The 144,179-nt window shown below is 42.3% G+C and overlaps 3 protein-coding genes across 7 annotated transcripts; 1 reads left to right on the forward strand and 2 right to left on the reverse strand.

Moving 5' to 3' along the window:
- Positions 1-248: 248 nt before the first annotated feature.
- Positions 249-1,453, reverse strand: LOC119660126 (mRNA turnover protein 4 homolog). The gene is made up of 4 exons (XM_038068521.1): positions 1,300-1,453; positions 986-1,233; positions 628-917; positions 249-573 (listed from the first exon to the last, which is right to left on the reverse strand). The coding sequence occupies exons 1-4, from the start codon at positions 1,379-1,381 to the stop codon at positions 390-392; spliced, it is 804 nt and encodes a 267-aa protein (XP_037924449.1). The 5' UTR covers positions 1,382-1,453; the 3' UTR covers positions 249-389.
- A 244-nt stretch (positions 1,454-1,697) lies between these two features.
- LOC119660127 (14-3-3 protein zeta) lies at positions 1,698-102,968 on the forward strand. Of its 5 annotated transcripts, none has more exons than XM_038068523.1 (7): positions 1,698-1,852; positions 86,950-87,137; positions 87,204-87,317; positions 87,373-87,499; positions 92,101-92,224; positions 92,353-92,516; positions 100,300-102,968. In XM_038068523.1, the coding sequence occupies exons 2-7, from the start codon at positions 87,076-87,078 to the stop codon at positions 100,453-100,455; spliced, it is 747 nt and encodes a 248-aa protein (XP_037924451.1). In that variant the 5' UTR covers positions 1,698-1,852; positions 86,950-87,075; the 3' UTR covers positions 100,456-102,968. The 5 variants fall into 5 exon arrangements, with proteins under 5 accessions (XP_037924451.1, XP_037924454.1, XP_037924450.1 ...); XM_038068526.1 differs by lacking the exons at positions 1,698-1,852; positions 92,353-92,516 and adding exons at positions 56,566-56,715; positions 92,828-92,991; XM_038068522.1 differs by lacking the exon at positions 1,698-1,852 and adding an exon at positions 56,567-56,715.
- On the reverse strand, positions 48,091-49,312 carry LOC119660129. The gene is made up of 3 exons (XM_038068527.1): positions 49,246-49,312; positions 48,576-49,145; positions 48,091-48,504 (listed from the first exon to the last, which is right to left on the reverse strand). The coding sequence occupies exons 2-3, from the start codon at positions 48,843-48,845 to the stop codon at positions 48,394-48,396; spliced, it is 381 nt and encodes a 126-aa protein (XP_037924455.1). The 5' UTR covers positions 48,846-49,145; positions 49,246-49,312; the 3' UTR covers positions 48,091-48,393.
- Positions 102,969-144,179: the final 41,211 nt, after the last annotated feature.

Below are 144,179 nucleotides of genomic sequence, written 5' to 3' on the forward strand. Positions count from 1 at the left end.
CGGTGAATAAACTTTAAAAGTCGCAGTGGCAATCTTAATCATTGGAGTTTATATTTATTAGCCTACTGAATTCAAAAAAATCAAATATTTTTTCTTATTTAGTTCAAATTAGTAGCTCAAGTTTAGTTTCTACTTGCGGAGAAATTTTAACTGTTTTATTTCCATTGGGGTGGCAAAATTTCCTAAATAGGAAAACTAGGCAACAGATAATTATGCAGATTAAGATTACGAAAAACAATACACGTTGCTGATTCTTTAAGTGTGTCCCTGCGAGAAACGATAAGTTTATTTGTCATGCATTCAAAAATGCCCTTGTATAATTAAATTGATCCAATTATATTCTAATCATATTTTTATAAGCTTATTTCTTTTAAAAAAGATAGGAAAAATTATTGTGTCTGCCTATCCTGAACTACGGCCTCTGCAGGAATTGTTTCATTATCACTTTCGTATTCCATCTCATCCTCACTAGGTTTATCTTTCCTAAGATTTTCAAAGCCACCTTCCTTAGTCCATGCACATTTCACGGAAAGTTTGAATGTCGCCATTGGTATTGCAATAAGTTTCAATATCCTGAAAAACTGTATAAGAAGCCAAATATCTTTAGAATATGCCATACTAACAAACCTAGCTTGTTCGGGCGTTAGCACTTTTCCCTTTTCGCATACAACATGATCTTTGACTAAAGTGACAACTCCTTTTTCTAATTTTGTAGGCAGGCCTAGCGAACGCAAATGAGGCTCCATTGAATGTGCGAAATCGTTCATAGGCCCTTTAGTCAATGACACAGTTCGGGAAGCCACAAAACCGCTTCTAGCATATTCAAGGGCTGAATAATGTGATGACCATTCCAGAATTTCTTCTTTTGACTTCTCTGTGAACAGCAAGCCGCATTGTCCTTCAATTCTTTTAGATACCTGTAGATTATTTTGAAGTTAACGATAGCAAGTTCTCAGGGGTTATATATTAGATTATCTGCACTTACTTTATACAAATCTCGCTCGAATTCTTCTTCTTTGGAACGACCAAGGCCCAACTGCATTATACGGTTCTTCCCGAAGAAAAACCTTGAGTCTTTTTTAAACTCTTGCCGGAGGTCTTTCAACAAGTTGTTTCGCATATTTTTAACAGAAAATACGAAGACGGATGGATACTTGTTGAGGCAATTCCTAATATCCTCAACAATATGTTGTTTCCATGCTAAACCCTTCCGGTCAGTTTTTGTGAGAGAAACTATGGATTGAGTTAAGTAAGAGATTTAAAAATTATTGATTCTGTGTATATTGCAAGCAAAGTTACTTTTTTTATCTCTTTTTGATCGCGGCATTCTGCTCCCAACTTGCCAAACAAACAATATATACCACGTGCAAAGAATTGACATACATATATCACTTTGACAGTTTGTAGGGGTGAGTAAATACTTGTGACAAAAATGCCTAAATAAATGGCGATAGTCAACAATTTTCACCTTGTCTATTTTAATGTAAATCCAAATGATTAAAACGCCTAAATTATCGGCGGAAGACACTAATTTTCAATTTACCTACTTTTAATATAAAATTTCGACGTTATGAATTTTGTAAAGCTATTCTAAAGAAATTCGAATATACATATTAGTAATATTCTGTTAAAATTTGGCATTGATTATCGTTTCATGAATTGCGACTATGTTCACTCGGTGGAAATTTCACTTTTCCTACTGCGGGCCGCTATATTCAATCGCAATTTTTGTTTTCAAGTTGGAGGCGTGTTAGACTTACTTCTGTGATTTTTTGGAATTTTCAGTCACTGCGGTGTGCGAAACTGGAGAGGCTGCGCCTGGAGTTGTAATTTTTCAATTTGTGTTTTCAAGGTAAATATTATTTGTCCAGAATTTATCGCCAGCTGGAGATCGGCAGTAGTTAAGTGTAAGTTGGGTGCCGCCACATTTTTTACTGAAAAATCCAAGTCCCACTTTTGTTCACTCAGCAATATTGTGTACTATTTTAGTTTTCCAAAACTTAATTCTCCAGTGTCTTCTTCATTAGCGCGGTGCATAATCGACAATGCACAACCGTATTGTACTGTCCAGTGATAGGTGCCGGGAATTTTTACTGGACTGTGTAAACAAATAACTCCCATTCTGTCATCCAATTCAGAGAAAAGATAAAATTAACTCTTCGTGGTGGAAAACTAATGTTAAGCTGCCATTTTTACTCTCCTCATTTTTATCTAATGAAAAAGTTAAACCATCGTCCGTGCTTTTTGATTGCGCAGTTTCCGATTTTATGTAAAAGTTGCAGCTATGTAGTAGAATAATGACGCAACGTTATAGTGTCGGTTCCTCTCGTGGATTAATTTTGTTCAAAACACAATAGAGTGCGTTCAGAATATCTTCTACTTAATAATTTTGAAGCTGAATCCGCACCGTAAATTTCTGGATATCAGGCATAGCGTACCTCTATATTTGAGCATGGAACATTACTTCATTAGGTCCTGCCAGCTTGGCTGCCTTGGGGAAACGTGTCGAACATAGATTATTTCCTACGGAATGTAAAATTTGTTGATCAAACTATTTGTTCAGAATTGGATTGGTACGAGGATAAAACTCGATGTTCATGCGCGGTACATAATATCATCCTTGGGGAGAAATGTCAAATACAGTGGCGAGAAAAAACGAGATCAAAGTTTTTAAAGATGTTTTCCGTTAAAAAAATTTTGTCATATATAGAATAAGATATGTAATTTCAATTTTTGGAGCTGTGATAAAGTAACTACTTTCATTGTCATTTTCGTCATTTTTTTTAATTCGTTTTTTTTTTTATTAAAAAAAAACATGCTCCAAGTAATTTTCTGAATTTGTTTATAGATTATTTGTGTATTTTAAAAAAACAATTACTGAAGCCCTTTATCGTTAAAGTGGTACTAAAATTTCTAGTCAGAAAGTAGTTACGGAGGAACTCAGCAGTGGAGCACGGACCCCGTTGCAAGAAAGGAGAGTAACGGACATCCGAGGAAATCTACTGAGGCCCAGGGCCTTCCGCATGTCTATATTGTGTGAAAAGATCCGTTTAAAGTGATGTCCTCCTGACACACGGCAGGTGCGGCTAGAATTATTTTGCAGTCGATAATGAAACTAGTTTTCTAGTGACTTATTTTTGTTATATTATGTTGCCGTGTCTAGGCAAACAAAACCGATATCTTTCCGCCCCATTTCATTCCTATAACATCAGGAAAAGCTGCTACGCAAGATTATCAGTTGAATGTGGTGTGGTGACTGCACCACCGTATTTAACGATTCTCCTAATCAAAGTTCAAGCTCTTTTCAACAGAAGGGATTTGTTATGTTTGAGTTTGATTTTGGTAAACGTTGGGACGTCAAACAATAAGTGAACGCGATCAAACATGGGGGTGGATCTATGATTGAGGGTTTTGTTCTTTTGTGATACAATTGGTTTGGGTATAAATATTTCAGTCAAATACTGTAATTTATCATCGGGATCTATGCTAACTCATCCTCGTGGAAAATTTGGCAACGATTGAATTTAGTGTACACTACAATAATCCGAACCGAACGCCGAAGAGTTAGCTGACTGGCAATCGTGTCAGTGTCCGCCAATGGCGTGCATAAACGACAGACATGAACCTTATCGAAAATCGTTGGGAATTCATTGACGAAATCGTCAGGGAAAGTGATTTCACGAAAGCAACTGACCTATATACTGCCAATGACTAAGAGTGTGCGAGATTTCCAATGGATCCAATTTCTTGGCTTGTTGATTATATACTCCAGGGCGGACGTGCAGTTATTGCTGTGAAACGTGGGAAAGCGGTGGAAAGCGGTTTTCCATTCTTACACATACGACAACATAATGTAACCTAAATAAGTCATAAAAAAATTTCATTGCCCACCACAACATAATTTTAGCCATATCTGTCGTGACTCCCAACTTCTACGAGTTGTATTAATCTGACACATGAGGACACGATTTAAACGAATCTTTCATAAAATACGGACATGTAGACGGCCCTGGGTCTGAGTTGACTTCCTTCTGAGCTGAGCACTTTTTTCCAATAAATAAACCATAAATTGGCAAAATAATTTCGAGCACGCTTTTTTCCGCCCGAAAAGTTAATGAAAATGACGGTAATCAAAGTGGTTATTTTCTGATAACTTTTTTCATTGGAATTACACATCTAATTCTATATAAGATATGATACAAAATCATGTATAACATATTACACAAAGATTAAAAATACATTCGTTTTTTAATGGGGAACATCTTTAAAAACTATGAGCACGTTTTTTCCGCCATTGTAGGTTGTTGCTGTTTATTCCATTTGAATGTCCAATGTTGATCAATTCTGCAGTTATGTGGCAAGTCCTCCTTTCCGTCTGGTTATATTAAGAGCAAAAACAACTGTAGGTGGGAACGGTGTTGAGAGCTTTTAATTGCCGTCGATTTATTTAAACCGTAGAAATTTTTGTATTGCTAACTTACTGACAGGGTGTAATGGGATTACCTTCAAGATATTCCGAAGACGCTGTTGTCTTCATTCATCAACAACTGTAGGTGGGAACCGTGTTGAGAGCTTTTAATTGCGGTCGATTTACGTTAAACCGTAGAAATTTTCGTATTGCTAACTTACTGAGAGGGTGTAATGGGATTACCTTCCAGATATTCCGAAGACGCTGTTGTCTTCATTGTTTACGAAATGGCCCAAGTGGTTAGAGTTTTGGGCTGTCGTAGCGAAAGGTCTCTCAAATCTCATTGGTAGTAGGGGATTTGTTATCGTGACTGGATGCTGGCTACCAGTCGACTCAGCTGTAAATGAGTACCTGAGTTAAATCAGGTAAATAATCTCGGGCGGGCGCAATGCTGACCATTTTGCCTCCTACAGTGTACTGTACCATTACGATCTTGAATGAAGTGCTCTAATAAAAGGCCTTGATCCAATGTGGATGGTTGCGCCACCGGTTATTATTATTTATGAAATACGCAGATATAAATATTTTAAGTATTCAAATTGGGAATAATCCTGCTTAGAGTGCACACATATATTTATGCGTATCTCTATCCGCCACTTCAGCTTGCAGTCAACAATAACGCCAGCGCTAATTATATGGACTTAAGATGTGGGTCGAATTTTCACTAAGGTCCATAGATGAGTCCGTTTTGTTTTGAAATTTGTGTTGTTACCGAATTTTTCTTGAGAGCACTTTCAATTAAACTCAATGAGAAATTAAATCTATCCTTATTCAGTCCGGATAGCTGAGTGGTTAGAGCACAAGGCTGTCATACGGAAGGTCGCGGGTCAAATCTCACTGATGGCAGCGGGATTTGTATCGTGATTTGACGTCGGATAATCAGTCGACTCAGCTGTGAATAAGTACCTGAGTAAAATCAGGGTAATAATCTCGGGCGAGCGCAATGCTGACCACAATGCCTCCTATAGGAAGGGTTTAATCCTATAGTGTACCGTTACGGTATTAAATGAAGTGTTCTAACACGCTTCAAGGCCCTGATACAATTGGATTGTTGCGCCAAGGATTATTATTATTCATTCTAAAGTTCTTAAAAAATCCACGGGATAACAAACTTCCATTTTCAGAAATGTCACTTTATTTATTATAAGTGTTCCGAAGACGATTTAATTTGCAGACGCTACATGATCTCCGTCTTTTTCAGTTTCTCCACTGCTTCCACTAAAATCGCAAGATTACTCCGAATTACCTAAATACTCCATTATTAATAAGGGGTGGCACGCGATGACAGCACAATTCAAAATTTCAAATCAACATTATCGCACTTTCATTAGTTCTAACTATGATGGACTTATGTCGTTTTGAAGTTACTCCCACCAAAAAGACTATACATAGGAGGTGAAACTGCCCTCCGGTGGACAGGGTTTTTTCAGTTAGGATCGCAGTTGCGTTCTGCGTATTATATGTGGTGGTATTAGTGCATCTGGCCGCGTTTGAAATATTGCGTTGGGGAAAAGAAATGTATTTTGTCAATAGATGGCGACACTTAAATATATCTTGTGTTGTACTTATCGCATCGGGTCATACTATATGGCGATTTGAAGAAGACAATCTGCACTACAAATGTCTCTTTGACAGTCTTGTGATCGTACGTTTCAGTCTCAAGTTATAGCGCGTCAAAAATGGAGTCGACCAAGCAGAAATTCGTCATATTTTACGTTTTTACTACCTGAGAGGTAAAAATGCAACGTAGGCGGCCGAAAAAATTTGTCAAGTTCATGGGCCCGATACTGTAACGATTCGCACAGCATACACGTTGGTTCGCTCGATTTCGTTCTGGTGCTGCGGATGTTGAAAATACACCCCGTACTGGTAGGCCAATCGTCGTAGAAACCGATAAAATCGTCGAAATCATTTAAGTAGACCGGGTATGTGAGCACTCGCTCGATTGGCCAGGAACTGGGTATAGACCATAAAACCGTTTGGAACCATTTGCAGAAGATTGAATTAAAAAAAAAAACTGGATGTTTGGGTGCGACAAGAGTTGACGCAACAAAATTTCTTGGACCGAGTCAACGCCTGCGATGCACTACTGAAACGGATCGGATTCGACTCATTTTCGAAGCGGATGGTAACTGGTGATGAAAAGCGGATCACGTATGCAAACCTCAAGGGAAAAAGATCATGGTCGAAGCACGGCGCGCCGGCCCAATCTATCGGCAAGCCCGGATTGACGGCCAGGAAGGTTTTGCTGAGTATTTGGTGGGATTGGAAGGGAATCATCCACTATGAGCTCCTCAACTCTGGCAAGACCCTCAATTCGGTCCTCTACTATGAGCAACTCGACCGTTTGAAACAGGCGATTGACCAGAAGCGGCCAGAATTGGTCAATAGGAATGGTGTTGTGTGCCACCAGGACAACGCTCGGCTTCACACGTCTTTGATGACCCGCCAGAAGCTACGGGAGCTCGGATGGGATGTCCGAGCGCACCCACCGTATAGTTCGGAGCTGGCGCCAAGTGATTACCATCTCCTCCTACTAAGTTGGCTTCTAAAGAGGCTTGCGAAAACTGAGTTTTTTGCAAATAAGGAGGGGGGATTTTATCAGGGGGAGATAATGAAGTTGCCTTCTAAATGGTTTGCGACCACGCATATTTGACTTAAATCAGATAATTCTAAGTATGTTAAATAAAGCGTCAAATTTCGATCACAAATACGACATTTCTTTTTCCCCAACCCAATAAAAATTTTCCAGCTTGGGATCCCAAAATGAATCGTAGAAGTCGGCGATCCGAATAAAATTGCATTGACATTTTATCAATTTCCTATTGTATTTCTGTATGTATCAATTGATTGTTTATACCTGGTTGCCTAGTTACATGGATTCACACACGCACAAGTGCTATAGAAACGCAATCCATTAACATTTGGGCAGAACGCACTATTTCACCTATGTAGTCTTCTTGCTCCCACTGTGTGTGAATTAAGAACCGACATTTTTAAAATCGATTTACTGTCTGTCTGTCTGCCTGCCTGTCAGTCCGTAACACGCATTTTTCTCGGAGACGGTTATAGCGATTGACACCAAATTTGGAAGAAAGGTGGAATCTGCGAACGCCCACGCATTCAGTGAGTTACATCCTCTTACGTCGAATTTTAGGGGGGGGGGGGTGTAAATTTTTTCCATCAAATATAGTTATGTGGGGTATCAAATTAAAGGTCTCGGTTAGTACTCTTCGAAGCCGGTATTAGTTTTAACATTTGAGTGCGGGGGGGGGGGGGGGTTGAAAACGATCATTTCTCATCAAGGGGGCTAAATCTCAGAAACTACTTAACCGGAAAATCTAAAAAAAATAGAGAGCATGATTGAGGTCACCATCCTGGCTATAAGAGAACGATCGACTGTGAACTGAGTGCTTGTGATTTTGCTTTCTTCCATAATTTTTTCCGATTTATTTACTGATTGCATTTGATATTATCATTTACATTTTTCCATATTCGTTACTTTTCTTGTTGTATTAACTACTTCGGGTCTGTAATTAACAAAGTGAAGGTGTTTTCTTTTGGTGAATTCAATTTCAAAATTACGGTCGGAATACTGGCTTTAACGGTCTGACTTTAACTTACTGTTTTGGATTTTTTTCATCTTGCGTATTGACATTTTTTATAGTGCAGCAAGCCTTGCAAACTAACAATTTATATATAGCTCAGTGTGAGCGTCTGCCTTTCAATCGCGGAGCCGTCGGTTCGAAGTTGTGGAAATCTGCCCTGAACTTTTTATTTTTTCAAACAATCTCGCAGTGTGTAATTCCGTCATCCATTCTTTGACAAATTACTCTTTAATTGACGCAACTTTTTGTCTGTGCATAATAGTTCACCTGCGATTTGCATATTTGTAGGCAATTATTTTATATTATTGAATAATGGCGCCACCTCCAATTTACGACATCCGATGCGCGCAGTGTAACGAACCTGAATCCGCGCGCTCTAACTTCCTCGATTGCGACGGTTACTGCGGGAAATCTTACCACATCAAATGTCTAGGTATTCTTGCAGTATTCTTAGAGATTCGAGCAAAGTTCGCTAAAAACATATCTTATCGCTGCAACACTTGCCATGGCTCCACGCTGTCTGATGCAATACAGTTGCTCAATAAACAGTCCTCGACCTTGGCCGCCATTCAGCGCGCCGTTGAGACTTCCGCTTTGGAACCGAAGTCAAATGGATTCCCTCTACCGGCGGCTTCTACTGTATCTACTGTACCTCCAGCTGTGTCTACATCTCCTTCTGCCAAGGACGACCATACCAAGCCCCCCGATTCAGCCCAATCACTGAATTCCGCCGAAAACGTGAACCGCAACACTGGTGCAGTACCAAAAATGCAGCGATCGACGTCGTCATCTGCGTGTTCCCGACGGCTCAGGGATCCGTTAGACGCACTTCCGAAAAGGCGCTTCCTACTTTGCATAACAATGTAGCATCAACATCATCTCAGGAGTCTATGCACCAGGCCTCTCAATCTGTGTTGAATTCGCCTGCATTGCCCTCCTACATCAGGGTTGCTTCCACCGGCTCTACACCCCTAATCCAGTGGCCCCCATGCGACGAGTTACGGTCCACCGAGCCTCCGATCCTGTCTCGCTCCATCGCGCCTACGACGGGACAATATTCGCAGCCTCCTCAGCAAGTTTCGAATCGGAACACAGCCGCCCTACTTTCTGCCATTGTTCCTGTCGCCAACGAAGCTCCGTTTCCCGCTACCGCCATATATCCTGGCACTTCATCCATCCATACCAGTGGCCCCAAGTTAACGGTGGCGTCCCCACCTAAACAGCTCTTCATCTCCAGGCTAGCGTTCACGACTTCTACGGACGATGTTCTGGAGTATATAAGGAGCAAAGTTGGTTTACTCTCTCCTCTGTCCTGCATTAAATTCACAAAAGACGACAACGCCGACCGGGTGATTGCATCTTTCAAGGTTACTTATTCACATCAAGTTGATGTCCTCGGCAACCCTTCTTTCTGGCCTGAAGGTGTATTCATCAAGCCATATAAGCGCCCCAATTTGCGGGTAAATTTCAGGACAACCCGCCTGCCTCGCCGAGCTATATAACTGGATCCATGTTCACCGTCCGTCTGTTTTATCAGAACGTCAGGGGTTTAAGAACCAAGCTGGGGGCCTTCAATTTATCCGCGCTGGCTCAGCAACACCATGCCATCTGTATCTCCGAAACCTGGCTAGACGATGCCATATTATACTCGTAGCTCCCCGAAGGGTACTCCACTTTCCGCTGTGACAGGGACCGGGATGCTTCTCGTAAGTCCACTGGCGGTGGAGTCCTAATTGCTATAAAAGATTCACTCCCCGCTGAACTCGTCTTCTCCTCCTCTGGCTTTCCTTTTGATTGTGTTGCTCTTTGTGTCTCCCCGCCCAACTTCCTCCCGTTCATTGTTTCTTGTGTATATGTCCCCTGTGCTAGCCCTTCTCACCTGTATGAAGAATTGTTCGACAGTTTGTCTGAACTCCTTACCGTCAGATTCCCTTCCCTCCCTTTCTTCCTTTGTGGAGATTTCAACCTCCCCATGCTCAACTGGCCTAATCATCCTAGCCTTCCAATTCCTTCCAACAACCTCTCCCATTCTTCCCTCCCACTTTCTTCCTTTATGTATACTTGCTCTGCCTTGAATTTCAATGCCACCAAAAACTCCTTGGGGCGCACTCTCGATCTCTTCCTTTCCAACCTCCCCGAGCGCCACCTCTCTTTATTTCCTGGCACATCCCCGTATGTAAAAACCGACGCTCACCATCCCGCGGTTGAATTTGAAGCGGAGCTCCCTCGTTCAAAACCCAAAACCAAGCGTAAACCCACTAAGTTCAACTTCCGCAAAGCCAATTTTGACGATCTGAACTCAGCTTTCAACTGGGTACATATATTAAGTAACTCATCGTGTGATCAAGCTCTTAGCACCTTCTACAATATCCTCTCTGATCTCCTCTCCTGTTATGTCCTTTCTTCCCCTCTCTGCCTACGTTCTTACCTAACTTGGTTCACAACGGAACTTCATATTAACATTCGCTTGAAACATACACTGCGGAAGAAGTTTCGGGCTTCTAAAAATGACGCCGACCTTGCTCACTTTAAGGCTATACGATCTACTGTGAAGTCAATGGTCAGAAAAGTGCGTAAAAGGTACCTATTGAGCGTCGACGCCGCCCTTGCCCGCGGTAACTTAAAACCCTTTTGGTCTCACGCTCGCAACTCTCGTAATCCAACTCAATCTGTCCCTTCTTCTATCAGCTTCACTGACTCCACTGCCAATTTCCCACAACAATCCTGCGACCTTCTCTGCACCTACTTCTCTTCAGTGTTTTCTCCCTCGAGTCCTTCACCCTTTACACTTTTCGTAACCACAGACTCCTCCGAATCACTAGCCATTCCTCTCCTTACGCCTTCCTTGGTTGAGTTCCTCATTGGTAACCTTGACCCCAATGTCGAACCTGGCCCCGATGGGCTTCCTAATCTCTTCCTCCTTAACTGTAGAAAATACATTTCCTTCCCCCTGTGTATAATCTACAACAAAAGTCTAGACGAATGTTACTTTCCCCGTCTCTGGAAAGAGGCCTTTATCATTCCTATCCTCAAGAGCGGAAACCTTTCCCTTGCTGTGAACTACCGCCCCATTTTTCTTCCCTCCTCTTGCTCCAAAATCCTAGAAAGATACGTCAACGACTGGTTGACCGCGCACTTCGGTCACCTCATTGTCAAAGAGCAGCATGGTTTCGTGAAACATAGATCAACGGCTTCAAATCTTCTGGTCTTTACCAACTTTGTTGCTAAACGCTTGAATTCACGGCAGGAGGTACATGCTGTTTATACTGATTTCTCCAAAGCCTTTGACACCGTTGACTATAACATTCTCCTCTCTAAACTTTCTTCGCTAGACTTCCCCCCCTCAGTCATCTCCTGGCTTTCCTCCTATCTCTCATACCGTTCCTGCAAAGTTTCTTTTCATGGTCACTCATCTGGTTCCTTCTCTCCTTCCTCTGGTGTTCCCCAAGGCTCTACACTTGGCCCCCTACTCTTCCTGTTTTTTTATCAATGACCTCGCCTCCATCCTCACCTGTCCGTATTTGCTTTACGCAGACGACCTTAAATTGTTTGCCTCTGTTTCGTCTCCATTGGACTGTGCTCTCTTACAATCCAATCTTGATAATTTAGCCCGTTGGTATTCGGTCAACAAGCTAACACTGAATGTCAACAAATGCCACTGGATGCGCTATTCCCTTAAACCCTCCCTTCATCCTTTTCCTATTCTCTCAGTGGTCAACCCCTTTCACTACTGACCTCCTTCAAAGACCTGGGTGTAATATTCGACGATAAACTTCGTTTCAATTCCCACTTCGTTGATATCATCAATAGAGCTTCCAAAATGTCTGGTTTTATCCTACGTTCCTCGTCCGACTTTACCTCAATCCAGCCCTCCTTAACACTCTTCAATTCCCTTGTCAAAAACATACTTGAATATTGCTGTGTAGTCTGGTTCCCCTACCGCATCCGTGGCGGCCGCGCTCTTGAAGCTGTACAACGCAAATTCACCCGGTCCCTCTTCTATAAAAAGAACCTTCCACGGGTTGATTATCCGTCATGACTCCGCTCCCTCAATCTCCCCTCCCTACAGCAACGCCGTATCTTCCTTGATATCCGTATCGCCTCATCTCATAACACACGTAATGCGGACATTTTTGATGTACCCTTCGCCGAGCTCGAGATTTACTTTCACTCTCCGATCCCGAGGTTTTGCCGGTCCTACAATGCCCTACAGCTTGGTTCCTTTGACTCTATGTCCCTCTCTAGCTTTAAGCGCAAAATATGCCATTTACTTGCTCCTCCCTCTGAGGACAATATGTAATAAGAAATTTGCTTTCTGTGTATTGTCCTCATTAAATAAATAAATAAAAGACTTTTGCCCATCTTTCGGGCAGCCAGGGCGTATTCGTACATCGGCGCTATAGAACTTTTGCTTCTTATGCCATCCTCCACCCCCACCCCAAATATCATGTCAATCGGCCTTGACCCGGTTTTCATCTTTAATGACTGGACTACCATTGAAGCGTTCCCAAATATGTTTTCACCGCAGCATTGTCATGTTGTATAGGATCTACAAATAAGTTCTGTCGGTTTTCACAATAGATGGTGTAGCTTGTTTTTTATTCCATTGATCCACATTTCCAAACATTCATCGGAAAGCTACTGTCAATAGGCACGAACGTCAGTATAAATTATTTAATTGAAGTGTAAACAACAATACTTTTTTCATCAACGAAAATGGCCAATTTTGTACCAAATAATGTGTTTTTGCGGGGAGTTCTATTTCATTATTTCAATATGAAGAAAAAAGCTACCGAAAGTCGTCGCATTTTGGTGGAAGTTTATGGTGACCATGCTCTATCTGAGCAAACGTGTCAGAGGTGGTTTGGATGGTTTAAAAGTGGCAATTTTGACTTGGAAGACGAAGAGCGCGCCGGACGGCCAACAATTTTTGAAGATGAAGAATTAGAGGCATTGTTCGACCAAGATCCATCGCAAACGCGAGGAGAACTTGGAAAAACACTTGGAGTCACTCAGCAATCCATTTCCCATCGTTTAAAAGCAATGGGAATGAACTGAAGCCAAGAGACGTCCAACGTCGTCTTTTCACGTGCGAACAACTGCTCGAACAATAAGAAAGGAAGGGTTTTCTGCATCGAATAGTTACTGGCGATGAAAAGTGGATCCACTATGATAATCCCAAGCATCGGGTAACGTGGGGATACCCCGGCCATGCCTCATCATCGACGGCCAAAGCGAATATTCATGGTGAGAAGATCATGCTGTGCATATGGTGGGATCAGCTGGGTGTGGTGCACTATACGCTGTTAAAACCGAACGAAATGGTCACGGGCAAACTCTACCGACGTCAAATGATGCGTTTGAGCCGCGAACTCAAGAAAAAACGGCCGCAATACCAGCAAAGGCATGATGAAGTTATTTTGCAACATGGCAATGCTCGTCCACATGTTGCACAGCCCGTTAAAACATATCTAGAAACGATGAAATGGGAGGTCCTACCCCACCCGCCGTACTCTCCAGATATTGTTCCTTCTGATTACTATTTGTTCCGGTTGATGCAGCATGGCCTGGTTGACCAGCACTTCTCCAATTACGACGAACTCAAAAAATTGCTCGATGAGTAGATAGCGACCAAGCCGACCAATTTTTGGCGCGAATGTATCTATGAATTGCTTGAAAGATGGAAGAAAGTTGTGGCTAGCGATGGGCAATACTTTGAACAATGAATGTATAACCAATTTTTCACAATAAAACTTCAAATATAAAAAAAAAACCGACAGAACTTATTTGTAGGCCTTATAGAATAAGTTTATCATGTCTCTCCTCAAGTTGCGCCCATGCTTTTTTCAATGTTTGGCTCAAACACATCAGAAGTTTGTAGCGATATGCCGATATCTTCTCTTCCGGTTTAGCAGTTCATCGTAAATTACTCCCAGCAGATGCCACCATATGCAGAGCATAAGCATGGTTGCGTGGAGAGGAAGTCGATGGTTGGCTAGGCTTCACCCAAGATTTTCCGAAAGGTGTGCATATTACCGTTTTCGGAACCTTCGAGAAGATAGGGGAGTCAGTAGTGCTTAGTTGGCTGCGAGGGGCTACTTTCGGTAGTTATATTGCGGTGTTTTTGAAGGGGCGCGCGAATGCGAGGGTCGGCTACTTCTTCAAAAATGATAGAAAGACTGACAGTTGAGCAGGTGGCAAGTTTTCCTGTTCTGCATATCCGCTTAGTAATCCTTTGGGATTGCTGCTGTTTGCTATAACAAAACGCCATGAAAACGTTCGTCGAAATCCCACACTTATGTCCACTTGCCTGTAACCGTAAGTGTCTTTGGTAGAGGAGTTTGCCGCCGAGAGTTTGAGTTGTTGCGGCAACAGCTTGTGATTCCGCGATACCGGCAGGCCTGAGACGTCTGTGCCGCTGTCGATTAGTTAATGGTGGTTACTCAAAGGTTGGATGGTTAGGCGGCATGGAGCTGCATTTTGCGGAACCTACTTCACGAACGCAAAGCTCCACCTCTTCCCACTAGCTTGGAGGCGATAGTTGCGAGTGTGGCCACCGTCTACTGAAGCTTGAGCTCAGTCGACCGCTTGCCCAGACCGACGCGCGCATGATTAAATCGCCTGGCACCAGTAGTGGTGCGAGCGCAAACTGCGCCTCCAATTGACGGAACCAGGCCTCCGTATTACGTCGCTAAACCGGTGGCAACGGGGGGTCCAGAGGTGTCTACGGCGTAGTTGTATGACATTTTGAACTTAAGCTGAATTCACGAGGACAAGGCGAAAAATTCTCTGAGAACCATAACGAGCGGAAAACGTGACCAGAACGCGTGTCTTAAGTCCAACATAGGGCTTAGGATAGACTTTAGATGCCTGCTTAATTGTCGCTCATTTGTCTTGAGATGGTTAAATTTGCTGTCAAAACTTGGCCGGCAGCTGCGTTAACGGACTTAGGAAGTTTTCATTAACGTCCATAGACGGCTCTGTTTTGTTTTGAAATTAGTGTTCTGATGGTTGTAAATAAAGTTCAACATGGTTCACTTCCCATACAGCGGGAATGTTGGAGCGCTATATTGTGGAGCCATTTAGCGGAGATTCACCCGAGCTCCACAGCAGAGTAACGCAGCACAACTCACTATGATTGAGCAACTCGAAAGTCACCCACCTGAGTAGCTTGCCTACCTGCTGGTAGCAGGGTGACAGCCACGGAACTGGCGTAGGAACTTAGGCTAATCCGTCTGCAGTCAGTCGTTGACCAGGAGAGAGCAATTAATAATTAAAGGATGACTAATAAGAATAATTAATGTGTAATTATAATTGATAAACAAATTATTATAAATATATAACTGTAGGTTGTTGTTTAGGATCTGCGGGATCCTAAGTCCACATCCATGTGATGGTGGACCGGACTAAATGAGGAGCAACTTACTCCCACGTTTTTTTAGTCCATGGATCCCTAGTCTGGAGCGTAGCACCCCAAGCATTAAAAATCGAAAAAATCAAAATCTGACTGACGGTTTCGTCGGTTCGGCAAGTGGATTCAAACCAAAACTGAAAAATCATAGCAATCACTTGAGTGAGTTGATTATGTTGAAATGAAACGCGATACTGCAAAATATTCAGACAACTTTTCCGCGTCGCGTCGTTTGACTGAATGTCGGGTTGCGCAGTGTTGCTGTAGTCTGTATTCTTTTCTTTTTCTTCAGCCTTTGTCCCGTTCACAAGCAGGGTTGGCTCGTCGTGATCAGTTTCGCAATTTAGCTTTATCGAATGCCTGATCTGGGTGCAATCGCGAGGCTTTTAAATCCCCCATTCAGCATATCAATCCACCGTTGTTTCGGCCCGCCTTTTTGTCGTTTAACATCGACTTCGATGTTCAGATCAATCTTGGTAGGTGAATTCTCGTTAGCACGAATTGCGTGACCATACCATCGAAGGCGCCTCTCTTGCAAATTTTTCACGATCGGTGCAACGCCATAACGATCGCGGATATCATCATTTCGGATGTGACCAAAACGTGTGACGCCACTAGTCCAACTTCGTCTCCATCACCGCAAAACGCCGTTCATTGTCTTCTATAGTCGGCTAACACTCAGAACCATAGAGGGCGATAGGACGGGCGACATTGCGGTGAATTTTAGATTTGAGACTTTCATTGATACGTCGATCACAAAGAACACCGGTTGTGGAACGTCACTTCATCCAGGTTGCGTTAATGCGTGAAGAAATTTCATAACGCCGTTCTCCATTGGCTTATAACGTTGACTGGAGGTATTTAAATCGCTCGGGTCTAGGCAGATCACTGCCGCTGACAGTGATTGTGCCTGTTTCATGGGGATCGGTCGTCAAAAATTCAGTTTTGTTTAGATTCAATCTGAGACCGCATAGCATGAGGCGATCATTCCATTTTTGAACAAGTTAGTCGAGATCATTTTTGCTATCAGATGCTAGGAAAACATCATCTGCATAAAACAGTGTGTAGGGCGCTGGACGTCGGATATCCTGTGCGACGGTGTCCATAGCAAGAACAAAGAGGAGTGGTGAGAGGGCACTTCCTTGATGAACACCAACAGAGACACTAAGCTGTTTTGGTATACCCGCCATACTTCGAACTTTACTTTTCGGATCGTGGTAGAGCAATTTAACCTAGCGCACGAGTTCTTCTGGTACTAAGTGCTGTCGTAAAGCATACCAGATGAGTTCGTGTGGCACACGGTTAACCGCTTTCTCTAGATCCAGAAATGCAATGTAAAGAAGGCGATGCTTCTCACGGTCTTTCTCGGTCACGGTCTGATGACCATAATCAGAGCCCCGCTGAGACAAGCAACAACGGTACCAGTCTATACCAAGTGTATTGACTTAGCATTCATACTGGATGCAAGAATTACCTAAATCTCTACCGAACTAAGGACTACGGCACCCGTGTTCAAACGCAGCACCACGCCGAGGCCCGAAGGTCTCTTCTCGCTTGAGCACAACCACAACCACCATGAAACTCCCACTAGGGGGGCGAACCGCAAACAACCGAGCTGTACTCACATACAACGGGAGTTCACCCGAAGTATGAGAGTCCAGGGGCTATCCCGGTTCCCATGGTACCAGTATACCCCTGGTAAGGTTTCGTGACCAATTTGCCACTTCAGATGAGTCCCCGTGCAGACTCGGGTCTGATTGCCCTAATTAGGCCTTTGGAGGATTCGCCTACTGCATCACGGCTGGCAAACCAAAGTGAGTGCAGCGTCTCCCGGTGCCACTACTATGGAGGTTCTCCTCGGCCACTTGGTTTTGGTTTGTCCGACAGAGTTGCCGCCCCGTCTTCCTCACCGCCACCTCTGAGCACCAGTTGTGCTGACAGGTGGAACTGCTCCAAATGTTGGTTCAGTTGAAATATGCTCGAAGTATTCTCGCCATCTATCCCTTGCGGCTCGATGGTTGGTAAGCAAAGTACCGTTCTTGTCATTAACGCAACAGAAGTGTTCGAAATCCTGTGTACGTTCGTTACGGCTTTTAGCAAGTCGATACAGATCTCTCTCGCTATCCCGAGTGTCCAGTTTATCGTAAAGATTTTTCTAATGGTTTGCTGGAGGGGCAGCGGCTGCTTTCTTGGCTTCCCGGTTGGCATTCATTTAAATTTGCCAATTAACAGGCGTTTTATCGTCGAGAAATTTGTGGTAGACGCGTTTCTTTTCACAGACTTTCATTTCAACATCATCATTCCAAAGCCAAGTATCTCGGTTGATGTACCGCTTGACCGGCTTGGAGACCCCGAGGGTTGCAGAGGCCGCTTTGTGGATCGTGTCTTTCATTTGGTTCCATGATTCTTCCATAATTCGTAATGGTCAGAAATCGTATGAGTGAGATCGTTTCTTCTTTCATCTCACCAAATCGCCACCATTTAATGCGCCGCGGGCCAGTGTGTTCCTCACGCTGTTTTATCGGTGGTTTAATTCGCAGGACAGCAATCAACGGCCGATGTTGAGGTGCGATGGTCTTATAGGGACCGACTTTGCAATCAGTGACAGTGGTAAAATGTCGGCGTCTTATGAGAACATAATCGATTTGCGTTCTATTGCTCCCACTATAAAATGTAGTAAGGAGCATTGATATCTGCGCTCTACAAGAAACCCGATGGTCTGGTGCCAAAAGATGTGACATTGAACGCGAACGCAGTAAAAGTGGCTATAAACTTCTCTATTTTGGTAGCCCACTCACTCAATGTAGTGTTGGCATTGCTATTTCAGAGAGTTTCCGTGATGAACCATATATTCATAAGTATAAGGTCAAATTTTGTTGCGCCAACGATTATTATTATTATTATTATTATTATAAGGTTATGGGTGTCCGCAAAATCAATTATACGCTCGCCACCCTCGCTGCGCGCTCTGAATTCATTTCAGCCATGGCACCTGTTACCGTCTGCTTTTTCACCCACATGATCATTAAGGTTGCCGGCAATAATAATATAGTCGTCAGCAGGCACGTGACAAGTCTTTTTATCGAGAAGTTGCCAGAAGCCATCTTTCTCGGCGATGTGTCTGTGGTGCGTACCCAGTGAAGAAGTGAATAGTGCGATCAGCTGATATAATGGTGAGCTTCATATAACTCCAACTATACTCTATTTATTTCTTTCCTTGATCTCAGTATTTTTTTGTTTTACTGAGGATAGTACAAAGTACGTTGCCTCAAACCCTCGTCTTTTACCTGGGCTTGGTACCAGCATACTATGTTAAATCTGTATTGCTACCTACAAAACTATTTAAAGACATTTTGACAGGCAGGGCAATTTGTGGCCGCGTCTTGTCATTTTTTAAGGTTTTGTGTAAAACGAAGCCTTATTAAAATCGGTTTACTGTTTGTCTGTCACACGCATTTTTCTCGGGGGTGGTTATAGCGATTGACACCAAATTTGGTGGAAAGGTGGAAACTATGAACGCTCACGCATATAGTAAGTTACATCATTCTACGTCGAATTTAAAGGGGATTTCCATACATGCAAAAGGAAAGTGTAAATTGTGTGTGTGCGAGGGGTTGAAAGCAATCATTTCTCTCACGGACCAATTTTCAGACACTACCCGACCGAAGAATCTGAAAAAAACAAGAGGCTGCCACTATATGATGCCTAAGCTTCGAAATACCCTTCATGCCGATATCTGCTCAAATAAAGTTAATAATGGTATATTACTTCAATTTTTAGTAATTGGCTGCAAAACTTGCCTTAAGTTCATCCTAGAGTCACGTGATGTAGGTTATAACGTAGAGCATGATCCTATCAAGTTTAATGAATTGCGCTATTACCAGCAAAGTTATCGTTTCTGTGCAAATTTAAGACTGCCAATATAACGCGAAACTGGATATTCTCACATAATATATGCATATATTACGTGCTAGGTACTAATGGAACAAATGCGGTCAAATGGCTTTATAAAAGAAATACACAAAACCTTTCATACCTTGAACCAACTTTCGGTTTTCCGACTTGTTGAATTAGAATTCAGAGTGACAATTTTTACAAGAAGTGGTATTTTATTCCCCATCGTAGGAGATAATATTTTCGAGCGATATGTATCCATAGTTCTCTAAATCGTAGAATACAAAAGATTTCCAACTAAGCAAGTGCGTAAAATGTTTTTGCGCTGGGTGTAATTATGACCCGAACTGAAACTAATGGGATGGGTTGGCAAAGAGAAATTGGCAGCTTTTAAAAAGTTAAATTTCAAAATTGCCCTCATTTTTAAGGTTTTGTGTGAAACTAACTCCCCAAAGAGAATTTGTTTTTAACAGAATATGGTGATCTTATGATCTTATTTCTGACACTGGGTGGAGCGCAGCAGAGTGAGAACCCAAAAATGATAAGTTTTGAAAAACGTGTTTTCGAGATAAACGCGCTCAAAGATTCAGAAGATTGTTTAGGATAAGTGAGGGATCCTAAGTCCACAACCACTTGTTGTTGGACCGGACCAAATGGAGAGCAACTTACTCCCACGTTTATTTGGTCCGCGGATCCCTCGTTTGGGGCATGGCACCCAAGCATTCAAAAATTGTAGGACAAACGGTTTCGTCCAGGGCAGAGGCAACTCTTCAGACGCTGCCTCACCTCTGCCCTGGGAGCAGCGTGACCGTGAGTGGCATCGGATGGAAAACGCTCCATTTATATGTTTAGGAAAACACGCCAAGGGTGCGAATTATATCCAGTAGAAACCGATAGTTTGAGCCTGAGCTGGCTAAAGCTAAATTAATTGTTTAGGATAAGTGAGGGATCCTAAGTCCACAACCACTTGTTGTTGGACCGGACCAAATGGAGAGCAACTTACTCCCACGTTTATTTGGTCCGCGGATCCCTCGTTTGGGGCATGGCACCCAAGCATTCAAAAATTGTAGGACAAACGGTTTCGTCCAGGGCAGAGGCAACTCTTCACTTATCCTAAACAATTAATTTAGCTTTAGCCAGCTCAGGCTCAAACTATCGGTTTCTACTGGATATAATTCGCACCCTTGGCGTGTTTTCCTAAACATATAAATGGAGCGTTTTCCATCCGATGCCACTCACGGTCACGCTGCTCCCAGGGCAGAGGTGAGGCAGCGTCTGAAGAGTTGCCTCTGCCCTGGACGAAACCGTTTGTCCTACAATTTTTGAATGCTTGGGTGCCATGCCCCAAACGAGGGATCCGCGGACCAAATAAACGTGGGAGTAAGTTGCTCTCCATTTGGTCCGGTCCAACAACAAGTGGTTGTGGACTTAGGATCCCTCACTTATCCTAAACAATTAATTTAGCTTTAGCCAGCTCAGGCTCAAACTATCGGTTTCTACTGGATATAATTCGCACCCTTGGCGTGTTTTCCTAAACATATAAATGGAGCGTTTTCCATCCGATGCCACTCACGGTCACGCTGCTCCCAGGGCAGAGGTGAGGCAGCGTCTGAAGAGTTGCCTCTGCCCTGGACGAAACCGTTTGTCCTACAATTCAGAAGATGTTTGCGACCGTTCGAAATGTAAAACCTTGTTAGGTTTAAATGTAGTTTTAACGACAAATCTAGATTCAGGTGTAAAGGGTTTTGTGGTTCCTTATGTGAGGAACGATGAGTGCATGACAGTTCCTCGTCTCCAAAGTTAAAATTTCAATTGCCATCTATTTTAAAAAAAAAAAAACTCATTTACACAAATAATTTGATGTGGAAAGCACTGTATTGATAATAGTCAACCTCATACGCTTCACACTAGGAGAGCAAATGTGAAGAAGCTAATCTACGACAGATACAAACAAGTTGAGAAATCTGAAGCTGGATGCTTCAGGTATAAAAGGTTTTGTACTTCTCTGTTAGGAATGATGTATGCACGATAAGTCCGTGTGTACATAGTTAACAGTTCAATCGCCCTCTACTTTTTAAAAAGCCATTTACACAAATAATTTGATCTAGAAAGCACTGTATTGATAACAGCCAACTTTATACGCTTCACCGTAGAAGTTCAATATTATTAGCAAATGTGAAGAAGTTAACCTACAACACATACTAATAAGTCGGAATACCGGAAGCTCGTGCTTCGGGTATAAAGGTTTTGTGTTCTTCTTATGTAAGAAACTTCAACGCACATTTTTCTATCGGTATATAGCTACAAATCCAACATATTCCTTCATCATTCATTCTTTCCCAAACCACAAAATATATGTATATTACAGTCATAGATATTATCCTCACCCTAAATAAACATTTCCGAATACTGTACATATATATGCACGTATATAAATTCCGATTTACTTCGTGCACAAAAGCATGCATATGTACATATATAGTACGCATATTAAATACGACTAGTCTAATATACAAATATATCTATCTGAATAAATACATCTTACCCGCAAACTTCATTAGCACGCATATACTATATACCTATTTACACACATGTCTGTTTGAAGTAATTGATATTCATATACAAATGACTAAAAAAACCAAAACAATAATTCTTTGCGACCCCATTCATAAGAATTCATTTCGTTATGGTATTGTTGAATTTATGTGATGAGGACGTCATACAGGTTGTAGAATGCACGAAATTCGCAAAAAACTGCAAAGTTTCACCCCCTATAACTTTGTTAACAATAGTTGGATTTTTTTTAAACTTGGCCAAATTGTGTTATTCCTTACCGACCCCAAAGTTGGTACTTCTGGAATGAAGATAAGGGTGGTCGCCGGTTAAATTTCTAAAATGTGGATATATACTATTATTAACTTTATTTGTAGAGATGCACCACTTGTGATTTTTTTTTATTTTTCGGTCGGGTAGGTTCTGAGAACGAGACCTGTTACCCTTTTTGTGGGTCATATTTTGAACCCTCACTCCCCTATGTTTCACCCAATATAAAATATGGAACCAGTTTTGAAAATTAATAATTGAGACCTTTCATTTGATACCCCACATGGCCACATTTTATGAAAAAAATTTGGCACCCTCCATTCACATGTAAGGGGAGCTCCTCCTAAAACTTAACACAAAATGGCGACCCTTGCTGCATGTAAAGAGAACAGCAGATCCAACAATCTTACTAATTTTCGTGACAATCGGTCAATCCGTTTCCGAATAAATCTGACTTCTAATTCTAATAAGGTTTTGTTTTACACAAAACCTGAAAAAGGGCTGGAGATAAGTAGATTCTTCATGAATCATCACCAACGGCTGGTATCCGGTCTAGGCCTGCTTCAATAAGAAACTCTAGACATCTCGGCATTACGCCAAGGTCCATCAATTCAATATCGCTAAAAGCTGTCTGGTATCCTGGCCTACGCCATCACTCCATCTTAAGCACGGTCTGCCTCGTCTTCTTTTTCTACCATAGATATTACCCTTATAGACTTTCTCGACTGGATCATCCGCATCCATACGGATTAAGTAATCCACCCACCGCAGCCTATTGAGCCGGATTTTATGACGTCCATGGTGGTATCGCTCATAGATTTCGTCGGTCACGGAATCGTCCATCCTCATGTAGGGGGCCAACAATTCTTCGAAGGATTCTTCTCTTGGATGCGGCCAAGAGGTCGCAATTTTTCTTGCTAAGAACCCAGGTCTCGGAGGAATGAATGGTCTCGAGAGTGATCCTGCAGCTTTTATCTGTACTCCCATATTGGTCAGGGTCAACCTAGTCAGTCTTAACAATTTGGTCGGGATATCGAATTCTCTCATGGCCTACCCTAGCTATTCTATCATCATAAATTCGATGAAAAGATGATGCAACTGATGTCCATATTCCAACAGTTTTTTAATCGCTTGCCACAGAGAAATTCTGATCTGTTGTTGATTTGCCTGGAGTGAAGCCTCATCAGACCTAGCAAGATAGCGGAGTATAATTAGATCGCACTCTTGACCTTGTCCTCTCTAACCTTCCTGTACGTTATCTTTCCCAATCCCTTCATGCTCCGTCTTACGTTGCCCCTGACGCCCATCATCCTGCTCTCGAGTTCGATGTTCAGATATCCTGACTTCACTCCCCTGTCGCCCGCAAGCCTACCAAGTTCAACTTTCGTAAGGCGAACTTCGAAGGTCTGAACTCAGCCCTGGCGTCAATCAACTGAGTCCCCCTGCTCTCTCCATTTACATGTGACCAAGCACTCAACACTTCCTATACCATATTATCTGATCTTCTTCCTTGTTACGTTCCCTCCTCTCCTAAGTGCTTACGCTCTTAGCCCGTCTGGTTCACCACTGAAATTCACAAAAAACTACGTCAAAAACAGACTGCGAGAAAGAAGTTCCTGTCTTCTAGAAACGTTGCTGACTTAGTTTTTTTTCAAATCCCTTCGTTCCTCGGTCAAATCTTTAATACGTAAGTCCAGACACGAATATTTGTCCAGCGTGGAAGACTCACTAAAGTGCGGAAATCTGAAACCTTTCTGGTCCCACATTCGCAACTCCCGCTGCCCCGCCCAGTTATCCCCTCCGTCCATTAAATTCTCTGGCTTCTCTGCTAACTTCCCCCAACGATCTTGTGATTTACTCTGCCGTTACTTTTCGTCGGTCTATGTTCCTCCTCCTTCCTCCGAATCCCTCCCGATAGTAGATGTAGCCTGCCCCGCATCGCCTACCATTCCCCTTCTTACTCCTATCCTTGTCGAATACCTCATTGGCGAACTTGATGCCAAGGTCGGACCTGGCTACGATGGTCTTCCAAAACTCTTTTTGATCAAAATTGGTAAGTCCATCTCCCTTCCCCTATCTCTTATTTTCAACAAAAGCCTTGAAGAGAATCATTTTCCCAGCTTGTGGAAAGAGGCTCTCATTCCCATTCACAAAAGTGGCGATCGTTCGCTTGCCGAGAATTACCGTCCCATTTCCCTCCTCTCCTCCTGTTCCAAAATCCTGGAAAGATATATCAGTGGCTGGTTGTCCGCCCACTTTGGCCAACACATAGTGAAAGAACAACACGGCTTCGTTAAACGTAGGTCCACTGCCTCCAACCTGCTTGACTTTACCGACTTTGTCGCCAAATGTCTGAATTCACGGCAAGAAGTGCATACCATTTACACTGACTTCGCGAAAGCCTTCGACACTGTAAATCACAAGATACTTCTATCCAAACTCTCGTCCCTAAACGTTCCCATACCACTTGTTTTATGGCTTGCCTCTTACCTTTCCAACCGATCCTGCCGCGTCTCTTTTGACGGCTGTACTTCCCGCTCTTTCTCCCCCTCTTCTGGCGTCCCACAGGGGCCTATTCTGGGTCCTTTGCTATTTTTACTTTTTATTAACGACCTTCCTCCCCTCCTTACTTGTCCCTGTTTGCTCTATGCAGACAACCTTAAGCTGTTTTCCGCTATATCGTCGCCTATGGACTGTGTTTCCCTTCAGAATAACCTGGACACTCTGGTTCGTTGGTGCTCGATGTCATCAATCGAGCAGCAAAATTGTCAGGCTTTATTCTTCGCTCCTCCTCTGATTTTGACTCCATCCAACCCTCCTTAGCCCTCTTCAATTCCCTTGTGAGGAATACCCTCGAGTATTGCTCCGTGATCTGGTCACCCACTCGTAACTGTGATTGTCTTGCCCTTGAAAATGTACAACGTAAATTCACTCGTTCTCTCTTCTTTAAGAAAAGCTTCCCTCGTGTGGATTACCCCTCCCGCCTCCGCTTTCTAAATCTTCCCTTCCTACAACAGCGTAGATCCCATCTGGATCTATGCACATTCTTTAAACTTTCCTCGGGCCTGATGGACTGCTCCGCCGCTGACGAGATCACCTGCCGTCCTGCGTCTTATAACACACGTAACGCAGATATTTTCAACGTGCCTTTCGCGGAGCTCGAAGTCTATTTTCATTCCCCGATTCCCAGGCTTTGCCGAAATTATAATGCAAAACAGCTTGGTCCTTTTAACTTCCCTACTTTAAGTAGTTTTAAACGTAGGATAAGTTTTTTGCTTTCTCCTCCTCCTGAGGACAATAATTAATTGGAATTCTTTCTGTTTGTTGTCCGTTAATTAAATAAATAAATAAATATATTTTATAGATGGTACTCAGCAACTGACACCACTATAATTGCTGCACTGTATGATACCTCCGTTTTTATGTATTGGACATGAAAGTCCTGGGGGTTTAACGTGAGTACTTGCCGTGTAGGCATAATCCCACGGTCCTCTTCGGACACGGATTGAATTTGTGACCACAATCAGCCCCGCCATGCAAGCACAGCGGTCCTGGTTTATACTGAGTGCAGGCTCAGCATTCATACCAGTGGATGCGAGGCCTATCTAACACCTCTACCGCAACTAAGGAGTACGGCACCCGAGTTGTACAGCGCAACTCCACGCTTGAGCTCCGAGGAGCTCAGCCCGCGATGTAGGCATAACCACAACCACCATCAAACTCCCACTAGGAGGCCAACCGCAAATAACCGGGCCGAGAACACATCCTCCAGGAATTCTCCTGGAGCAAATGCTCTCAGAGGGCCGTCCCGGTTCCCATGGTACCAGATAACCTCCGGTGAGGCTTCGTGGCCGAAGCCTCGAGTACGTTATGTATGGGACAGATAATGCATAATTGCCTGTTGTCAGGCATTGATTCCCTGTTCCACACCTTGGGCATAAGTTGATGAAGCGGTCGGTACAATTGGCCGTCTTCATGTTTAACTAATTCAGCTGTATTTCCATTGATGAGTTGCACGGACTGTTTCTTCTATACTTGGTAGTGGCAGTGATTGTGCGTCGTCTTCATCGTCGATGTTTTGGTTGTTCATCAAAATACTCGATCCATCGCTCCAATATGCCCATTCTGTCGGAAAATAGATTTCCATCTTTGTCTCGGTAGGATAAACATCGAGGTGTGGCTTCATTCTGCTGAATTGTTGTTAAAACTTCCTACTTCCGCTGCTTTTCGAGTTCACGTGCCTGCTGGTTCTCTCAGGCTTCCTCTCCGCTCGACGGAGTTCGTGATAAGTCTTTGGGCGTGCTCGCGTTCTTTGAAATTGCAAAATTACTCGGTATGCGGATTTTTCCTCTCCGTTGCTAGCTTACATTCATCGTCGAACCAGCCGTTCCAACTGTACTTTGTCCTTTATGTACATATAAAGAACGTCGCAACATCGAAAGAATTGTGGAATGAATTGAAGATGTTGTTCGATGATTCGGGATTTACAAGAAAAATAAGTCTTCTGAGGAATTTAATATCTATTCGATTAGAAAATTGCACTTCGATGACGGCATATGTAACACAAATTGTTGAAGCTGGTCAGAAGTTACAAGGTACGGGTATTCGATTAAGAAATTGCACTTCGATCACGGCATATATAACACAAATTGTTGAAGCTGGTCAGAAGTTACAAGGTACGGGATTTGGCATGAACGACGAGTGGATTGGTTCGATCATGTTGGCTGGATTATCTGAAAAGTATATGCCGATGATAATGGTAATCGAGCATTCCGGCATGGTAATCACGACCGACTCCATTAAAGGGAAATTAATGGATATGGAACCGAAAGACAGTGATGCCGTAAGAATCATTCATTCATCAATCAGTCAAAGAATGTAAAGAGTGTACAGTCTATGGCCAAGAAAGATGGCGGAAATGCACAAGTGTCAACATCTATCAAAGGAAAACAAAACGTCAGATGTTATAATTGCAAACAACATGGCCACTACCGCAATCAATGTACTTTTAAATGCAACAAGTATCAAGAAAATAAATCGTCAAAAACGAGTAATGCATTTAGTGCCGCGTTTTTTAACAGAATATTTGACAAGAATGATTGGTATGGTAGTTCGCATTTGACAAGCAATGAAGATTGGATGATTGACGAATGTTATTCTGGGGTTACGAAGGAAATCGTGTTGGCTAACTAGAATAAAATCTCCGTGGTATATTGTGGAAACATAAACCTAAAAACGTCAACTGAAGACTGTGACTATAACATAACTGGAAAACGTGCCCAAGTTATCTACTAACCTATTGTCAGTAAGCCAGTTGATAAGGCAGGGCAACAGGGACCATTTTAAAAGCGAAAGATGCGAGATATTTAATAAACAGGACACTTTAGTAGCGACTGCATCACTTCTTTGGTGGGAGCAGTAGCAGAGTCTCCAGAGGTTTGGCATCGTAGATTAGGGCGCGTCAACAGTTATAACATGAATAAAATGCAGGACGCTATGGAGCGGGTCAAATTAACTGAGAAGGCAGACATTAACAAGTCTGTTTAGTGTGCTGTGAAGGAAACCAAAGTCGGTTGCCCTTCAATAACAAAGGGAACAGAAGTACTAAGCTATTAGAAATAGTACACAGTCATATATGTGGCCCAATGGAGAATCTATCCTTAGGCAGGATCAAAGTATTGAAAACTTGACGTCAAATAAAATACAAGTACTGAGAAGTGATAATGGTAGAGAGTTCTGTAATAGAGATTTTGATGGTTATTTGAAGCAAATGGGTATAATTCATTAAAAATCAAATCCTTACACCCATGAACAAAACGGGCTTTGTGAGCACATGAATAGGACTCAGATAGAAAAAGCCAGATGTCTCTTATTTGATGCAAGACTAGGTAAGGAGTTTTAGGCTGAAGCCATTAACACAGCCGTCTATTTACAAAATAGAATTGTAAAAAGTGGATTGAACGACTGTACACCGTATAAGTTATGGACCGGAGGGAAACCTCACCTCAGTCATTTAAGGATATTTGGTAGTACTGTCATCAGACATATACCCAAAGAAAGAAGACATACGTGGGATCAGAAGTCAGAACAATGCATACGGGTCGGTTACCCTGAGGATGTCAAAGGGTGCAGGTTATTCAATCTTTCAACAAAGGCCATTTTAACCAGTCGAGATGTTATCTTCATAAATGAAAAAAACATCTCATCAGGAATACATGATTCAAATGGAAATGATAGACAACAAACCAGCAGGGAATGGTCCATATACATCTTCAGTGGGAGAGCTCTCAGATCATAATAGTGGGGATTCATTCATTTCGACGAATGACATGGATGAAACCTATGTACCAGATGAGACCATGACATCTGATGAACAGCAATCAGACACCATATTAAAAACATTACCACAACGGCGCAGACAAAAGTCAGACAGATATGGATTCACAGAAGAGTGTAATGAACACTTTAGCAATGAACTGACTTTAGAAGAAGCACTTCAAGGGCCGAGAAGGAGCAGTGGGAACAGGCAGTCAAAGAAAAGTTGAAAAGCTTTGCAGACAACAACGCGTGGGAAGTTGTTGATGTTCCTGCAAGTGTCAATATAGTTAAGTGCAAGTGGGTCCTAAAAAAGAAGTGATAGTGAAAATAATGTTCATTATAGAGCCAGACTTGTGGCTAAAGGTTGTAGTCAAAAATATAGTGTAGACTATAGTGAAACATTTTCTCCGATAGTGCGGCGTAGAACACTTAGGTTATTGTTTGCTTTGTCAGTACAATTGAACCTAGAAGTAACTCATCTTGATGTAAAAACTGCTTTTTTAAATGGAGGTCTGTGTGGACAATATATATACAAGAGCCTTTAGGTTATGACTGTACAATTAAAAAAATTTTAAAATTGAAAAAGGCCATATATGGTCTTAAACAGGCATCCCGTGAACGGCATAAGAAAGTGGATAGTTGCATGTTAGTTGACGGTTATATTAAATCTAAAACTGAGCGATGTTTATATATGAAATGTGCTAGCAGCAGTAAAACCATAGTGACACTATATGTCGACGATTTCCTTGTATTTTCAAAAGACAGAAATGTAACTAACGATCTTAAGAATAAATTAAATAATAATAATTTCATATTGAAAGAATTAGGAATTGTAAAGGAATGTCTTGGCATGTCAATTGCATTTGATAAACAAAATTGTACTGTAACTTTGAGTCAAGAAAAATATATTGATAAACTGTTATCTAAGTTCAATATGATTGATTGCAACTCTGTAAATACTCCAATAGAGATCAATTTAAAATGTAAGAAGGAAAGTGATTGTAGTAATAAAAATCCCTATTAGCAACTTATCCGGAGCTTGATGTATTTAGTTGTACTTACACGACCCGATATAGCTTATGCAGTGTCATATTTAAGTCAATTTAATAATTGTAATACAGAAAAACAGGAGGTTTATGCTAAAAGAATCTTAAAATATTTGAAAGAGACAAAGGTTTTGGGTTTGAAATATAGTAAAGATAAAAACATACAAAACTGTTGGAATATGGACAACAGTTGCACCAGCTGTTCATCGACTTTAAAGCCGCCAATGATACCATAGCCAGGGTAAAACTGTACACGGCCATGAGAGAATTCGGTATCCCGACGAAATTAATAAGACTGACTATGCTGACCCTGACCAATGTGCGAGGCCAGATAAAAGCAGCAGGATCACTCGCAAGACCATTCGACATCAACAACGGTCTACGACAAGGAGATGCGCTATCATGCGTCCTCTTTAACCTGGCCCTCGAGAAAGTGATCCGTGATGCTGAGGTAAATGCAAGAGGTACGATCCTCTTCAAGTCCACCCAACTACTGGCCTGTGCTGACGATATCGACATCATGGGAAGAACCACCTGAGACGTAGAAACTGCCTTCATCCAGATCGAGCATGCGGCGCGAGATCTTGGGCTGCACATCAATGAAGGCAAGAGAATATATATGGTAGCAACGTCAGCACCGAGGACGAATCAACCAGTAACATCAAACCGCACTGGTCAAACACGAAGAAGAATAAGGATAGGAGAATACAACTTTGAGACCGTTGACAATTTCTCCTATCTAGGGTCGAAAATCACAACCGATTGTTGTCAGCCAACAGAGCCTATTTCAGCTTACAATAGCTGTTCCGCTCGAAACGTCTCACCACTTACTGTACAAGACTATGATCTTGCCACTCCTCATGTATTCCTCGGAAACTTGGGTTCTTAGCAAGAAAAATTGCGAATTGTTAGCCCCTACATGCGGAGGCACGATTCCGTAGCCTACACAATGACGAAATCTATGAGCGATACCATGACCGTCGGGCTGTGGATAAAATCCGGCTCAATAGGTTACGGTGGGCGAGTCACTTAATCCGTATGGATGAGGATGATCCCACCCGGAAAGTCTATAAGGGCAATATCTATGGTAGAAAAAGAAGACGAGGCAGACCTTCCCTAAGATGGAGCGATGGCGCAGGTCAGGACGCCAGACAGCTTTTATGGATATCGAGTTGGTGGACCTCGGCGCAAAACTGGGATGTCTGGAGTTCCTTATTAAGGCATGCCTAGACCTAGGAAACCGGTTGTTGCGCCGTTGCTGATGATGATGATAAAAACATAAACATTGAAGGTGATGTTGATGCAGATTGGTGCGATGATATTCAGGATATTGTTATACTCTGTCTGGGTCAGTTATATCTTGGAGTTGTAGTAAACAAAAATGTATTACACTCTCTAGTACAGAATCTGAATATGTTTCAATATCAGAAGCCTGCAAAGAGGCAGTTTGCTTGAGAAATTTACAGTTTGAAGTGACTAATAGAATGTATCAGATCACTTTGTATAATGATAATATGAGTACACAAAAATTATTGTTGAACCCTGTATTCCATAATAAAACGAATCATATTGATGTCAAGTACCACTATTGCAGAGAATTAATTATTGAAAACATTGTAAGTGTTAAATATCTGTGTACATCAAACATGCCTGCAGATTTGTTTACCAAAAGTTTACCAGGTGTTAAACATTATAAGCATTTGAACGCTTTAGGAATAGTTAAATTGTAATTTGTTTTTTTTTTATTGTTTTCTCCTTATATATATTTCGAGTGGGAGTATTACTACTGGCGCCATCTTGTATAAAATATGTGAATTGAAAATATATTTTTTTTTTGAGAATGATGGGGTCCTAAGTCCGCATCAACTTAATACTGGACCGGACCAATAATAATTCATAGTCATGTCGTGTTCTACGAATTATATAAAGAAGCACTCAACATCTGCGAGGGCAGAGGTTAGGCAGCGTCTGACGATTTGCCTCTGCTCTGGTAAGAAACCGTAAAGCCGTCATCGCTTGACATTTATGTGAACTGAAATTGTCTGTGTTCTTTACACCTTTGGCTATGAAAATAAATTTGACAGTCTTTTCTTCGTCTTCACTGAGACACGTTGTTTCAATTATAAGGGATTCTATTGAAAGCCTCTCAACTACTTCGTGCATGTTTTCAGTTCGTCCTTAATGTCGTCCAAGCATCTCTTGGGAACGTACGCATTGCTCAAAGTCAACTTCGTGTCATTGATCATTCTACAATCTGACGTGGATATAATATAGTAGGCGTCTTTCATCAGTCTATATTTGACGCAATTAATTAGAACTAGTTTTTGTTCCTCTGACAAACGATTACGCAGTTCCATCACACTGCCTCAAAACTGAGACCATCTCCACGACTCTCTTATAGACATCAATCTCTACTGGCGCCATCTTCCCTACTTCGGTTCCAACCGGCGCTTCACTTGCAATACTGGCACTTTTGCTCCACTAACACTTTTCCTCCTGCAGCTACGTGATTCTCCAAGTCCACGTGCACCTTGACTACCGTTTATGTTGTTCTTGCCCAGCTGTTCTTCCAATTCTCTGTTACAATCGTCTGCTTCCCTCACTTGCCATTTAAGATCACTTACTAATCTACTTAACTGTTCCACGTTTTATCCCTTCGCGTTAATCCCCTATCAAATTCTTCCTCTTTGTATCGTACACTTGTGTGTGTGTGTGTGTTTGTTTTTGGTGGGAGAGAAGCTATAGCCTCTGAATACTTAGACCACAGTTAGATACTAGACAGCTACCTCACTCCCCCTTGCCCCTCAAGGGGGGAAATCAATGCGAGTACACACGATTTCAAATTGTTTTGCCCTTGAGCATGAGCGAGATGTACCGAAAACCCGATCAGCTGTGTTTGACATACCGCCCGGACTTGCTAATGTATTGGTGAGATTGGCAAGTTTTTGCTTATGGATAAGTGAATACGTGAAACAACTTTTTGCTATATAGGGGAGCACGCCGTAGTACCAGAATAGCAAAAGCTCACCGATCTCTCTCTTACCAATACGATTTGACGAAGATTATGCCTTTTCCTTGTTTAACGTCTCTGATGTGTACAGATAAGCTTCTGCAAGCACATTTGCAAGTGGGGTCATTTTTGTAAGGGTACTGCCTATAGTAGATCTACTGTGACTTAGACCGTGGTTGCCTATTGCACTCGACTACCCCGTTTAGGGGAACAAATTGACATTAAAGGTCTGATGTCCGATGCGTCCATAGGCACATAGAAAATGCTCCGTGGTTCTGCTTCCTCATTATAGGAGGGAAACGTATTATCTTGAATAGTCCCTATTCTGAACATATATTCAGCTATTGAATTATGGCCTGTCAGAATGCCTACAATATTCTTGCAAGTCTTCCTGCTTTTGGATAGGATAAACTTTGCGGTATGCATGTTTGATTCTGGCAGGAAAAGATTGATGTGTGTAGCAGCATTTAGCCACAACACAACACAACAAAGGGGTTTCAGTGAAGAACCAGATCCACGGCTCCTTCAATTCGGCTGAAGCAAGTCAAAATGGACGCGTGCTTTCTTGCTGGACGAAAGGCTTTATTCGAGCTAAAGAGACTCGTTTGACCATGCGCTCGACGTTGAGACTATAATGGTGTCAGCCTCGCGCGAGGACTTCGAAGGGATCATCCCATTTGATTGCGGGTGGTACGCGGTTGTTTGGTGGCGCTTGAAGCCGATGAGTTTGCCCAACTCTGGTCTGTGATTATAATTGTCGGCACACCAAAGCGTAGAATCCATTCACAAGATTGTACAGAAATGTCTTTCAGAGGTATAGCCTCAGGCCACCGTATGCACCTATCGATGGACTGTGTGGAAATGCTTTGTGGACTGAAGGAGCACTGTCTGGCCCAATAATTAATATCCCTATTTATGGACGGCCGGACGGCCAGATCGTAAAAAGCGTTAAATACTTCCTTTCGGGAATCGGCCGGAATATATGGCCTTGGTCCCTTGTCTGAAGTCTTGCAGAATATACTGGATGTTGAGCCGAAAATAGGAAACTCCGTAAAAGTGAATTTTGAGTTGGTCTTCAAGCTCTGAAGATCTGCGTTGTCCTTTCGCGCCTCGGAGATTGCCGGAAAATCAACGGCGGCGGGGTTCTTGACCTCTGCAGCATATGACCAAGCTTATCTTTTCCAGACAGGTGTTAAATGTCGGAAGTATACTGGCTGATAAATCTCAAATGCCGAAGTTGAAGTGGGAACGGTTTGTTGAGCTTTAGCTTCAAAGCAACACTGTGAACGACCTGGCTTCAAGGGAATACCGGAAGTATTTAATTGCGAGGTATGCGGCTAATAATTCACAATCATAGGCGCGGTAATTCCGTTGAGCGGGATTTAGCTGTGGAACAGAAACTCAGCGGCCGCCAGATTTGGTTTACTTTTTGATAAAAAGGGGAAGCTCGAAATCGCTTGTACTTTGACTGGGTTTTGTTGGATGCCTTCAGAGGTAATCACGTGACCAAGGAATCTCACCTGCGATGTTAGAAATTTACATTTCCCAATGTTAAGTGCTAGACTGGGCTCAAGGAGACGTTAAAAAATGCACTCGAGGTGCTCTTAATGCTCGGATTCAGAGGAAGATGCGACCAGAGGATCATCAAAATATACAAAACAGAAGTGGAGGTTACGCAGCATAGTGTGGATGAATCTCTGAAAGGTTTGCGCCGCGTTGCACAGTCCAAAAATCATCCTAGTGAACTCGAAAAGTTCGAAAGGTGTGCATATTGCCGTTTTCGGAATGTCTCCCGGAGCTATATGGATTTGGTGGTATGCTTTGACTAAATCCGAGGTAATTTGCGATAGATTGCGCAAAATTGTGAATGAGTGGGATGAGGTATCTCTCTGAATGAGGGGTATCTCTCTGAAAGTTTGCAAATACCCTGCTTTACAAGTTCTTCAAATTATTTCCGCACAACTGCGAGTTTCTGCGGTGGGACACAAATTAGGAAAGATCTGGGAACCAGTAATGTTGATGAGGTGCTGGGCATCATGCTTCACGGGCCGAATTTGTCACCACCCAAATCCTGCATTTCACGCAGCGGTTGGCTTGGCACACCGTCACCTAGCATTAGCTCTGTCAGTAAGTGTAAGTAAGTTTAGCTGTCTCACTTACTGACAGGTGTTTTATAAGTTGCTGTCCATGCCTGTGGCACTAACTGGCAATGAAATCAACGGCGCGTCGTGCATATCTACACACTGTTGCAATATCTCGACTAGCCACATCATCCGCATAGGCTTGAGCGTATATTGGTAGATTTTGCAGTTCGCATAGTAGTGAGTCGATCAACATATTCTACAGAAGCGGGAATAACACACCACAGCCTGTGGTCGCTTAAGTTATATGGTAGCGATCAACACCCACTTCAGCACACAATCTCTGCGTTAGCAGCTTTCCCAGTGTTCCAGTTCATCTTGTGTTGAAGGGGTTGCAGGAACCGGCAACTTCCCCCCTTCATTTTCAAGAGAGTCTATACTGATTCTAGTCTCGAGTTCGTGAAAGTATTATCGGGCTTTCTAAGAGAGTCCAATTTGGCCGACTCATTCTTTTTAAACTTTGGCCTCGGGGGAATAGGACAGATAGTGCCAAGCAATTCATTCAACTTTGTCCAATCCGTTTTCATTGGGTTCTGTCTTTGTATTACAGTGACGATCTGATAGTGAGATTTCGTCTAGCACCCGCCAGTGTGTATTCAACCCTCAGCACTTTTGAAGAAGTAGGGGCGCACTCGACTTTGGCAGTCATGAGGCAAGTTGAAGTGATGAAATCAAATAGCTTCTCTCCTCTGGGATTGCATCGCAACCTTTTAAGAATTCGAGACCACTTAATTCATACGCTGCAGATCCCTTAGTTCTTCCGTCGATGGACCACGCAAAGAATCATAGGGTAAATAAGTAGAGGCAACTACGACATTTTTCCTCTCGCCGTTAATCTGGATTTGTACGATGACCGTAACTAGGTTCTGGGAATTATCTCAGCATGGTTGCCTTTAACTGTTTTGACATCAGGACACAAGCTCTCGGTCTTATGGAGCTTTCAACGTAGAAGATACTGCCCCCTTTACTGATCCACAGATTCTATTAAATTCAACACTTAGCTCTTGCATCAGCAAAATGTGGGGGCAGTCCTGCAGCTTTGTCAGTCTCGCTGCCAGCAGATAGGAGGAGGTTTTGGGATGCTGCAGGTTAATTTGACCAATAAACAAATTTAGAAGCGTATGCCACAGTCGGAGTGTGATGGAGTTTCCCTCACACTATACCCCCAGAGACTTGATCTCCCGGTTTTAATTTCTCTGAGAATAGTCGCATTTGGAGGTACAGCAGTTCCCATGTATTCATCTATGAAAAGTCTCATCTCATCACGCAAAGCATTCGTCTATTTTCCACTTAACACATTCACTAGCTTGCATAGAACCGATCACGCGAACTAGCATCAAGTCAGTTTCGTTCACGTCTCTGGCTTCCCTTTCTTCCGCCTGTTTCGTAAGTGGTGTAGGAGAAGATACTAGCAGGTAGGATTCACTCCGTAGTCACTGCGCTAGTGCAGTGTGAGTCGAAGGCCATCATTGTTCTTTGCTCTCAAAATGGAGATGATACTCTACAGTTTCCTGATACGATTGAATATCAATCTATCTAGAAAAAAGTGGAGCACCACATGGTGACTGTCCCTGAGCATATTTAGACTTTCCAGTTCGAATACCAAGCTGAAACCCTCCACGTTTGTAGACTTGTCCTTCCAAGTATTCATGAACTTCATCATCCAGTGCCAAAAGTTCATGCTCGAGTTCTGTCCATCCAACATGCGGATGATGTCCCCTGCCTTCCTTCACGACATGTTCTGTCCTGCGCAGCTCGGTGTTCACAATAGTGGGTTGATCGCCAGAACTCAAAGCCGGGATTATCTGTTGGAACCATTTTAGGGCAGCCTCACCAGTGCACTTCAAATGGAGGAGCCCATCGCGAAAACCTTGATTGTTAAATGGCTCCAGCATTTTCTCCACAGGCATTCCCGGAGGATGGTAAATTCTCTTTGATATTTTGTCATGCTTGAAGGAAACTCCCACGGCAGCGATCAGAAATGAGGCTGCCTCTTGCGCATACGTCCTCTTCCTTCCCGCTTCCCGTCCGTATTCCTACGGGAGGGATCAGCTTCGTCTAGATTTTTCTCGCTGATTTGATCACCTCTCGGCACATCGGTCCTAATCCCTGCGGGACGAGCGATTGTGGGTCCTGGTGCGGAGCACAATAAAGCGTTGCCCATCACAGATGTGTTGGGCTTACTTTTCTTGGGCGCATTACCGCTAACAGAGAAGCCTGGTGCGTCCAGTGACTCTCAACGGGGTTGCCAGTTTGTGCACACCTTTCGCCGAAGATTCCGCTTCCTTGCGTCCAATTTCTCTGGAATTTACCGCACTTAGGGGTGCAACCACGCCCATATGCCCATTCCCAAGGTTCTTCACTTTCTTCTGCCGCCGGCTTGGAGCTTTCCTAGATTCACGGTGTTCAAGCCGCGTGGTTCTTATGTGCCATTTACTCACGTCAACAGCTCCCCTTTCGTTCGCCTTTCCTGGTAAGAGTGTAGGAGAAGGTTTTGACAGGCAGGATTCATTCTGTAGTCTCCCCTCCTTAGTGGCTGAAGTTCTCTTCTGTCTCTTCCGTTTATCGGAAGATTTGGGCCAGCGTAGTCTGATTTCCAGTTTCTCCTAAATTGAGAGTTGGCGTACTTTCCTTTTTGGCTGGCTTTGCCGAAGGCACTAAAGGCAAGCTTTCCGTATGAGGGCATGAATTTGGTGAGGCCTTCAAAATCCGCGCCTCGGCTGCAACTTGGTTGCTCATGATTCCTGATGGATTCAAAGTCTGTGACTTCTTACCACCTGGAGAGTTAAAATCCCTTGCTTTCATATTCATGTTTGCACAAGGTTGTATCCGAGGGGAAGTGTCGTACACTTTCTAGTAGGCTGGAAAACAAAGTGTCTAGAACTTCAACCGCACTAAGAGTATCACTTTTTATAACCACTTATTCCCTGCGAGTTTTTAACTCGGATTCTATATGCTTCCCGAAAAAGGAAAGACTTGATGGTGTCAGTCTTATCCTTTTTAAGGTTTTCTGTCTAGTAATAACAATAATAATCGTTGGCGCAACAATTCATATTGGATCAGGGCCTTGAAATATGTTAGAGCACTTCATTCAAGACCGTAACGGTACACTACAGTGAACTGTAGGAGGTAATGTGGTCAGCATTGCGCTCGCCCGAGATTATTACTCTGATTTGACTCAGGTACTCATTCACAGCTGTGTCGACTGGTATCCGTCGTCAAGTCACGATATAAATCCCACTGCCATCAGTGAGATTTGAACCGCGGCCTTCCGTATGACAACCCAGTGCTCTAACCACTGAGCTATTCGGACATTTGTGTCTAGTGGTGTTTCCAAATGCGGCGGACTTCGAGGAACAACGGGATCTCGAGGACTCAATGATACAAGAGCTTTTCCTATGTGCTCAGTTGGGAATTCAGTTTTCGTTGGTACATCAGCGGACACTAAGGAGGACCATTGAGAACGTGAAGTATGGAAGATTGCATCCTGGGCTACTTCATTATTAGGACCTCCTTGCGTTTTTGGAGCAGTTACCAAATTGAGATCCTCTGAATGTCAAGACGTTAGGTTGAGATCAGCAGTTGCCGAAATAAGTGATGAAGGTTCGAATGGTGCAGAAGGCGTGATCTTCTCTTTTGACTAGATGTACTACTGTTAGCTCCACGCACGTTCCATATCTTCCGAGTGTATGCTATTCCGGTGGCTCTTGATGGAGATTACCAATATTACCAGTTGGAAACGGTTGACGGTTAGCAATGCCGGCCAACACTTCGCTCTAATGGATGAAAAAGAAGCCAGTGAGGGTGTCCAAATTTAGACGGTAACTGAAGCGTGTCCTCGTATGCGAAAAAAGGCCTTTGTTGTTATAGCTGCGGAGAGAATGTATGTAAGTAGTATCTGCCAAAACTGGCAATAAGGGGTTCCTTGGCGTTTGGGTTAATCCCTTGAATGGACTCGTCAAAATACATACGTAATGGCTTGTTATAGTATGGAAGGAGGTGGCAGTTGCACTCCACTGCTCGGATACTAGGGAAGAGGATTGTTTTCTCAATGGAACTAGGATGTTAGTACTTGTGAAGGGTAAGAAGGTTTGTCAGAAGGAATTCGTGCTAGAGTACTAGAGTGCAGATTAATCAAACAAAGCCATTGAATTTATTTGCCGAGAAATCATCCAATAAAAATTCCGACTCCACCACCTGTACCGTTGGCCACGCCCGCGATAATATCGTCTATGAATCGAGTCGTATCAGGTGCGCAAAGCGTCGAGTATTAACAACATCCATCACTAAAGGGCATGCTCCCACCCATCGCATCAGATAACACAGCCAGTAGTCCAACCAAATCGTCGTCATATCGGTCGTTCAACATCAACGGGGCAACAATTTGATATCCCTAAAAGCTGTCTGTCGTTCTTACCTACGCCATCGCTCCATCTCAGTCAGGGTTTGCCTCATCTTATTTTTCTATCATTGATATTGCCCTCATAGACTTTCCGGGCTGGATCATCCCCATCCATACTGATTAGGTAGGGGCCAAACATTTTTCGGAGGATTCTTCTCTCGAACGCGGCCAAGAGTTCGCAATTTTTTTTGCTAAGAACCCAAGTCTCCGAGGAATACATGAGGACTGGCAAGATCATAGTCTTGCACAGTAAGAGCTTTGACCCTATGGTGAGACGTTTCGAGCGGAACAGTTTTTGTAAACTGGAATAGGCTCTGTTGGCTGCCAACAACCGTGCGTGGATTTCATCGTCATAGTTGTTATCCGTTGTGATTTTCGACCGTAGATAGGAGAAATTATCAACGGTGTCAAAGTTGTAGTCTCCTATCTTTATTCTTCCCGTTTGACCACTGCGGTTTGATGTTGTTGGTTGGTTGGTTTTCGGTGCTGACGTTGCCACCATATATTTTGTCTTGTCTCCATTGATGCGCAACCCAAGATTTCACGCCGCCTGCTCGATCTGGATGAAGGCAGTTTGTACATCTCGGGTGGTTCTTCCTATGATGTCGATATCGTTAGCATAGGCCAGTCGTTGGGTGGACTTAAAGAGGATGGTGCCTCTCCCATTTACATCGGCATCGCGAATCACTTTCTCCAGGGCCAGGTTGAAGAGGGCGCATGATAGGGCATCCTCTTGTCTTAGACTGTTGTTGATGTCGAATGGTCTCGAAAGTGATCCTGCTGGTTTTATCTGGCCCCGCACATTGGCCTGAGTCAGCCTAGTCACTTTTATCAATTCTCATGGCCGTGTACAGTTTTACCCTGGCTATGCTATCATAGGCGGCTTTAAAGTCGATGGTGCAACTGATGCCCATATTCCAGCGGTTTTTCCATCGCTTGCCGCAGAGAGAAGATATGATCTGTTGCTGATTTGCCTGGAGTGAAGCCTCTTTGGTATGAGCCAATGATGTTCTGGGCGTATGGGGCTATTTGGCCTAGCAAGATAGCGGAGAATATCTTATAGATGGTACTCAGCAAAGTGATACCTCTATAATTGCTTCACTGTGTGTGGGTCCTCAGCCATGCAAAAAAAGGTGTAACAGTTTCTTTCACCGAATGTAGCCATGTTGGATACCAAATGAAAGGTCTTGATTAGTACTTTTCGATGCTGTTCTTATTTTTGACATTTGTTGGAAAGGCGGGGAATGGACGTGGTCGAAAATGATAATTTCTTTAACGTACCCATTCTCAGAAAATACCCAACCGAAAAATTTGAAAAAAAATCATGAATCTGCCTCTATACGGTGTCCAGGGCTGCAAATATTTTCCAAATCGATATCTGCTCAAATTCAGTTAATAATAATATACTACTATATTTTTGGGGAAATCAAGTAAAAACCCCCTTTAAGTTTATCCTAAAGTTATAAAGTAGTAGTAATATAGATTTTAGTATGAAGCATGTTATCCTCAAGTTTGATCAAAATCATACTATTACTAACAAAGTTACAGTAGCTCAAAGTTGACTTTATTGTTTAAATTCACTGGAAATAAATATCAATATCATACTAAAGTGAGTAGTCTTACATGTTAAATGCATACACATAACGGCCTACGTACAAATGGGATAGTTATGCACTACAATATAGTCACAGAAAAACAAACAAAACCTTTCATATCTGATGCGCCGAACTTCCGGCTTCCCGACTTGTTTCGAAATAACCACAGGAATCGACTAAATGGTCGATTTTAACGAAAAATGTTTAGTGAACAATTTTTCGTACAAGTAGTAGTTCGACTTATTCATGTTCAAAAATGTTTTCTGATTTTTCGGAAATAGCTCGAAAATTATGCATTTTATGTAGAAATGATATTAAGTAGAAACAAAACATGTTAAATAACAAGAATGAATCTTTTTATTTTTTGTAGATACAATATGAACAAAGTTTATAGCTCGACAAACGTAAATTCGTAATGTATAAAAAAAAAAAAATACTTTCAAGGTCAAATAACGCAAAAATGAGTAACTTTTGCTGGGAATTGATCTAAAGCTCTTTTAAATTACTTGAAAATGCCTTTCAAATGAGGTATGGTAGAAGTCAGTGGGTTAGAAATAAAGGAGCTATGATCAAAGTAATGTAATTACCGGAATTTTTGATATAAAAATCAATAAAAACAAAAGCTGGTGTTCTCATATAAATCGAAAGTAAGCCGAATCCTTAGAGAATCTGTACTTAACTCCTTGCAATCAATTCTGAAAATTTGGTGTATATAGAACCCGTAGTTTCAGGGCAAAGCGTGATTTACTCCAGAAAAAACTTTTTATTTTTCAAACGAAAAAATTATTTCGTTTTTAAATACCTCAAAATAAAAGAGATAATGAAAAAATACTAAAGTTGAAAATGTGGTCTTTCTCGTTTTGGGGTTGGAGAAAAAGGAATGCCGTATTTTGTCAGTAGATGGCGACACTTAAACATATCTTGTGTTGTATTTATCGCATCGGGTCATACTACGATTTGAAGACGACAATCTGTGCTACAAGTGTCTCTTTGACAGTGTTGTAATCGTATGTTTCAGTCTCAAGTTATAGCGCGTCAAAAATGGAGTCCACCAAGCAAGAAATTCATCACATTTTACATTTTTACTACCTGAGAGGCAAAAATACAACGAAGGCGGCCGAAAAAAGTTATGAAGTTTATGGGCCCGATACTGTAACGATTCGTTCTGGTGTAATGGATGTCGAAGATACACCCCGTAATTGTAGGCCAATCGTCGTAGAAACCAATAAAATTGTCGAAATCATCCAAGTAGACCGGCATGTGAGCATTTGCTCGATTGGCCAGGAACTGGGTAAGGACCATAAAACCGATTGGAACCATTCGCAGAAGATTCCAAAAAAGGCTGGATATTTGGGTGCCACACGAGTTGACGCAAAAAAATCTCTTGGACCGAATTAACGCCTGCGATTCACTGTTGAAACGGAACGAATTCAACCCATTTTTGAAACGGATGGTGACTAGTGATGAAAAGTGGATCACGTGCGATAATCTCAAGCGAAAAAGATCGTGGTCGAATCGCGGCGTGCCGACCCAAACCATCACCAAGCCCGGATTGATGGCCAGGAAGGTTTTGCTGTGTGTTTGGTGAGATTGGAAGGAAATCATCTACTGTGAGCTGTTCAACTACGGCCAGACCCTCAATTCGGTTCTCTATTGTGAGCATCTCGACCATTTGAAGCAGATGATTGACCAGAAGCGGCCAGAATTCCTCAATAGGAATGGTCTTGTATTCCATCAGGACAACGCTCGGCCTCACACATCTTTGATGACCCACCAGAAGCTACCGGATCTCGGATGGGATGTCCGATCGCACCCACCGTATAGTCCGGATCTGGCACCAAGTGATTACCATCTCTTCCGGTCCATGCAAAACGCTCTTAGTTCCACTAAGTTGGCCTCAAGAGACTTTCGAAAATTGGCTGTCTGAGTTTTTTGCAAATAACGAGGGGGGAGGGGGGGGGGGTTATAAGGGGGGACAATGAAGTTGCCTTCTAAATGGCAACAAGTTTGCGAACAAAACGGCGCATATTTGACTTAAATCGGATAATTCTAAGTATGTTAAATAAAGCGTCAAATTTCGATTACAAATACGGCATTTCTTTTTCCCAAACCCAATATTAAGTCAGCAGTTTTTCACTAGCATTCTTATTTTTTAGGATATTTTTGAAAAAAATATTTATTTTTGGAAAAATAAAAGAAAAAAAAAATTATTTATTTGCGACCGTTGAAAAACATACATTTTGTTATGAAAAACCGACAAGTTTGAACATGAAGAACTCGAAAACTACTACTTGTACGAAAAACTTTCACTAAACATTTTTGCTTAGAATCGCGGTTATTTCGAAAAAAAAAAAATTCCACTTGTGAGGATTGGTTCCACACACCTTCGGGTGGAAGGGCACATCGGAGCTATATAACTTTCGTTTCTTCTGCTACCCTCTAAACCCATCTCTAATTTCATGTCAATCGGTCTTGACTGAAAGGCACTAACTGCCAAGCATTTGGGCTCGGACGATTCTACCTACTTAAATTATAAACGGGCGCTGTTAGTAGTGGCCGTTGCTAGGTTACACGTATGCAGAATAGTATATTTCTGTATGGTTTGAACCAGACTGTGCGAGAGTCTAACGTCTCTAACGCCAAACCTGTGGTTCGAGATCTCCACCCGCTCCTTCATTATGAACTTTTTGTAAACTCTGGTGGCGACCACCCCGTCCTGAATGGCACACATGAACCCCTCTGACTCAGGAAAGAGCTCCCCAGCACACAGCCATCTGATCGACAAATAGCTACCAAAGACAATTCACGTGTTTACCGTGCATTGCCTTCGACTTCCATTCATCGATCCGCTCTTGGTCTTCACCTCACTCAGAGGATTGAAAGATCGATCCTTCAAGTTTAGCTTGCGCAGTCCATCGTCTGCCTTACAGACAGCCGCATGCAAGGGGCTCCCCTGCTCTTTGCTGTAAAAATAAGCGCGTAGCGAGTCGACTTGACGATGATGTGCCGCGTCGACAACGATGCCCCTTCTGAACATTTTTTGCTTTGGCACAGTAAAATTGAATAAAAAATAAAATAATTATAGCATTTTCGAAAGTTGCAGTTCAAGTGCCCCACCCTGTCGTTAAAAAAGCCCAATAACCCTCTTCTCGCCCAGCCGGATCGAGGGGCGACCAAACTAAGGATGGGGTGAAAGCAACATCCCAAACCCGGCATCACAACGATGAAGCGTTTCAACGCAAGTGTGTGCGATCATGTGAAAATGTATTGCTACATCTCGATTATCGCAAACACTTCAAGCAGTGACGCGGTGGTTCTAAACTACATAGACATAGACCTTAAGGCAGTCAAGATTGAAGCCCACTAGGTCAGATAGTTACCGGGCAGAATTCTTCAGACTATAGCACAGGTTGCGCTTTTTGCATCTTCATCTATGTAGTGTATAGCTGTCCGGATAGCTCAAGTGGTTATTAGAGCTAGACTGGATGCTGGATACCAGTCGACTCAGTTGTGAATGAGTACCTGAGTCAAATCAGGGTAATAATCTCGGCCGAGAGCAATGCTGACCACATTGCCTCTTACAGTGTACTGTAGTGTTCCGTTACAGTCTCGAATGAAGCGCTGTAACACACTTCAAAGTCCTGATCCAATATGGATTCTTGCATCAACAATTATTATTATGTATAGTCCAGTCCTTAGAGAAGTCTATAAGGGGAATATCTATGGTAGAAAAAGAAGACGTGGCAGACCCTGCCCGGGACGGGGCAATGGCGTAGGTCTGGACGCCAGACAGCTTTTAGAGATATCGAATTGGTGGACTTCGGCGCAAAACGAGGGTGTCTGGAGTTCCTTATTAAGGCAGTCCTAGGCCGGATACCGGGTGTTTACGCCGTTGAGGATGATAATGAAAGAGCGGTAGTTCCGTTTTTTTTTTTTGTTGCTGTTTTTCAACAGTATTCTGATCCTTGAGAAGCAGAACTAGATCGAGTCTGTTGTGATTAACACTGTTATCGGAGACAATATTGCGATCCTACAGTAGTTTGACCGAATCATTTTCTAAGATTCTCTGCGGAGTATACTTATAATAAGGATGGTAGGTTGCCACTAAGTTATACTTCAAGGCGGAGAATCTTGCAGACGGAGTTATGACAATTGGTGTACTCGGTACTGCTCAACATCCTGTACGCAGATGTCTTCTCAGTTGCATTACCAATAACTGAAGTTGGTGGGGCGTCTTGGAGAATGTATGGTTTACCATTTTTTTGGATGGAAGCATCCTGATTTGAATTTAGGAATGTTTTGATCTCACAAAAAAGCACACCAGTAGTCAACCATTTGTTGGAATCTTCGATGTCAATGCGTGGCAACAATAAATTTTTGATGTGACCTTCGAGAATGAGTTCTCTGGTCACATGTCGACCTTCTGTTGGACTGAAGTAACATTCTGCATGGGATCCCATTCTCTGCATCTCAAGTTCGAAGAAGGTAATTTATTATCTACCATGACGGTAGCCTGATGTATTTGGCTCAATGATTGTTTCTCATAGAAAAACTCACGAAGAAAATGCGCTTGATTGTAGTGCAATATTTTTAAATCAAGTACCCCCTTTCTTCCTGATGATGTGGGATAGTGATCCTTGATTTTTCGGCACCTCTAGTGTGTGGATTTGCAGACGTAGTCCGAATCCATGCCCTCATTTTAGATGTTATTATGACTGTATCCTTCGTTGTCGGTATGTTTTTCCCGAACAATGGGTTTTATGCGACATTCCTCCAAATCCAACTGCATGCCAATATCCTTGCTGAATTGGATGGTGAAATCCAGCAAGGAGCGATATTTGACTTGGAACCCGTATTTGCTTTCATGCAGAAGATGGGATAGTGGATTCAAAACCAAACAAAACCACAGTGGGGTTAGAGAATCGCCTTGGGAAAATGCCACGGCTGATTGGTATTTCTCATGATGTTTGTGAGATAACCGATAGCTTCGTGTCCCAATTTTTCATCACTGTTCTGAGGAGAAGAACAACATTCAGGTTGCTGCTTTGTAGTTCCCGTATCGATTATAAGCTGTTCTTTACAGCCTCAGGACTACTGCAAAACAAAACCGTATTAAAATCGGTTCAATGTCTGTCTGTCACACGCACTTTTCTCAGAAACGGCTATACCGATTGACACAAAATTTGGTGAGAAGTTGGGAACTGTGGACCCCCAGACATGCAGTGAGTGATATCCCTCTACGGCGAGATTTAGGGGGGTCCCCATACATGCAAAAGGGGGGTGTAAAAATGTTTTTCACCGAATATAGTCATGTCCCCACATATCAAATGAATGGTCTCGATCAGTACTTTTCGAAGCCGGTCTTAGTTTGGATATTTATTAGAAAGGCGGGGAGCGGGAGGGGTAGAAAATGATGATTTCTTTAACCCATTCTCAGAAACTACCCAACCGAAAAATCATGAAGCTGCCTCTATATGGTGTCCAGGCCTCAAAATATTCTCCATATCGATGTCTGTTCAATTTAAGTTAATAATAGTATATTACCAAATTTTTGTCGAAATTGAGTAAAACCCCCTTAAGTTTATCTCAGAGTTATAAAAGTTGATAGTAGTATAAAATATAACATGAAGCATATTATCCCCAAGTTTGATCAAAATCATACTATTAGTAACAAAGTTACAGTAGTTCCAAGTTGACTTTCCCCTGTAAATTTACTGCAACTAAATATCAATATCATACTAAAGTGGGTAGTCAGACATGCTAAATGCATGTACATAACGGACTACGTACAAATGGGATAGTTCTACACTCAAATATACTCACAAAGAAGCAAACAAAACCTTTCATACCTGAAGCACCTAGCTTCCGGTTTTCCGCCTTGTTTCAACATGGTGAAGTGTTCTTTCTATGATGGTGGATGAGAAGTCGACCCTTGACGTCCTTCACAAAACCATCGAAAGATTTGTGACCACATGTCAGCTCTTTCGTGATACACGGTATACGTTTCTGAATCATTGCGATCTGTGATATCTTCCGGTTCGCATCCCAATGCTTATCGATATTGTCGGGCGGGGGATTGCAGTTTCTCGGAGAGAAGTGGCGGACGCAACATCCAAGCGAACATAAGCGACCATCAGATGGTAATCCCTCTCGAGGCAAATGTCAGTATCTCTCTTGTTACGCACATCCAGTAGATACTTCCTAAATCTACTGTTGATCACGAAGCGGTCGATGTGTTTGCTCGTACAGCGTCAGTCAGTTGAAACCCAACTGACCTTATGGCATGCTGTGCGCTCGAACAATGTGCTAACAATGACGAGGCGGTGGAAGTTGCAGAAATTCATGAGCCTTTTAGCATTATCTTTGCGGCTGCCAAAGTTTAAAAAATTCACTTATATGAAATTTGGGCCTCAAAATATGTCCCATTTCGATATCTGGTTAAATAATATCAAAGTTATAGCAACTCAAATTTATCAGTTTTTGCGCGAATTTACTGTACTTTTAGCCATGCAAATAAGATGTTGATGTAATAAAAAGAATAATTGGCATTTGAGTGAAATATTAAACTTCCATTTATGAATAATCTATTTTTCCTCATACATGCGAAAGGGGGGTGTGCACTGTTTTTTCACCGAATATCAAATAAAAGGGCTCGATTAGTACTTTCCGAAATTGATATTGGTTGAGCCGTAGGGGAGATAGGGCTCAAAATGTGTGCCCCCAAAAGTGAAACGGGTTTCGTTCTCAGAACCTATCCAGTCGAAAAATCTGAAAAAAAAATCACGAGATGCAATTATATGAAACGTAGGCCTCAAAATTCATCCCATTCCGATATCTACACAAATTAAGTCAGTAATAGCATATTGCAATATTTTTGAAATTTACCGGAAAACCCCCAGAAATGCACACATTGGGCATAATTCTGAAAAGTTTCAAGGTAATCCAATTATTATTAACAAAGTTATAGAAGGTCAAAGTTTCGCATTTCAAATAAATTTATTGCACCCAAAGATGTGTATGTCATCATGACATTATCTTATACAGTGAACTTTAATGAACGGCAGGGCTCATGGGGACATTTTAGTTTTCCTTTCATCGCTTTTTTTAGTTATTTGCATTTCAGTGTCAATTACACGAGGTAGGCTTGTAATATAATAGTCATGTATGTACCAGGTTACCAGCGGTTTTTAATGTACGTACATAACATATATATAACCCTTTACGCGCGGAGTAAAGTGGAAGTGCGTGAAGATGCGTTAGATCAATTTAGATATGCACGTATATATGTATGCATCGTCATGTTGTAATAGACAATGTTTATCTAAGATGAATACAGTATTTATGTCGTTGATATGTATGTACATATAGTGTGAAAGAAAATTCAATTTAAAAAGGGGTTTTTCGGGTTTATCATGAAGCTGGAGAATAAAGTTGTGCTTCATGTGATTGCATGTGAAGTTCTTATTATTTACACCAGCAGAAGTTCTATTTAAAGAATATGGTGGAAGAGAAAATTAAAGTTTTGAGGGAAAAAGCACGTTCGTCGAAGATTTGTGTGTTAATAGTAGAGCACAAAAAAACATTGGCCATACACATACACAAAACATTTGTTAAACGATTTTTTTAATGAAGGTAAAGGTAAATGAAGGTAAATGTCAAATTTGAAGAAATTAATTTTCACTTTTTTTTATTTTCGGTCTTTAGTATTTCATATGACCGATTCAAATCTGGAATGTTTCCTGGCCATGTCAGCGACTGTATGCCAACCTCCTCTTTCCGAGATGTTACCTGTGAATAAGAACCGTATTGAGGGTAGAATAGATAAAAAATTTGATACGGGAAAAATTCCATTTATTTACAGTACGAGCTCTATGAAACGGAGCCGAATCGTCCTGAAACATTACTTCATCAAAGTGTTCATGCAGTGCTTCTACCGTCTGAACAACGCAATCATCGATAACTTTTTTGTACTTTTCTAACTTTACACTTTGGATGTGGTGCATCCCCACATCATTACTAAGGGAGGATGTCCTGCAGTTCATACAAACACACTGGGGGTTAAATCTCTCCTCTTCTTCTTCGCACTGGGAACGGACTGTCAGATCCCAGCAAATTGAATTTAGACTCATCAAAGAATAGAACTCGCCCCGATCGTCCACAGACCAGGCGTTCCAATGCCTTATTCGAGTATACCCTTCGTTAAAATCGGCTTTTTTTGCTAGTCTTCGAGCTCTGAGTCCTAATTCATTTGACCATCGCTACACCTTTTTCATACTAACCGATACATTTTCCCTTCCAGCAATTCAGTACGTAATTGAGGAGCTGTTACAAATCTATCTCGCAAGGATGGTGGCTCTAATGACCGCTTGGCCCGGGGAGTAATCATCTGCTTCCTCCCGCTCCTTTCTTTTCGTCCCAGATTGCCATCTCTGAAATACGTTTTAAAAAAATGTCTAATACTTGCCTCAGAACAATTGATTTTTCTCCCTATTTCCCTATTACTATCACCCCGTTCCCGTAAAACCAGACCTTTTCCTCAACACTTAGCTTTTTCCTTCCTGAAAATTTTTTCACACAAAATTAGGGGTCCAATCCTCCACAAATATACTTGGCCCCAGCCGCAAAAGGAGTCGGAACGGCTGGTTTGACGATGAATGTAAGCTAGCAACGGAACGTAAGAATGCCGCATACCGAGTAATGTTGCATTCTCAAAGAACGCGGGCACGCGCAGAGACTTATCACGAACTCCGTCGAGCGGAGAAGCGACTTCACAGACGGAAAAAGGAGGCCTGGGAGAACCAACAAGTCTGTGAACTAGAAAAGTACAGGGAGCAACCGCACCAGGCGCGGAAGTTTTACCAACAAGTCAGCAGGATGAAGCCTTATACACCTCGATGCTCATCCTGCCGAGACAAAGAGGGAAATCTGATTTCCGATAGAACGGGCATATTAGAGCGATGGGTTGAGTACTTTGATGAGCTACTGAACAACCAGAACATCGGCGAGTTGGAGGTCCCGCCAACTGAAGACGACGGACAAATACTGCCACCACCAAGTTTAGGAGAAACAGTCCGTGCAATTCATCGGCTAAAAAATCATAAGTCGCCAGGAGCCGATGGAATTACAGCCGAATTGGTTAAATATGGAGGCGACCAGTTACACCAAGTGGTTCATCAACTTGTGCTCAAGGTATGGGACAGCGAATCAATGCCTGACGATTGGCAGCGAGGCATAATCTGTCTCATACATAAAAAGGGAGATATCACACAGTGCAGCAATTATAGAGGTATCACGTTGCTGAGTACCATCTATAAGATATTCTCCACTATCTTGCTAGGCCGGATAGCCCCATACGCCCAGAACATCATTGGCCCATACCAAAGAGGCTTCACTCCAGGCAAATCAGCAACAGATCAGATTTTCTCTCTGCGGCAGGCGATGGAAAAACTGTTGGAATATGGACAACAGTTGCACCATCTGTTCATCGACTTTAAAGCCGCCTATGATAGCATAGCCAGGGTAAAACTGTACACGGCCATGAGGGAATTCGGTATCCCGACGAAATTAATAAGACTGACTAGGCTGACCCTGACCAATGTGCGAGGCCAGATAAAAGCAGCAGGATCACTCTCAAGACCATTTGACATCAACAACGGTCTACGACAAGGGGATGCGCTATCATGCGTCCTCTTTAACCTGGCCCTCGAGAAGGTGATCCGTGATGCTGAGGTGAATGCAAGAGGTACGATCCTCTTCAAGTCCACCCAACTACTGGCCTATGCTGACGATATCGACATCATGGGAAGAACCACCCGAGACGTTCAAACTGCCTTCATCCAGATCGAGCAGGCGGCGCGAGATCTTGGGCTGCACATCAATGAAGGCAAGACAAAATACATGGTGGCAACGTCAGCACCGAAGACGAATCAACCAACAACATCAAACCGCACTGGTCAAACACAAGCACGAACAAGAATAAGGATAGGGGAATACAACTTTGAGACCGTTGACAATTTCTCCTATCTAGGGTCGAAAATCACAACCGATAACAACTACGATGATGAAATCCGCGCACGGTTGTTGTCAGCCAACAGAGCCTACTTCAGCTTACAAAGACTGTTCCGCTCGAAACGTCTCACCATAGGGTCAAAGCTCTTACTGTACAAGACTATGATCTTGCCAGTCCTCATGTATTCCTCGGAAACTTGGGTTCTTAGCAAGAAAAATTGCGAACTCTTGGCCGCGTTCGAGAGAAGAATCCTCCGAAGAATTTTTGGCCCCCTACATGAGGATGGACGATTCCGTAGCCTACACAATGACGAAATCTATGAGCGATACCATGACCGTCCGGTTGTGGATAAAATCCGGCTCAATAGGTTACGGTGGGCGGGTCACTTAATCCGTATGGATGAAGATGATCCCACCCGGAAAGTCTATAAGGGCAATATCTATGGTAGGAAAAGAAGACGAGGCAGACCCTGCCTAAGATGGAGCGATGGCGTGGGCCAGGACGCCAGACAGCTTTTAGGGATATCGAATTGGTGGACCTCGGCGCAAAACCGGGATGTCTGGAGTTCCTTATTAAGGCAGGCCTAGACCGGATACCGGTTGTTGCGCCGTTGATGATGAATCCTGTCCTTCCAAATCTCCAAAGCAAACTGATACTGAAGTAAATCTGAATATGACAATCCGTTTAACTTTGAATCCCAAAACAAACATCATTAGGCGAGAATTTTTCCAAATATTTTGGTTGGATAGAGAACGGGACCTGTTTCTTTTTTGTAGTGTACGTTTGAGCACTCACTCCCCTATGTGTAATCCACTATAAGTTCAGCTTCGAAAATTACTGGTCGAGTCCTTTCATTTGGTAACCCATATTACCATATTCGCTGAAAAAAAATTACACACCTCTTTCACATGGCCCCCCTCAAACTCAACACAAAATGGCGCCACTGGCTATATGAAAATGGATTCACAGACCACACTTTACCAAATTTCCTGACAATCGGCTTAGCGGTTTACACAAAAGGCGGTTATACTGCTATGGCGGAGCGATACCAAGGCCCCGGAGAGAGCGGGACGTAATCGTGTGAAGTAGGCCATGCTATTAATGGGAAATATGACACTTTTCGCTGAGTCGACGTATTTCGATTCACTCACTTTGGTCAGTTGACTTTTGAAAAATTAACAAGTTGGGAACAATCGGCAGCTGGGCGCTTTAGGTATGAAAGATTTTGTGTATTTCTTTTATAAAAACGTTTGAGTGGACATTCGTCCCATTAGCACCTAGCACGCAATATATGTATATATTATATGCGAAAATACGCTTTCGCGTGATACCGACATTCAAAGTCTTGAATTTACACAGAAGCGACAAATTTGACCTATTATAATTTTGTTAGTAATAGTGCGATTTCCACCAAACTTTGTAGGATTATGCTAATGATGAACTTAAGGAAGTCATCCCGCGTGAAGGCCGCTTTTTTTTGGCTTTTTTAGAAATTTTTTATGAAGAACTGGATAAAGATACAAATACAAATTTGTGCGCTGCGATCATCTTAAAGAAAAAAGTAAACGGCATTTTAACGTACAGACTTAACTACAGTCCGCAAACTAGGATTATTAAAAAAAAAGCTAAATTTTTTTGTGCCTTGTTAACCTTTTTTCTGTGAATTTTGGTGTTTTTTACGGTTTCTTCAATGAATAAAAAAAAAACTACTGAATGAATCGCAATTATCCTAGTTTGCGGACCGTAGAAATATGTTCTGAATAAGTCGTGGAAACTTCAAAGAATTTCGGTTCATAGATTTTGGACTATGGTGGCAGCCGATTTTCAACATGCGGTTTCGAGAAAAACGTATTTGAAAAGTAGAACGTGATGTTTAGCCATAAAATTTTAACTGACCATTAATCGACTATACCTAGTCCACAAACCTTAGGTTTCTTGAAGAAACACATGTACAGCCTTGACTTCAATTCTTGTCCTTTTAGCGAAGTCATTCGAACGTCATTCGGACGAGCTTTATTACGGCGATCGACATAAATCTGGCATGTGACTTATCACGTGTTTAACACTATAATTTCCGTATGACTCCGAATATCAAAAAGTCACTGCCCATATATTCTACACTATATCTTGATACAAAAATCGATTCCGTGAATCCGATACACGGGATGACCCCCTTAAGGAGGGTTTTGCAGTCGATTAGTAAAAATTATAATAAATTTGAACAGATATCGGAGTTAGGCATTATCTAGTGGGAGCTTCCTGATTTTTTTCAGATTTTTGGGTTGAGTTGGTTCTGAGAATGGATTTGATGGATTTGGGAAAGATATGACTTCTCGTGTCTCGACTGGTGCAATAGTAGTTGCGGCTCCGCCGCCAGAAGGTGTTAACTCTGTGTGCCAAAACTATGGCCGCCACCACCGTCGACGAAGTGTTGATTAATCGGCGCATGACTAAGGAAATTGCATGGATCCGCCAGTAGGCACGAATCCATGCTACAACACTGACCTCGTTGTCGGAGCAGCTAAACCTTCACAAGATTGCTGAGATTGAACTGTGAAACAGTTTCGGTTTTTTTAAACGGCTGCGTTCTCTCCCGGTGCCTGGTATCGCTCCGTCACACTCCCAAATAAAATTAATATAAAAATCTCTTGGGTTCATGGGAGTACAAGACTCCGTAATAGTGCAGATAACAATATAGTACACGATACTGGAATACTATATTACCATTCTATAGTCGGTTTTTTCATGTAAATTCGCTGCAGTTTAAGAAATTATATGTCCGAAAAGTAACTCCCTGAGAAAAAACCGCACCCAATCGCTACGCACTCATTTTCCAATATGGCAGAGAGTCGACTCAGCATTTCATTGACCAGGAAAGAGCTGGAGGATCAAGATACGGCTGTGGAAAGCCAATTATATGGTGCTGGATTAGTAGAAAACTTCAAACGTGGTGGCATACAGTGGCTTAACAAATTATCTAAATGTCAATTGTACCTTTGTTTGCATAAGAACGAAATTATAACGAGGCTGAGAAGATTAACAACTGTGCAGTCCAATCAGTTTTTTAGAATGCAGAATTAATTCTTAAGGGGGTCATCCCGTGTGAAGGCCGTTTTTTGGCTTTTTTTAGAATTTTTTTGTGAAGAACTTCAGAAAGGCGCAAATACGAAGTTTTCACCATAGATTTATTAATATCTTGAGCGTGCATAGTAATTTTTCCAGCCCGATCGCATAGTTTGTTATTGAAATATAAAGCAATTTATACACCCACCTCCGAAAAAGGCGTTTTTTGCTGCCACGCTAGACGGCGCTGCGATCATCTTAGAGAAAAAAGTAAATGGCATTTTAACGTACAGACTTAACTACAGTCCGTAAACTAGGATTATAAAAAAATATTAAAAACTAAATTGTTGGTGCCTTGTCTTTTGAATTTTGGTGCTTTTACGGCTTCCACAATGAATAAAAAGAAATACTGAATGAATCGCAATTATCCTGGTTTGCGGACCGTAGAAATATGTTCTGAATAAGTCGTAACAATTTCAAGGATTTCGTTTGATAGATTTTGGGCTATGGTGGCAGCCGATTTTCAACATGCGGTTTCGAGAAAAACTCATTTAAAAAGTAGAATACGATTTTTAGCAATAAAACCTTAACTGATCATTAAACTACTATACCTAGTCCATAAACCTTAGGTTTCTTGAAGAAACAAATGTACGGCCTTGACTTTAATTCTTGTCCTTCTAGCGAATTCATTCGAACGTCATTCGGACGAGCTTCATTACGGCGATCGACATAAATCTAGCATGTGACTTATCACGTGTTTAACACTATAATTTCCGAATGACTCCGAATATCAAAAAATTACTTTGCCCATATATTATACTCTATATCTAGATACAATTGATGCCAGAAAAAAAATCGATTCTGCGGATCCGACACACGGGATGACCCCCTTAAAGTAGTATTTAAATACTAATTTTTCTTTGTAAAATCCTCCTTATTTATCCATTCCTAAATACTAAGATTGACACTGGCTTTGCACTACATTTTGCCTATGGCCGGACATCTTTGATTATCTGAACCCAAGCAGTTTGCTTTAAATCTGGAAAGTCAATAAGTCACAGTACATTTAATAGGTAATACCCACACTCAATGAACCGGACTTGAGAATGTATTGAAAAACTTATCCGTACACATGATAGGCACTAAACTAGATATTGATACTGCTAGGTATTGGACCTATGATGTGTACAGATCAGCTTCTTTAACCCATTCGAAGTCCGGGAACATTGAGTCTGGGTACTGCCTATTAGATATACTGTGAATAAGTTCCGTTTGAGGTTTGCGTTTAACTGTAATCGTTCTGTTTTCGACCGCATTTCGCGTTGTTACTTCAAAATGTTGGGATAAAATGTCAAATCGGCTGAAGAGGAAAGGGAATATTCCATTAAATCACATTGCATACAGTACACACAGCTATATAAATATTTCCTAAATGGATATCAAGTTAAAATTCCGTTTTGAAAGTTAAACGCTCGCAAACGAAGAGAAGGGCATTCACCGCGCTTGTCGTCATGGGCTTCGCAAGGCTTGCGAGCGCCACGGTAACGCAGCTTTGGTATATTGCGTCGTACAAGTCCGTGTAATGAGTTTCATTTGACAGCTCCCTCACCGCGCACGCACGCATCCATTCCTGTGCTGTATTTGAGGCTTAATTCGAATTGCAATTTATCAGTAGTTGCGAGCCATTTAGCTCCAACTCGAACATCGATGAATCATATGTGATAGAGGAATTTCACTACTTGCTGGGTATGATCTCAGAAAATCTATCCCACCTTTAACTGTTCTATGTATGTACTACCGCCATCCGCTTGGTTATACCTCCTCCGTCAAATTGTCGCCAGCGCTTCATTACATCAGCTCACAACTGCGCAGTGTGCTGTCAGTATCACACAGAAATATATGGACAGCATACACTCTTAACCCACGAATAAAAGTTTCAACGCACACATTCCCAAACAAGTCCCGCGCGATAGATCATATACACGGATAGTGCATTTGGCCAATTATTAGTGGTGCCAGATATAGTTGGAAATTATTATTTGGTAAACATTCCACATTCCTCAATTTATCAAAACATCAGTGGCTAATTTCCTTACTAATGTAGAATCAATGACAACAAAATGAATGGAACAATTTACTTAACTTTTTAAAAAGAAATTAATTAATTTTCATAGCAGTTTGGAAATGGTTTTAATTGTTGCTTTATTCGAGTATAATACTGTATCAGTATCATATTTTAGGAAGGAGTGGTAAATCCTGACGTTCACCTACTCCCACAAATAAAAAGAGACAACTTAAATTAAGCGACCATTCTCATAAACTACTGTCGAAAAATGTGGGAAGAAACATGGGTCTAAGTCTGAAAACGAACTTAAAAAAGAAAATAATAGTAAATCTTGTTTTGGAATTTTATCGGAAGCTTATGTTCAAAAGTAGCGAAGTTTGGTGATAATCCTGCCATTATTGAGAAAGTTATACTAGGTCAAGTTTGTCTATTTTACATAAATCTACTACTTCCTAAGATATACGTACGTAGAATGTCAGTACCACATTCTCGTGAATAACCTGACTTACTTAATATAGGTGCATGCTTTATATATATAAAAGATACAACTGTCGTACATGACATAACTAAGTAAATTATGAAAATAATTATCTAAACGTAGTATTGCATTATTGCTTGTCGAAATTAGTTTCGATTCATTTTCTATGGAAAATGTTAGTAGAAATGCACGGCATGGCAACTCTTGCCGACAGAAATAGACGGCTCGTGCCGATTTTGCACTTTGGGCGTAGTAGTGAACGTGAGCTGGGGTGAGTTGCTGTAGACGAGACTTTGAAAGTGTGTTCTCGACGTCGAGTAGCGTGTAGAATTGTGCCATTCTGTGCTAAATTCCTTTCGTCCCTTCCGCCACGCTTTTTCAAAAGTAAGTAATATATTGAAATACATTTAGCAAATAGAAATTTGTTAGGCGGAAAAGTAATTAAATGTCTTTGCTTTTTTTGTGGAGTGGAATGAAAAATTGGGAACTAGTGTGGTGTATAACGGACTTTTTCGTCGATTTTCCTGGAATACGTTTCCCGTAAATCGAACGGTGAGCGAGTTCGAAAAGTGAGTGAAATACTTAGTGCGAATCTTGGATGCAATTAGTCCTTACATGGTCCTTAGAGTGGTTTTTTCTCACTAAGTCGCAGAAAGCCCTATTGTATACTTCAAGGTGTCCTCGAAGCCTTCCTGAATTAGATCGCAACACAGTGTTCAGAAAGAACACTAATACGTATTTCGACTAGTATACGTGCAATTCATTATAAAATTTAGAGTTTTTGAGGTGATTTTCTGGTGAATTCCAAATTTGGAGAAACGTGTGGCGACAATCCGGTGTAACTTTTCATTGCTTTTTCTCGATGAGGTTGCTTCTCGGAGCCGCTCATGGATATCAGTGTGTGTGAATACGCACATGTTCGATTTCTTTGGTATAAAGTCGAGTGACGCATTGAGGAGTGTCCCACCGCCATTTTACATCCAAAATGGATTTTTTTCGCCATGAGAGTTAAGATTCATTTGGAATCAGGATTATTGAACGAATTGACATAACATGCTTATAAGAATTACTAAAATATTGATGGAGTCCTATGAATTACAGATTTGGTGGGGTACTGTTAGCGTTCTTTTAGGAGGTTGACAGCTAAAATCCAAGTAAAATCTGTCTATTCACAATGGCTTTTAATGTAATCATTGTGAGTGACAAGTTCGGTTTATGTTTCAAGAATGCGGTGAAAATTTGGAATTATCCTCTCCAATATAAAATGTTTACTTTCTAGCTGAAGAAAAAGGAAATAACTGTTCCACACATTGCACTCCAAGTGTAATATATGTCCAAATTCAAAGATTTCGGCGAGTGTCCTTTCAATAGCCAACATTTAAAGTGAGTTAACTCTTGAATTGAAATGTAGCTACTCCGAATTGTGGAAGAAAGTATATGCTAACGAGGGATACGCCATATGCGCTTACTAAAAGAAAGTAAATGGCTTAGTATCAGTTTACGGTAATGTTCATTTGAATCATTTGGTAAAATACGGGAAAAAAGATGCCAAGTTGCGGAGTAAAGTATTCATCCACATGTGATTTGTCGGTTTTGAAATTGCAATAATAAGTTTTGAAATATTCGGATGAAATACAAAGGGATTTATACGTAACTACATATAAAGGAGCGCACCTACTGGGATCGACGAGACTTTTTAACGCCTACTGGGGACGAAAGGACACATTCCAGCACTGAGAACGACACGTTGAAATATTACTTGGTATATTTACAAGATAATGTTATGTCGGACTTAACCAAACTCAATAGGAAAAGAAGCGAAAATAGAATGCTTCTAAAGAAGCTTGAAGCGCTTACTTTTTGCATTCCATTCGATATACTTTTTAACATTGCATGTCATTGACGGGAAGCGTTCTCTTTATGCTAAAAAAAAAAATTGGTTTAAGCTGAAATTTCACAATATACAATTAAGTAATGAATCCTTGATATCAGAAAATATTTAAAAAAAAAAAAAAAAAAAGTTTTGGAATTTCAATTATTAAAAAAAAAATTACAGTAGACGTTCGAAATAACGAACACAAAAGAAACAGTTGGTTCGCTATTTCGAGTTTATTCGTTACTTCGAATCATTATTTTGAGGGAGATATTGTAAAATGATGCTCTCATTGTGTGATTCATCTGATATTTGGTAGTCAACCATATTCCTAGAGTCGTTTTCGGCTTCATCCAATTTTTTTCTTGGTAGATGCTTCTGCCCCACTGACATCACTTAAAATTTTCTTCTTTCCATTGCTAGGCTAGCTAGACTGAAGGCACTGTTAGTCCTTTATCTAAGTCACTTAATATTTGTCCTTTCATTTCACGGGTCAAAAATGTTCTTTCAGTTTTTCTGCTAAAGATACGTTTAGAAGGGTTTAAGAAAATGCAGGAACTTGCGGACTAGTAGCACGTTGTGGCAAAGCGCGTTGTCGTGATAGAGTTTCCAGGTAGCGGAGTTGTCTTCTCGTCCTAAGGCCCTTTTTCCTCTGAAAAAGCAAAGACTTCTTTCCAGCATATCTACGCTTTTGGTTTTGCTGGTTGACAATCGCCCAGAGTGTTGCTCGTTGTGAGCCTCTTCTGGGCTTTTGAATATGTTTAACCATCTCAAAACTTGTGATTAGGACAGAGCACATTCCCCATACTCCTCACGTCTCTTTAAGATATTTTTTTAGTTTAGCACAAAACTTTATCGATTGTCGATTCCATTTTTTTCGTAACACGGCCGGCGCGCAGAGGTGTACAATAATTGATGTATTGTCGCTTTCGTAGATAAAACTTATTCGCATCTATATAATGATTGAAAAATTAATTAAAATTAAACACTTTTGGTAAATATATTTAAATGTTTTTACCGAAAATTGATTTTATTTCATTGCTTGTTCTAATTCGCTCTCATCAGAAACTCGTCACAAAAATGCAGTGGCAAGCATTTGTTGACGATTCGACGATTTCTCGTATGTTTACTAAATGAAATCTATGGAAGATAAGGTGTTCTGTAATGTGGGATTAAAAGTGTTTCCTTACTACATATCAATTTCCTATGTTGTTTCTTAGGAAGAGAAAATTACGTTTGGTACTATTTATAGGACTTACTACACTATAATTGAGTAGCTTGAATTTCATTTTCCATTGAAAAATTTGAAAATTGTTCACCTGGATTTTTATCATTTTACTCAATTAACTTTTTCTTTCTTCTTACTGCATTGGTCGCTCAGCAGCAGATTCTTCGTGGCGTCGGTTCTTTTTTGGTTTAGACCGGTGTCGCTAAACTTTTTGAACCAGTTCCGCGCAGTACAATCCGAGACCACGTTCTGATCTTCAATTTCGCATATTTTTTTGTTGTTGCCGCTGCACTGAATCCTTGCTTCCAGTAATAGCGTAAAAGGACTCGGATTGCAGATTTTTTCATTATTTTTCAATGAGTTTCATGAATAAATAAATAAACGATCAATTAAAAATTTTAGTGTACACTATAATTGAGCAGTTTCAAAACCTTTACAATAGTATATAACACATGCATATCAGATTCCTTTGTTTAGTAAAAAAAAAACAAATAAGACAAAAAAAAATAAATGGGGAAAAATTTTTGGTTCACTTCTATATTTATGAATTTTGTTGAAAATTTGCACGTTTTTTATTGATATTCTATTTTCATTTTGGAAAATAAAATTGCTTTTAATTAAGGAATATATGTTTGGAAATATTCTTTTTAAAAACAAAGGTAGAAAAAGCTGCAACAAGCTATCAACGCACCTGAAAGAAAAAGAGAAAAATATTTAATAAATTTCAAAAAAGTCATGGAAATAACTGAAAATGTGGGTTGTTTACTTACTTGATATTCGGTTGGATATCCTTTTTGTGAAATTACTGTCAAACATCGTCGTTATGTAGAGAGGACACGTTTTTCGTGTACATCTTTCGGAATTTGCTTTCATCCCTACTCGATGACGGCCCAAAATTGTTGCACAGTGATTAATTTCAGTGTCATAACTCGCCGCTTAATTATTGCCCATAAATGTTGTGTTAGATTTGAACCCGCCCCTGCAGGCCAGTCCATGGTTGAAATGGCCTCATCTTTGAATCCTCGCTGTACAAATCGCGACTTATGATATGGCGCGTTGCCTTGCTGGAAAGTTACCTTTAAATAAACTGACGATAGAACGTTTTCAAGGAATGGTAGGTGTTTTGACAGCCAATTCCCTTAGGTTAAACCTTTAAAAGTTTCCTCTAGACCTTGACAATAAGTTCGCTTCCATGTTTTCTGAAACAACTCCACACCAGAAAATTTCACTGATTCCTGGTGTATCTAGGGTCAAACTCGTTATTGGGAGGACATCACACATAAGTTTAGGACCGCATAAGTTGAACTTCGATTCCTCACTGCAAATCACTGAATTGCAAAAGAAAAGAGGAGAGTCAATATGGCTCCTGACGAAGGCAAGCCGTTATTTCCATGTGTAACTTTTAGTTTTTTTAGTCTTTGACATCCTCTGAGGTTGGTTTTCAAAAGTTGCCATCTCATGGTTCTGGCAGAAACATTTACACCATAATGCATTGCGGCTCTTATTTGCGTGGAAGTAGCGAAAGGGTCGTAAAATGATTGTCGAACAATTAGAGAGTCCGGATCCCTCACATGCTTTACATCTAAGGGAACCATTCTCAGAAACTACCCAACCAAAAAATCAGGAGGCTGCCACTATATGGTACCTAGGCTCCGAAATACCTTCCATACCGATATCTGTTCAAATAAAGTTAATAATAGTATATTACTATAATTTTTAGTTATTGCCTGCAAAACCCCGCTTAAGTTCATTTTAGAACCACGAAATCTTGCAACAGGATGTAACAAAGCATGATCCTGCCACTTTTAGTGGAAATCGCATTATTACTAACGAAGTTATAATAGATCAAAGTTGTCGCTTCTTTACAAATTTAAGGCTTTGAATGTCTATCATCCAAAAATGGATATTCTCACATAATATATGCATATATTACGTGCTACGTTCTAATGGGACGAATGCACACTCAAATGTCTTTATAAACACACAAAACTTTTCATACCTGAAGCGTCCAGCTTCTGGTTTCCCTAGTTCTCTGTTCCAATCGACTTTGATCTTGGAAAGTAATTTGTAGTTAGCGCGAATTATGTGACCATACCTTCGAAAATGACTGTCTCGCATTTTTTCCACGATGGGTGCCGTGATCGTGGATATCCTCATTTCGGATGTGACCAAGGCGTGTTACGCGACTGGTTCAACGTAACATCTTAATTACTGCGAGACCCGGTTCATTGTCTTTTATACTTTGCCAGCAAAACCATAGAGGGCATAAGGGCGAATGACACTGCGGTAAATTTTGAATTTGAGACGTTCGTTCATAAGTCGATTACAGAGAACGTCAGCTGTGGAACGTCACTTCAAATTGCGCTGTTTCATTTTACCTTTACCGGATCGTGGTAGAGCAATTTAACCCAACGAACGACTTCTTCTTGGATTAAGTGCTGCCGCAAAGCATATCTGATGGGCTCGTGTGTAGCACACGGTCAAAGGCCTCTCTAGATAAAAAATGCTATGTAAAGATGGCGATGCTTTTTACGGGTTTTCTCCACAAGTAACGGCGGAGCGTATATTGCATCAGTGGTTCCGCATTTTTGGGTCTTCCAAAAACTTTCAACTGAGTTTCTTCCTTGCCAATCAGATGATACTCTACCATCCTGAATAGCCCGATTGACGAATTCAATGAGCCACAGTCTTCTGTCCCAGTTCAAATGTGATGTCGTCTTGCTTTCCCTGATCTAATTCATTTTATTTTCTCGTCGATTACAGTGGTGCTGACAGTTACCTCACGGTGTTTTACGTAGGTACCTGTGCACTTAAATCCCACGGTCTTCTTAAGACACGGACAGATTTTGTTACCACAATCAGAGCCCCGCCGCAGCAAGCTAAGACGGTACCAGTTTATACCGAGTGCATGGCTCAACAGCAAATCTCTATCGTACTAAGGAGTACGGCACCCGTGTTGAAACGCAACACTACGCTGAGACCCGAAGGTCTCTGTTCGCTTAAACGTAACCAAAACCCCGATGAAGTTCCCATTAGGGGGCCAACCACTACAATCAAATTGAACGCACAGTATGTGAATTCAGGGGCTATCCCGGTTCCCATGGTACCCGTATATCACTGGTAAGGTTTCGTGACTATTGCCACTCCAGATGAGTCCCCGTGCAGACTCGGGTCTGATCGCCCTAATTAGGCTTTTAGAGCATTCGCCTACTGCATCACGGCCGGCAAGCCAATGCGATACAGCGTCTCCTGGTGCCACCAATATGGAGGTTCTCCTCGGCAACTTGGTTTTGGATCAGCCGACAAGGGTGGTTAGAAAAAGTCACTTAAACTAAGGGGTCATTCTTAGAAACTACCCACCCAAAAAATCTGAAGAAAATAATGATGCTCCTAAATGACATCTACTTTACTGGAAATTCCTCTTTAAGTTCATCCTAGAACCACACAATTTTGCAGTACTATAGATCGCAACATGAACCATCATACTGGAAAGTTTGGCGGAAATTATTAGATTCTGGCAACGACTTTTATTTTTACACTTACATTTCTAAAAGTGGAGATACGTTTCTTTCGAACAAAACATTGGACAATCTGCGATGGAACGTGTCTCCAGTATGCAGTTATGCTGTATTGAAGTGTAAGATTCGAACCGTTTTTAGTTTCATAGGAAACGATCCGAACATTTGAGTAGTATCGAATTCCATGCCACTCGTGCCACAACGCTATTTTCTGTTCATTAATGCTTTGTTGGTATTTTGATTCTGACTCCCCTTACCTACTACAAATCGAACCAAATTTGACAAGGTTGTATGACCCGGTGAGTGAGCAAATGTCATCAGGGTAGTCGCTGTTCTGGGGAAAATGACATAGCCCATTAAACTCCTTCGTGCAACACAGCACGAGGGACGTTATCGATAAATCTAGTATTGGGGACACAATGCAATTTTGACGGACTCTAATTCAAACTTTCTTTCTGTCGGCCGCGCAGCAAAAAAGCTTCTTCGTTGAAGCGGTTCGTATTGAATTTGGGGCTCCGAAGCTCTATCCATGCAGCTGCGAAACGCAAACGATGAGTAGTCGCTACATTTCAGATGCAGAGCTTAAATACCGGCAGATTGAAAGGAATTGCTTTTGTAATGAACTAACCATGTCTTAGCAGCCGAACTAAGTGATTATAAAAGTGCCTTGTGATTATTTTTTTTCATATTATAATATATACTTCTCCTTTTTTTACGATCAATCTGACCTGATTCCCTCTGTCGTTTGGCTTTTTGTATTGCTACTAGTGTATCCCTCTAGGGGTTTTATTCTGGTGGATACTAGTTTTGGGGTCGCGCACATTTTTAACTTTTTGTGCAATTGATATGATATATCTACTCTTTCCATGTTGCTGTTGCTAGTTTTTATCTTGATCGGGCTAATTTGTGTATTACAATACATTCTTTGGTTCTTGCGAGAAACAACAAACATTCTGAGGTGCTTGGTTTGTATTTTCAACATTCTCTTATTAAAATCGGTTCAATGTCTGTCCGTCTGTCTGTCACAGGAATTTTTCTCAGAAACGGCTACACCGATTAACACGAAATTTGGTGAGAAGGTGGGAATTGTGGACCCCCAGACATGCAGTGAGTAATATCCTCCTACGTTGTGATTAAGGGGGGGGGGGGTCCCCATATATGTAAAAGGGGCGTGTAAAATTTTTTTTCACCAAATATAGTCATGTGGAGTATCAAATGAAAGGTCTCGATTAGTACTTTTCGAAGCCAGTCTTAGTTTTGAGATTTGTTAAAAAGGCGAGGAGTGGGAGGGGTGCAAAGTGATGATTTCTTTAACGGAACCATTCTCAGAAACTACACAACCGGAAAATCTGAAAAAAATCATGAAGCTGCCTCTGTACGGTATTCAGGCCTCAAAATACTCTCCATATCGATATCTGTTCAAATTAAGTTAATAATAGTATATTACCGTATTTTTGGGAAAATCGAGTAAAACCCCCCTAAAGTTTATCTCAGGGTTATAAAAGTTGGTAGTAGTATAAAATATAAAGCATATTATCTCCAAGTTTGATAAAAATCATACTATTAGTAACAAAGTTACAGTAGCTCAAAGTTGCCTTACCGTGTAAATTTACAACCCAAAGTACTAAATCTGGTATGCTAAATGCATATTCTTAACGGGCTACGTACAAATGGGATAGTTCTACACTCAAATATACTCACACAAGAAACAAACAAAACCTTTCATACCTGAAGCGCCCAGCTTCCGGTTTCCCGACTTGTTTTTTTATCTATAATCTGGTTTTTGGAAGGGATGGCTCGCCTAGATTGGGATCACCAATTTTCTCGGCCATACACTTGGTACAAGTGATGGCAACATGGTTTCCAATCCCCATCTAACGTATAACATAGGGTCGACCTCTCTGACGCCTAAACGAGGAAAAAATAATTCATGCCCTCAGTTGAGATATAATGATCATCACCTGCTGTTCAACTACTGAATGCATAGATTATTACAATACAGGAGTTTATAGCTATTTTAACCGCATTCATGTCCTATGAGGCAGCTCTTGACGCCATACAACCGAATTCCTTGTAAGAGTGCAGATAAAGGTCTCTTCATTCGAAGGGAGCTTACAAGTTCCGTTGTCTTTAGAATGAGCGGGCAGATATGATTTTGTTGCATCCGGCTAGTTGGTTGCGTCAAGAATCTTTGCTGATTTCTCCACAGAACCCCGGGACCCGCCCTGCCGCATTAGACTTATGAGATGACCTTTATTTTGTAACGACATTTGATGCGTTTACGGCATACCACGATACTGGTACGATGAGTACCTGCCACCCTGAGAGATCAACTAGAATTAAGCATAGTCAAATAACCCATAACTATATTTGTTTTAGCATTTTAGCGTAAAACCTACAACGGTAAATTTTATATTGAAGACGAGGCTAGAAATATTCATCTATGAATTATCGGCTAATTGGCCATTTTAATATTGATTTTTTTTTAAATTTGACCGAAAATTTGTTATTTTACACATTTTTGTCGTAGTCTAACCTCTTGCTTCAATACAAAAATATCTTTTTGAAAAATTAATTTAAAGGGAAACAATAGCTTAGAAAATGTCTATTCTCATCATTATCTTATGTTTTACTTTGTTAGAATTTCTGCTTCTACCGTATTCCAAATCATGTTTGAGCATACTCCTGCGCAACGTTTTTCAACTGTTTACTAAACGAATGCCCGCGCATTCTTCTCATATGTGAGTCATGCTGTAGCAGTATAGGTGCCTGTCAATTTTAGTGGACATAATCAGCGTAGTGTTTCATTCCCAATATCTTGCTAAGGATTGTTGGATACATTTTCCTGTAAAATACTCATTTCCTGTGTGTGTTAGTGTAAATCATTAAAGAGAACGAGTCGAAGGTCTCTCAGTTCATTTTCAACGTTCATTGCGAATGCACGAAAAGTCGTAGTTAGTAAAATGGCTCAAGCGTTGAGTTAGTTTTAGCGAAATATTAAATTGAAGATTAAAACTGTAGAATAGTAAAGAATTCTCATATATATAAGGGAACTCCTGGTGCTGCCGTGGTATTATAATTTTGTATTAATTTTCTAGTTGATTCCTGTGTGCAGTTGTAGGTAGTGACACGTGGAAAAGTTGAATTGTGATGTCTAAAAATAAGAAAAAGTTTATGGAATCTATGAAATTGAAGATTCGAGAAGCTTTTAATCAACATTTTATAAACACAGCTCCTATGACCCTCAATGTTACAAAAGTGAATTATTGATTTTTTTAGAAAGCATCCGGTATTCGTTCCGTTCTCAACACGCCCTTCATAGTAATGGTTTTAATTTTAACAAAAAAAAACCCTAAATCGCCAAATGATTGCAATTATATTTTCATATTTTTAATCACTTTTATGGTTTGCTTATTCATACAACTCTATATTTTGTTACCTATAAATTTCAGTATATCACGCAATACCTGCATTGCGGCAAATATATTTCTCTAATTCCCAGTTTATATATTACTAGTAATAAGAATACTATTCCTGTACATATTTTGTTGGCGGTAAGGATAAAGAGGAAAATTCACAACTATCGATAAAACAAAAAAAAAATTAAGGAATCCGAAGAAATCGAATTTGTGCTTATCATGAAAATGCACGATTTAGCTGAAAATATACTCTATAGAGGCCTAGCTTCCATATATTTGCAATTGATTTTTCCAGCCAGAATATTTTCATGCCCTCTAGTCGAACATTTTTTTTTAGAAGTGCGCCATTTATTTGTTCCTTTTAGTAAGGAGGCGGGGCTTTCACCAGGGATTTGAAAATTTGGGAATCAGCTTTATTTGTTCTTATTGAATTGGGTGTGTTATGCGCAAAATCTAACATTTTTCTATTCTTGTCACGATTTCTTTCAGCGTTTGATATTATGGCGGAGTTCTTTCCGCTTTTAAAATGTTTCGTATATTTATTGATGGGATTATATTTATACTATACGCATGATCAATATCCGGCAAGCACATGTAGAAACAAGTGCGGCTACTATACGTTGCAATACTTAATTCAAAATCATCCAGTATCAGTCTTCATGGGAGTACAAATTTTATAGTCTACGAGAAGCTGTAGAAAATATACATCAGCCGTTCTCCTATTAATTAGTCATTTTAAGATTTTTTGACTAATAGTTTCAGCTTCCTTTGCATTTGTGGGACCGCACCCTATCCGTTTGGGGAAATTCCGTCACACGTCCTTTCAGAAGCTAGGCAGAAACTTGACATTTTTTGATTAATAAAAGAAAGGAAAATGTAAAGTGTGTAGGGCGGCGGAATTAAAAACTCTTGTCACGTGCAAATCTAAACTCTGTTAATATGGTTGATATAATATGCATCATATGTGTCGCCCCTACTATAAGTTGGCCGGCTGCAACACTAGCATAACTCGCGATTATTTCGTCCGAAATTAGGACATTCACGATGGATACCACATTGTGCGTGAGCAGCGTGAGAAACTTCGTCTTCTCTCTGATCGCAATTTGCTATCTAAAGTTGGCTTATACATCCAAATTAGCCAATTTCGCTATCAAATTGTAAAAGGGATAAAATAGAAGAAATCCAACCAGAGTTGGGTAAAATGGGATTCCACTTACACACTTACAAATCCTGAAAAGGAAATGTTCGATCCGCAAATTCGAAAGTTGCAAATTGTAAAGATCTTTTCTGGGTCTATGACGCTATAATAAAATTATCTGGTATGTCTTATTATTTACAATTGCAACAATGCTATTCAAAAATATGAAGATTTGGAAAAAAAACTTACCCTGCTTCTTATCGATTTTCGGACTATTTCTTGAGTGTGGAAATGATTGTATGTTACCATTCTTTTTCCGAAATGTAGCCTGTGAAAGAAATTCATTTTGGGGGAAAAAGACGAAAAACTACTATGGAGCAGAATTGTTCTGGAATATCACTTCACTATAGTATATATAACATATTTTTCATAGTTTCTGCATTGATAACATTTCTTAATAACGCAAATTGCTTTCAATGTAATGTTTCTCCGCATCATTGGAGAGAGGAAAAAGCATTCAGTTTCTTAATTGTGAAGGGTCAGATTTTCACCTTAAGAAATTTTCTATGCACAGTTTTTGGTTCGTACATAGCTAAAAATTCACAATACTGCTTCATATATTTCCAAACTCCGCCGTTCATATTTACTTTGGTGATGAGAATGCAAGAAATTCACGAGAAATACAAAATTTAAAACTTCTGTGACTTTGTTAATAATAGTTGAATTGTCTTCAACCTTTCCAGGATTATGTCTTATATTACGGCTCTTCTAGGATTAACTTGAATACGATTATTAGCGTTGTTGGTGCAGATATCGCAATGGGATGTATTTTGAGGCCTAGTTTCAAATTTTTTGGTTGGATAGGTTCTCTGAACGAGATCTAACAAAATTTTCGGAGCACACATTTTGAGTCCTCACTCTCCTATGCTTCACCCAGTATCAAAAATAATATCATTGTTTCATACAAAATCTTAAAAATTGATAATTTAGATAAAGCTGTCTCACTTTGAGCCTGTAGATTTTGAACCCCAAATACCCTACGTCCCAATCAACATTGATACTAAGACATTTTACAGAGGGTACTCATCAAGGTCCTTCATTTGATATGCAACACCATCATAAGGGGATTTTCCTATGTGCCTCTGGATATGTCCTCTTAGATTTTTTTTGACAATTAAAAACCGTAATTTTCCCAATCTTTTCATGTTATTATCGGGGTATTGAATTGTGATCCAAAATTTTTTGTGGTGGGTGGCTGGTGGGAGGCATATCTCTATTTCCAGTAATTTGGAACTCAAAATTTGACGGTTTTCTTGTTCTGTATAACTTTCTATCGTCTGTATCACGATTATAATTTTACCTCTATATATGGTTGCCATTTACCCCTTGGTGGGGTATAGGGCGTCAACCACACATACGCGTTATCTTTTAATCGAAAGATGCTTCAGCTTCGCCCACGACTTGCCGAAATGCCCGACACTCTACTCTACTACACCTTGGGAGAGTGGATTCCATTGCCTGCCGTAGCCGATAATGCAATTGTAGCCCCTCCTAATGTGTGACCTACCCATTGCGGCCTCTGCCGTCCGTTCATATTGCGTACGAGTGTCAGGTCTGTGCGCCGACCAAGTTAAGTCCTTCGTTTGCAATAGTATCATGCCAGCGTTATGATGATATGACGTAGACAGTTGTTCTCGAACGGAGTCTGCGAGTGACAGTGGAGGTCACATCGCCAGAAATCACGCTTCCTAGATATACAAATTAATCGAGGCCTTCAATGCTCTACCCATTAATGCAGATATGGACAGTATGAGACGCGTCAGACTAAGAAACTTGGTTTCGTTGGCGTTTATCTTCAGTCCAATTCTACTTGCTCTCGAGTTGTTTGAGGAAAGAAGTCATCCCAGCGTCTTCCGGATAAACCAGTATGAAGAACGTCACCGATAACAAGAAGTATTAGTAACAAGATTCAACCCTGGCGGACTCTGCTTTGGACCTCAAAATCCTCTCCAATTTTACCTCGGTGCTACATGTGATATTTTGCGTCATCATAATAGCTATTAGTTTCCCCGGAGTGCTCCCTGCTCCCGCTGTCGAAAGAATTAAGGATATCGACGAAGAGCAGGTTAATTCTAGAATGGTCAATGCAGGAGAATCGAGAGCAGAAGCCAATTTATTCTCTGTCCATTAAGCTTTTGAGATGTTCTTTGGTTCGTTCCAGGATTATTTTAGCTATTATCTTTGTAACGGCAACGGCAATCCATCCACTCTTTGGGAGAGGTCTTGCATTGCCAAGGTTTCCGTACTAGGGGAAGTAGTAGATTTGCAGTTACTACGGGGAGATCGTCAAGCCCAGTGGCTTTACTCCGTTTGAGTGCATTGATGGCCGAACAGTCCGTATCCGCTTGTTGTGACTAGCCATTTCATCCAAAATGGGATAAACCTAAACGGATGTGATACGGCTAAGAACCGAGGTGAAGTGTTCTTTCCATCTCTTTAGTTGCTTGCCATCGTGGATGACAAGTCGACCGTTTATGTCCTTCACAACACATCAGATAATATAATGAAGACACTTAAGATATGTAATAGAGAACACACAAGGAAGATGAACACAATCAAGTACAACAAATGTATTGGCATAACAAGAAAAATGAACGGATTCTAATTAACAAACAACGCATTTCGAACTTCCATTTCAACTTTAATGTTATGCCATCAATTACAGCTGTAAAACAAACAATCGTATTGGAAGAGGTTTGAATCACGCCAAGGCAAATTTCGTTACCACAATATATTAGGCTGGGGAAAAAGTAATGTCGTATTTTGTCAATATATGGCGACACTTGTGTTGTTCTTATCTTGTGTTGTACTTATCGCATCGGGTCATACTATACGGCGATTTGAAGACGACAATGGGCTACAGGTGTCTCTTTGACAGTTTTATGATCGTACGTTTCAGTCTCAAGTTATAGCGCGTCAAAGATAGAGTCCACCAAGCAAGAAATTCGTCATATTTTATATTTTTACTACCTGAGGTAAAAATGCAACGAAGGCAGCCAAAAAAATTTGTGAAGTTTATGGGTTCGATACTGTAACGATTCGCACAGCACAGTATTGGTTCGATCCATTTCGATCTGGTTTAGTGGATGTCGGAAATACACCCCGTACTGGTAGGCCAATGGTCGTAGAAACCGATAAAATTTTCGAAATTATCCAAGTAGACCGGCACGTGAGCATTCGCTCGATTGGCCAGGAACTGGGTAAGGACCATAAAACCGTTTGGAACCATTTGCAGAAGATTGGATTCCAAAACAAGCTGGATGTTCGGGTGCCACACGAGTTGACGGAAAAAAATTTCTTGGACCGAATCAACGCCTGCGATGCACTGCTGAAATGGAACGAATTCCACCCATTTTTGAAGCGGATGGTGACTGGTGATGAAAAGTGGACCACGTACGAAAATCTCAAGCAAAAAAGATCGTGGTCGAAGTATAGTCCGAACCTGGCACCAAATGATTACCATCTCTTCCGGTTCATACAAAACGCTCTTGGTGCTACTAAGTTGGCCTCAAAAGAGGCTTACGAAAAGTGGTTGCCTGAGGAGGGGTGGTTAAATAAGGGGGGATAATGAAGTTGCCTTCTAAATGGCAACAAGTTTGCGAACAAAACCGCACATATTTGACTTAAATCGGATAATTGTAAATATGTTATAAATAAAGCGTTAGAATTCGATCACAAATACGACATTACTTTTCCCCCAACCCAATATATGGTTGCCATTTACCTCTTGGTGGAGTATAGCACATCAACCACACTTACGTGTTATCGTTCGTGGCTACCTGAAATGCGTTTCAGCTCCTCCCACAACTTCCCGAGATGTCCGCACTCCTCCATCATTCTGCGACAAGTTCCCCACGAAATGTTGGATCCTCCGAGTGACAGTGGGCCTTTTTATCTGCTACTGCCATTGTTAAATGGCACACTAGCACAGAACAGTCCCAACTAGATCTTAGTGTTGAAATAACTGCATTTCCAGATCTCAATCAAGGCAACGAAAGCGAATCGTAGTCAATGCGTCGGGCAACATCCACTTCGGTGCCACCGTCGGCAGAAACTACACTTCCTAGATATACAAATTGATCAACGCCTTTGATGCTCTGCCTAATAGTGCAGATAGAGAGTGTGCGATCTTACGCATATCTACACTTCCTAAACATACGAATTGATCAACGCCTTCGATGCTCTGCCCATTAATGCAGATAGGGAGACGCATATCTAGGAGGCAGCTCCTGAATCTACTACTGATCACAAAGTGGATAATCTGATTTCTCGTGCGGTATCGGTCAGTTGGAAACCAACTGACTTTATGGCAGGCTTCGAACTTGAACAATGTGCCACCAGTAATGAGGTCACTCTGACAAGTGCGGAAGACTGAGTGTATTTTTAGGCCCCAATTAATACGGCCCGCGCAATATTTCTGTAGATGTGTCGTTTTCGGAGCCGGAGTTCAAGCAAATGATACAGATGTTCAACCAGGTTAAAGTTTATCGATTGGTGAGGCATATAGGGTTGGCATTGACACTATACAATAATCATTATCGCGACGAAAAGGAAGTATCCTTAGGGTCGTTCTCCTGCTGGAAAACAAACTGTGGTTTTATTATAAATTTAAGACAACATATTAAAGTATACTTCCTTTTCATAATCTAGTCAATAAATACAAATTTACTCATCGAAAGTTAACTGATTCCCGCCACCAAGCTGCAGCTTAAAACCTGTATACCCGAAGCGCAAGCTTCCGGTGTGTCGATTTGTTTCTGTTTTAATGTTCGCTTGCCGCAAGGAATTCAAATTTCTCTATTCTGGTTCTGGTCCCACCCTTGTGGAACCAGCCTGTTAGCCCCGTCACTATCAGTGATGTTTGAGTGTCCTAGCACACCCACATTAAGAGTGCCTCGTTCAGTCGGACAAGTTTCATTAACAACCGGTGGCAACTCCACAGCAATTGGCTTTTGATATGGTTTTGCTAACTAGTGATTATAACGCTGCCTAAATGTCAGAATAAATTCAAATAATACGACTCCGCCAGTTTTGTCGTAAACATTCTTTTGCCACTAATAAAATGGAGCATATCTCTGCAACTTTTCCGAGGTGTGAAACTAGTTTTATAATCGAGTTTTCCGAGAATTCCCCTGGTGTCTGAGACTATAATCCCAGAAGGCCCATGGCTACTTGTCGGCCTTCCTGCTGTTATCGATCACAAGGCGATACATGTATAAAACAAAATGGACTTTATTATTGGTATGTATATCCAGTGGATCTGTTGTGAAAATCTTGAAGTTTTACCTGTGACAGTCCTTACAGTATCAGAGCTATCTTTAGGATTGCTGATATTATTTCCAAATATGATTCTTCCATGCTTAATCTGTTTACCATGGAGTCCGAAATAGAGTGATTGGAAGTTGATCCATGTTAGTTATCTAATTTGAGGATTTGGAGTTCGATTGTTACCAGATATTCTAATGGTCTGGATCTTCTCACGTTGATATTAGAATTCCTCTAACAAATATGGTAAGTGTTAACGGTGGATTAGTGTTAATTGAATAGCTCTCAGTCTTCTTGCTGATTAAAAATGCATTTGCTTGTATTCACCATTACTCCATATTTTTTCAATTTGTAATTTCGATTTTGAAGCAATTGGTAGTCCTGGCATGGTATCTATATCATGCTTTGTTCGGAGGCACGCCATTCCCCCAGGCGAGCTATTTCCGAAGACTCCAGCAGGATGTCATACCATCCAGTATTTGTTCTGATGACCAGTATTTCGCATTTTGCCACCTGTCCTTAATAGGTAAGCTAGGTTATTTTGGAGACAACACCGTCCTGAAGACACGATTGATAGTGTGCTAAGGAATCTGCACCGAGTATGTAACATATTTAGGAACTTCCGCTGTTATGAAAGTCCAAGAGAAATTCCGTTGAAGGCTAAGTGTGTGGTTAAGGTTACAATGTGTCAAGGTTGTAACTTATATTTTTTATGGCTTACACGGCGTGTGTAAAATTATTGAAAGCAATCGTCTTTAGCGTAGCGGTGTTGGCTCAACTAGATTACGTTCGCCACTTTTCTCGGGGTTAACTTGGTCCTGGTGAAAGGTTCCGAACACACCGTCTAGCATTTAGCTGTTTCGGCCTGCTTTTTGGTAGGTTCTCATAGACTTGCATGTTCAGTCTAGTCCTAGCTACTAAGTTCAAGTCAGCACGAATTAATTTACCTGATATAATTCTCATGCATTGTTGAAGCCACAACAGGAGCCTCGGACGGATAACACAACGACGAACCCGGCACCGACAAAGGAATAACGATTTGCGTACAGAGATGAAGCTGCCAAGCACCTAGCCGATACCCTGTTCCAATATAGGGCCGATATAACAGCGTTACAGGAGATGCGTTGGAGAAGGACCGGCTTCCTGGAGATGAGTCGCTACACCATACATTATAGCGGCCATCCAGTAAACCATGTGCTCGAAGTAGGTTTCTTAGTCTGACAAAAAAATAAAACCTGCTGTTATTGGCTTTCAAAACATAAGCGATCGGCTATGAATTCTGCGCTTGCGATTCAATTTTAGAAATATAAGCCTCATTAACGTTTACGCTCCTGCAGAGTCGGAGAGGGATATCTTCTACGAGGCAGTTGAGCGGACCCTCCAAGCCTGTCCCAAGTATGATATATTAGGTTGTTGCAAATGAAATGTCGGATTTTTCAATGAAGTGAAGTTAGTTATGATTTTAATGTTTAAAACTGCCGCAAGGTGACTCTGGTGGTATGGGATAATTGAGTATAAATAGTCGTTCGTTCGATCAAGGAGTCATTTCAGTTTCAATCGTCATTGAAGTTCCAAGTAAAACTCAAAGAAAAAAGCATGGAAGGGAGTCAAAAACGTCTACTTTTTCTATATGAAGTTAAACTTGGTCACAACGCAGCAGAGGCAACCAGAAACATTTGCAGAGCATTTGGAGCTGACGCAGCAAACGAACGAACGACACAGCGGTGGTTCGAAAAATTCCGATCAGGCGACATGACCCTCCAAAGTGAACCTCGTGGACACCCAGGACCATCGATCGACAACGACGAGTTGCGTTTGATAGTGGAATTTGATCCCCGATCATCGATTCGTGACATTGCAGAGAAAATAGGCGTACACTATTCGACAGTATCTCGGCACTTACAACAGCTTGGAAAGGTGAAGAAGCTTGATAAGTGGGTTCCGCATGAACTCAACGAGCAAAACATGGCGCTGCGAATGGAAATATCCAGTTCTCTACTCAACCGCAACAGGAACAATCCCTTTTTGCGCAGAATAGTGACATGCGATGAAAAGTGGATATTGTACGACAACCGTCGCAGATCAGCGCAATGGCTAGATGCCGATCAGCCTCCACAACACATGCCAAAACCGAGCCTTCACCCGAAGAAGGTAATGGTAACTGTTTGGTGGTCTGCATCTGGAATTATTCATTATTCGTTTTTGGAGCGTGGTGAAACAATTAATGCAGAGAAATATTGTGCCCAACTTGATGAAATGCACGAGAAATTACGTGTTCAGCGGCCTAGATTGGTCAACAGAGATGGAGTGATACTGCTCCATGATAACGCCCGACCTCATGTTTCCAGAATGACGGTCCAAAAATTAAATGAATTACGATATGAGACTCTTCCTCATCCACCATATTCACCCGACCTCTCGCCAACCGACTACCACTTTTTTAAGCATTTGGATCACTTTTTGGCGGGGAAACAATTCAGCAATGAAGTAGCTGTCAAAAGTGCCTTTGAAGAATTTCTTAGCTCTAGAAACCCAGACTTTTACGAAACTGGAATAAATGCCCTTGTATCTCGTTGGGAGAAGTGCATTGAAGTTGCTGGTTCTTATTTTGACTAATAAAATTAATTTTCATAAAAGTTATAGTTTTTTGAAATTTTACTCAAATATCCGACATTTCATTTGCAACAACCTAATAAAAATCATACGGCGAGTTGGAGGTCCCGTCAACTGAAGACGACGGACAGATACTGCCCCCACCAAGTATAGAAGAAACAGTCTGTGCAATTCATCGGCCTAAAAATCATAAGTCGCTAGGAGCCGATGGAATTAAAGCCGAATTGGTTACATATTGAGGTGACCAATTACACCAAGTGGTTCATCAACTTGTGCTCAAGGTATGGGACAGCGAATCAATGCCTGACGACTGACAAAGAGACATTATGTTTCATACATAAAAAGGGAGATATCACACAGTGCAGCAATTCTAAAGGTATCGCGTTGCTGAGTACCATCTATAAGATATTCTCCGCTATCTTGCTAGGCCGGATAACCCCATACGCCCAGAACATCATTGGCCCATATCAAAGAAGCTTCACTCTAGGCAAATCAACAACAGATCAGGTTTTCTCTCTGCGACAAGTGATGGAAAAACTGCGGGAATATGGGCATCAGTTGCACCATCTTTTCATCGACTTTAAAGTGGCCTATGATATGAATTGATAAGACTGACTAGGTTGACCCTGACCAATGTGCGATCCCAGATAAAAGCAGCAGGATCACTCTCGAGACCATTCAACATCAACAACGGTCTACAACAAGGGAATGCCCTATCATGCGTCCTCTTTAACCTGGCCCTGGAGCAAGTGATCCGCAATGCTGAGGTAAATTCGACGGGTACAATCCTCTTTAAGTCCGCCCAAGTACTGGCCTATGCTGACGATATCGACATCATGGGAAGAACGACCCCAGACGTACAAACTGCCTTCATCCAGGCGGCGCGAGATCTTGGGCTGCACATCAATGAAGACAAGACAAAATATATGGTGGCAACGTCAGCACCGAAAACCCCACTGGTTAAACGGGAAGAATAAAAATAGGAGACTACAACTTTGAGACCGTTGATAATTTCTCCTATTTAGGGTCGAAAATCACAACCGATAATAGTTACGATGAAATACGCACGGTTGTTGGCAGCCAACAGAGCTTATTTCAGTAACAAAACTGTTCCGCTCGAACTGTTTCACCAAAGGGTCAAAGCTCTTACTGTACAAGACCAGGCAATGATCTTGCCAGTCCTCATGTATTCCTCGGACACTTAGGTTCTTAACAAGAAAAATTGCGAACTCTTGGCCGCGTTCGAGAGTAAATGAGAATGGACGATTCCGTAGCCTGCATAACGACGAAATCTATGAGTGATACCATGACCGTTAGGTTGTGGATAAAATCCGGCAGAATAGGTTACGATGGACGGGTCAATTAATCCGTATGGATGAGGATGATCCCACCCGGAAAGTCTATAAGGGCAATATCTATGGTAGAAAAAGGAGGGGAGGGAGACTGTCTGAGATGGAGCGATGGCGTAAGTCAGGACGCCGTACAGCTTTTAGGGATATCGTAATGGTGGACCTCGGCGCAAAACCGGGATGCCTGGAGTTCCTTATTAAGGCAGGCCTAGACCGGATACCGGTTGTTGCGACGTTGATGATAATGACTGTTGAAAATTTATTATTCTTCAAAATGAAATTTTAAATTCACTTGAATTGAAATCTGAAATTTTGTGTAAAACGAAACCTTATTAAAATCGGTTTGTTGTCTGTCTGTCCGTCACACGCATTTTTCTCGGAGACTAGCAGCGATTGACACTAGGTGAAGAGTTGGGAGGGGGGCTATTCTTAAAAACTGCCCAACCGAAGAACCTGAAAAAATCAAGAGACTGCCAATCTATAGTGCCTAGGCTCCGAAATACCCTCCATACCGATATCTATTCAAATAAAGTTAAAAATAAAAAAAAAGTTTGGTGGAAATCGCACTGTTACTAACAAAGTTACACGTCAAATTTGTCGATTCTTTGTAAATTCAAGACAATGTCTTTATATAAGAAACACAAAATCTTTCATACCTGAAACGTCCAGCTTCCGATTTCCCAACTTGTTTTGGGTGTCCGGAGGTGTACCGGTTATGCGGGGTTCGCTTTTCAACGAAAGGCTTTCCCAACGCTACTACCTAGAACGCAGGCATATTGCCAGCTTTACAAGGTCAAAACTACTTACTCGGGGACATCAGTCCTCGTATCGTAACTGTTAAAGATCGTTGACGAGTCGTGAGGGGAGTAGCGCTGATAGGTGGATTTGCTCCAAATGTCGGCAGTGCTTGTTTTCCGGTAACAGCGATGGCTTTCTTTGCTTCCCGGTTGGCGTGCTTGTAAATCACATAAGGAGGCCAAAAACCGGGAAAACAAATACAGTAAAGTCAAAAGAATGTTGATATATAAGTAAATAACAATGCGAGATCAGAATGTGCTATTAAAGGGAAACGTAATATAATATATAAGAAAGAGGCAGAACATTTCGTAGCAGAACCGACCAAATTTCTTTTTCCCGGTTCGTTCTGATGAATAAAAGCTTTTGTTCCGTATATCGTTTTAAATAACTCGAAAACTTCTTTTTGCTTAGAGTTGATTATTTCTGTGAGAGTGAGATTTCTATCGTTATTTCGAATATAAAATTTTCCACTCCCGAGGGGTGCCGCTTCCTCCCGGGGGAAGTGCATATCGCGATAAATAACTTTGGTTTCTTATGTCACCCTCTGCTCCCACCTCACATTGCATGTCATCAGTCTGGACTAAAAGAATTCGCAGGTTTAAAGGTTATGGTGTTTCACTCCGCAAACAAGCTTGGGGGGGTTTCAAACCGGAGGGACGATTCAGCGAGCCGGCATGACTTTCTTAATATTATTCGCTATTAGTTTATTGCATCCTTTTGCACGAGCTAGTGAGTTCGCAGTGAGATGGGAATTAAGGATTATATCTTCTTCTTCTTTTTCTGCAGCCTTTGTCCCGTTCACAAGCGGGGTCGGCTCGTCGTGATCGGCTTCGCCATTTGGCTCTATCGAATGCTTGATCTGGGTGCAATCTCGAGGCTTTCAAATCCCCATCCAGCGTATCAAGCCACCGTTGCTTAGGTCTGCCTTTTGGTCGTTTACCATCGACTTCGATGTTCAGACCAATCTTTGCAAGTGAATTCTCGTTTGCACGAATTGCGTGACCATACCATCGAAGACGCCTCTCTCGCAACTTCTCCACGATCGGTGCAACCCCATAACGATCGCGGATATCCTCATTTCGGATGTGATCTAAACGTGTGACGCCACTAGTCCAACGTAGCATCTTCGTCTCCATTACCGCGAGACGCCGTTCATTGTCTTTTATGGTCGGCCAACACTCAGAACCATAGAGAGCGACTGGACGGACAACATTGCGGTAAATTTTAGATTTGAGACGTTCGTTGATACGTCGATCACAAAGGACACCAGTTGTGGAACGCCACTTCATCCAGGTTGCGTTAATGCGTGAAGCAATTTCATAACGCAGCTCTCCATTGGCTGATAGCGTTGACCCGAGGTATTTAAATCGCTCAGATCTGGGCAGATCACTGCCGCTGACAGTGATTGTGCCTGTTTCATGGGGATCGGTCGTCAAAAATTCAGTTTTGTTTAAATTCAATCTGAGACCGTGTTGCATGAGGCGATCATTCCATTTTTGAACAAGTTGCTCGAGATCATTTTTGCTATCAGATGCTAGGAAAACATCATCTGCATAAAGCAGTGTGTAGGGCGCTGGACGTTGGATATCCCGTGTGACGGTGTCCATAACAAGGACAAAGAGGAGTGGTGAGAGGGCACTTCCTTGATGAACTCCAACAGAGACACGAAGCGGTTTTGATACACTCGCCATACTTCGAACTTTACTTTTCGGATCGTGGTAGAGCAATTGAACCCAGCGCACGAGTTCTTCTGCCACGAAGTGTTGTCGTAAAGCATACCAGATGAGTTCGTGTGGTACACGGTCAAACGCTTTCTCTAGATCCAGAAAGGCAATGTAAAGAGGGCGATGCTTCTCACGGTGTTTCTCCATGAGTAGCCGCGCAGCGTGTATTGCGTCAGTAGTTCCGCAGTTCTTGACAAATCCGGCTTGATTCACGGTTATTTTAACGATTTCGCGACTACGGTTGCCAAGAATGCGTTCAAAAATCTTCATGGTATGGGAAAGTAACCGGATCGGACGGTAATTTGAACATTCTGCTGGACTACCTTTCTTTTTCCATATTGGAACAGTGGTACTTTCTTGCCAGTCAGATGGTGTTCTTCCTTCCTGAATAACCCGGTTAAAGAATTCACTCAGCCACGGTGTTGGGTCCCAGCTCTTTGCTTTCCAGAGCTCAGATGCGATGTCGTCAGGTCCTGTTGCTTTCCCCGATTTCATTTGTTTTATTGCCTCCTCGACTTCAGTTGCGCTGACTGGTGGAACTGCTCCAAATGTCGGCAATGATTGTGGAAGTGGAGGATGAGCAAATTCTTCAGTTGAAATCTGCTCGAAGTGTTCTCGCCATCTATCCGTCGCGGCTCGACGATCAGTAAGCAAAGTACCGTTCTTGTCATTAACACAACAGAAGTGTTCGATATCCTGTGTGCGTTCATCACGGCTTTTAGCAAGTCGGTACAGATCTCTCTCGCCATCCTGAGTGTCCAATTTATCGTAAAGATTTTTGAAATGGTTCGCTCGGGTGACAGCGACCGCTCTCTCTGCTTCCCGGTTGGCATTCTTATAAATTTGCCAATTAGCAGGAGTTTTATCGTCGAGAAATTTGTGGTAGAGGCGTTTCTTCTCACGGACCTTCATTTCAACATCATCATTCCAAAGCCAAGTATCTCGGTTGATGTACCGCTTACCCGGCTTGGTGACCCCGAGGGTTGCAGAGGCCGCTTTGTGGATCGTGTCTTTCATTTGGTTCCATTATTCTTCCACATTCGTAATGGTTGGCAATCGTATGAGTGGGACCGTTTCTTCGTTCTTCTCACCAAATCGCCACCATTTAATGCGCGGCAGGCCAGTGCGTTCCTCACGCCGTTTTATCGGTGGCTTAATTCGCAGGACGGCAATCAACGGCCGATGTTGAGGTGCGATGGTCTCATAGGGAACGACTTTGCAATCAGTGACAGTGGTAAAATGTTGACGTCTTATGAGAATATAGTCGATTTGCGTTTTATTGTTCCCACTATAAAATGTGGGAAGATGAGACAATCGTCATGGGTGTCCGCAAAATCGATTATACGCTCGCCACCTTCGTTGCGCGCTCCGAACCCCTTTCCCCCATGGCACCTGTTACCGTCCGCCTTTTCACCCACATGACCATTAAGGTCGCCGGCAATGATTATGTAATCGTCAGCAGGCACGTGCCAAGTCTTTTCATCGAGAAGTTGCCAGAAGGCATCTTTCAGGTCGGCCTGTCTGTGGTGCATACGCGGTGAAGAAGTGAATAGTGCGATCAGCTGATATAATGGTGAGCTTCATCAGCCGATCATCAAATCGTTCGACTTCTTTAATGGCATCACGGAAACCTGAGATGGCAATGCCAACACCATATTGAGTGTGTGGGTTACCAAAATAGAGAAGTTTGTAGCCATTTTTACCGCGTTCGCGTTCAATGTCGCAGCTTTTGGAACCAGACCATCGGGTTTCTTGCAGAGCGCAGATGTCAATATACCTTTTCTGAAGGGCTCTTGCGAGTTCCTCGGTCTTTCCAGTTAGGGTACCAACATTTAACGTGCAGACACGTATTTGTTTTGTTCGTTGTGTGCGGACTAACTTGCTTACGTCCTGACGGCGTCCATGCGTCAAGAACCCTTGCCCATTTCTCGACAGGACCGGGGCCCGTCCTGCCGCGTCGACTGAGGTGGACGCCCTAGCATTTCTCCGAGGCCTGTGACTTAATCCGATCAACATGTTTGTAACGACATTCTATGCATTTTCTTGGTCGATTATATATATTATTATATTATAACAAGTCGGGAAACCGGAAGCTGGACGCTTAAGGTACGAAAGGTTTTGTGTATTTCTTAATACGTAGCACGTAATATATCCATATATTATGTGAGAGTATCCGCTTTCGGGTGATAGTGACATTCATAGTCTTCAATTTTCAAAGAAGCAACAAATTTGACGTATTATAACTTTGTTAGTAATAGTGCAATTTCCACCAAACTTGGTAAGATCATGCTCTATATTATTGCCTATATCGCTGCAAAATTTCATGGATGAACTTAAGGGGGGTTTCTAACCAATTACAAAAAATTATAGTAATATACTATTATTAACTTTATTTAAACAGATATCGGCATGGAAGGTATTTTGGAGCCCAGGCACCATATAGTGGCAGCCTCCTGATTTTTTTCAGATTTTTCGGTTTGGTAGTTTCTGAGAATGGCCCCCTTAAAGAAGTGATCACTTTCAACCCCCGGCGCTCCCCACCCTTCCAACGAATGTCAAAACTAAGATCAGCTTTGAAAAGTACTAATCGAGACCTTTAATTTGATACCCCACATGACTATATTTGATGAAAAAAAATTTTACACCCCCCTTTTGCATGTCAATTTTCTATTGACGAATTTGACAAGATCAAATCCCTGATCTGGATGCAATCTCGAGGCTTTTAAATCCCCAGCCAGCGTATCAAGTCACCGTTGTTTCCGCCCGCCTTTTGGTCGTTTACCATCGACTTCGATGTTCAGACCACGGTATATCTAACAGGCAGTACCCACACTCAATGGACCGGAGTTGCGAATGCGTTAGGGAAGCTTATCCGTACACATCATAGGCCCTCGACATCTGGCATTACCTACATGTGGTTTAGTGCCTATCATGTGTATGGATAAGTTTCCCCAATAAATTCGCAAGTTCGGTCCATTGAGTATGGGTACTACTATCAGAAGTACTGTGGCTCAGACTAATATTGGTAACTGAATTCTCGTTAGCGCGAATTACGTGACCATACCATCCAAGCCGCCTCTCGCAATTTTTTCACGATCGCTGCAACTTCATATCATGCCACTCATCCAACGCAACATCTTCGTCTCCATCACCAGGTTGGGTTAATGCGTGAAGCAATTTCATAGTGCAGTTATCCATTGGCTGATAGCGTTTACCTGAGGTATATAAGTCGCTCAGTTCAGGGCAGGTCACTACCGCTGACAGTGATTGTGCCTGTTTCATGGGGATCGATCGTCAAAAATTCAGTTTTATTCAGATTCAATCTGAGACTGTGTCGCATGAGGCGATCATTCCATTTTTGGACAAGTTGTTCAAGATCATTTTTGGTATTAGATGGTAGGAAAACATCATTTGCATAAAGCAGCGTATAGGACGCTGGACTTTGGATGTCCAGTGTGAAGGGGTCCATAACAAGAATAAAGAGGAGTGGTGAGAGGGCGCTACCTTGATCAGCACCAACAGAGACACGAAGCGGTTTTGATAAACCCGCCATACTTCAAACTTTAGCTTTGGGATCGTGATAGAGGGATTGAATCCAGCGCACGAGTTCTTCTGGCACTAAGTCTTGTCGTAGAGTGTACCAGATGAGTTCGTGTGGCTTTCTCTAGATCCAGAAATGCAATGTAAAGAGGCGATGCTTCTCACGGTGGTTCTCCATGAGTAACCGCGCAGCGTGTATTGCGTCAGTAGTTGCGCAGTTTTTGACAAATCCGGCTTGATTCACGGTTATTTCAATGATTTTGCGAATACGGTTGTCAAGAATGCGTTCAAAAATCTTCATGGTGGAGGAAAGTAACTGGATCGGACGGTAATTTGAACATTCTTCTAGACTACCTTTCTTTTTCCATATTGGAACAGTGGTATTGTCTTGCCAGTCAGATGATGTTCTACTTTCCTGAATAACCCGATTAAAGAATTTACTGAGCTAGAGTGTTGGGTGTAGGCTCTTCGCTTTCCAGAGGCCAGATGCGATGCCGTCAGGTCCTGTGGCTTTCCCCGATTTAATTTGTTTTATTACTTGCTCGACTTCAGTTGCGCTGACAAGTGGACCTTCTTTTCAACATCGTTATTTCAAAGCCAAATATCTCGGTTGGTGTACCATTTACCTGACTTGGTGACCCCGAGGGTTGCAGAGGCCGCTTTGTGGGTCGCGCCTTTTATTTGGTTCCACGATTTTTCCACATTCGTAATGGTTGGTAATCGCGTAAATTAAATCATTTCTTCGCCAGTGCTGTTTTATCGGTGGCTTAATTCGCAGAACGGCAATAAATGGCCGATGTTTAGGTGCGATGATCTCATAGGGAACAGTTTTCCAATCAATGACAATGGTAAAATGTCGGCGTCTTATGAGAATATAGTCGATTCGCGTTTTATTGTTCCCACTACAAAATGTAGGAAGATACAAGGTCATGGGAGTCCGCAAAATCGATTATACGCTCGCCACCCTCATTGTGCGGTGTAAACCCCTTTTCCCCATGGCACCTGTTACCGTCTCCCTTCTCACCAATATGACCATTAAGTTTGCCGGCAATGATGATATAGTCGTCAGCGGGCACGTTGCAGGTCTTTTCATTGAGAAGTTGCCAGAAGCCATCTTTCTCGGCATCCGGTCGACCTGTCGCTGGTGCGTGAATAGTGCGATCAGCTGATATAATGGTGAGCTTCATCAGCCTATCATCAAATCGTTCGACTTCTTTGATGGTATCACGGAAACTCTCTGAAATATCAATGCCAACACTACATTGAGTGTGTGGTCTACCAAAATAGAGAAGTTTATAGCCATTTTTACCGCGTTCGCTTTCAATGTCGTAGCGTTTGGCACCAGACCATAGGGTTTCTTGTAGAGCGCAGATATCAATGCTCCTTTTCCAAAGGGCTCGTGCGAGTTCCTCGGTCTTTCCAGTTAGGGTACCAACATTTAACGTGCAAACTCGTATTTGTTTCGTCGCGGTACCTGTCACCAAAAGAATACTTTTATCTTTTTCCGTGATCTCAGCATTTCTTTTTTTTTGTTTTATTGAGGATAGTACAAAGTAAGTTGCCTCAAACCTTCCTCCTTTACCTGGGCTTGGGACCAGCATACTATTTTAATAGCATGGCGGAGTTATCTCCATTTGTAGTATTCAGAAATCAAAAATTGGCTCTATCGTCCGGAACGCGATTATGATTTCACCTTACTAAATATTAGAATGTCAGAGCGTAAAAAACAATTTTCAAAAATGCAGTCAATTTTTCATTGAAAATCCAAAATAAACATAAATTATTAACGAAAATACATGTTTGTGGTTCGGACGAGAACCACACAGATGTGTGGAATATTGTGCGAAAATTTCAGCCCGATCGGATCAACAGAATTCTAGTTGGGCTTCATGCCAGTTGAAAAAAGTCGGGAAACGGGAAGCTTGACGCTTTGTTTTGTGTTTCCCTATGTGAAGAGCATAACGCAGTTCTCCATTGGCTGATAGCATTGACTGGAGATATTTAAATCACGCAGTTCTGTCAGCGGCAGTGACCTGCCCAGAACTGAGCAATTTAAATATTTAGGTTCAATACTATCAGCCAATGGAGAACTGCATAATGAAATTGCTTCACGCATTAACACAATTTGGATGAAGTGGTGTTCCATTTTCTTTGTGATCAACGTATCAGCGAACGTCTCAAATCTCAAATTTATCGCAATGCCGTCCGTCCTGTCTCTCATTGGTCCAAAAGTTCGGCCGAAACAACTGAAAAACCTCGAGATTAAATCCAGATCAGGCATTTGATAAAATAAAATGTTGAAACCGATCACGACGAGCCGATCCTGCTTGTGAACGGCTGAAGAAAAAGATGTGAGGAGCGACGAATGGCAGCTCCGTGTCACATAGTTAAAAATTCCATTGCCCTCTACACGCTACAAATTTGGTGTGTAACTTTGTTAGTAATAGTGTAATTTCCACCAAACTTGATAGGATCATGCTCTATATTATAGCCCAAATTAATTCAATATTTCCTGGTGCTAGGATGAACTTAAGGGGTGGTTTGCAGCCAATTACTAAACATTAAAGTAATATGCTATTTCTAATTTTATTTGAATAGGTATCGGTATGGAGGGTATTTCGGAGCCTAGGCACTATAGAGTGGCAGCCTCTTGATTTTTTTCAGATTTTTCGTTTGGGTAGTTTCCCAGAACGGGTCCGTTAAAGAGGTGACCACTTTCCACCTCCGCATTCCCCAGCTTCCAAAAAATATGAAAACTAAGACCGGCTTCGGAAAATACTAACCGCGACCTTTTATTTGATACCCCACATGACTATATTTGGTGGAAAAAAAAATGTCACCCCCCTTTTGCATGTATAGGGACCCTCCTCCAACCCTCCATAAATTCGATCTAAAAGGATATAACTCACTGTATGCGTGAGCGTTCACAATTACAATTTTTAAACAAAATCGACAAGCTCAGCTGGGCTGACGATAGGCTGAATGGAATACAGTTATCATTAATTGCTAATTGAAACATGACTTTCGAATTTTTCGGATGTTGAAATGCATGTAACAAAAATCGAATTTTGTCGTCTTGTTTATATTAAAATTGGCGTGTAAATTTCAATTCCTGTATGATTTAATAGGTTTCGCTTTGAACACTTTTTAACCAATCTATATAGTAGGGCGGGATTTCAAATAGGATTTTGTCCTAATTTTGACACCGCATCCAGGGAGGTAAACTAAATGCTCTATGCTCAAAAAATACCTGAAATTTTTAATTTAAATGAACCGCGCATGGCAAAATCGACAGATTAAGTTGGTACAACTTTAATTTACATACATGTCGATATTTTAGTGCATCTGCTTGGCGTTGGTTCCCATCAGTAAAGTTTTTACTTCTCGCATTTTAATTTAAGAATTTTGTTGAGCAAAGAGTTCGTTTGAGATTTTGTGTTGGTAATGCAAACGAGCCGAGTGCAACACTCACAACTATTGCAAAATATCAATGGGGGCTCTGCTTTGTCGAAAACTCGGACATACGAGTGGTATAAAGACTAATGTGGTAGTACATTTGCAAAAGATTTGCTTCGGCGCCTCACCCTAAACACCGACGAAAACGTCGAAGAAGTGAAAGAAATAATGTTCGAAAATTGTTAGTAGAGATAGGTAGTGAACTTAACATTGCATATTGTGGTGGGAATTTCGCGTTCCAGCGTCATAAAAGACCTGAATTTCGTGCACAAACCTGGCTTCTGAAGCGAATAATAACCCGACCTTCATAAAATGCAGACGTGGGTGGGTCCGAGTGGCGCTTCAAAGTCGGGCCGAAATCGAAAAAAGAGAATGCAACAGGGGAGCTAAATGCCATCCTCTCGGTGGCGCATCGACGAGTTGATCAAACGCTAGCACACGTGTTGCTTCAGATGGATGTTATATTGATGGAGATAAAATGAAATAAGTGGTTTTTGTTTTATTTATAAATTCCCGATCCTTTTTGATCCGGGTATACGTAATTTAATTCAAAGGAAGTAAATCATGTGAAAGAGAAGAAAATGTTCTTTGGCATATAAAGCAGTAAGAAAAATAATTTTTTCTTTTCGATTTTCAGGAGTCGCTGCGAACGGCGCATAAATCATTGTACGGACAATTTTGAAAAAGAGTTTGGTAACCTATCTCTCAAATTCCTCTAAAGTACATCTTTCTACCAATTAATTATTAAGCAAAACACATCAAAATGTCAACAGTAGATAAGGAAGAATTAGTTCAAAAAGCAAAACTTGCCGAACAGTCGGAGAGGTAAGAATGATGAGGGAAACGTAGCTCTGTTCATTCATTTGAATTATCCTAAATGATTTTTATCAGGTATGATGACATGGCACAAGCTATGAAATCTGTCACAGAAACTGGTGTAGAATTGTCAAATGAAGAAAGGAATTTACTTTCAGTCGCATACAAAAATGTTGTTGGTGCCCGCAGGTAAAATACATGATCATATTGGAATTAAATTTATGTACATTCTGATGTTTTGTAGATCATCTTGGCGTGTAATTTCATCTATCGAACAAAAGACCGAAGCATCCGCCAGAAAGCAGCAACTCGCCAGAGAGTATAGAGAACGCGTGGAAAAAGAACTTAGGGAAATTTGTTACGAAGTTCTGGTAGGTACAATCGGTCGTCAATGAGTATAAATGTTTAGACAGTCAAACAACATATCACTAAATATCGACTGTTTTGGAATTTGAAATTTAATTTTCCATTTACCATATTACTGATATAATACCTAATCTCAAAACTTTTTTATGTATATGAACAAAAGATGAAAATGAGCGTTCAATCCTATGCCCCGTTTTTGAAGGAAAAGAAACGCCTAGGTTTAAATAAATTCTCATTCTCTCTCAGCAACATTGGCAGCAAATACACTAGGTGTGATATATGCAGAAGGGGGTGTAAGTTTTTAATATTGAATATACTCCTGTAGGGTATAAAATCTCGATTAATCCTATTCGAATCAGGTCTAAGTTTTAAAGACAGGTCACTTAAATTAAGTGGCCATGCTCAGAAACTACTTATAAAACCCGAAATACTCTGCATACCGATATCTGGTCAAAGAAAGTTAATAATACTATTAATACATTTTTAAAATTTATTGCGAACCTTCTTAAATTCAGCATGTTTCGAAATCTTGGTGGAAATTCTACTATTACAGCAGGTACAAATTGAATATGACTATGTGGGGTATCAAATGAAAGGGCTCAATCAGTACTTTTCAAAACTGGTTCCATGTGTGATTTCGAGTGAAGCATAGGGGAGTGAGGGCTCAAAATATGACACCCAAAAAGTGTAACAGGTCTCTTTCTCAGAACCTATCCAACCGGCATCATTTTATGTTTAGTTTAAGGGGGGCAATTTTTCTCTCAGAATGTGGTTATGTGGGGTATCAAATGAAAGGGCTCAATTAGTACTTTTCAAAACTGGTCCTATATTTGTTCTCAGATGAAACATAGGGGAGAGAGGGCTCAAAATATGACCCCTAAAAAGTGTAACAGGTCTCGTTCACGGAACCTATCCAACCGAAAAATCACAGTGGTGTATCTAAACGAAATCTCAGCCTTAAAATACATCCCGTTGCGATATCTGCACAAATAATGTTGATAATAGTATATTAGCATATTTAACAAATTTAGCCGGAATGGGAGGTCGCAGGAAACATTTTTTTCTTCATTTATACATCAATATCAATTAGTCGAGGCTGACATGTGTGTATTTATATCTATATGTAAATGAAGCTTTCGGGTAGTGCCTAATTCATATTGTACATTAAGCAAGCGGTATTCAATATACGTACTTTATATGGGCATATGTATATTTAATGCACGAAATAAATCGAAAATGGGTGTACGATCAATGTATATAAATGCATGTCTTATACATCATTCGGTAATGGGCCATGTTTGGTTTGTTTAGCGTAAGCATAATATCTACCTCTGTAATATGTAGGTATTCCTTGTAGTTTGAAAAGAATACGGACGATTATTTTGGGTTTTTAGGCATATACGAATGTAAAAATGTGCGTAGTAACCAAACAAGACCAAGAAAAGATGAACACAAAACCTTTATATCCGAAGAGCCCAGAGTATTCTGACTTTTTTAGCTTTGTTAGTTATTTGAATATCAATATTAATTACTGCAAACAGAGATGTGCAGGCAGTGTTCAATAAGATGGACGTTTATGTATGTATGCTTCGTGAATATGCGTTAGATTGATTTTGCGAACAATATTTATGTCTTCCGTTTTTGTACGCATATTTTGTTTGGCAATATATAACGGAATATTTTGCCTTAGGGATATACGAATGGAAAAACGTGCATAGAAAATTGCGCACATAAGATGACCACAAAACTTTTATACTCGAAGGCGCGCTTCAACTATTCTGGCCTTACCTAAATTAAGCGTTGAGTTCATCATGGAAACTGGTGACCGAGCGTCAATGGCGGCAGAGGCGGCGGCATCAAGAACTCCACGCCGCACTGCAGGCAATGGTTTCAGTACTCGCCGAAGCACTTTTCTCCACCGTCCAGCTAAGGTTTCCGCTGAGGTTCGGGACGAGTTCCAAAAGGTCTGTGTAGAATTCTCGGATATGGGTCCTTTGCATAGACCAGGTATTTCCAGGCTCTATATATTTCCAGCAACTCGGGGAATTCTACCTCTAATCAATGATGCATCTCGACGGTGTGCTGATATGTCGCTGCTGGAACTACAATCACTTGTTTATTGTGGTGCAATTACGGCTATCAGATTGCACGGTCAGAAGGTTCACTTTCATGTTATTGGTTTGAGTGACGAAAGAGATCCAGGGAAAATTCTTCCGGAACGTCGACGGTACTCACTAAAACAGAACATTGCTAGACTGATTCAGATCAGCACTGGCAGTGCTAGCAGACGGGTGAGAAATAAAGTGCAGAGGGTTTACAGAAACTATGCCATCCCCAGCGAGTTGAAATTCGGGACACACTAAAGCAGAAACTTTCTGTCATATGCAGTTGGATACGACAATATGGCGAAAGTCATTCCAGTCGTGTCCAGAATGCAACATACGCGAGAAACCAGCGGAGCTTTTTCAGATCTCTCAACGAATCCTAACAGCGGCCAGACACTATCGTTTTCGGTGACAGCAGTGAAAGAGACTCGCCTGCCCTTTGCTGTAAAAACAAGCGCGCAGTGAATCGACTTGGCGGTGATGTTGTGTCTGGACGTCAATCACACCCCTACCTTCGATGTCACGAGGCAGGTTCATCCGCTCCACGGCAAAGTTTGGATGATGCATTTGGAGTTTGGATATAGTTGTCCGTATCCGCCACTGGACGTTTTCCAGATTGGTTTTCGTTCACGTTTCGAATGCATACGCCAGTGAAGGGATGACGGATACATTCAATTACCCTTTTAAGATTTTGTGCAAACACAAAATCTCATTTGAATCGAGTCCCCGATTCATTCAGAAGCGGCTAGACCGATTATCACGAAAATTGGTGAGAGCATGTAATCTGCTCCCTGTTACATGCACCAGGTGGCACCATTTTATGTTAAGTTTAAGGGGGATCTCCATACATGTGAATGGTTGTGCTTCATAAAATGTAGACCACATGGCTATCCAAAGGAAAAATTTGAAAAAAAAATCAGAACTGTGCATCTCTACGAAATTTAGGCCTCAATATACAACCGGTTCCGATATCTGCACAAATAAAGTTGATAATAGTGTATTTCCACATTTTAGAAATTTATCCGGCAACCCCCTTTCTGTCTACCCCAGAAGTGTAAAATTTGGTGTACACACTTTGGTCAAGTTTGAAGGAAATCCAACTATTATTAACAAAGTTATAGAGGGTGAAACTTTGACATTTTTGATGAATTTCGTGCATTCTATAACGTGTATGGTGTCTTCATCAAATATAAATTCGTCAATACCACAACGCAGTGAGTTCATAGAATGGGGTCGCAAAGAATTATTTTTAGTTTTTTAGTTATATTTATATGAGTATCAAGTATTTAATATACGTACTATATATGTATGCTTTTGCGCACAGTATTCGGAAATAAACAGTTTGTTTAGGGTGAGGATAATATCTATGGCTATGATATGTACGTATGTCTTGTAGTTTGGAAAAATTTGAAGGAATATGTTGGATTTGTAGCTATATACTGATAGAAAAATGTGCGTTGAAGTTTCTTATATAAGATGAACACAAAATCTTTATACCCGAAGCGCCAGCTTCCGGTATTCCAAATTGTTTTATTCTTCCCCGATGCGATTTCAGCTTTATTATACGTGCCACGAATTCGGATAGCATCATTCAGATCATCAATTCGAGCATGGGTACCTTGCAGAATTTCTAGGTAGAAGTCTGTCTCGGTCATAGCTTCGATGTGGAGGTCATCAATGCTATTTACGGCATGCAGCTTGTGATGACCTTTGCGGATGGCTTGGATTCGACACTTGTTTAATTTCAATTCCGTCCGGATATCATGACTGAACATGATGAATAGTATTCGCAACAGACTTCTAAGGTAATCGTCAGTACCAGCAAACAGCTTTATGTTATCTAAGTACATCAAGTGTGTCCGCTCGCACTTGGCACGTAAGCCCTGTTTTATTGCGAAACCAAGCCCTCTAGCATCATTCAGTAGCCATGAAAGGGTTTCAATGCCATGCAAAACCAAAAGGGAATCAACGAATCCCCCTGGAAGATGCCCCCGTATACGGATTGGGCTCTGAGGTACTAGCACCCTCAGATGTACGCACTGATAAGATGGTATGCCACCCTTCCATGACTCGCTAAAAACGACTCATGATCTGATTTATACTGTGTATTAATCGACCATGTATGCTGGTGAACTTTTTGTATCAGAGGTTCTGCACTCGATCCAGACCTGCGCCTTCGAGCTTTTTATGGCTCGTCGAACCCAGTATGCTCGGCGGATAGCCCCCACAGTTGACCCAATACTTCGCTTGTTAGGTTGAGTGTAGTAATTGTAAATATCTTCGATATGTACATAAATTCAGAAATGCAGAAAAAATTTTAGGTACTTTCAAACAGAACAGCCGTGCGAAGAAATTTCCTCATAAAACACAAAACCTTTAACCAGTGAAGTGTCTAGCTTTCGGTTCCCCGACGTACAATTTGAAATTGAGATTTTGTCATCATGGTGCGAAGCTTAATAAATTTACGATTAATACATTCTGTTACTTTTTTTTATTTTCAGGGTCTACTGGACAAATATTTGATTCCCAAAGCAAGTAATCCTGAAAGTAAAGTCTTCTATCTAAAAATGAAGGGCGATTACTACAGGTATCTAGCTGAAGTAGCAACTGGAGATGCACGTAACAGTAAGTTATTTTTTTCGAAACAATAAATCATTAATTTTTCGTGAAAATTTATCAATACCATGGAAAATGTTCGGATTTGGTAATATTTCGAAGATTAAAGATATTTTTTTGCCCTTCAAATTAACTAGGTGTAGTAGATGACTCTCAAGCTGCATATCAGGACGCGTTTGAAATTAGCAAGGGAAAAATGCAGCCAACACATCCAATACGATTGGGTCTTGCACTTAACTTCTCAGTCTTCTATTATGAGATCCTTAATTCACCAGATAAAGCTTGCCAATTGGCCAAACAGGTCATTATTTTATATAAGATCAAATTTTTGTATTCTTTTTTTTTTTTTTTTTTTTTTATTATTTTTCAAATGTTCAAACATATAAGAAAAAAACAGAAAATCGTTGCTGCATATTTTTCCGCTTGAAATACATTTACACTTTTTGAACATACTAAGGAAGGCTATAGATAAACCATGTTATTCTAGGAAAATAATTGTTCAACCTGTCAGTTTAGTTTCTCGTATAATCAGTTATATGGTTAAGGATATGGATTTTATGAAACCCTTGTTTAAATTTGTTAAACTTTCTTAATATATATTTATACGAACAGATGTGGTTGAAGATTCACAAAAAGCTTATCAAGAAGCATTTGATATTGCGAAAACAAAAATGCAACCAACCCATCCGATACGACTAGGTCTTGCGCTGAACTTCTCAGTTTTCTATTACGAAATAATAAATTCGCCGGCAAGAGCCTGCCATTTAGCTAAACAGGTTTGAAATTTATCTATACATGTTTTTTTTTTTTTTTTTTTTTTTTTTTTGTTTAGAAATGTTGATGAATTTCTTTTTTCGTTCTTTTTAATTTCTGGTGATTTTTTTGAAACCCTTTATACAAACTGTATGCACTTTGCTTTGCACAGCATTATCTAACCTGCGAACTATGTGATTAATATGTAGAAACACATCACAGTAGAATTCTTCATTGGCCGAAAATGTCAAAAATCGTAGATGTGAGAAGGCTGTCGGCATGTTACTACAAATTTCTTCAAAACAATCAACGAACCTTACTAATAATTTAATTTAGAAGTTAATTTCAGTAAATGCTATTTTCAAGAGCAGTTACTCTTGTTCGGACTGTTTGAAGTGAAACCAGCCGTTTGCTGGGTGCTATTGAATTTAATATGTTGTTGTCATTATCCCCTAATGGGGTGTCGCGTATCAACCACACTTACTTTCCATCGTTTTTGGTTCGCTGAAATGTGCTTCAGTTTCCAACAGGTCTTGCGGAGAAATCTACTCTACTGTTCACGGGGTATCGTTTCACCGATTTGACCCCAGCCTCCCATAGTCCACCGAAATGGGGACTATTTGGTGGAATATGATGCCCCTTAATGTGATCATCCGTGCTTGCGTTTCGTGCATCATAATTTGTCATAATCTGCAGCTGTTGTGAAGTTTGTTCCACAATCGCTCTAGATGACTAGACATGTTTCTCGTCCGGATAAGAATCGTTTTACCGCTGCTATGCATGCACCTGTCGGGAGATCGCTGACTAACTCCAGGTGCATAGCTTTCGTCGCAAAACAAATGAATACTGCAATATCCGACTTGATAGTCTGCTCCCCGACCGTTTGACCATTTATTCCTTAATGGCCCGACAAAATTCAACACGGTTTCCCAAAATGGTCGATTTAGTACAACTCGAGAGGATGGTAAGCTTCCCATCAATTGAGCTTCTGGTTGTGCGTTACTTTTGTAACAAGTGATGCACGGTTTCACCATTTTCTACGCGTTTAAAATCCAGTATTCTTACCGTAGAATCGATAACATTACTGTGAAGTTCCATACAAAGTTTGATGATGTTCATGCCGCACATTGATCTCAGTAAAATTGCATTTATCGTCCAGTATAACAGAATGTTTGTTGATGTTGTCGGCATTCTGTAACTTTCCGCCCAATCTGAGGATGCTGTAGAAGTCAATAAATGGACGTAATTCGATGATTCTTGACTTACTATCCATCAAATGCCCCTTCTTTAATCTTTGGATCTCGGCTAAAATCGGTCGAATTTGCCGTATCTCAATGCACACAGTTCTGGCCGTTCGCAGTTCTTCTGCTGTGAGATATCCACAGGATCGATAGCCTTTATTACTTCATTTGTAGTAAGCAACTACACTGATCATCCTCGTATACTCGGAGAATTTATCGATCACTAGATCGTGCTCTTTTGTCCGTAAAGTGTGCAAGGTGGTTCTTTTCTCTAGCTCGATGATTTTGATGCACTTCATTGTTGGAAATATGATAGTACCGAACGTGAGAGTCTTTAGGCCATCCCACCGTCACGCAAATTCACTTAACTGTGCTGGGGTCAATCCTTGTGTAGCGCAATCAGCGGGGTTATCGTGTGTCCCCACATGATGACGGTATGCTGCTTGCATGAATTTCATTCACTCGATTCGCGACATAAGTCTTCCATCGAGCTGGATGGACTGCTAACCAAGAGAGTACAATCGTTGAATCTGTCCAGTAGTAGGTGGCAGAATTAGCCCAACTGGCAAATAACCGCACGATGTGGTAGATAATATGATTGTAATCCAACTTCATCCTTTGGTATTTGATCCCTTTGCCCGCAGTTTAGATAATCTTGCAAGCATTCATTGTACTCTCGAAGTAATTTTGGGTTTGTGAGCATCCTCTTCTCGTGCGCTTATTATTTCAGAATCGCAGACTTACTCGATGGTGCTAGATTTGCCCTTGGGTCAGCTTTGAATGGGAGCTGCACTTCGAAGCGTTAATTTTTCAATTGTTTGGTGTTTGCTTGATAGTGAGCTTCACATTCTTTTTCTTGTTTACTAAACATTCCCCTGGAAACTACCTCTTCCTGAATCCAGAATTGCTCTGGTCTTTTGTCCAATTCGTTCGTATTTACAAGACTGTTGGTAATGTTGTCTCCTTGTGGAGCGGCTATCGAACCAGAAAGAATGCATCTGATCTTCGCTTTTTACAAGACTGGAGGTAATGTTGTCTCCTGGTGGAGCGGCTATCGAACCAGAAAGAATTCATCTGGTCTTCGCTTTTTGTGCTGTTGGGGTTCCATAAATAATTCCCTCCAATAAAATATCCTTGCATATATGCGCGTCAATTCTGTCCTGAGTGGTGTAATTTGGATCAGCTAGATCGTCGTAAAAGGAAGAGGCTTCTTAATTCTATCAATGACTACTGCGAGTATTTTATCATTTGACCATTTTTCCTTCATGGTTATTGGTACTTGCCCTCTTCACTTCCTGGTTGCACTTCTAATTCCCGATATGATCGCTAAGACATTTTGACATCTATTCCGTAATGGAATTCTGGGAGCCTTGGTCGCTGATGAAATCGCCGTTGACATTCATCATCATCAACGGCGCAACGGCTGCCTTAATAAGGAACTCCAGACATCCCGGTTTTGCACCGAGGTCCACCAATTCGATATCCCTGAAAGCTGTCTGGCGTCCTGGCCCACGCCATCGCTGCATCTTAGGCAGGGTCTGCCTCGTCTTCTTTTTCTACCATAGATATTGCCCTTATAGACTCTCCGGGTGGGATCATCTTCATCCATACGGATTAAGTGACCCGCCCACCGTAACCTATTGATCCGGATTTTATCCACAACCTAACGGTCATGGTATCGCTCATAGATTTCGTCATTGTGTAGGCTACGGAATCGTCCATCCTCATGCAGGGGGCCAAAAATTCTTCGGAGAATTCTTCTCTCGAACGCGGCCAAGAGTTCGCAATTTTTCTTGCTAAGAACCCAAGTTTCCGAGGAATACATGAGGACTGGCAAGATCATTGTTTTGTATAGTAAGAGCTTTGACCCTACGGTGAGACGTTTCGAGCGGAACAGTCTTTGTAAGCTGAAATAGGCTCTGTTGGCTGACAAAAACCGTGCGCGGATTTCATCATCGTAGTTGTTATCGGTTGTGATTTTCGACCCTAGATAGGAGAAATTGTCAACGGTCTCAAAGTTGTATTCTCCTATCCTTATTCTTCTTCGTGTTTGACCAGTGCGGTTTGATGTTGGTTGATTCGTCTTCGATGCTGACGTTGCCACCATATATTGACATTACGTAGCACAACTATTGCCATTGCCAAAGCACCGTCCATATACTTTCCCGATTCTCGTTCGTCCTTGAATTGGTCAGAATGTTTTGTGTTTGATTTTTTGGAGTTTCAAACTTGTCAATAGTTGAAGGATCCAGCATAGCATGGTGTTTCTTTCCGCACACGCTGCTTTCGATGTGCATTCGTGCACTTGATGCGCACGCATGCGGCTAAAGCGAAAGTTACTTGTCTTACGAATTCTCTCCGCTTGCCTATGGTGTAGTCTGGGAAGCTCCGGGCACTTGTATAGCCTGTGGCCTGATTTACACAATGTGTACTTTTCGTGTTCATTATGGGTAACAGTATGTGTCCCCATTTTACTGATTTTTTTAGAAGAGCAACATTTGTTCACTTCTTCAATGACGTACTGCGTTTCCAGGAATTCTAATTCCAATTTTTAACGTTGCCATTCTGGATCAAACTTGCTCTGATGAATGAACATGAATACGTCGAAGGGGTCGATTTCCAGGTCTTGGAAATTCGTGATGAGCTCGTTGGTCTTCTCAATCATTCTTTTGATGCCTGCGGCGTTTACTGCAGTTTTCATATTTCAAAACTGGGTCAAAGGTGACTGCAATAATGTGCTCGTCGTATGTCTTCGCCAAGATATTTCAAGCTGCTGAATAGCTTGTATCCGATATATTAAGATGCCTCATTTGCCGAGACGCTTCTCCCTTTATTGATGCCCGAAGGTACTGTAGCTTCTGTACCCCGGACAGTCTTCCGTTGTCGTGGACAAGAGATTTGAATGAAATCCAAGTTGAGCAAATTCCATCGAACTTTGGAACCTTAATCTGTTCCAGTCTGATCGCGTCTGGTTCTGCTGATTGAATGTTACGCTCGCCTCCTGAAATCCAAAAGCCCTTCCGCAAATTCACGTCGCATTCAACCTCGACTTCTTCGTATTTCATCATATACTTCTGTAAAAGTTCTTTGATTTGAGCCAAGTCTTCCATTTTAGATGGAATAGTTCCAGTTTTGATTGCAATCAAAACTGGGTATGTCGAGCCTTAGCATCCTTCTTGAAGTTCCGTATAACCTTAAGGAACTCCCCCAGATTGTGCTTGTGGAGGACGATGATGGATGAATCCGTTTCGCTGTTGGTTGGCATCACGCTGCTCTCACGGTCGCAAATGGTTTCAAAATGATCCGGCTCGACGGAATAAAAATATGCTGGATATCGGAGTAGAGGAAAAATCCTTGGGATATTTGCTTAAGACACTTAGGCAACAACAAAATTACCGATCTTTGGGACGAGTAATGGGGCTAGTAAAAATCAGTAAATGAAAACACCACGGATTGATTATAAATAGCCAATTTGATTTATTTTCGTTTTCATTTATATACAAATTAGTTTTTACTTTAAATGCTGAATTAACACATTACAATTTTTTGCAAAAAGCTAAATCGGTTAAAAATTGATTGATTACTTGAAAAGTAACAAGTAACAAACCCTAAACCGGATGCTTCCACGCAGATAAGATTCAAATTCCTCGCTTAATGACGTTACATGAACCATCAGCGTTATAGGATATAGGACCATCAGGATTATAGGAAGGGAGAGATGATGAGTGATGATAATATTACTTTGGTGATAGATGATGCTATAAGATTTACATTACGAGTATAAAAATAATCAAACGTTGCCGTTCTGCGTAGTACTAGTGGCAACGGTGGTTGTGCAGTGCCGAGCTGAGGCTGAGTATCGTTTGCGAATCCATGTACATATTGGATTGAGGAAAAGAAATGTCGTATTTGTGATCGAAATTTTAGGCTTTATTTTACATACTTAGAATTACCCGATTTAAGTCAAGTATGCGCCGTTTTGTTGTTATTTAGAAGACAATTTCATTATCCCCTCCTTATTTGCAAAAAACTCAGACAGCCAGTTTTCGCAAGCCTCTTTTGAGGCCAACTTAGTAGCATTAAGAGCGTTTTGCATGGACCGGAAGAGATGGTAATCACTTGGTGCCAGTTCTGAACTATACGGTGGGTGCGATAGGACATCCCATCCGAGCTCCCGTAGCTTCTGGCAGATCATCAAAAATGTGTGAGGCCGAACGTTGTCCTGGTGGAACACAACACCATTCCTATGACCAATTCTGGCCGCCTCTGGTCAATCTCCTGCTTCAAACGGTCTCAGAGTAGAGGACCGAATTGAGGGTCTGGCCATAGTTGAGCAGCTCATAGTAGATGATTCCCTTCGAATCCCACCAAACACTCAGCAAAACCTTCCTGGCCGTCAATCCGGGCTTGGCGATGGTTTGGGCCGGCGCGCCGTGCTTCGACCACGATCTTTTTTGCTTGACCTTTTCATACGTGATCCACTTTTCATCACCAGTCACCATCCGCTTCAAAAATGGGTCGAATTCGTTCCGTTTCAGCAATGCATCGCAGGGGTTGATTCGACCCAAGAGATTTTTTGCGTCAACTCGTGTCTGTAGGTTAATATTTATCGATTGGAGAGGCATAAAGGGTCGGTCTGCGTTGTGTATTTCTTATATAAGTAATTTAAGTGTTGATTTGCCCCATTTGCACCTAGCTCATAATCTTTATGCATTTCGTTTGTCAAACCATTCACTTTGGTATGATACTGACATTCGATGTCTGAAAACGCAAAAAATTTGGGCAAAAGTACCAACTGTGCTTTATTATAACTATAATAATATAGTAATAGAGCGATTTTCGTCAAGCTTGGCAGTATTATGCTTTATAGTATAGCCTATATTATTACATTAAATTTGATAATTCTAAGGTAAAGCTAAGGGGGGTTCTCAAGCAACTTCTAGAAAATATAAAAAATATGATAATATGCTATTATTAATTTTATTTGAACATATATCGCTATGAAGAGTATTTTAAAGCCTAGATACTATGTGCATGCGTCACCATATTCCTCTTTAATTATTTGGATTGGGTAGTTCTGAGAACGAGTTTTTGAAGTAGCTGGCCTCTTTCAGATCCCCGCGTTCCTCCCCTTTGCCACTAATATCAAAATTAGTATATGTATAGTACTAGGTACTACTAGAGCTTTCATTTGATATCCCACGTGAATAAACTCAACGTGTAACTATGTTACTAAAACAGTGAGATTCATAGGTTTCTTAGATATAAGGTGTGGCACAGAGACAGACGAGGGACCGACAGACAAGCAGATAGTAAAACGATTTTTTAAACAAAAATGTGAAAAAGATGTACTTCCAAAGTTATTAGTACAGAAAGTGAAGGCAGCACTGATTGTTGTTCAAGTGATTTTTATATGGAATGAAATTTCTTTGTGAATCATCAAAAGTTATGAAGCTCTCTCTCTCTCGTAGGATACTTTAAAAGCTGCACTTTTACGAAAGGGAAGGGAGATTCTCCCATTTTAAGCTTATTCGCATAAATTTTCTGGCAAAATGTACTATATATCTGCATGATTTACTTTTTTGAATATCCTTCCATTATTCTGTATGAACAGTTCGACAGTGTTATATCTTCTAATAGTGCTAATGTTTATCAACTGTTTGAGCCTAAAGAATAAAACTAACATATTAACTTTAGCTTTAAAAAAGTATAAAAGAGATAATTTATTATTATCGAACTTCAACGGTAACCAATATAGAGCTTTGCAGCAGCGATTTTAGCTAGTGTTTTTCTTGAATGTTTTTGTTTTTCAAAAATTATTAACATCGGAAAAGTACCTTCTGGGAAATGTATCTAAAAAATATGAAAAGTAAATTCTCCATTGAATATTGGGGTACTTCTCTGTTGAAAATTGTGATTCATTGTAATATCGGTGGATGCAATCTCCTAGATGCGACAAAAAAATTCTTTCAATCGCACTTTCCTAATATTTAAATAAATTACAAATAAATGAAATTGAAAAATGCATCCACCGATATATATCAAGCAATATTCGAAGCACTTCTATTATAAGGCTTATTTTTTATACAGGCATTTGATGATGCGATAGCTGAATTGGACACACTCAATGAAGATTCGTACAAAGATTCAACGTTAATCATGCAGCTATTGAGGGACAATCTTACGCTTTGGACATCAGACACACAAGGGGATGGCGATGAACCACAAGAAGGTGGTGACAACTAACAAAACTAAAATATATGTTCCCTTTTGATTATTATGTAACAGCATACACACAAAAAGCTAAAAATCCAGAATTCATAAATACAATTTACGAGAGAGACAAATGAAAACAAACTGAAAAGAAGGAAGTTGTGGCGATTGACGTAAACTTGACATCCAGAAACATGCTATAAGGTGGAAAGATTATTCATAGAAAAGAATATTAGCTGAATGAGAAAAAAAAACATATTGGGGAAGAGGAAGAAAGAGAACATCGGTGAAAACACCTTCACTGTTTTGCTTTTGTTTAACTATCAAAATCATTAAAAAATTGTATCACGAAAAAGGCCAGAAACAATATTACAGACGAAGATTTGTATGTTTATATTCGTTTTGAGATATATTGTCAATATTTATACTCTTTCAATTTAATTTTCTCTAATTTTAATTATTGGAACCCGCTTTTTTACATTGTAAAAAATAAGATATTTGTCGAAAAATATCATTTGTCTTATTTTTATAAAGAAAAATTATTTTACAAGGCAATTTGTCATAACATAATGCCTTTTCCATTCTAGTTTGCCCTTTAGTAACGATCATTCGCACGTATTCTTCTTTATGTATAAAAAATATGAGGATACTAAAAATTGTCCCAGAGAAGAACAGCCTCTCTACAGAATTTCGTCTTTTTCTTGTTTTTTTTTATGTCATAACATTTTGTTAATTATTTGTAAAGTGAAAAATGTAAAAGTCAACTCTAGTATTTCACTTCGTTTTCGGTAAGTCGAGAGAAATTTCTTGTTAAAAGATTGTGAGAGGACTGCTTTTGCAAAAAATAAGATAAAGAAATGTTGTGTATATTAATAGAGGCGATATTATATAGTTTCAAAACAGGCATTTTCCAGAACATCAGACTTAAAACATTAAACAAACAAAACCAGATCGAAATTGAGATCACACTATTTAAGAGAATCTATTTAATATAGATGGAATTATAAAGAAAACAATCGCTTTTTTATATTCAGAGTGGAGATGTCATTTCAAGTCTATCATTTTAAAGTTTTCTATAGGTAAGAGAATGGTCGAAATTATAATTTTGCTTTATCTACATATGATTTAATGGGACTGTACATTCTCAAATTATTATGTGCAATTTGTGAATTTATACATCTCTTAGCAGATTATAATAAGAACATCACTTGCTTTTACAGGGATTGAGCATCTAATGAAAACTACCCTTTTTTCTTCTACAGTTTTTTAAAACACTAAATATCTGCGTTCTCGAGTTGCTGATAGATGTGATATGAACCCTTAGTCACTCGTTTTTTCGTCAGATATTTATTTTCATTTGCATAAATCGTGATATTACGGAAATATACTTTGTACATATTTATTTTTTCCTTTATATGGTTGAAAATTCTGTAATAAGAATGAAAACGAACATATTTTTCCATGCTTTTTGGGTTTAGAACTGTTTACTATAAATGTCATCAAATTAACAAAAAGGAAACAAGCTTTGTAGGCATAAAAAAAGACAGTTCATATTTTTGACGACTGAAAGGAAAGTGAGGATTTATCGTAATGGAACATTTTCCTGTTAATACGCCTGGCGAACGTTATGTTATTAATTTTTATTTCATATACATATATACAAAACAATTTTCAATTATAAGAGAAATTAGTGAGAACATCAGGAACAATATACTGTCCAAAACTATCAGGAAATCCTACTTTAAAAAATATTTTTCTTACGGATGGCTTTGAATTCCAGGTTAGGTTCTTTCTTCTTTAAATGTGACACTCATAATATTTCTTACCATGTTTTTTAATCATACTGACAACATTCTTTTTCGTAAAAAACATTTCATTCTTTGGTGGGATCCTTTTTTTTTAAACCGAGTCATACCAAATATTCTTGAAAAATGTGAAATCAAGATTAGAAGATTTGCGAAGATGATGGGGATAATGAATAATGTCCTTTTTATAGGTATGTGAATGTGAGGTTTCTTTGTGGGATTTTTCATGTTCAGTTTTATATATCGTCAAAAGATCGGAAAATATGCAAAACATTTTCACTTACGTTCACAAGCAACATACATTTTTCTTGGAATGCATACCTATATGCGTCGTCTTTTGATATCTTTCTTATTGCCTCCAAAACGTCATAATTTAATTCGAATGTGAATACGGATAGATTTGTATCGAATGACCCATTCCTTGTAACTTATGACATCTTTATATAGATTGACCAAAAGGTAAGCAGGCGAGTCGATTTTGCTTTCTACTTTTTTAGTCAGTGCTAATTTCAATCTTTATATTAGACTTGAAGTCGTTCATTCTATAGTACGTAAAACTAAATACCTGTATCAGGTATATTGTTTATTTTCGATTTTATTATAAATGCCTTTATTTAGATGACTTAATGACTTGTTTAATGAACCTGTAGAGTTTGCGCACACGTTTATCGACATCTAGTAAATAAACTTGGTGAGCTTATTTTTTATGGAAATAATCGAAATACAATACTTGGAGAAGCTGATGTTTTCTTTCTTTCATTTGTTTATCAGAACTAGGAGCAAATCCATTCACCTTTTAGGGGCATATAACTCGTGCGAACAACTTTTCGCTTTTAATTATAGATAAACGCTACTATTTTCCCAATTTTCTACTACTTCATCCCCAATTAAATGATATGTACATACATATCCAATATATGTATAGCAATCGATTCGTTAGGTTCGACTCTCGTTTCGAATTATTGTAGATTGCGCAAAATCGAATTTTCAACCATTATGATTTCTTCTCTTTTAACGCTGTAATTACTAAAAAATATGCAGCAAATGGAAAATTTTACTAATCAGGATCTTTGCCTAATTTTCTGAGAATTGGCTAAATCACATGAGACTAGTGGGATGCCAAAAAATATGCACATAGAAGGAGGTAAGGCATTAACACAAAAGCGGTTGAAATTTGATTATTATTAAAAGTCCAATGATGCAATGACCTTGAAACCAAAAATGCGAACAGTTCAAAAAACCATATAAGCATTTATTATTTTAAAAATAATGCATGGTAAACAATTAAGAGTGAACAGGAAAAAAGTAAACGTAATGTAACATGCATTCATGCAAAAAGAACACATTGCAAATTGTCCAGCTGAAAAGAAAATATGAAATGAACCAAATTTTAAGTTCAAGAAATTACAGTTTCTTAATTAAAATATGTGAAAAATTATCCTTGCGTTTCATTTTAGAGAGGTGTGTAAAATGTTGGCCGCCAATCAGAAAATAAATATGTACAAGTGTGTAGAGGGTACTTCTTAAGAACTTGAAAGTTGAGGAATCTGAATCATTTGGACGAAATTCAAGTGATGTTAAGGGGGCGTTTTTTATAATTAATTTAATTTTTTTGTGAAGAACTGGATAAAGATTACGAATTTTTCACCATAGATTAATTAATATCTTGAGCGTGCATAGTAATTTTTTCAGCCCGACCGCAGAGTTTGTTATTGAAATGCCGGGCAACTTCAATCTCCAAAAAAGGTGATTTTTCTGCTGCCACGCTAGAGGCCGCTACGGTCATCTTAAAGAAAAAAGTAAACGGCATTTTAACGTGCAGACATTCCAGTCAACTACAGTCTGCAAACCAGGATTATTAAAAAATCCTTTTGGTGCCGTGTTAAACTTTTTTTGTGAATTTCGCTGTTTTTTCAGGGCTTCTTCAATGAATAAAAAGAACTACTGAATGAATCGCTATTATCCTAGTTTGCGGACCGTAGAAATATGTTCTGAATAAGTCGTAAAAATTTCAAAGAAATTCGTTGGAAAGATTTTGGGCTATGGTAGCAGCCGATTTTCAATATGCAGTTTCGAGAAAAACCCATTTAAAAAGTAGAATGCAATTTTTAGCCATAAAACTTTAACTGACCATTAATCTGCTATACCTAGTCCATAAACCTTAGGTTTCTTGATGAAACACATGTCCAGCTTTGGCCTCAATTTTTGTCCCTCAGCGAAATCATTCGAACGTCATTTGGACCGATAAATACGAGCTTTATTTCGTCGATTGACATAAATCTGGCATGTGACTTATCATGTGTTTAACACAATAATTTCCGAACGACTCCAAATATCAAAAAAATCACTTTGCCCATATATTCTACACTATATCTAGATACAATTGATACCAAAAAAAAAATTCGATTCCGCGGATCCGGCACACGGGATGACCCCCTTAAATATATTTAGGCGAATGTGGGGAATGTTAAACAATATGTAGATTTTGACTTATAACCCACCCAAAAATCAAAAATTATCGAAATTTTAGAAATGGAGCTTAAACTAAAAGCAAAATGCCGTTTTTAGAGTTGCAGAATTTAAAAATTCGAATTTATTTCAAAGTTATAAAGATTATTAAAAAACATTCGATTTTTTCATTTTCAAAAATTGTGGGGAATGTCGAACCATTTTGCAAATTGAGAAAGTTTGAACAAATATTTATATAAAACGCTCATTTATGATTTCATAATGAAACTATATACGATTTTGATGAAAAATAGAAAAAAGCGATGTTGTTTATGCGGAGTCACAGTTTTTGCTTGTGAAATAGCCACCTGTCATGTACACATTGCAGCTCGATCGCACTCGTTGCAATGAATCGTGTTGTTTCGGTTCTGCTTCTTTGCCAATTTTTTGCTGCAAATGATACAGGATTTCACGTCTTCATCAGTTGTTGGTGGCTCTTGCTGATTCTTTTTTAGTGTGACTGAAGCACGAATTTTTGTTGCTCTGCTGGATTTGTCCTTGCATCATCTTTTTGTTTCTGCACTTCGGTCTTCTTGCGCTTGTTATTAGCTTTTTGTTGAAAATTGCTTACCACTTCAGGCGATGACAAAATGCTTGTTTGTGTCGACTTCCGACCTCGATTTGACTTCCTGGCCAGTGTAGCTTGCTTTACTAGACCAACAGCTTTTAATGCATCATGTAGAGAAGCGGATGATATACCAGATGTGCTGGTTACTTCAGGTGTTAGAACTTCTCCGTTTGCAGCAACATCACAAAAGGATAAAACCACAGTACGTCGTTGGTTTTTTTGGTCTTCCTTTTCAGTATCGCATCGGTTTTCACCGCTGAACTGTGCACCTTCGAAGTCGACAACGGTGAAGGCATGATGATCAAACGGAAAAACTCCTGATGCCTTGAAGCCTGCTTTATGTTCTTCGGCGTGACGGCAAGATTGAGACAATCGCCAACAAGAAGCGGCACGTGATGAAGATCGAATGTAACGATCACGTAGCAGTTTTTCCAGTCGTGACTGCGATGTCCAATGACTGCATTCGGTGTGCGCAGTGAGGCGGAAAGGAAAGCATTTTTATGTCATATTTGATATCCATGTCAATTACTTCGATTGATAAGTGGGAAGTATGATTATCCAACTGCAAAAGGGTTGGCGTTTCTTTTTTGGCGTTAGCGTGTTTTATGAGCATGCCATATTTGATAAAATCTTCAAATGGCCGCCCATGAATCACGAAACGAAATTTCGTGCGAAAAACTTTTCTTTTTTGACGACGGAAAGGAAAGTGTATTATTAATTTTCATTTTATATACATATATGCAAAACAACTTTCAATTATAAGAGAAGTTAGTGAGAACATCAAGAACAATATACTGTCCAAAACTATCAGGAAATCCTACTTTAAAAAATATTTTTCTTACGGGTGGCTTTGAATTCCAGGTTAGGTTCTTTCTTCTTTAAATGTGACACTCAGAATATTTCTTACTACAAGGTTAAAAACGGTCCTGTAGAATTGCGAACATGATGATATTATTAATGGGGATAATGAATAATGTAATTTTTATAGGTATTTAGATGTGATGTTTCTTTCTGGGATTTTCATGTTCTTATTTTTATATATCGTCAGAAGATCGGAAAATATTATCCAAAACGTTTTCACTTACGTCCCCAAGCAACACACATTGCGTTTGGAATGCATACCTATAGGCGTCGTCTTTTGATGTCTTTCTGCTTATTGCTTCGAAAGCGTGCTAATTTAAATCGAATGTGAATACGGATAGATTTGTATCGAATGACCCATTCCTTGTAACTTATAACATCTTTATATAGATTGACCAAAAGGTAAGCCGGCGAGTCGATTTTGCTTTCTACTTTTTTAGTCAGTGCTAATTTCAATCTTTATATTAGACTTAAAGTCATTCATTCTATAGTACGTAAAACTAAATACCTGTATCAGGTATATTGTTTATTTTCGATTTTATTATAAATGCCTTTATTTAGATGACTTAATGACTTGTTTAATGAACCTGTAGAGTTTGCGCACACGTTTATCGACATCTAGTAAATAAACTTGGTGAGCTTATTTTTTATGGAAATAATCGAAATACAATACTTGAAGCTGATGTTCTCTTTCTTTCATTTGTTTATCAGCTAGGAGCAAATCCATTCATCTTTTAGGGGCATATAACTCGTGCGAACAACTTTTCGCTTTTAATTATAGATAAACGCTACTATTTTCCTAATTTTCTACTACTTCATCCCCAATTAAATGACATGTACATACATATCCAATATATGTATAGCAATCGATTCGTTCGGGTGGTCAAAGGGTAGTATAGGTCCCAGGGCGAAACGTGGATTGGTACCCACGATCTACTACCAAACCCTATCTCCACCTCCACGTGGTGACCGCTGGGAGCTCTTTCTTAACGAAAAGCTGCAGACGGAGAAGGATGAAGGCGAGTCTCCCGCGCCTAAAAACGGGAAAAATTGTACCAACTGGTCCTCCAGGTTGGGGGTTGGGTAGGGCTGACCACCCTACACGGAAAACAACTCGTTACGAAGCCACAACAGGAGCCGCGGACTGGACGGATTACACAACGACGGACCCGACAACGACAACGGATCAACGATTTGCGCATTTTCTCATGGAACGTGCGCTCCCTGTACAGAGATGAAGCTGATGAGCAGCTAGCCGATACCCTGTCCCAATATAGGGCTGATATAACAGCGTTGCAAGAGATGCGATGGACAGGGACCGGTTTCCTGAAGAAGAGCCACTACACCATATATTATAGCGGTCATCCAGTAAACCATGTGCTAGGAGTAGGTTTCTTAGTCAGCCAAAAAATGAAACCTGCTGTTATCGGCTTGGAAAACATAAGCGAACGGCTATGCACTCTGCGCTTGCGAGGCAAGTTTAGAAATATAAACCTCATAAACGTTCACGCCCCTACAGAGGAGACTGCAGAGTCGGAGAAGGATACCTTCTACGAGGCAGTAGAACGAACCCTCGAAGCCTGTCCCAGATATGATATTAAAATCATACTTGGGGATTTTAACAGCCAAGTAGGGAAGGAACCCGTATTCAGGCGATACGTTGGCTCCCATAGCTTACACGAAAAAACAAATGATAACGGACTGCGGATTCAATTAGCAGGATCACACGAAATGGTTGTTGGAAGTACCTGGTTTGCGCAGAAAGCGGTCCACAAACATACGTGGGCCTCTCCAGACGGGGCCACTTCAACCAAATTGACCACGTGTTGGTCGAACGCCGTCACCTCTCAGCCTTGATGAATGTCAGAACATATAGGGGGGCCAATATAGACTCGGATCACTATCTCGTGGGCATGGTGCTCCGAGCTCGAATAACAATACCACCTAGAATCCCCTCTGACAATCAGGTGAGAGTGAATATTGAAGCCATCCACAACACAACCCTCCGCGACACCTATAAGAGGGAAATGGATGCCACAATAACCTCAGTCAACAGAGGACCTGGAGATGAAGCGTCAACAAATGATCTTCACAATCACCTGAAGAACGTTATCATGGATACGGCCACAAACATACTTGGCCCCAGCCGCAAAAGGAGTCGGAACGGCTGGTTTGACGATGAATGTAAGCTAGCAACGGAATGGAAGAACAGAAGAGGGGAGTCTGATTTCCGGCAGAATGGGCATATTAGAGCGATGGGTTGAGTATTTTGATGAGCTACTGAACAACCAGAATATCGGCGAGTTTAGGAGAAACAGTCCGTGCAATTCATCGGCTAAAAAATCATAAGTCGCCAGGAGCCGATGGAATTACAGCCGAATTAGTTAAATATGGAGGCGACCAGTTACACCAAGTGGTTCATCAACTTGTGCTCAAGGTATGGGACAGTGAATCAATGCCTGACGATTGGCAACGAGGCATTATCTGTCTCATACATAAAAAGGGAGATATCACACAGTGCAGCAATTATAGAGGTATCACGTTGCTGAGTACCATCTATAAGATATTCTCCACTATCTTGCTAGGCCGGATAGCCACATACGCTCAGAACATCATTGGCCCATACCAAAGAGGCCAGCAAATCAGCAACAGATCAGATTTTCTCTCTGCGGCAAACGATGGAAAAACTGTTGGAATATTGACAACAGTTGCACCATCTATTCATCGACTTTAAAGCCACCTATGATAGCATAGCCAGGGTAAAACTGTACACGGCCATGAGAGAATTCGGTATCCCGACGAAATTAATAAGACTGACTAGGCTGACCCTGACCAATGTGCGAGGCCAGATAAAAGCAGCAGGATCACTCTCAAGACCATTCGACATCAACCACGGTCTACGACAAGGGAATGAGCTATCATGGGTCCTCTTTAACCTGGCCCTCGAGAAAGTGATCCGTGATGCTGAGGTAAATGCAAGAGGTACGATCCTCTTCAAGTCCACCCAACTACTGGCCTATGCTGACGATATCGACATCATGGGAAGAACCACCCGAGACGTACAAACTGCTTTCATCCAGATCGAGCACGCGGCGCGAGATCTTGGGCTGCGCATCAATGAAGGCAAGACAAAATATATGGTGGCAACGTCAGCACCGAAGACGAATCAACCAACAACATCAAACCGCACTGGTCAAACACGAAGAAGAATAAGGATAGGAGAATACAACTTTGAGACCGTTGACAATCTCTCCTATCTAGGGTCGAAAATCACAACCGATAACAGCTACGACGATGGAATCCGCGCACGGTTTTTGTCAGCCAACAGAGCCTATTTCAGCTTACAAAGACTGTTCCGCTCGAAACGTCTCACCATAGGGTCAAAGCTCTTACTGTACAAGACTATGATCTTGCCAGTCCTCATGTATTCCTCGGAAACTTGGGTTCTTAGCAAGAAAAATTGCGAACTCTTGGCCGCGTTCGTGAGAAGAATCCTCCGAAGAATTTTTGGCCCCCTACATGAGGATGGACGATTCCGTAGCCTACACAATGACGAAATCTATGAGCGATACCATGACCGTCCGGTTGTGGACAAAATCCGGCTCAATAGGTTACGGTGGGCGGGTCACTTAATCCGTATCGATGAGGATGATCCCAACCGGAAAGTCTATAAGGGGAATATCTATGGTGGAAAAAGAAGACAAGTCAGACCCTGTCTAAGATGGAGCGATGGCGTAGGTCTGGACGCCAGACAGCTTTTAGGGATATCGAATTGGTGGACCTCGGCGCAAAACCGGGATGTCTGGAGTTCCTTATTAAGGCAGGCCTAGACCGGATACCGGTTGTTGCGCCGTTGATGATGATGATGAATCGATTCGTTAGGTTCGACTCTCGTTTCGAATTATTGTAGATAGATTGCCCAAAATCGAATTTTCAACCATTATGATTTCTTCTCTTTTAACGCTGTAATTACTAAAAAGTATGCAGCAAATGGAAAATTGTTTTCTAAGAATTGGCTAAATCACATGAGACTAGTGGGATGCCAAAAAATATGCACATAGAAGGAGGTAAGGCATTAACACAAAAGCGGTTGAAATTTGATTATTATTAAAAGTCCAATGATGCAATGACCATGAAACCAAAAATGCGAACAGTTCAAAAAACCATATAAGCATTTATTATTTTAAAAATAATGCATGGTAAACAATTAAGAGTGAATAACAGGAAAAAAGTAAACGTAATGTAACATGCATTCATGCAAAAAGAACACATTGTAAATTGTCCAGCTGAAAAGAAAATATGAAATGAACCAAATTTTAAGTTCAAGAAATTACAGTTTCTTAATTAAAATATGTGAAAAATTATCCTTGCGTTTCATTTTAGAGAGGTGTCTAAAGTGTTGGCCGCCAATCAGAAAATAAATATGTACAAATGTGTAGAGGGCACTTCTTAAGAACTTGAAAGTTGAGGAATCTGAATCATTTGGACGAAATTCAAGTGATGTTAAGGGGGCGTTTTTTATAATTAATTTAATTTTTTTGTGAAGAACTGGATAAAGATTACGAATTTTTCATCATAGATTAATTAATATCTTGAGCGTTCATAGTAATTTTTTCAGCCCGACCGCAGAGTTTGTTGATTTTTCTGCTGCCACGCTAGAGGGTGCTACGGTCATCTTAAAGAAAAAAGTAAACACCATTTTAACGTGCAGACATTTCAGTCCGCAAACCAGGATTATTAAAAAATCTTAAAAGCTAAATTTTTGGTGCCGTGTTAAACTTTTTTTTGTGAATTTCGGTGTTTTCTCAGGGCTTCTTCAATGAATAAAAAGAACTACTGAATGAATCCCTATTATCCTAGTTTGCGGACCGTAGAAATATATTCTGAATAAGTCGTAAAAATTTCAAAGAATTTCGTTGGAAAGATTTTGGGCTATGGTAGCAGCCGATTTTCAATATGCAGTTTCGAGAAAAACCCATTTAAAAAGTAATCCCCAATTAAATGATATGTGCATACATATCCAATATATGTATAGCAATCGATTCGTTAGGTTCGACTCTCATTTGGAATTATTGTAGATTGCGCAAAATCGAATTTTCAACTATTATGATTTCTTCTCTTTTAACGCTGTAATTACTAAAAAATATGCAGCAAATGGAAAATTTTACTAATCAGGATCTTTGCCTAATTTTTTGAGAATTGGCTAAATCACATGAGACTAGTGGGATGCCAAAAAATATGCACATAGAAGGAGGTAAGGCATTAACACAAAAGCAGTTAAAATTTGATTATTATTAAAAGTCCAATGATGCAATGACCTTGAAACCAAAAAAGCGCACAGTTCAAAAAACTATATAAGCATTTATTATTTCAAAAATAATGCATGGTAAACAGTTAAGAGTGCATAACAGGAAGAAGATAAACGTAATATAACATGCATTCATGCAAAAAGAACACATTGCAGATTGTCCAGCTGAAAAGAAAATATGAAATGAACCAAATTTTAAGTTCAAGAAATTACAGTTTCTTAATTAAAATATGTGAAAAATTATCCTTGTGTTTCATTTTAGAGAGATATGTGAAGTGTTGGCCGCCCATGAGAAAATTAATATGTACATATGTGTGCAGGGCACTGTTTGGGAGTCTTAAAATATGGCACAGGTCATCCCAAGTCCAGCCTAGTATTTTAGTAAGCGCGCTTATTTCTTTGGGATTGACGATCTCCTGTCCCTCGCTGCTGAGTATAGATGATAGCTGTGGAAATAATTCTTGACTCTAACCCGGGGGAGGGCTCCGTTCTCAATGAAGGAAACAACACTATTATACACATTTAACACTTTTTATTAACTTTTATTTATGCTAACGAGCTAAAAAAGCCCGATAATTTAATTAACCTACTCCTCTACTACTCACTCTGCAACTCCTCTGCGACTCACTCTGCAACCCTTATGGGACTCACTCTGCAACTCCTCTGCTAACTCACTGTGCAACTCCTCAGGCCAGCAAACCCCGAAAAGAAAAAAGGACTCAACTCCCAAACCGGCAGAGTTCATGAAAATTATGACTGAAGCTGCCAGTGAAACTATTGCAGCGGCGACCTCGAGAAAAGGAATCGGACCTTCAAAAGCGGATGCGGAAGCTTGGAGGAAAGTAGAACCGCGGAAAAGAAATGACCGGAGGTGATTATCATTTCCAAACGAGGCGAAAGGTCATACGCCGACATTCTCAGGAAAGTGAAGGCAGACCCCGCACTCACCAATTTGGGAGACAATGTCAGCCGCATTAGACGGTCCCAGAAGGGAGATCTTATGCTGGCACTTAAGAAATCCAAGGATGTAACCGCGGGCAAATTCTTGAACCAAATCGGAAAGACTTTAGGACAGGAAGCCGACATAAGAGCTAGCAGGCCGGAGATGACTATAATCTGCAAAGATATAGATGAAATCACGATGAAGGAGGAGGTTCGCACAGTTCAATTCTGCCGGACTACAAGAGTCTGCGGTGAAAACGCGAAGGAAAGCCTATGGGGGAACACAAACCGCCATCATCAACTTACCAGTAGAGAACGCACTCAAACTGTTAGCAGCAGGGAGAGTGAAAATAGGCTGGATTATGTGTCGTCTTAGGGAACAGGTGGCGTTGAAGCGGTGCTTTAGATGCCTTGGCTTCGGTTACATTGCGAAGGCATGTCCAACTGATAGGTCAAAGCAATGCAGAAAATGTGGAGTGGAAGGCCATGTCAGCAAGGACTGCGGAGCTGGCCCAAATTGTCTACTGTGCAAAGGAAAGGAAGGTGTGGATCATCGGCACATTACAGGCAGCAGTGGGTGCCCGGAATACAACCTCAACCTCGCAGATGAGGTTGATACAAACCAACCTCAACCACTGCGAGGCGGCGCAGGATCTACTCTCGCAAACCATCCGCGAGAAAAACATCGATGTGGTCATAATAAGTGAACCACGGTGGTAGCATTTGGGCCAAAGAACGAACGGGCCAAGCAGCGCTATGAACTTGTGGAGAACAAGCCTTCGAGGAAATAATGAAGCACCCGGAGGAGGGCTTCATCAGAGCGAAGGTGAAGGGCATCCACATCTAGAGCTGCTTGTTCCACCCAGCGCTACACTCGACGAGTATGAGTAGATGCTTGCCGCTCTTGTTTTGGATCCAAGAGGATGTTGGCCGACTTTAATAATAGACGATTTCAATGCGTGGGCTCTTGAATGGGGCCACCGAACAACTAATGTGAGGGGACGTGTTCTCCTTGTAGCATTCGTGGAGCTAGACGTGGTACTGGCGAGTGTTAGAGCCTCGTACACTTTCCGGGGGAAGGGGACTGGGGACAATTGTAGACCTGACATACGTGAGTGCCACTTTTTCGAGTAGAGTCGCTTGGCATGTCAGTGAGGACTATATTCACAGCGACCACCAGGCAATCTGCATAGAAATGAAGGGCGGATCGAGCTCGAAAAAGAGTTTTCGCAGAATACCAGGTAAGGCGATTACTCCGCAGTAGGCAACCCAACTACTGGTGGAACAGCGAAATCGCAAGTTTGCGAGCCGCATGTTTTCGGGCAAGGAGGCTTTGCCAGAGGCTCAAGGGAAAACCCGGTGGCGACGGTCGAGAGGAGGCACACAGGCAACTGCGTGGTCGCCTAAAAGAAGCCATTTGGAGGAGCAAAAAGAATTACTTCAAACAGCTGTGTGACCATGCCGACATAAACCCCTGGGGCGAGGCTTACAGAGTGGTAATGAAAAGGCTGCGGAAATCACCCCGGGTGACCTGTCCGCGCCTTCTTAAACAGATTGTTACCACTTTGTTCCCTCACCACGAAAATAGGGGAAGGCAAATTTTTGTCCAGCTAAATGACGGCAATAATACCTCCAGTAACTGTGGAGGAGCTGCGGTAAATATGTGGTAGGTTCGGTGACAACAAGGCCCCAGGTTTGGATGGCATCCCCAACCGAGCTTTGACTCTGGCAGTGAAGACTAGGCCCGACCTTTTCGCCAACACCTTCGAGGCGTGCCTAAGAGAAGGAATATTCCCTGCCCAGTGGAAAAAGCAAAAGTTGGTGTTGCATCCGAAGCCTGGCAAGCCACCTGGAAACCCAGCGTCGTACCTTTCTATCTGTCTGTTGGATACAACGGGGAAGATGATGGAGAGAGTCATCTACAACAGACTCCTGCCCATCGTCGAAGCCAGAAATGGTTTGTCGGAACGAACCGCAGGAAAAATAACATTGTGAAAGTGGAGGTCGGTGGACATACGATCGTATCAAAGCGGGCTATCAAATACCTGGGGGTAATAATTGACACCAAATTGAGTTTCAGGGAACACCTAAAGTATGCATGCCAAAAGGTAACCAGTGCCACCATGGCAATTGCAAAAATGTTGCCAAATATTGGTGGTTCGAAACATTGCCAGAGGTTGGTGCTAGCCAGAGTGGTGCGCTCCATCCTGCTTTACTCGTCACCTATGTGGACAGAGGCGCTTGCAAACTCTCAGAGACGGAAGCAGGTGAACTCGGTTTACCGGCTGACGGCTTTGAGGGTTTGCAGTGCTTTTAGAACCACATCAGATGAGGCAGCATTGGTGGTGGCAGGCATGATCCCTGTTGATATTGTGACTAAAGAAATGGGTCTCCTGTACCATGCAAGGCGTATGGAGGGGCATGCACAGCGTATAATTGTGGCAAGGTCAGAATCGCATGATCTCTGGCAACGCAGATGGAACGAGTCTACGAAAGGTCGGTGGACACACAGGCTCATTCCCAACATTAGGGTGTGGCTTGAGCGAAAACATGGGGAGACCAACTACCACATTACCCAGTTTCTCACGGGACACGGTGGTTGCTACAGGCAGTGTCTGCACCGCTTTGGGGTGGATGATTCTCCGAATTTTCCCAGATGCGATGGCATACCGGAGGATGCAGAGCATGTGATGTTTCATTGCCCACGATTTGGGATGGAGAGAAGGAGCTTAAACCAGGTGCTGGACAGTAGGATGACGGTTGGCTCCGCAATCTTTCAAATGCAGAAGGAGTTGATGAAGGAACAAAGAAGGAGGAAGGCCGCAAATAGGAGAAGGACAAGTGCCTAAGGGTAAACCTACCCCATTAAGTAATACCTTAATGGTGATCCCGTGGGGCTGGGGCTGGAGAGACCGGGGGTGGTTTTTAGTGGGTGCGAATCCCACACGCGCCCGCTATATTTCGGGCGTTCGGGCGGTGGAGCTGGGGCGGACGTGTCTTTCTAAGATTTTCCACCTCCGTATACGAACAAACAAAATATATATGCCAGGGATGAGCTAGCATTTACTGCCTTCTCCCGCGCATAATCCAAGTGTCACTTGAAACTCAGCTTGGCATCGATAATCTCTCCTAGGTATTTGACAATTGATTTTGAGACGACCTCACGATTACCAACCCGGATGTTAACCGTGTTGTTCTTCCTACGGTTGTTAATGAGGACCGCCTCCGTCTTTTCGTCCGCCAAGTCTAGCCTGGCCATTCGTTACCATGACTTGATGGTATGAACGGCTTCATTTACATGAAGGTCCACATCCTCGGGATGCTTTGCAATTGCAACTACCACCAGGTCGTCCACAAAACCAATCTGCGTTGCCTCCTCCAACACGCGTAGACCAAGCACTCCGTCGTACATTATGTTCCATTCCTTCGGCCCGTCATCCGTCTCGTACCAGAGAAGTCTGTCCGGAGGTAACTCTCGATTAACCGAGCCAAGCATCTAGGAACACGCGATTTGGCCAAAGCGCTTTGAATCCAGTCCCAGTTGGTTGAGTTGAAAGCACTTTTGACGTCTAGCGTCACCAGAGTACAACATTTGCCCATGGCCATTGCATTTCCAGCCAATTCCACGACCTTTGCTACTGCATCGACCGTAGAACGGGCTCGCCGAAACCCATATTGCCGCTCTAAAAGACCACACGCAAGCTCGATGAATGGGAAAAGCCTGTTGTATATCACCCTCTCCAACATTTTCCCCATGGTGTCTAAGAGACAAATAGGGCGATATGAAGAGGGCACGCCGTATGGTTTTTGGGGCTTCGGTAGCAACACCAGCTTCTGCCTCTTCCACTGGGCGGGAAATACTCCTTCCGCCATGCACGATTCGAATGTGCTTGCGAATCAACTTGGTCTGACTTTGACCCCCACTTTCAGAGCTTTGTTCGGAATTCCGTCCAATCCCGAAGCCTTGCTATCCCCAATACGTCTGCAGATTTCCCGAAGTTCCTCTTCGGTAACACCAGGGATCGAGAAGACGTCCTGCTGAGCTGCCAGTTGGGGTTCACTTTCATCCTGCTCCTGCTGTGAGAAAAGAGTTGTAATTATTTGCACCAAGAGTCGTAGGCATGCCACTTGAGGTGATTTTACATTACAACTTGGTAGGCTATACCCGACGGATTCGTATTAGCCACCATGCAGAGCTTCTGGCAGCATTCCCGTTTGCTTCTCCGTATGGCCTTCTTAAGGTTGCTTCACAAATTCCTGTATTCCTCCTCACGCTCCTGGTGTTCCAGCCTTCTCCTTGTCCTGTGGGAAAATCTCCTCGCTCGGAGACAAGAGGATCCACCAGTAGTTTGGCATCTTGCCGTGGTGCAAACGTCGTCGTGGCATCGTAGCGTCGCATGCTTCGGTTACACGCTGAGACAGCTGTGTGACCCTTTCCACCGCTGTTTCATCCGGATCATGGACTCCCTCCAATGCCGCCAGGAATGTCTCCTCGTCGAAAGTTCCGATAGGCCAGCCAACCGTTTTAGCCTTTCTATCTCCAGAGCGTCGTTGATTGCTTCCTCGGTTTTTGATGCTGAGGAAGATGGCCTGGTGGTCACTGTGGGTGTAGTGCTGACTCACTTGCCAAGCCATCTCCCTCACCAGTGAAGTGCTATCGAATGTCAGGTCAACGATCGCACCCGACCTTCTACCTCGAAAAGTGGGCACGCACCCAAGGTTGGCCAGCAAGATGTCCAGCTCCGCAAAAGACTCCAACAGAATTTGACCTCTGGTGTTCGTCGATCGGCTTCCCCACTCCAGGGCCCACGCATTGAAATCGCCCGCAATGATTCTAGGGCTGCGGTCTCTAGCGTCCAACACCAGACTGTCTAACATCTCCTCATATTGTGCTAAGGTTGCATTAAGAGGAGCGTAGCAACTGTAAATATGGACTCTGTTGACCTTCGCCCTTATAAAACAGGCTGCCGGGGGGCCTTGACTTCTTGGATGGCGTGTCTTCTGCACGTCCAGATTGCGGCGTTGCCAGATGCATCCACCGCCCAAGTCACATTGTCGTGGTTTCTGTACGGCTCGCAAAGTACCGCGACATCCACATTCGACTCTTGAATGGTTTGCGAGAGCAGGTCCTGAGCTGCCTCACAGTGATTGAGATTGATTTGTATGAATCTCATTTGCCTGTACGGTTCAGCTCCCTCCTATATACCGGACATCTGCTGCTTCCCGCACCATGCCGGTCGTCCACGCCCTCTTTCCCACTAGATAGCATACACCGTGGATCTCCAGTGCAATCTTTGATGAGGTGGCCCTCTTCCCCACACTTCCTGCAACTCCTCGACCTATCATGCTGGCTAGTGCATGCCGCCGCAAAATGACCGAAATCGAGGCATCTGAAGCATCTCTTTAGAGATATTTGCTCCCTGAGCCTGCACACGACCCAACCTATTCTTACCTTGCCCGCGGTAATCAACTTAATAGCTGATTCCGCCGGCAAACTAAGAGTCGCGGCCTGTGTGCCACCATATGCCTTCTTCATCCTTTTTATGGAACTCTGATCTAAATCGTTAAGGTTGAACTGTTGCTTTAGCGCAGCGCAGATGTCCTCTCGTGAGGTGACCTCATCTAGGTCCTTACATTCAACCACTATCTCTTGCTTCCGAGCTCTTACCTCAGGTTCCTCTCCTAATACATTTTTCACCTTGCCGCGGAAGTTATCGGCCGACTTGTCGGCAGATCTACTTAGTTCCAGCATCAGATCCCCTCTCTGCGTTCGCCTGATACGGCTTACAATATCTCCCAAATCCATCAGCTCCAGGTCTGACTTCACTTTTCGGAAGATGTCGGCACAGGATATATTTCCGTTCTTGGAAATAATTATTATATCCGGGCGGAGCTTCTTTCTGTCCTTTTTCCTTTTGTTGCTCACCTTAGTCCATTGTTCGGTTCTCCGAGCGTTGGTTTTTTCCACTTTTACAGGTGTTGTGGCTGCAATCGTGACATTACCGACTTTCACGAGTACGCTCGCCGGCTCCGCCTTCTTTGGTGCAGAAGCTCATTTCTTCTTCTGGACTTGCTGTGGTCCTAGAGGCTCATTAGTCTCCAGTCCGTTTTCCCGCTTGCCTTATTTTGGGGAGGCGTCACCTGTGTTTCCCTTGTGACCTTGCTACCTGACGCTTGGGAATTCTTTTCTTCGAGTGCCTTGATATAAGACACTTTAATGCCTTTTATCAAAGCTCGAATATTTTGATGAACTCGCACAGTTGATTTTTCGTTCCTCGAGTGTAACGAACGCCATTCCGGTATGTTCCCGTTTACTCTCGCACCTTGCACCACAAGGAATGATGCCAATCAAGGGACTATTCATGTTTCCTTCAGAGTCCCGCGACGAATCTCGACTACCAAATGGAACCATTGTCATCGGTGGTGATCTGCCAAGCTTGGAATTCCTCCTAAAAGGATTCCGTGTGGACCTAATTTCCACTCCACCATTATCTCTAGCCATACACGCACATCTCCGGATGCGTGAATGTGCATGCCCACGACACGTTCGCCGAGCATTCCCTTATCCGCACGAAGGGACGCGTCCGATGGGAGATTTTGCAACTCCACATATAGTTAAAAAAGCCCTCGGACCCTCTTCCCGCCCAACCGGACCGAGGGGCGACCAACCTAAGGATGGACTGAAGGCAACATCCAAAGGCCCGCATCACAGCGATGATGCGTTTTAACGCAAAGTTTGTGCGACCATGCGAAAATGTATTACTACATCCCGATTGTCGCAAACACATCAGCCAATGACGCGGAGGTTCTACACTACAGAGACATTGATCTTATATCGAAGACAGTGCGGATCAAGACAAAAACCCATTAGGTCAGATTGTTACCGGACAGGACTCTTCGGACTATAGCACAGGTTGCAAGGATAACCGCTTTTCGCATCTCCATGTATAGTCCAGCCCTAAGATCGAGCGTTTTCAGCGCTTTATGTAAGTTCTGCGGGACTAATCCCGTCGCTGAAATTACTACTGGGACAACTTCGATCTTTTGTAGTCTCCAAGTCTGCTTCAGAAGAAGAACTAGATCGGGTCTGTTATGGTTAACACTGTGGTCGGTGGCAATAGTGTGATCCCACAGTAGTTTGACCCGATCATTTTCTAAGATTCTCTGCTGAGTATACCGTGACTGGGTTTCTCTTTCCACATGTCGATTTTCTGTTGGACTGAAGTAACATTCGACATGGGATCCCATTCTCTGCTTCTCAAGTTCAAAGGAGATAATTTATTTTCTGCCATGACGGTAGCCTGATGTATTTGGCTAGAGGATTGTTTCTCATAGAAAAACTCACGAAGAGAATGCACTTGATTGTTGTGCAACGTTTTTAAATCAAGTACCCCTCTTCCTCCCTTATGACGTGGGATAGTGATCCTCAATTTTTCGGCAGCTCTATTGTGCATGTTGTTGTTTGCAAGAACTACCCTTACCCGTCTATTGACAGATTCTAAATCAGTATTACTCCACTGTATCACACCGAAAGTGTATAGAAGAACGGGAATGGCGAAGGTGTTGATTGCCATGATTTTATTTTTCCCGTACAGCTCAGTTTTAAGGACAAGATCCAGACGCCGTTCAAATTCTCCCATCAACTTAGATTTGATCATTGCCACAGCAGGTGTTGTTGCTTGCAAGATGCCGAGGTATTTGTAGACGTCGTCCGAATCCATGCCCTCAATTCGGATGTTATTTTGGCTGTATCCTTCGTTGTCGGTGTGTTTTCCCCGAATAATCGTTTTCTCACGACATTTCTCCAAATCCCACTGCATGCCGATATCCCTGCTGAACTGGATGGTGATGTCCAGCAAGGAGCGAAGTTGGTTCTCGTCTTTGGCATACAATTTGATGTCGTCAATGTACCTTAAATGGCTTAATGTACATTTCGACAATATGCCATGCTTGACTTGGAACCCGTATTTGCTTTCATGCAAAAGATGGGATAGCGGATTCAAAGCCAAACAAAACCACAGTGGGCTTAGAGATTCGCCTTGGAAAATGCCACGCCTGATTGGTATCTCTCGTGATGTTTGTGAGGATACCGATAGCTTCGGGCTCCAATTCTTCATTACTGTTCTCAGAAGAAGAACGACATTCGCGTTGATTTTATACAAACGTAACACTTGTAGTAACCACGAATGTGATATGGAGTCAAAGGCTGATTTATAATCGATATAGGCTGTCGAGATGTTTCGTTCTCGATGGACAGCTTGCTTTACAGCTACCGTATCGATTATAAGCTGTTCTTTGCAGCCTCGGGAACCTTTTGCGCATCCTTTTTGCTCCCCAGCTATTAATTAATGAACATCAAGATGTTTTGAGATGTTCGCGCACAGAACTGAAGTGAAGACCTTGTAGATGGTAGGAAGACAAGTAATTGGTCGACATTTTGAAGGGCAAGAGACACTCTGTTCCTTGGGGGTGAGGAAAGTTATTCCCCTGGTGAAAAATGGTGGAACTAAATCAGGATCGGCAATCATCTGATTAAATTGATTTGCCAATATCCTGTGAGTGCTCTTGAACCGCTTCAGCCAGAAGTTGTGAATCTTGTCAACTCCTGGCGCCTTCCAGTTACCTGCCTTGTCAAGGGCTGCTTCAACGTCGACTTCAGTTACGTCAGGCATGGTCATTTCGGGGAGGGCCTCGCATGAACGCATAAGGTGTGGGGGCCACGCTGCGTCTAAATTGCAACGGCTGGATTCGCTCCAAAAACTTCTCCAGAAGTCTTCTGCCTGATCCAGATCGAGGTTACTTTCCCTATCTGAGCTGGTGAGATTTTTGTAGAACCCCCGTTGGTTCTGGAAGAACAAGGTGTTGTCTGTCCTTCGCTGAAAGCTTTTCTGATACCTACAGATGCGATTGGAGCATACCGCAAATTTCTGCTTCAGCACCTCGAGGATTTCTTCGATCGACATATCATTGGACAGATGGTAGTTTCCAATGATGTTCGCAACGCATCTGTGCACTCTTGGTGATGGATTTCCAAGGAGTGCTTGCGTCACACGACCAATCTCCTTTCTCAACTTTTCGACTCTTTTGTTGAGTCGAAACACCCAGAACGGTAAAGTCCTCCTGCGCATACCTCTGTTATTCGGTCTGAGATGTTGATTATGGGGACGAATAACCATGGCAGCTGCAACGTAGATTAGGCTGTGAACCTCTGTAGCAGTAATCTCGCTAGCAATGATGTTAGTAGTTGTCGAAGTAAACTTCAGTTTTGGGATCTTTGGTCCTGTCTGGGAGAATCGCAGCATACTCTGTGAATACGACCTGGAATGCGGTCAAAGCCTCATTATAAATTGGGTCGACATCCCCAGTTACTAAGCTTCTCCTGACTACTGGATTCATGGAGTGCCTTACAGGTGGAGTACTTCTGTTACTCCTTTGACTTGTCCGGTAATTTGATGACTCCAGCCCGAGCTCAAGTGAAACCTCTTGGGAGATTTGTTGCCTAGTTGGTAAGGCAACTCGGTTGCTATTCACTGTCACCCGGTACTGGTTGACGACGTTCTGTTCCGGAACATGACTTAGCTCCGGAAATCGGGTTATGAACGCGTCATGTAGTCGATGTCTGTACCCTGATGGATTCCGTTCCAAATCCGTGACACGGTAATAGGCGCGGACGATAAATTCGTTAAGTTGGTTCGTCCAAACCATACGACGCCTAGGTCTCCCGTCCCTGGTGGTTGACGGCATAACCGTCAAAACATCCGGGCTAGTCAAAGGAGTAACACAAGTACTCCACCTGTAAGACACTCCATGAATCCAGTAGTCAGGAGAATTGAGGGTATGGATTCGGACGACGTCTACAAATACCTCGGCATATTGCAAACAACAACACCTGCTGTGGCAATAATCAAATCTAAGTTGCTGGGAGAATTTGAACGTCGTCTGGATCTTGTCCTTAAAACTGAGCTGTACGGGAAAAATAAAATCATGGCAATCAACACCTTCGCTATTCCCGTCCTTCTATACACTTTCGGTGTGATACAGTGGAGTAATACTGATTTAGAATCTGTTAATAGACGGGTAAGGGTAGTTCTTGCAAACAACAACATGCACAATAGAGCTGCCGAAAAATTAAGGATCACTATCCCACGTCATCAGGGAGGAAGAGGGGTACTTGATTTAAAAACGTTGCACTACAATCAAGTGCATTCTCTTCGTGAGTTTTTCTATGAGAAACAATCCTCTAGCCAAGTACATCAGGCTACCGTCATGGCAGATAATAAATTATCTCCTTTGAACTTGAGAAGCAGAGAATTGGATCCCATGTCGAATGTTACTTCAGTCCAACAGAAGATCGACATGTGGAAAGAGAAACCCATTCACGGAGGTCATATAAAAAATTTGTTGTTATCAGGCATTGACATCGAAGCATCCAACAAATGGTTGACAAATGGTGTACTTTTCTATGAGACCGAAGCATCCAACAAATGGTTGACAAATGGTGTACTTTTCTATGAGACCGAAGCATTCCAAACTTGAAATCAGGATTCTTCACTCCCAACAAAAAATTATAAACGGTACATTCTTCCCGACTACTCAATCACCAACTACAGTTGGAGGTTATGCAACTGTGAAGAGGAAACCATCCAGCACATCACATCTGCGTGCAGGATGTTGAGCAGTACCGAGTACACCAATCGTCATAACTCCGTCTGCAAGATTCTCCATGAAAACCTTGCGTTGAAGTATAACTTAATGGCAACCTACTATTCTTACTATAAGTATACTCCGGGGAGAATCTTGGAAAATGATCGGGTCAAACTACTGTGGGATCACACTATTGCGACCGACCATACTGTTGAAAAACAGCTCGAAAAAATCCGGAACTACGGCCCCTTCGCAGACGATATGAAGCAGACTTGGAGACTACAAATGATCGAAATAGTCATAGTAATTTTAGCGACGGGATTAGTCCCGCAGAACTTACATAAAGCGCTGAAAACGCTCGATCTTAGGGCTGGACTATACATGGAGATGCAAAAAGCGGTTATCCTTGCAACCTGTGCTATAGTCCGAAGAGTCCTGTCCGGTAACAATCTGACCTAATGGGTTTCAGTCTTGATCCGCACTGTCTTCGATATAAGATCCATGTCTCTGTAGTGTAGAACCACCGCGTCATTGGCTGTAAGAATACATTTTCGCATGGTCGCACACACTTTGCGTTAAAACGCATCATCACTGTGATGCGGGCCTTTGGATGTTGCCTTCAGCCCATCCTTAGGTTGGTCGCCCCTCGGTCCGCTTGGGCGGGAAGAGGGTCCGTGGGCTTTTTTAACTATATATATATATATGTTCTCCTCGAAGCATTCGCGGAGCTAGACGTGGTACTAGCGAATGATGGGTCTTCGTGCAGTTTACGGGGAAGGGGCTTGGGGTCTATAGTGGACCTGACATACGTGAGTGCTCCTTTAGCCAGTAGAGTCGCTTGGCATGTCAGTGAGGACTATACTCACAGCGACCACCAGACAATCTGCATAGAGATCAAGGGCGGATCGAGCTCGAAAAAGAGTTTTCGCAGAATACTGGCTGGTATGCTTGGCTGGACCGTGAAAGCTTTCGAGGGAGACACGTTTTCCGCGGTGCTCAAATCCGACATATCCCTGAATGGTACGGCTGGAAAGAAAGCCACCCAAATCACCCGATGGGTGACGGAAGCATGCGATGCTACTATGCCCAGAAGGCGATTGCTCCCCCAGCAAGCAACCCAACTACTGGTGGAACAACGAAATCGCAAGTTTGCGAGCGGCATGTTTTCGGGTAAGGAGGCTTTGCCAGAGGCTCAGGGGAAAACCCGGTGGCGCCTAAAGGAAGCCATTCGGTGGAGCAAAAAGAACTGCTTGGAACAGCTGTGTGACCATGCCGACATAAACCTTTGGGGCGAGGCTTACAGAGTGGTGATGGAAAGGCTGCGGAAATCACTTCAGGTGACCTGTCCGCACCTCCTGAAACAGATTGTTTCCGCTGTGTTCCCTCCCCACGAAAATAGGGGAAGGCAAATTTTTGTCCAGCTAAATGACGGCATAATACTTTCAGTAACTATGGAGGAGCTGCGGAAATATGTGGTAGGTTCGGTGACAACAAGGCCCCAGGTTTGGATGGCATCCCCAACCGAGCTTTGAAACTGGCAGTGAAGACTAGGCCCGACCTTTTCGCCAACACCTTCGAAGCGTGCCTAAAAGAAGGAATATTCCCTGCCCAGTGGAAAAAGCAAAAGTTGGTGTTGTTTCCGAAGCCTGGCAAGCCACCTGGAAACCCAGCGTCGTATCGTCCTATCTCCCTATTGGATACGATGGGGAAGATGATGGAGAGAGTCATCTCCAACAGACTCTTGCCCATCGTCAAAGCCAGCAATGGTTTGTCGGAACGCCAGTTTGGTTTCCGATGCGCCCACTTTACAGTGGACGCAATTAACAAGGTGGTAAACCTGGCAAAAGGTACACTGATTTCTGGCGGCTGTTGTGCCGTGGTGGCGTTGGATGTCAAAAACGCATTCCACTCGGCCAACTGGAATAAAATTTAAGGGGCGTTGGCTGAGATAGGTGTCCCGGATACTTAGCGAATTTGGTGGAAAACTACCTCTCAGGGAGGACTCTCTGGTATGGGACGGATGGGAGCCCCAAAGAGTACATTGTCACAGCCGGGGTACCACAGGGATCGGTACTTGGTCCCTTGTTGTGGAATATCATGTATAAGGGGGTGCTTGCTCTTCTCGTACCAGAGGGCACTACGATTGTTGGCTTTGCTGATGACCTAACTGTGGTTGTTGCAGCAAAACACCCAGAAGATGTGGAGGTTTACGCAACGGAAACAGTGAGATCGGTAAAGTCCTGGCTAGAAAAGGCCGGGCTGACCTTGGCGGACGCGAAAACGGAAGCGGTCTTAATAACGAACCGCAGAAAAAATAACACTGTGAAAGTGGAAGTCGGTGGACATACGGTCGTATCAAAGCCGGCTATCAAATACTTGGGGGTAATAATTGATACCAAATAGAGTTTTAGGGAACACCTAGAGTATGCATGCCAAAAGGCAGCCAGTGCCACCACGGCACTTGCAAAAATGTTGCCAAATATTGGTGGACCGAAACATTACCGGAGGTTCGTGCTAGCCGGGAGTGGTGCGCTCCATCCTGCTATACTCGTCGCCTGTGTGAGCAGAGGCGCTTGCAAACTCTCAGAGACGGACTCGGTTTACCGGCGGACGGCTTTGAGGGTTTGCAGTGCTTTTAGAACCACATCAGATGAGGTAGTATTGGTGATGGCCGGCATGATCCCGATTGACATTCTGGCCAAAGAAATGAGGGTCCTTTACCATGCAAGACGTATGGAGGGGCATGCACAGCGTAAAAATGCGGCAAGGTCAGAGTCGCTTGATCTCTGGCAACGCAGATGGAACGAGTCTACGAAAGTTCGGTGGACGCACAGGCTCATTCCCAACATTAGGGTGTCGCTTGACCGGAAACATGCGGAGACCAACTACCACATTACCCAGTTCCTCACGGGACACGGTGGTTGCTACAGGCAGTATCTGCACCGCTTTGGGGTGGATGATTCTGCGAACTGTCCCAGATACGATGGCATACCCGAGGATGCAGAGCATGTGATGTTCCACTGCCCACGATTTGGGGTGGAGAGAAGGAGCTTAAAACCCGGTGCTGGGCAGGAGCGCGACCCCGGAGAGCTTGGTTACTGAGGAGAAGTGGCTTCCGATTGGCTCCGCAATCTTCCAAATGCAGGACGAGCTGGTGAAGGAACAAAGAAGGAGAAAAGCTGTAAATAGGAGAAGGATGAGTGCCTAAGAGCAAAGCTAGCATGCGAAGAAATGCCGTAATGGTGGTCCCGTGGGAGAGACCGGGGGTGGTTTATAGTGGGTGTGAACCCCACACGCGCCCGCTGTAGTTTGAGCGTTCGGGCGCGGAGCTGGGGCGGACGTGTCTTTCTAAGAAGTGAATTTCTACGATTTTCCATAGTTCAAAAAGCCCTCGGACCCTCTTCCCGCCCAACCGGACCGAGGGGCGACCAACCTAAGGATGGGCTGAAGGCAACATCCAAAGGCCCGCATCACAGCGATGATGCGTTTTAACGCAGTGTGTGCGACCATCCGAAAATGTATTACTACATCCCGATTGTAGCAAACACATCAGCCAATGACGCGGAGGTTCTACACTACAGAGACATTGATCTTATATCGAAGACTGCGGATCAAGACAAAAACCCATTAGGTCAGATTGTTACCGGACAGGACTCTTCGGACAATAACACAGGTTGCAAGGATAACCGCTTCTTGCATCTCCATGTATAGTCCAGCCCTAAGATCGAGCGTTTTCAGCGCTTTATGTAAGTTCTGCTGGACTAATCCCGTCGCTGAAATTATTACTGGGACAACTTCGATCTTTTGTAGTCTCCAAGTCTGCTTCAGAAGAAGAACTAGATAGGGTCTGTTATGGCTAACACTGTGGTCGGTGGCAATAGTGTGATCCCACAGTAGTTTGACCCGACCATTTTCCAAGGTTCTCTGCGGAGTATACTTATAGTAAGGATGGTAGGTTGCCACTAAGTTATACTTCAACGCAAGGTTTTCATGGAGAATCTTGCAGACGGAGTTATGACGATTGGTGTACTCGGTACTGCTCAACATCCTGCACGCAGATGTTATGTGCTGGATGGTCTCCTCTTCACAGTTGCATAACCTACAACTGGAGTTGGTGATTGAGGAGTCGTGAAGAATGTACCGTTTATAATTTTTTGTTGGGAGCGAAGCATCCTGAATTGAAGTTAGGAATGCTTCGGTCTCATAGAAAAGTACACCATTTGTCAACCATTTGTTGGATGCTTCGATGTCAATGCCTGATAACAACAATTTTTTTATATGACCTCCGTGAATGGGTTTCTCTTTCCACATGTCGATCTTCTGTTGGACTGAAGTAACATTCGACATGGGATCCCATTCTCTGCTTCTCAAGTTCAAAGGAGATAATTTAATATCTGCCTTGACGTTAGCCTGATGTATTTGGCTAGAGGATTGTTTCTCATTGAAAAACTCACGAAGAGAATGCACTTGATTGTAGTGCAACGTTTTTAAATCAAGTACCCGCCTTCCTCCCTGATGACGTGGGATAGTGATACTCAATTTTTCGGCAGCTCTATTGTGTATGTTGTTGTTTGCAAGAACTACCCTTACCCGTCTATTGGCAGATTCTAAATCAGTGTTACTCCACTGTATCACACCGAAAGTGTATAGAAGGACGGGAATGGCGAAAGTGTTGATTGCCATGATTTTATTTTCCCCGTACAGCTCAGTTTTAAGGACAAGATCCAGACGCCGTTCAAATTCCCCCAGCAACTTAGATTTGATTATTGCCACAGCAGGTGTTGTTGCTTGCCGAGGTATTTGTACACGTCGTCCGAATCCATGCCCTCAATTCGGATGTTATTTTGGCTGTATCCTTCGTTGTCGGTGTGTTTTCCCCGAACAATTGTTTTTATGCGACATTTCTCCAAACCCAACTGCATGCCGATATCCCTGCTGAACTGGATGGTGATGTCCAGCAAGGAGCGAAGTTGGTTCTCATCTTTGGCATACAATTTGATGTCGTCAATGTACATCAAATGACTTAATGTACATTTCGACAATATGCCATGCTTGACTTGGAACCCGTATTTGCTTTCATGCAAAAGATGGGATAGCGGATTCAAAGCCAAACAAAACCACAGTGGGCTTAGAGAGTCGCCTTGGAAAATGCCACGCCTGATTGGTATCTCTCCTGATGTTTGCGAAGATACTCCAATTCTTCATTACTATTCTCAGTAGAAGAACAACATTCGGGTTGATTTTATACAAGCGTAACACTTGTAGTAACCACGAATGTGATATGGAGTCAAAGGCTGATTTATAATCGATGTAGGCTGTCGAGATGTTTCGTTTTTGGTGGACAGCCTGATTTACAGCTACGGTATCGATTATAAGCTGTTCTTTGCAGCCTCGGGAGCCTTTTGCGCATCCTTTTTGCTCCTCAGCTATCAATTTATGAACATCAAGATGTTTTGAGATGTTCGCGCACAGAACTGAAGTGAAGACCTTCTAGATGGTAGGAAGACAAGTAATTGGTCGACATTTTGAAGGGCAAGAGACACCCTGTTCCTTGGAGATGAGGAAAGTTATCCCCTTGGTGAAAAATGGTGGAAGTAAATCAGGATCGGCAATCATCTGAATAAATTGATTTGCCAATATCCTGTGAGTGTTCTTGAACCGCTTCAGCCAGAAGTTGTGAATCTTGTCAACTCCTGGCGCCTTCCAGTTACCTGCCTTGTCAAGGGCTGCCCCTACGTCGACTTCAGTTACGTCAGGCATGGTCATTTCGGGGAGGGCCTCGCATGAACGCATAAGGTGTGGGAGCCACGCTGCTTCTAAATTGCAACGGCTTGATTCGCTCCAAACACTTCTCCAGAAGTCTTCTGCCTGATCCAGATTGAGGTTACTTTGCCTATCTGAGTTGGTGAGATTTTCGTAGAATCCCCGTTGGTTCTGGAAGAACAAGGTGTTGTCTGTTCTTCGCTGAAAGCTTTTCTGATACCTACAGATGCGATTGGAGCATACCGCAAGTTGCTGCTTCAGCACCTCGAGGATTTCTTCGATTGGCACATCATTGGACAGATGGTAGTCTCCAATGATGTTCGCAACGCATCTGTGCACTCTTGGTGATGGATTTCCAAGGAGTGCTAGCATCACACAACCTTTCTCAACTTTTCGACTCTTTTGTTGAGTCGAAACACGCAGAACGATAAAGTCCTCCTGCGCATACCTCTGTTATTCGCTCTAAGATTTTGGTTATGGAGACGAATAACCGTGGCAGCTGCAACGTAGATCAGGCTGTGAACCTCTGTAGCAGTAATCTCGCTAGCCAAACGATCAGCCAAAATTCTGTGAGCGGCAGCAATGATGTTAGTATTTGCCGAAGTAAACTTCAGTTTTGGGATCTTTGGCCTAGCGTCTGGGAGAATCTCAGCATACTCTGTGAATGCAACCTGGAATGCGGTCAAAGCCTCATTATAAATTGGGTCGACATCCCCAGTTACTAAGCTTCTCCTGACTACTGGATTCATGGAGTGCCTTACAGGTGGAGTACTTCTGTTACTCCTTTGACTTGTCCGGTAATTTGATGACTCCAGCCCGAGCTCAAGTGAAACCTCTTGGAAGATTTGTTGCCTAGTTGGTAAGGCAACTCGGTTGTTATTCACGATCACCCGGTACTGATTGACGACGTTCTGTTCCGGAACATGGCTTAGCTCCGGAAATCGAGTGATGAACGCGTCATGTAGTCGATGTCTGTACCCTGATGGATTGCGTTCCAAATCCGTGACACGGTAATAGGCGCGGACGATAAACTCGTTGAGTTGGTTCGTCCAAACCATACGACGCCTAGGTCTCCCGTCCCTGGTGGTTGACGGCATAACCGCCAAAACATCCAAGGGCGAAGAGCCGCTCTGATGTTGTTGAACGACCCTTAACCGTGTTGGGTACTGTCTTCGTGTGCCTGAGGTCCCATTAAAAGAATTTAAATTGTTTTCCCCAATTTTGTTCAAACGAGTATTGGGGAGGCAGTCAACCCTGCAACAGAGCCCCAATGTTGCAATGCCCCATGGTTACCTCCAAAGGTAGGGAAGGTATTTGGAGGGGAGCCGCTGAAATACAGTGTAACGTCACTGCAATTCATCCGATAGGCGCGTCGATCCCTTCACCCCGGATTACGGATTTGTTAAGGAGGTTTACTCCCCCTGAACGGGAAGAATCGGTAAGGGAGGACGAACACAAAGGGAAACGTTCTGCTTGTCCGCGGCTACTTATTTACAAGATTAACTTGCGATATTCGTAGCTGACCCGGTGGGTCATGTCATTATCCGCAACCCATGACACGCGCCTGGTCGCATGCAGCTCTGCGTTTGCAACTCAGGTGAGGATAAACCTGGTACGCCAGGTTTATAGTTCAAAAAGCCCACGGACCCTCTTCCCGCCCAACCGGACCGAGGGGCGACCAACCTAAGGATGGGCTGAAGGCAACATCCAAAGGCCCGCATCACAGCGATGATGCGTTTTAACGCAAAGTGTGTGCGACCATGCGAAAATGTATTACTACATCCCGATTGTCGCAAACACTTCAGCCAATGACGCGGAGGTCCTACACTACAGAGACATGGATCTTATATTGAAGACAGTGCGGATCAAGACTGAAACCCATTAGGTCAGATTGTTACCGGACAGGACTCTTCGGACTATAGCACAGGTTGCAAGGATAACTGCTTTTTGCATCTCCATGTATAGTCCAGCCCTAAGATCGAGCGTTTTCAGCGCTTTATGTAAGTTCTGCTGGACTAATCCCGTCGCTGAAATTATTACTGGGACTACTTGGATCTTTTGTAGTCTCCAAGTCTGCTTCATATCATCTGCCAAGAGGCCGTAGTTCCGGATTTTTTCGTGCTGTTTTTCAACACTGTTCCGGTCCAACGGTACGGCTACATCGATTATAAAGCACGCTCGTTCTTCCTTCAGAAGCAGAACTAGATCGGGTCTGTTATGATTAACACTGTGGTCGGTGGCAATAGTGTGGTCCCACAGTAGTTTGACCCGATCATTTTCCAAGATTCTCTGCGGAGTATACTTATAGTAAGGATGGTAGGTTGCCACTAAGTTATACTTCAACGCAAGGTTTTCATGGAGAATCTTGCAGACGGAGTTATGATGATTGGTGTACTCGGTACTGCTCAACATCCTGCACGCAGATGTTATGTGCTGGATGGTCTCCTCTTCACAGTTGCATAACCTACAACTGGAGTTGATAATTGAGGAGTCGTGAAGAATGTACCATTTATAATCTTTTGTTGGGAGCGAAGCATCCTGAATTGAAGTTAGGAATGCTTCGGTCTCATAGAAAAGTACACCATTTGTCAACCATTTGTTGGAGGCTTCGATGTCAATGCCTGACAACAACAAATTTTTTATATGACCTCCGTGAATGGGTTTCTCTTTCCACATGCCGATCTTCTGTTGGAGTGAAGTAACATTCGACATGGGATCCCATTCTCTGCTTCTCAAGTTCAAAGCAGATAATTTATTATCTGCCATGACGGTAGCCTCATGTATTTGGCTAGAGGATCGTTTCTCATTGAAAAACTCACGAAGAGAATGCATTTGATTGTAGTGCATCGTTTTTAAATCAAGTACCCCCCTTCCTCCCTGATGACGTGGGATAGTGATACTCAATTTTTCGGCAGCTCTATTGTGCATGTTTTTGTTTGGAAGAACTACCCTTACCCGTCTATTGACAGATTCTAAATCAGTATTACTCCACTGTATCACACCGAAAGTGTATAGAAGGACGGGAATGGCAAAGGTGTTGATTGCCATGATTTTATTTTTCCCGTACAGCTCAGTTTTAAGGACAAGATCCAGACGCCGCTCAAATTCCCCCAGCAACTTAGATTTGATTATTGCCACAGCAGGTGTTGTTGCTTGCCGAGGTATTTGTACACGTCGTCCGAATCCATGCCCTCAATTCGGATGTTATTTTGGCTGTATCCTTCGTTGTCGGTGTGTTTTCCCCGAACAATTGTTTTTATGCGACATTTCTCCAAACCCAACTGCATGCCGATATCCCTGCTGAACTGGATGGTGATGTCCAGCAAGGAGCGAAGTTGGTTCTCATCTTTGGCATACAATTTGATGTCGTGTGGGAGCCACGCTGCTTCTAAATTGCAACGATTGGATTCACTCCAAACACTTCTCCAGAAGTCTTCTGCCTGATCCAGATTGAGGTTACTTTCCCTACCTGAGTTGATGAGATTTTTGTAGAATCCTCGTTGGTTCTGGAAGAACAAGGTGTTGTCTGTCCTTCGCTAAAAGCTTTTCTGATACCTACGGATGCGATTGGAGCATACCGCAAGTTTCTGCTTCAGCACCTCGAGGATTTCTTCGATTGGCATATCATTGGACAGATGGTAGTTTCCAATGATGTTCGCAACGCATCTGTGCTCTCTTGGTGATGGATTTCCAAGGAGTGCTTGCGTCACACGACCAATCTCCTTTCTCAACTTTTCGACTCTTTTGTTGAGTCGAAACACCCAGAACGGTAAAGTCCTTCTGCGCATACCTCTGTTATTCGCTCTAAGATTTTGGTTATGGAGACGAATAACCGTGGCAGCTGCAACGTAGATCAGGCTGTGAACCTCTGTAGCATTAATCTCGCTAGCCAAACGATCAGCCAAAATTCTGTCAACGGCAGCAATGATGTTAGTAGTTGCCGAAGTAAGCTTCAGTTTTGGGATCTTTGGCCTAGCGTCTGGGAGAATCTCAGCATACTCTGTGAATGCGACCTGGAATGCGGTCAAAGCCTCATTATAAATTGGGTCGACATCCCCAGTTACTAAGCTTCTCCTGACTACTGGATTCATGGAGTGCCTTACAGGTGGAGAACTTGTGTTACTCCTTTGACTAGTCCGGTAATTTGATGACTCCAGCCCGAGCTCAAGTGAAACCTCTTGGAAGATTTGTTGCCTAGTTGGTAAGGCAACTCGGTTGTTATTTACGATCACCCGGTACTGGTTGACGACGTTCTGTTCCGGAACATGACTTAGCTCCGGAAATCGGGTTATGAACGCGTCATGTAGTCGATGTCTGTACCCTGATGGATTCCGTTCCAAATCCGTGATACGGTAATAGGCGCGGCCGATAAATTCGTTGAGTTGGTTCGTCCAAACCATACGACGCCTAGGTCTCCCGTCCCTGGAGGTTGACGGCATAACCGCCAAAACATCCAAGGGTGAAGAGCCGCTCTGATGTTGTTGAACGACCCTTAACCGTGTTGGGTACTGTCTTCGTGTCCCTGGGGTCCCATTAAAAAAATTTAAATTGTTTTCCCCAATCCTATTCCCACGAGTATTGGGGAGGCAGTCAACCCTCCAACAGCGCCCCAATGTTGCAATGCCCCATGGTTACCTCCAAAGGTAGGGAAGGTATTTGGAGGGGAGCCGCTGAAATACAGTGTAACGTCACTGCAATTCATCCGATAGGCGCGTCGATCCCTTCACCCCGGATTACGGATTTGTTAAGGAGGTTTACTCCCCCTGAACGGGAAGAATCGGTAAGGGAGGACGAACACAAAGGGAAACGTTCTGCTTGTCCGCGGCTACTTATTTACAAGATTAACTTGCGATATTCGTAGCTGACCCAGTGGGTCATGTCATTATCCGCAACCCATGACACGCGCCTGGTCGCATGCAGCTCTGCGTTTGCAACTCAGGTGAGGATAAACCTGGTACGCCAGGTTTATAGTTCAAAAAGCCCACGGACCCTCTTCCCGCCCAACCGGACCGAGGGGCGACCAACCTAAGGATGGGCTGAAGGCAACATCCAAAGGCCCGCATCACAGCGATGATGCGTTTTAACGCAAAGTGTGTGCGACCATCCGAAAATGTATTACTACATCCCGATTGTCGCAAACACTTCAGCCAATGACGCGGAGGTCCTACACTGCAGAGAGATGGATCTTACATTGAATATATATATATATTATGGCGTAGCAGGTTTATCCTCACCTGAGTTGCAAACGCAGAGCTGCATGCGACCAGGCGCGTGTCATGGGTTGCGGATAATGACATGACCCACCGGGTCAGCTACGAATATCGCAAGTTAATCTTGTAAATAAGTAGCCGCGGACAAGCAGAACGTTTCCCTTTGTGTTCGTCCTCCCTTACCGATTCTTCCCGTTCAGGGGGAGTAAACCTCCTTAACAAATCCGTAATCCGGGGTGAAGGGATCGACGCGCCTATCGGATGAATTGCAGTGACGTTACACTGTATTTCAGCGGCTCCCCTCCAAATACCTTCCCTACCTTTGGAGGTAACCATGGGGCATTGCAACATTGGGGCGCTGTTGGAGGGTTGACTGCCTCCCCAATACTCGTGGGAATAGGATTGGGGAAAACAATTTAAATTCTTTTAATGGGACCTCAGGCACACGAAGACAGTACCCAACACGGTTAAGGGTCGTTCAACAACATCAGAGCGGCTCTTCGCCCTTGGATGTTTTGGCGGTTATGCCGTCAACCACCAGGGACGGGAGACCTAGGCGTCGTATGGTTTGGACGAACCAACTCAACGAGTTTATCGTCCGCGCCTGTTACCGTGTCACGGATTTGGAACGCAATCCATCAGGGTACAGACATCGACTACATGACGCGTTCATCACCCGATTTCCGGAGCTAAGCCATGTTCCGGAACAGAACGTCGTCAATCAGTACCGGGTGATCGTGAATAACAACCGAGTTGCCTTACCAACTAGGCAACAAATCTTCCAAGAGGTTTCACTTGAGCTCGGGCTGGAGTCATCAAATTACCGGACAAGTCAAAGGAGTAACAGAAGTACTCCACCTGTAAGGCACTCCATGAATCCAGTAGTCAGGAGAAGCTTAGTAACTGGGGATGTCGACCCAATTTATAATGAGGCTTTGACCGCATTCCAGGTTGCATTCACAGAGTATGCTGAGATTCTCCCAGACGCTAGGCCAAAGATCCCAAAACTGAAGTTTACTTCGGCATCTACTAACATCATTGCTGCCGTTGACAGGATTTTGGCTGATCGTTTGGCTAGCGAGATTACTGCTACAGAGGTTCACAGCCTGATCTACGTTGCAGCTGCCACGGTTATTCGTCTCCATAACCAACATCTTAGAGCGAATAACAGAAGTATGCGCAGAAGGACTTTACCGTTCTGGGTGTTTCGACTCAACAAAAGAGTCGAAAAGTTGAGAAAGGAGATTGGTCGTGTGACGCAAGCACTCCTTGGAAATCCATCACCAAGAGTGCACAGATGCGTTGCGAACATCATTGGAAACTACCATCTGTCCAATGATATGCCAATCGAAGAAATCCTCGAGGTGCTGAAGCAGAAACTTGCGGTATGCTCCAATCGCATCCGTAGGTATCAGAAAAGCTTTCAGCGAAGGACAGACAACACCTTGTTCTTCCAGAACCAACGAGGATTCTACAAAAATTTCATCAACTCAGGTAGGGAAAGTAACCTCAATTTGGATCAGGCAGAAGACATCTGGAGAAGTGTTTGGAGCGAATCCAATCGTTGCAATTTAGAAGCAGCGTGGCTCCCACACCTTATGCGTTCATGCGAGGCCCTCCCCGAAATGACCATGCCTGACGTAACTGAAGTCGACGTTAAAGCAGTCCTTGACAAGGCAGGTAACTGGAAGGCGCCAGGAGTTGACAAGATTCACAACTTCTGGCTGAAGCGGTTCAAGAGCACTCACAGGATATTGGCAAATCAATTTAATTAGATGATTGCCGATCCTGATTTAGTTCCACCATTTTTCACCAAGGGAATAACTTTCCTCATACCCAAGGAACAGGGTGTCTCTTGCCCTTCAAAATGTCGACCAATTACTTGTCTTTCTACCATCTACAAGGTCTTCACTTCAGTTCTGTGCGCGAACATCTCAAAACATCTTGATGTTCATAAATTGATAGCTGAGGAGCAAAAAGGATGTGCAAAAGGCTCCCGAGGCTGCAAAGAACAGCTTATAATCGATACGGTAGCTGTAAAGCAGGCTGTCCATCAGAAACGAAATATCTCGACAGCCTACATCGATTATAAATCAGCCTTTGACTGGTGGTGGTTACTACAAGTGTTACGCTTGTATAAAATCAACCCGAATGCCGTTCTTCTTCTGAGAACAGTAATGAAGAATTGGAGCACGAAGCTATCGGTATCCTCACAAACATCAGGAGAGACACCAATCAGACGTGGTATTTTCCAAGGCGAATCTCTAAGCCCACTGTGGTTTTGTTTGGCTTTGAATCCGCTATCCCATCTTTTGCATGAAAGCAAATACGGGTTCCAAGTCAAGCATGGCATATTGTCGAAATGTACATTAAGCCATTTAATGTCCATTGACGACATCAAATTGTATGCCAAAGACGAGAACCAACTTCGCTCCTTGCTGGACATCACCATCCAGTTCAGCAGGGATATCGACATGCAGTGCGGTTTGGAGAAATGTCGTGTGAAAACGATTATTCGGGGAAAACACACCGACAATGAAGGATTCAGCCAAAATAATATCCGAATTGAGGGTATGGATTCGGGCGACGTCTACAAATACCTCGGCATATTGCAAACAACAACACCTGCTGTGGCAATAATCAAATCTAAGTTGCTGGGAGAATTTGAACGTCGTCTGGATCTTGTCCTTAAAACTGAGCTGTACGGGAAAAATAAAATCATGGCAATCAACACCTTCGCTATTCCCGTCCTTCTATACACTTTCGGTGTGATACAGTGGAGTAATACTGATTTAGAATCTGTCAATAGACGGGTAAGGGTAGTTCTTGCAAACAACAACATGCACAATAGAGCTGCCGAAAAACTGACGATCACTATCCCACGTCATCAGGGAGGAAGGGGGGTACTTGATTTAAAAACGTTGTACTACAATCAAGTGCATTCTCTTCGTGAGTTTTTCTATGAGAAACAATCCTCTAGCCAAATACATCAGGCTACCGTCATGGCAGATAGTAAATTATCTCCTTTGAACTTGAGAAGCAGAGAATGGGATCCCATGTCGAATATTACTTCAGTCCAACAGAAGATCGACATGTGGAAAGAGAAACCCATTCACGGAGGTCATATAAAAAATTTGTTGTTATCAGATGTCAATACATCGAAGCCTCGAACAAATGGTTGATTAATGGTGTACTTTCCTATGAGACCGAAGCATTCCTAACTTCAATTCAGGATGCTTCGTCCCCAACAAAAAATTATAAACGGTACATTCTTCACGACTCCTCAATCACCAACTACAGCTGTAGGTTATGCAACTGTGAAGAGGAGACCATCCAGCACATAACATCTGCGTTCAGGATGTTGAGCGGTACCGAGTACACCAATCGTCATAACTCCGTCTGCAAGATTCTCCATCAAAACCTTGCGTTGAAGTATAACTTAGTGGCAACCTACCATCCTTACTATAAGTATACTCCGCAGAGAATCTTGGAAAATGATCGGGTCAAACTACTGTGGGATCACACTATCGCCACCGACCACAGTGTTAATCATAACAGACCCGATCTAGTTCTGCTTCTGAAGGAAGAGCGAGCGTGCTTTATAATCGATGTAGCCGTACCGTTGGACCGGAACATTGTTGAAAAACAGCACGAAAAAATTCGGAACTACGGCCTGTAGCGACGTGAGCGACGTGAGCGGAATCTCATTCGGCTCTTTCTTAATTAATTTGCTTAAACAATGCATTTAATAGTGCCCCGGTCCTGTCGAGAAATGGGCAAGGGTTCTTGACGCATGGACGGCGTCAGGACGTAAGCAAGTTAGTCCGCACACAACGAACAAAACAAATACGTGTCTGCACGCTAAATGTTGGTACCCTAACTGGAAAGACCGAGGAACTCGCAAGAGCCCTTCGGAAAAGGTGCATTGACATCTGCGCTCTGCAAGAAACCCGATGGTCTGGTGCCAAAAGCTGCGACATTGAACACGAACGCGGTAAAAATGGCTACAAACTTCCCTATTTTGGTAACCCACACACTTAATATGGTGTTGGCATTGCCATCTCAGAGGGTTTCCGTGATGCCATTAAAGAAGTCGAACGATTTGATGATCGGCTGATGAAGCTCACCATTATATCAGCTGATCGCACTATTCACTTCTTCACCGCATATGCACCACAGACAGGTCGACCTGATGCCGAGAAAGATGCCTTCTGGCAACTTCTCGATGAAAAGACTTGTCACGTGCCTGCTGACGATTATATAATCATTGCCGGCGACCTTAATGGTCATGTGGGTGAAAAGGCAGACGGTAACAGGTGCCATGGATGAAAGGGGTTCGGAGCGCGCAATGAAGGTGGCGAGTGTAGTCGATTTTGCGGACACCCATGACCTTGTACTTATGAATACATGGTTCATCAAACGATTGTCTCATCTTCCCACATTTTATAGTGGGAACAATAAAACGCAAATCGACTATATTCTCATAAAACGTCAACATTTTACCACTGTCACTGATTGCAAAGTCGTTCCCTATGAGACCATCGCACCTCAGCATCGGTCGTTGATTGCCGTCCTGCGAATTAAGTCACCGATAAAACGGCGTGAGGAACGCACTGGCCCGCCGCGCATTAAATGGTGGCGATTTGGTGAGAAGAAAGAAGAAACGGTCTCACTCATACGATTGCCAACCATTACGAATGTGGAAGAATCATGGAACCAAATGAAAGACACGATCTACAAAGCAGCCTCTGCAACCCTCGGGGTCACCAAGCCGGGTAAGCGGTACATCAACCGAGATACTTGGCTTTGGAATGATGATGTTGAAATGAAGGTCCGTGAAAAGAAACGCCTCTACCACAAATTTCTCGACGATAAAACGCCTGCTAATTGGCAAATTCATACGAATGCCAACCGGGAAGCAAAGAAAGCGGTCGCTGTCACCCGAGCGAACCATTTCAAAAATCTTTACGATAAACTGGACACTCGGGATGGCGAGAGAGATCTGTATCGACTTGCTAAAAGCCGTGATGAACGCACACAGGATATCGAACACTTCTGTTGTGTTAATGACAAGAACGGTACTTTGCTTACCAATCGTCGAGCCGCAACGGATAGATGGCGAGAATACTTCGAGCAGATTTCAACTGAAGAATTTGCTCATCCTCCAATTCCACAATCATTGTCGACAGTGGGAGCAGTTCCACCAGTCAGCGCAACTGAAGTCGAGGAGGCAATAAAACAAATGAAATCGGGGAAAGCAACAGGACCTGACGACATCGCATCTGAGCTCTGGATAGCGAAGAGCTGGGACCCAACACTGTGGCTGAGTGAATTCTTTAACCGGGTTATTTAGGAAGGAAGAACACCATCTGACTGGCAAGAAAGTACCACTGTTCCAATATGGAAAAAGAAAGGTAGTCCAGCAGAATGTTCAAATTACCGTCCGATCCGGTTACTTTCCCATACCATGAAGATTTTTGAACGCATTCTTGACAACCGTATTCGCAAAATCGTTGAAATAACCGTGAATCAAGCCGGATTTGTCAAGAACTGCGGAACTACTGACGCAATACACGCTGCGCGGTTACTCATGGAGAAACACCGTGAGAAGCATCGCCCTCTTTACATTGCCTTTCTGGATCTAGAGAAAGCGTTTGACCGTGTACCACACGAACTCATCTGGTATGCTTTATAACAACACTTCGTGCCAGAAGAACTCGTGCGCTGGGTTCAATTGCTTTACCATGACCCGAAAAGTAAAGTTCGAAGTATGGCGGGTGTATCAAAACCGCTTCGTGTCTCTGTTGGTATTCATCAAGGAAGCGCCCTCTCACCACTCCGCTTTGTTCTTGTTATGGACACTGTCACACGGGACATCCAACGTCCAGCGCCCTATATGCTGCTTTATGCAAATGATGTTTACCTAGCATCTGATAGCAAAAATGATCTCGAGCAACTTGTCCAAAAATGGAATGATCGCCTCATGCAACACGGTCTCAGATTGAATTTAAACAAAACTGAATTTTTGACGACCGATCCCCATGAAACAAGCACAATCACTGTCAGCGGCAATGATCTGCCCAGAACTGAGCGATTTAAATACCTCGGGTCAACGCTATCAGCCAATGGAGAACAGCGTTATGAAATTGCTTCACGCATTAACGCAACCTGGATGAAGTGGCGTTCCACAACTGGTGTCCTTTGTGATCGATGTATCAACGAACGTCTCAAATCTAAAATTTACCGCAATGTCGTCCGTCCAGTTGCTCTCTACGGTTCTGATTGTTGGCCGACCATAAAAGACAATGAACGGCGTCTTGCGGTAATGGAGACGAAGATGCTACGTTGGACTAGTGGCGTCACACGTTTAGATCACATCCGAAATGAGGATATCCGCGATCGTTATGGGGTTGCACCGATCGTGGAAAAGTTGCGAGAGAGGCGTCTTCGATGGTATGGTCACGCAATTCGTGCAAACGAGAATTCACTTGCCAAGATTGGTCTGAACATCGAAGTCGATGGTAAACGACCAAAGGGCAGACCTAAGCAACGGTGGCTTGATACGCTGGATGGGGATTTGAAATCCTCGAGATTGCACCCAGATCAGACATTCGATAGAGCCAAATGGCGAAGCCGATCACGACGAGCCGACCCCGCTTGTGAACGGGACAAAGGCTCAAGAAAAAAAAAACAAGAAAGAATTGCCTTAATGTTCGCCGCAGATTGCACATTATTGAATGCATTCGGGCGAATTGATCTTGACAAGAGGCGAATGATTTGCCGCATCCGCAGGCGCATGCGCATGTTGCCGCAACATTGCCTAGCGAGTGAGAAAGGCTATGTAGCGGGAACAGAAGCGGTGCGCGAGGAAAAAAGGAACGGGGAGGTTGTTGGCTGGAGGAGGTTGAAGCGGTGCAGGAGAAAAGGAAGAAGGGGGAGGAGCGTTGAAGGAGTGCGCAAGAGGACAGGTTGTTGGCTGGAGGAAGGAAGAGAGTCTTTTCTTAGGGAGTGGAGGAGCCCGGCGAGAGACAAAGGAAGTGAAGTTTTGCAGAAGAAAAGGAGAGTGCTTTGTTTTGGCTAAGAAAGGTGCGGATACAAAATACTGAAGAGAACAAAAAAACTTAAAAAGAAAGGAGAAAATAAGTGAAAAAGAACATAGGTTTATACTTAATTTGAAATTACATTGGAGTGGAGGAGGAGAACTGGTGGAAATAATATTTATGTGAATTTTGCTTTCTCGTTAATGCTCTAACCGGAAATATTTGAAATGTGAATTAGAATAAATCTAAAATTAAACAAGCACATTGCACAAGAGTGAAAATTACGGCTTTAGGTAGTTCTCATATTGAATTGAGAATGTTCATAGCTATGTTTAGAGAGGGTAACAATTAATATAGATATTGATGATGTCCTGTGACATGAATAGCGATCAGATTTTTATGCATTCAATGTTTCGTGTATATTATCACTGGTAACATCAAAGAACACAGAGCATGCGCAACGGCGAAAGCTGCTACCTGCATAGATTGCACTTGGTGTTATTAATATATGCATATATATTATAATCGTTTTACACCCAAGAGAGAAGAGACTTGGTTTTTTTTATTACAGAAGCAAATGAAGATGAGGCATTGATTGATCATTAATTTCTAATTCTTGTATTTAAGCAATTACTTAAAAATAGAGAGTAAGCAACGTTGAACAAAGTAAATCAGCATCAATCCGAGCTCGGAGTGACGACCTGGGTGATTCATTGTTTTTATTTTCTTTTCCGAGTTATCACAATCTCGGCAGATGCCGGATTTTACCTAATACTAACACTAAGTGCCAAGCATTTAGGCTCGGACGATCCTACCTACTTAAAAACTAAAGTGGCACTGGTGGTGGTGGCAGGTGGTAGGTCAGTGGGAGAATCCGTCGAGTACTCCCCGCAACATCGACCACGTATGCGGAATGGTGTACTTCTGCATGGTTTGAACCAGACTGTGCGAAAGTCCCAGGACATCAAGGGAAGCCGTGAAGGATTTAGGTACAATACCTATAGCTGACAATATTATGGGAACTACAACCACCCGCTCGAGACGCCAAATTTCTTTGATTTCCCGAGCCAATGGCTCATAGTTCACCTTCTTCTCCACGTATTTCCGTTCAATGTTGCTATTATGGGGATAGCAATATCAATAATATACGCGGAGCGACCCGTCTTGTCAACTAACAGTACGTCAGGCTTGTTGTGTGCGGTATGGCGATTAGTCAGAACTTGCTGGTCCCAATACATGCTGTAAGCAGAACTATCAAGTACTGCTTGCGGCTCATATCGGTAAACCGGACATGTCCCCGTGATCAGCCCATGCTGCATGTTTTGGTGGATAACCTTACATACAGCATTATACCTGGTTATGTATTGCACCGGTGCCATAACAGTACAGCCAGAAATGAGATGGTCCAACGTCTCTAACGCCGATCCACACATTCTGCACTGGTCGTTCTCCACCCGTTCTTTCATGATGAGCTTGTTATAAGCTCGGGTGGCGACCACGCCCTCCTGAATGGCACACATGAACCCCTCCGTCTCAGCAAAGAGCTCGCCAGCACACAGCCATCTGTTCGACAGATGTAAATCGATAAATGGCTGCCAAAGACAATTCACGTGTTTACCGTGCATTGCCTTCGACTTCCATTCATCGATCCGCTCTTGGTCCGACTTCACCCCACTCAGAGGATTGAAAGATCGATCCTTCAAGTTAAGTGGAGTCAGTTCACAGTCTGCCTTACAGACAGCCGCATGCAAGGGACTCGCCTGTTCTTTGCTGTAAAAATAAGCGCGCAGCGAGTCGACTTGGCGATGATGTTGTGCTACCACGTCAACCACGCCCCTACCTCTGATGTCACGAGGCAGGTTCATCCGCTCCACGGCAGACTTTGGGTGATGCATTCGGAATTTGGACATAGTTGGACGTTTTCCAGGTCGGTCTTCGTCCACGGCAATATTCCGAATGCATAAGCCAGTGAAGGGATAGCGAATACATTCAACGCGCTTACTTTATTCTTCCCCGAGAGATGCGATTTCAGCACCAGCTTTACACGTCGCAGGAATTCGGACAGCAGAGCTTCCTTCAGATCACCAACTCGAACATGGGTTCCTTGCAGAATTCCTAGGTACTGTCTCGGTCATAGCTTCGATGTGGAGGTCACCAATGCTATGTCCGGCATGCGGCTCGTGATGACCTTTGCGGATGGCTTGGATTAGACACTTGTCTAATCCAAACTCCATCCGAATATCACGGCTGAACATGTCACCTAGGTACATCAAGTGTGTCAGTTCGCAACTTAGCACGTAGGCCATATTTTATTGCAAAACCATGCCCTCTAGCATCATTCAGTAGCCATGAAAGGGGGTTCAGTGCCATACAAAACTAAAGGGGACTCAACGAATCCCCCTGGAAGATGCCCCTTCGTATACGGATGGGCTCTGAGGTATTAGCACCCTCAGATGTACGCACCGATAAGGTGGTATGCCACCCTTCCATGACTGTCGCCAAGAACTTTATTAGTTTTATAGGATGTCGATTAGCCAGGTATGCGGAACGCTATCAAAAGCCTTGGCATAATCGATATAGCAACTGAAGAGGTTTCTTTGGCCTCCAGTTGCTTGTCCTACAACTACCGAGTCGATAATGAGTTGCTCTTTGCAACCCCTTGACCCAACTCGGCAGCCCTTCTGCTCCTCAGGCAGAATGTTGTTGGTCTCGAGGTGCGCATTGATCCTTCCACTAATAATGGACGTGATGAATTTGAAGAGGGTTGGTAAGCAAGTGATCGGTCTTGTGTCTGCGAGGTCCTGCACCGTGTCCTTCTTAGGGATAAGGTAGGTAATCACCGCAGTGAGGAAAGGTGGAAATTCCTCCGGCCGACTCATGACCTCATTTATACTGCGTGCCAACCGACTGTGGATGCTGGTAAATTTCTTATACCAGAAATTCCGCACCCGATCCAGACCTGGGCCCCTCCAATTCTTCGAGATGCTTATGGCTCGTCGAACTTCCTCTTCGGTAACATGCGCAAAATTCATGCCAGATGTATTGGCATGGCGGGTGCCTTCGGCGGTGATCCACTCAGCATGCTCAGCATGCTGGGCGGGTAACTCC

Source organism: Hermetia illucens, chromosome 6 (assembly GCF_905115235.1).
Source record: "Hermetia illucens chromosome 6, iHerIll2.2.curated.20191125, whole genome shotgun sequence".
Lineage (NCBI taxonomy): Eukaryota > Metazoa > Arthropoda > Insecta > Diptera > Stratiomyidae > Hermetia > Hermetia illucens.

What these genes read in the sequence shown, in the direction of transcription:
- LOC119660129 (XM_038068527.1), bottom strand. Translation starts at nt 48,845, where the DNA reads ATGAGTCTAAATTCAATTTGCTGGGATCTGACAGTCCGTTCCCAGTGC. An exon ending in CGTTTCATAGAGCTCGTACT is followed by an intron (nt 48,505 to 48,575) that starts GTAAATAAATGG and finishes TCTTATTCACAG; the next exon opens with GTAACATCTCGGAAAGAGGA.
- LOC119660127 (XM_038068523.1), top strand. Translation starts at nt 87,076, where the DNA reads ATGTCAACAGTAGATAAGGAAGAATTAGTTCAAAAAGCAAAACTTGCC. An exon ending in AACTGGAGATGCACGTAACA is followed by an intron (nt 92,225 to 92,352) that starts GTAAGTTATTTT and finishes CAAATTAACTAG; the next exon opens with GTGTAGTAGATGACTCTCAA. An exon ending in CTTGCCAATTGGCCAAACAG is followed by an intron (nt 92,517 to 100,299) that starts GTCATTATTTTA and finishes TTTTTTATACAG; the next exon opens with GCATTTGATGATGCGATAGC.
- LOC119660126 (XM_038068521.1), bottom strand. Translation starts at nt 1,381, where the DNA reads ATGTCAATTCTTTGCACGTGGTATATATTGTTTGTTTGGCAAGTTGGG. An exon ending in ATCAAAAAGAGATAAAAAAA is followed by an intron (nt 1,234 to 1,299) that starts GTAACTTTGCTT and finishes CTCAATCCATAG; the next exon opens with TTTCTCTCACAAAAACTGAC. An exon ending in CTAACGCCCGAACAAGCTAG is followed by an intron (nt 574 to 627) that starts GTTTGTTAGTAT and finishes ACAGTTTTTCAG; the next exon opens with GATATTGAAACTTATTGCAA.